The following is a 109667-nucleotide window of genomic DNA, read 5'->3' as shown; positions in this document are numbered from 1 at the left end:
CTCCAGAGGATGGTAGAGGACAGGAAGGCCTAGAGGAATGTTGTCCATGGGGTCGCAATGGGTCGGACACGACTTTGCAATTAACAACAACAATAACTTATTTCTGATTTGCTTTTGTCATTATTTTCAAGGAAAATTAAGCCACAAAGAACTTTTCAGACCGGTGAATGCATTTGTAGGTCTTATTCTATAACATTGTCTAATACCTAATAATATTAAATCCTTAAATTTTAGGATTCCAGCATTTTATAACATTTTCATAAAATAATTTCAGGCAGCATTCTCATCACATCACTGCGTGTCCGGTAGAGATTAACAAAACTTTTTTGTACTGTAATTGTTACAACAAAGCACACTTTAATTCCTTCTGTTGGTGAAAGATTTATTATTTGGATTATAGCAAATGTTTTCAAAGTGCTTCTGGAAAACTCTGGAGAAGTCAAGGAGACATAGAAACTCAGAAGACATAGCTTGCATTCTACATGTATATTGAATGCATTTTCCTAAACACAAAATATATCCATATTCAGAAGTTCTATGATGGAAATACAAATATGTCTTGACAGTTAAATAAGTGAGAAAAAAATATCCTGGACATAGGAAATATGAAAAGTGCTGAATTATGCCATTTATAAATGTATTACTATTCTATATTTTCTAGTTCTAACAAGTTTTTTTAAACAAATGAACACAATGGATAGGAAATAGATTGAGATGGATCCACAATCAAATCTTGGTTTGCAGGTTTGAGAGAACCTTTGTTTATTTGCCTGTGTACAGTATTTTAGGAGGGAAAAATACAATATAAAATATACCAAAACTAACTTGGCCCATAATAAATTCATCCAGATTTGGAATAATCTCTTGCCAGTCTCTCATGTTTCTCAGACTTGTGCAAATACCTTCCAATCTTTTTATTCAGATAAGTGTTAAAACAGATGGCATACAGTTACTTTGGCCCATCATACTTTGTTTCCACCAGAAGAAGGGGGAAATCTGAGACATGGTAATCCATTTGTCATATTCAGAGCTTCTGGTAAAATCATCTAGCCTCACTGAATAGTAAGACTCTGGCAAATTTCCGAGGGCCCTGCTCTAGCTTCAGTGGATGAAAAACCTGAAGTATCAGAGAGAGGAATCAATACAGCTATCTTTTCAGAAAACAGTTCTGAGCTAAACATTTCATTTCATGTTCTTCTCAATCCAGTCTTTGAAAGGAATTGCTCGGGTGTAGCCAGTGCAAAGTTCTAGGCTGCATGTCTTGTCATAGCCCCAGCTCACCAAACCCATGAGATGCCAAATTAACTCAGAAGTTGATTTTCCTGGCAAAGGTATTGCAGCAATCCCTCCAGTCTCGGAAGGGCAGATGTTAGAAGCTGCTGTGGGATGCTGCTTGGCACAAAACATACTGTCAGTGACACTGACTTGGATTCCATGTTCCTCATATTGTTGCTCACACAGAAGGGAGTCCACTATCTGAACAGACCCACTACGAATTGTATCGTTCTTGTAGTTTGAGTCTGTAACATCAGTCAGGATCTTCCAACCGGTGATGACTATTTGCAAATCATCTGTAGGAGGATCGATATCCCTTGCGGATGCCAGGCAGATGGGTTGGACATGGCTGCTGATTCTGGCCTTGTCCAGGAGTTTAATGATAGCTATGTCAGAATCGAGCAATATAGGGTCGTAATTTGGGTGAACTATGATGGCTGAAATCTAGGAGAAATCCAGAACAGCAATATAAGAATTCACATGTTACATATATTTTATCCTGATTTTAATATTGTATATGAAATCCCATATCATCTCTAGCAGTCACTAACTGCTGTCAGCTGCAGCCACAGTTACAATAGTGTCTCCAGACCATGGGTATCTTGCAATATAGCTATGCTAGATGGGAATTGCAACCGTTGGATTTCCAAGGCAATTGGAAAATCTCAGGAGGAAGGTAGCTTGAATAAGATCAAACTGTAGATTGCAATGTTAAATGAAAACCAAAGGACTAAAAACTTGATAAGTGACTCAAGCGTAGAAAAAGGAAAATTATTTTGATGGAAATACGCAGCATCTATTACCCAGGTAAAGGCGGTAAAACATTTTTAAAGTCCCAGAATGAAATAACTGTAAGAAGTGACTCAAGCAGTCACTTCCCTAATTTACTGAATTATAAGGAGGAGGTACAGAACAAAAAGATTTGCAAATTCTATATTATAGCCAGTCTCAATAAAAATAGTTTCAGCCGTCTTATGGAGTTGATTTCCTAGTTTACTTATTGAGGTTGATGACAACAATAGAACCTAGGTGTGATGGAGCTTATTGGTCTGTTTCTTTAAAATTTAATCCACTAGAGCCTTTGAAGCTTTTTAAAAAAATCCAGTAATACAAGAAAAAAAGTTAATGAGGAATCAACAGTAAAGGTGAAGATATCATCTATCAATATATATAATCCATCTATATATCATCTATCTATCATCTAGTTAGCTATCATCAAGCTATCTGGCTATCATCTTTCCTTATTACTATAAACAATTGGCTACAGATACTCCCATCTCAGCCTGCTAATTGCAACTAGTTGTAATTACATCAATAAGGCTTATCTCTATGTGGCTGACCTGCAAGCTCTAGGCCACAAGTAACTCCTGGAAGCCTTAGATATGGCCAACCAGAAGCTTCTAAAGGCAGATACCAAAGTATAGTTTTTATGGAACAAGAAATTAAAATTACTGATTACCTGACTTGAAAGGGAACATATGTACTGTGTTTAATTTCAAGGAAATAGAAATATCAATGAAGTTTAGTTTTCGTTTTATTCACTATGATGTACTAAAGGGCTTAGCACTCATCTACTCATCCCAAACACTTAACTCACCCGTAGATTCTGAATGATCTTCTCATCTCTATCTTCATCTCTGTAGAACTTGCCAAGAACAACTCTGATGTCTGCTGTTTTGAGAACAGTGACCTTCCCCAGATTGGTGACACAGTGTGCAGCCACAACAACTGTGCGTTCATTCAACAAAGCTCCGCTGCAAATCAGTATCCAAGTCCCTTTTCTGTGATTGGGAAACTTCACCCCATTAGGTCTCCGATAGATGGCTGCTTGCCATGGCCATCTGGTTGTGGATGATTTGTGAAGTATAGTGTTTTCTGTCTTTCCGCAGACTGCCAAAAGGAGAGGGAGAAGAAAGAAATATGATTTTTTAATTAATAAAACAAAGTATGTAAAATCAATTGTATTCAATAATCAGTTAAACTACCTGAGCCCAAGGCAAATTTTACCTTGCAATAAAATTACATCATGTAAAATAAATCTGTTGGCTTTCTAAATGTTATCAAGTTCTACCCATCCACCCTCCTTTCCAGATTTCTTTCTTTCTTTGGCAAACCGTATTATATTCTAAGACTAATGAAATATTCAGGACTTCCCAAAGCAGATTTTTAAAGTCACATAGTAAGCCTTGTTCTAAAAGATGAGAAGCTTTGATTGTTTAGATAGAAAAGTGGAATAGAAGCTTAACAATAAACCAAACCAAACAAAAATGGCCTTAGCTTTGCTGAATATGACTGGAAGTTGTCACACCAATCAACAGAAAAGTCTATTCTGTATACTCTGTGGGTTGCCAACAAGCCTCTAAACACTAAGTAATAGAGTCTTTTCCATTCTCATAGACAGTTTATTTGCATGATGTTGTACAGACCAATATAAATGACAGAGCATTAATCCAGACAGAGTTAATATTTTAAAATCCCTGAATTTCAGTGCAAAAGGCAATCAGAAAGGTAAACTTCTCTTTTTTTAAAATCAGTGAAGATTAATAATGTTTAATCTCTGTTGAATTGGGCTCAATTTTATATTTGTGTATTAACATTTGTTTTGATCAATGGGTATTTTCTAGTGAGTATTTCTTTTGGTTTGTCACAAGTGGCACTCACTGCTAATGAAACATTCTCACATTCATTAAAAAGAGCCCTCAAATCTTTCCAAGTGCTGGAAAATTTGCAAAAATAAGCAGACAATCCCCATTTATCAACCACCTCCCTTTCAAGGTAGATTTCTTCTGGTGACAAAAAAGGGTGACATTTTGTGGACATGGCTACGCCTTTCACCTTATCTGTCCCTACGACAATGGGGATGAACAAAAACAGATTTGTCTTTCTAACACATTTTGAAACTATAAATTTCAAGAAGCTTAATAGGAAGTGACGTTCCTATATATTTCACTTCAGGATAAGGCCTGCTTTGGCCTCATTTCCAACCAACCTTCCTCAGTGCCAATGACCTTTCTTTTTTTCACAGGAACAAGCTTTTTTTTTTTGCTTCCAAAATAGGTTGGATTGGCAGAAAAGGCTTGTTAACTGAGGGGAAAGCAAATCCCACTGAGAGAGCTGAATTGCTCTGTCTCACAATTGGCCGAAGTGTTTTCAATGTCTATTCCTCTCAAATGTGAACTTGGTTGCTATTAATACATCCTTTCAGATAAAGATCTTTGAGCGGTTATTTTCCTCTAGCTGGAGATCTTTGAAGGATATCCTTATGTTCTGAGTTGCATAAGTGACAAACTCTGAATAGAATTAACAGGAGCAACTTCCCGCTTCCCTCGCACTTGTAAAGAAGCAAGCTTGTATTCGCTTGTGTGCATATTTGAATAATAGTTCTATTTGCTGGCCTACAAGTGGCATTCATGTTCTTCATTTAAGAATGTCTAATCACCAGCTGGTCCCAAAGAGAAATCCTCAATAATTATTGTATAGCCCACCTCATCACAGGCAACTGTACATGAATTCCCTAGTTCTGAACAATTTGTTCCTCAAGGTATTTTCATTTAGAGAGCAATATTATTACTTATGGCATGGCAGCGTTGCCTAATGTTCTATGTCTGATAACCACACTCTTACTTGGAATGCATGAAGGGGCCCTCCCACTCCATTTTCCTGTTTTCAGACAGGTTCTTCGGCTGCTTCCCAAACGATGGTAAAAATGAGAAATACAGTCATACTGCAGCTGCATGTGAAGATGGTGGAAGCCTGGAGGCAATTCTCCAAATGGTAGTGAAGGTTTCTTGGTTGGATATGCCTCCAACTTCTGTTTGTTAAATGTAGATGAATAGAGTTGATGCAAGGGAGTCTCCCTGTTTTGTTCGCAGAGAACATGGAATTATAATCAAGAAGCCGAAACCTTTTTTTAAATATCTTTAGCTTTTATAGTATTTGAAGTACAGTTTGGAATAAAGCTTTATTACAAATAAGCTAATATTTATAATTACAATCCAGTGAAACTTTGCAGCCCATGGAGCCATTCAAGACTTTCTAGACTCTTAATAAAATTCAGCATTCTCTTCTCCAAATATGATTAAGAGGCAAGGCTTAACAATAGAATGTTTAAGCTGGCAATCCAAATTCAGTCCATTGTCTTTCCAGTTAGCAGTGTTGGGAAGATGTGTCTGATGTCTTGGAATTTCACTAGTAAAAGTATACTTACAATAAACTGTACATAATACTTCTATATATTTAGATGTATATACCAATAATCTGATTCACTGACTTTCCAGGCTGACTTTAAGAGATATTAGACTGTTTTGCAAAGTGTGACCTCCTTTTGCAAAAGATTCATTAAAAAAGCACTGAAGCGTTTACCAAGCAATTGTTAATATCAGCAAGGAAAACTAAGGAGAGAATGAATGTATCATCTATTCCACTATGGGGGATACATACCCACCCCCACCCCCACACACCCCCACACACACATGGAGAGGGAGGGAAGTGGGTGAGGGAGAGAGAGAGATCTGAAATTTTTGCACAACACAAATTCAACCTATTCTTGTATGGGCGTTGAAGGAAGATTTTTCCACACATGTAACTCTTCTCTGCCCATATTTTTAATATGTGGCAATAAAACCTAACTGAATCTAAAAAATTTACACAGTTCTAAGAATTTTAGAATTAGAGAGAATATAATGTGTAACTCTTGTGTTATGATTATATAATACAGTACTATACTATCACATACTTTTCATGTAATAACTGTTCAAATATGTGTTAATTTAAGGAAGTGCTAGTTTTGTTGTCTAGTACAGGGGTCCCCAACCCTGAGCCCCCTGGATGGCACCCGTCCATGGCATGCCAGCAAATGAGCAAAGCCCCATGTGCGGGATGCAAACAGCACACAAAACCATGCCCGCCCCAGTCCATAGAAAAACCTCTCTCCATGAAACTGGTCCCTGTGCCCAAAAGGCTGGGGACTGCTGGTCTAGTATGTTTATGCTGCTTTTGACTAGAGATTTATTTGTATTTTGATTGTATTATCAAAAGTAAAATGTCCCTCAAATCAAGATTGACTCATACACCCATTTCATGGATTTACAAATTCTTCTTGGCAAAAATGCGCAAGCAGCAATAATAGACATCTTAGTTTATCCTGCAACCTGATCCTTCATCCAAGTACTCATGAAGACCTGTTATAGGAGAAGGAGTAGCAGAATGTGGAGGCAGAGTTAAAAGAGGCATCAGCCTAGAGTCCCTACATAGCCACAAGTGAACTAAGTCTGACCTCTCTTGAATTACATTGACCCATATCTAGCCCCAAACAGGTGTTAATCATTTGCTGATAAGATTCTTGCATATAGGCATGATTAGCAATAAATCAGTTTAATTAATTGGACCTGGTTGGGGGTTTTTTTTGTGTGCCTGACACCTGCTTAGGTTACTAGATCAGCAAACTGACTAAATGTTATACTAAACAAATGCTGAGGTTTAGAAGGAAAATTTATATTTTGGATAATTCCCAGCAGAGATCGTGAACAAAAAGGTGGAACAATAGCTTATTATTTTATGGGATGACACAGACATCAGCTCCTATCTATGATGCCAAAATTGGGAAATGTGCATAGTGATATCATGATACAAGTTCTGTCATTTGTTGTTTTGTTGCAATGTTACATTCAAGGATATAAGGGGCAGAGTTTCCATATCAATTTCATAATATTTGCCACTTGCAGATGCTTATGTATGATGAGTTCATGAATATCTTCTATGTAATCACCAGAGCAGCAACAGTTATACAGCACCTATTTTGACAATTCTTATCACACCTTTCTTTAGATTCCGCATAAAAAGATTTCTTATCTTTTTATCAGTTAGGAGTTGGTCGTCTGAGTCTGTAGTCTATTATAAAGTACTGTGACAAACTATCAGAATTGTATCATATATTATATCAGCTAATATATTTGCATGTGGATGTTGATACTTATAGAGTAATTGTTGGGTGACCATGCTGGCTTATAAATTTCCATCTAATAGATTTTTTTTTTTATCAAACTAGCAATTGTTATTTCCAGAATAACTGCTAAAGTTTATGCATTTTTTCCCAGATATGTTTGCACAGCCAGGCACAAAGACACAAGAACAAGCAATAATATTTTTCATTAATATAAGGTATTGCAATCTTACCTTGACTGTACTTGTATAGGGAGTACTTTCTGTCTCACCAGATCAGAAATCTTGGGTTCCCTGCAAGCTAGAAAAAAAATACTACACAATATTGCATAATTCTTTTTCATATTTCACACACAAATTTATGGTGTCTTTATCACTTCCTGGCCCTATCATAAATGAATTAAGATAAATGTCAAGCAATTCATGAAACAATAGATATTGCATATTTTTAAGAATAACTTTTAGTTCTTAAAATTTTTTCTTTTTTTTTCTCTTTTCTTAAACTGAGCAAACAAGCCTAAGCTTTAGATGTTGCATTTCACAAACCGTTGAAATGATGCAATTGCAATCCACTGTTTCTCTACTTAGAGGTTCCACATATCTCAATAGGAACAGAATAATTATACCCTTCTTCTGTATATTTATAGCCTGGCAATCATCACTCAGCTGGTTCATGGATTATATATGTCCACCATTAGCAGGAAGAATATTAGAGAGATCCTATTATATTTTGGATGAGACATAAGGTCATTAATAGTTCCATAAACCTCATTCCTTTCTTCTAAAATCTTGATATTTACTTTCATTTTTCATGCTTAATAAATGAGAGCAGAAATAGATAATAGATAAACCATTATGAAATTAAGAATTAAACACAGTATTAATTCATTTGAAAGACCACTTTCAAGCCACTATATAGTTGTGAAAGATTTGGACATTTTATTTATTAGATTTCTGTCTTGGATCCCCTTGAGGAGCTCAACTGATCTAAAATTAATATCAGGGGAAAATACATGCTCAACAACAGGCAAGTAATTAATATTTATAAAGAGGCAAAAGGGGAGGAGCAGTGACAAAACATGTAGCGTGACATGATACACATTTTGTCCTCTTCTACTGTATATCTTTGTCATTTGTATCCTGGCTTGCTATAGATCTCCTCAATTAGTAGTTCTAATATGGTTATGCAAAAATATAGAAAGAGTAGTACATATCAGTCCAAAAGCTAGAGCTGACCGATTACTGAGTCCATTTGTATGCCATATGCTTTTTCATTAGCATTTTATTGTTTTCCTCCCTGTTTTCATAGAAATTGTCTGGATTATTCTTCAAAAAATAAAGACTTCTTCTACCTCTGGCCTGTTTATTTGCAAATCTATGAAAAGGTGAATTAGGAATCTGATTCTGTAGATTGTTTCTGTCCCAGTTTCTATAAGCAAGCAATTTTTTTTGTACTGTCGAGCTTCAGCTTGACAGTTCCTTAAATTAGTTTATCCAGTAAGTCAGTTGGAAAAAAAATACGATGAAGAGGCCAACGAAGCATTAGACTCCACTTCTATATAAAAGGACAATTTCCTTTTTTAAAAAAAAATATGAATGGGCACATCATAATTTTGAGCACATATTGTAGTGCTTCTTGCAAAATAGCTGCAAAGTTGCCTTATCTATCCCACAAATTGCTGCCAGGCGAGATAGAGTGCAAAACATGGATTCACCTGTTTCTCACTGCTGTTGTATTTTCTTTCAGATTATTGGAGAAAGGTGCCAAAGTTGCAAACGTGCTACAAGAAACTTTTTATTAAAACCAAAGGAGATTGAGCCTATTCTGCCTAGCATTACACCTTTTCTTACTATTGGCTCCCTCTTTCTCTTTTGCCTAGTTTCTCCTCCTTGGTTAGTTTCCCAATCTGAACTACTCTAAACAAGTGTTCCTTAAAACCTAGTTTGCCTCAGGGAATTGACTACTACAGAATATAATGCCTCCATCTCTGTTTATCAAAGACTTTTTTCTGGGCAGGTAGGCATATTTATCAGCAGAGCTACTTGGTGCTTTCAAGGTATTTTGGGAAATAAAGAGGATACTGAAGGACAACACTTCAATTTGTACTGTATCACTTTTTTGAAATAAAAAGACAAATGGTGCACCAAGCTGGACAGGAGCCAAGCATGTTTTCCATGGGAACAATTATTAGAGAACCTAGAACCTACAGTAGACAATCAGGTATTTTCCAGATAATTGGATTCTAATTTTAATAAGCTCCACTAGACTTAATTTATGGTCAGAGATTACAAAGGGGATTGGAAAAATTATCTATCTCTATATCAAGTCTTAATACTCCTGGTATTCATACATTGGTTAGTATGCAGCTTATAAAATGTATAAAACGAGACGAGCTGCGCCACCGAACTGTGCCACTGAGCCGAGGTGGCGCAGTGGTTAGAGTGCAGTACTGCAGCTACTTCGGCTGATTGCTAGTTCAGCAGATCAAATCTCACCGGCTCAAGGTTGACTCAGCCTTCCATCCTTCTAAGGTGGGTAAAATGAGGACCCAGATTGTTGGGGGCAATATGCTATTTAGTATACTGTCTTTGGTGTAAGCCGCCCAGAGTCCTTGGAGAGTGGACGGCATAGAAATATGACTAATAAAATAAAATAAAATAAAATCTATTTGGATTGCTTCACACATGTAGAATTTGGAGAACGTGTCATTGATGATTTTAGAAAATGGTTGTTGTGGTATCAATGATACTTATGCCTATCCATGGCAATCAGACTGTATTAGAAGGAACAGGGGTGCAGTTGTTCACTGACATCCTATTCACGTTGTAAGACGGGTGTCAAACTCAATTTCATTGAGGGCCACATCAGGATTGGGTTTGACCTTGGAGGACCGGGTGGGGGTGGGCGGGCCATGGTGGGGGTGGCCACGGTGGGAGTGACACAGAACTGCACCTCCGCAGACATGGTTTTATAAACTTATAAAAATAGGGAAGCATACATTTCTGTGATTTTGCTTTTTTAATACTTACTTGAGCTGCTTGATCACCTTATGAAAGAGAGAGACCAGATTAAGAAACTGACTCCATAGGAAGATTAGAACTATAAATTATTGACATAGGCTAGTAGCAGAATCTTGCAAGCCTGAAAGGTAAAATATTTTACTTTTCCTCCCTTTTAAAACCTTCTAAGTCAAGGAAGGCCTCCTGCAGTACTCCGGAGACCCCATTTTGGGCCTGGAAGGCCTCCTGGACCAGTACAGAGGCCAAAAGGGGTTGCGGATGTGTGTGTGTGCCCCGCCCATGCCCCATTTTTGCTAGCAGATGCACCGCGGGCTGGTCCTTTGCTATTTCCAGACCTGCCCCGTGGGCCCGATCTAAGCACTTCGTGGACTTTGAGTTTGACACCCCTGTTATGAGATGTTCACAACCAACTGTGGGTTTTTTTTTTTTTTTGGGCAAACTAGTTTATCAGTAACTTTCTATGGGGCAAATTTTAGATCCTGACATATTCTTGAATAGAGAAAAGATGCAACAGATTATTAATTTATTTTGTAACAATCTATCTTCCAGTTAAATTGTTCTTAGTTACAGAAACATGGAAGAAATTAGATGAAGTAGGGATTCTAGTGGGAATCAACAAAAATTACATCAGTACAGTAGATGCCTTAATATATTCATTAAAATATTGCAAGTATTAAGTTGAAGTGATGTTATTAATTACCTTTTATACAGATTGGTTGTTTCCCTGACCACTCGCCATTGGGTTTGCAGGTCCTCTTTTCATTACCGCTGAGAGTATAGGTGTTATTGCAAAAGAATGTAATTACGGTTCCAATTTTTGTATAATGACCATTAATTAGAGCAGTATCATCCAGCAGTTTCCTGTACCCATTGAGTGGAGCACCAGGATCAGAGCAGTTTCTCTCTTCCATAACTAATAAAACAAATGGTTGTTGCTGTTATTATCAAAAGTAGAATGCTTTATTCAACATCACATTATTCAATCCTTTACTAATAAAAAATGCGATCAACTTTTCTTTTGCCATTAACCTTAAGTTAGGCATTTAACACCACATGAATCAGCCGTTAGTTTTGTTAAAATGTCTTTGCATTCACATTACTACAAAGAAGCTACTTTCAACTATAGCTGGGTTGTTTTTTTTTTAGATTACCACATTCTAGAGGCTATTTTTACTTCATTAATTTCTATATTATTCTTCCTCTCAGGAATATTCAGAGCAATAGGTGAACTCCAAATCACCAAATCCAACTAATTAATTCTTTGTTGTAATTTTAATATATAGTTTTAGATTTTTTTTAGTAATAATTTTCAGAACATTTGGATTGTGTGATGCCTTAAGAAAGCCCACTCTGAAAAGGAAGCTGTGAATATTTACTACGCCAATAAATAAAGAGACCTGTGTTTCATTTTGGAAGTCACAATGCTGCCAGAACAAATTTTCTAAGAACAATTTTTCTATTAGTTCAGCCATCAAATTGCAATACACATAAAGCACTCATTCTATATAATGCTGATTGACTAATATTTAATTTAATTTGAACTGCAATAAGCTGAAGAGAACAAGAAAAAAAAAACCTCCACATTTGCCATAGCCCAGATCTAAAAGTCTCCCTTCTGTTCATCCATGATCCTTCTATGGACTTTTTCTGCAGAAGTCTGATAGGATGCCCATGTCTTTCTGCTTCCTGCCTACACAGGCAAACTCAATAGCACATGTCTTTACTGGCCATAAAACTAAAAGCCAATGGCAGCAAAAGAGAGGCTTTCCCATGCTGTACAATATCAATGTAAGCTTTCTTAAACTTAAATTTTTATGTCAGACAATCAAAGTGTTAAGTTCGAAATACACTTTTGCTTTTTATTTTCTTAGCAATTTCTGGAATTTTTTTTAAAAAAGTTGCAATAGAAGAAATATAAGGAGTTCTTACCACATCCAGGATGGTGTGCAGACCAGCTTCCGTTTAATTGACAGTAAGCAACTTGGCTGCCTTTTAAGGTATAACCTGTGTTGCATTTGAAGGAAATCTGGGACCCGTATTTAAAGTCATCTCCTTCCACAAAACCATGAGCAGGATTACCTGGAGTCCTACACATCACCACTGACAGTTCAGATATTTCAAAAAAATCCACTTTATTACAAAAACAGGAGTGTTTTAGGATTAGTAAGAATGTTTTTTTTAAATATTACATTGTAAGAATAATGAGAGAGAAGCAAAACGAAGGCAAATAACTAGTACAGATAATTAAAAAGTGTTCCATAGTGCTGATGTGTTTTTCATATTTTGACAGTTCATTGAAACAGGACTTGACTGACAGTGTCAATATACCAGTATATGCATAAGTGTCTGGAGGGGAGGTGATGGGAAATGATGAAATGTGTATCAGAATGTCATATTGCAAACCTTATAACATCTTATAGTTATAGTTATAATATGTATATATTGTCATGTTTATTACAGCCAACCTAAACGGCAAAGTGCAGATATAATCAAAGATTTTGGCATAAAATAAGATAGCTTGACAAATAAAATAGGCTGATATTTCATAAAAGATTTTTAAAAAAACTCAACATTATTAATACAAATAAAGACTTCGTTTTATGTACTTTTTAATATTTATTAGTTTTTTATCCTACCTTTATTGCTTTGTATGTAACTCAAGAGGATGAATACAACTTAGAACTGTTCATTTAGTGACTGATTGAAGTTACAGTGGCATTGAAAAAAGTGACTTATGACCATTTTTCACACGCCTGTTACAGCATCCCCATGGTCATATGGTCAAATGTGGCAACTGGTTCATATTTATGACAGTTGCAGTGTTCCAGGATCATGTGATCATCTTTTGTCACCTTCTGACAAGCAAAGTCAATGGAAAATTCACTTAATGACCGTGTCTCTAATTTAACAACAGCAGTCATTCACTTAACAATGAAGACAAAGTCGTAGAATGACTTCGTAAAACTCACTTAACAAATGCTTTACTTAGCAACATAAATTCTGGGCTCAATTGTGATCGTAAATCAAGGACTACCTGTATACATATTTATATTAAGATGCAAGTACAGGTAGTCCTCATTTAGTAACTGCCTCGATCAGTGTCCATTTACAATTATGACAGTGATAAAAAGCAACTTTGGGACCGGTGCCTGCATTTATGATCTTTGCAATGTCTCTCAGTCAGGTGTTCACCATTATAGTCAGCTAATACAGTGTTATGTTGTCCTGTGACTGCCCCATTTCCTCCTACCCCAGTAAATGAGCTATCTCTTCTTGAACTGCTTTATCTCCACAGCACAGTATTTCCCTAAAAAGTGCTAACTAGAGTTAACAAATTAAGCTTTGTGTTCTTAGTTGAGTACAATCCTGCAATTTGCAGGTGCTGCCTGAAATTGACAAGACCCTAATCAGTTTCAGACTAAAAGCTTGCTTTTGCCTCTCAAATGCTTGTGGCAAGTGTGCTAGGCAAACAGAGGGTGCTAGTGCATTCCTATTGATTTGTTTGCCTGCTTACTCTCTTGTGATCCATTCCTCTCCAATGAATGTAAATGAAAACATGAATTATCTTCCAAAGGGCAGTGGGTGAATAAGATTTGCTCTTTTACCCAACTTCTTTGCGAATTAAACTCCAAAAACCTTCACCCAGCTGTTTGCTTTGATTTACCCAGCTGTTTGGGGTCATATTCTTCTGAGGCTGTAAGTATTAGGGACAATTTCTTCATCAGCCTTTTTCAAGATTATTCCTGGCATGTCTCTCAGTGTTCTTGTTCTTTGTTCTGCAACTTCTAAATTAAGCATCAATGCACAAATTAATTGAAACATATGTATAATCCAAGCATATTTTCACTTATTTATTCCATACTGAGATGCCCTCAAAGAGGAGGAAGAAGAAACCCAGTTCAACTGAAGGAAGTAACAAGAAGCAAAGAAAAACTTAAATAAAATCCTATCCACGGTTGCGGTCTGTCCATATGATTTTCACTTCACTTAGATGCAACTGCAATCACTAAACTAAGACTACCTGTAGAAAAACATGAGAGTTTGCACCATGATATAAGTTCCCTCAATTTTTCATTACTGAGATTTGTACCAGATGCCTGTGACTATGTGGGTAACCACGCTGTTATTTCTACTATAGTCCCCTTTCTCTAGCCAGACATTTCAATTAAATGCCAGGTACCCTAACAGCACCAAATATTTTTTAAAAAGCTAATTACTTATAACTATTCATTTTAGATTATTATATGATAGTGGTCATATCCCTGAGATTAAAAAAAAACTTTTTGCAGTTAAATGAAGAGTATCTTTGGGAGATTCAGAAAAAATGGGGTTTAAGAGATTTAAACACTTCCTTTCAATTGAACAATATTTGGAATATGAAATAATGAGTGAGAAGGGGATTCAAATCATTCACTCACCTTTCGCTTGTTAAACTAAAATATCCATTAAAAGAGAACAGAGCAACCACATGCCAGAAATAGTTTTCATCAAGGTAAACTTAGCTAAGGCTTTGTACTGTTGCCTTATCAAAATACTCTATAATAAGTAGAATCTTCACTATGACATATGGAAGATTATGACCTGGAATATAAGTGATATAATATAAAATTGTGGAACGTATGAATTGACAAGAGAATGGAAGGAAATATAACTTAAATACAGGGGTGAAATGCTCCCGGTTCGGACCGGATCGCCCAATCCGGTAGCGATAGACGCGGGTGGTTCGGAGAACCGGTAGCAAAAATCCCTGCCCCACCCCATTGCCCAGCTGAGCTGCGCAATCATCAGAGGCTTTTTAAAAAATTTTAAAAGCATTTTTTCTACAACCTCTTTGGCCGAAAAAATGCTTTTAAAAGTAAAAAAAAAAGCTTCTTCAGCCGAAGAGGTTATAGAAAAAATGTTTTAAAAGGAAAAAAAGCCTCTGCCGATCAGGCAAGTCAGCTGGGATCATCAGAGGCTTTAAAAGCATTTTTTTTACAACCTCTTCAGCCGAAGAGGTTGTAGAAAAAATGGTTTTAAAAGTAAAAAAAAAAAAAAAGTTGGCCACACCCACTTAGTCATATTACCACCACCACCAAGCCACACCCCCAGAACCAGTAGTAACAAATTTTACATTTCACCACTGCTTAAATAGGAAGCTGTACAGAATTGAGTAAAGATAGACTGATTATTTTGTTAAATTATATGAACAAATGGGTGGAACAAAGTTCAGAAAATGTTATTGGGCCATTCAGAAATCCACAATAAATGATAATAGTGATTGGCTATTATCTGTTTAGAAAAAGGTCTGCTTGCTTGAAACAAACATGACTCAATTATAAATCCATTCATTCTAGTCTCACATGCACACACACAAAGTAAATATAAACCTTGGAGATGACCAGGCTAAGCCTGAGGGAGGGGTCAAATGCATCATCAGTCACGTGTCTCTTCACACCCACAAGAGATCCAAGTCTAGACCACCTTGAACTCCATTGACTCTTATCTACTGCCAATTTCCTTGGACCATTAGTAGTTCAGATTCTTGTGGATAGCTCTAGCTTGCAATAAATCTTTATATCCATTTGAATTGCCTGGAAGTTCTGATTTCCCTGGCACTTGACATTTAAAAAGTTACTATTTTGATCATGATATAATATTGAAAAAAATAGTTAAAGATAAGTTCTGAACTTGTGAAAAGTTCTGAATTTGTGACAAACTAGGTTTTATCAGCATTAGCAGAAGTTCTTTGGGGAAAATAGACACTGAAGTAAACAAAGTGGGGGGAAAAAACCCCAGTGATTTTAGAAATAATTACAGTAAGAGAAAATGCAAGTCTTGTACAGAAAAGCATTACAAGATGGATTAAGCTTCTATGGAAGCTGCTTGAGAAATGTGATTTGATTTTACCACAAAGTGCCAGAGGACTAACTAGAAGTATGAGAATGCTTAGAGGAATGAAGAAATGAAAGAGGCTATGAGTGACAAAGAAATGCATGTAAGAAACAGATCGCTGCAAAAATGAGGATATGTATAATGTATACAGAGATTAAAAAAAAACAGCTTTCAAATAATGCACTCAAACACAGCAAGGAATGGGTAAGATTTAAAAAGAGAGGGGATATGCAGAGTGAATGGAATTCCACACAGCAACTGAAATAAAAAATAAAGCAGTGAAATTATCTGGGATTAAACTGAAGTGAAAGAATACTGGAGTAAATATTTTAGCTATTTGTATGGAAATAACAGTGCTATGTCTCAGACAGAATGAAGCAGACATTTATATGGCTTTAGGAGTATGTGTGCATGCATTTTCAAGTCAAAGGGTTTGGTGCATGCAATTTCAAGTCAATCTTGACTTTTGGCAATTAGGTGGACAAGTTGAAATGCAATTTTCTGGACATTTTTCAGCAGTGGTTTGCCCTTGCCTACTATCTCAAGCCAAGAGAAAATGCTATTCAACACCGCACTGCTGGCTTCATGCCTACAGCAGAATTAGAATTCACAGCTATCCAGTTTCTTTGGTCCAGCAGTTTCAATCACTACACCTTATTAATGTTCAGGAAAAAAATGATAAAGTGAAATGAATACTGAGAGCATGTTTTAAAAATGGCAAAACTGTAAGTAGAGATGGCGCAAGTGGAGAAATGTTAAAATATGGATGTGGTTTATTTACATATTTCCTGTATGAGTTATTTAGTATGTGTGTGAAGTCTGTAGTTGTACCTGGCATTTGGGAAAACATTATTATTCCCTATACAAAGAAAATGATAGCAAGAATTAATATAAAAGCTGCAGGAGGATTACGTATGCCTGAAAACAGCTTTCATAGAACTGTGATCAAAAGGGTACGAGAGAATCAGCAACATTTGGGGAAGGGCAGTTCAGCTTTTGGGAGCAAATTAGATTTGTATATTAAGAAATATACAAATCTTGAGAAAGAAAAATTAATGTTTGTTTGCTGATTTACAGATAGTGTATGATGAAATGAACAAGCTTGAATTATAGAATATTTTGTGGGAACAGAGAGCAGAAAGTTGTTCCTGAATGTGAAAAGAATATATGATGAAAGTAAATACACATGCAAATAAAGAAATGGAATACTTAGAAAAGCTTCAACACTGAGCGGAGTGTAATATGTGTGATGTGCCTTTGTATTTATGGGTAAACATGTATAGAATGGGAATACTAGAGGTGTTGGTTGGCATATGTCTGCCTGCCTCTCTATCATCTATCTATCTATCTATCTATCTATCTATCTATCTATCTATCTATCTATCTATCCATCCATCGATCCATCCATCATCTATCTATCTATCTATCTATCTATCTATCTATCTATCTATCTATCATCTATCATCTGTCTATCTTGTTGGCTGGAAACCCAACTTACTTGTGGCAAACTTTATATGATGCAATAAGGAGTAGGTTATCTGTAAATTAATCTATCAAGACAAGGTAGTTTGTGTCTGACAACTAAAATGGAGTAAGCAAATGAAGATTATACATACTTTATGAAAAATTACAAAAAGTAGGTGAATCTGTGTATTTTGGTAGAAGGCTCACTAAAAATGAAGAAATGAAGAATTTTAAAGTATGCAAATTCTTGTAGAAGGTTATAGATAGTGTGCTGTCTATTGTGATGAATAGATGCTGAGTGTTGAATTATTGTATATATGAGTGTGTGCTACTTCTCACTTTCTATTTGAAAGTGAAAGTTGTATAAGTCAGAAGAAACAAAGGTTGAGTGCAGTTTGAATGTTGTTTAAGAACATGTGAGGTAAATCAAAAACTAGTATAGTCAGGAGTCAATAGATGCTTATTAAGGGAGGATTATATACAAAAATGAGTAAGTAGTACAAAAGAAGTACTTTGAGGTGGTTAGAACACATAGTGAGATTGAATGAGGATAGAATCACAAGCATATGAAGAAAAACTGAATGGATCAAGAAGATGGGGTAAGTGAGAAAGCTGTAGTTAAAATTGATGAGATTTTTAAAAAGAGAGGCTAGAAGTTTAAGAAATAAAAAAGCAATGTATGAACACTTGATGAAGAACAGAAAAGTATGGGACAGCCTGAGGAATGGATTTGGGACAAGCTTTTCTCACCTCACAGTCATAATTCCTTTGGTTTGCTACTTCTTTTAATTCCACACTTTTACACTTTGTAAAACATTCCTTTTCCTAAAAGGGAAAAGCATGATAGTGTGTGTGCCTGTGTGTGTGTGTGTATGCATGCATACATTTATATGTAAATTATGGCCACAATTAAGAAAACACTACAATCTCAATAGTTTATGGCCAAAACAAATTCCACATACTATCTATTGGCTTTTGTCAGCTCATATGGCTTTTAAGAAAATCCTCACAAATATAATGTTTGTATCAGTGGCACAAACTACTTATGCCTTTAATTTTTGCTCCACACTCTAATATTCCTTCCATTGAAGCAGCTGGAGGCTTCATTCACATATGGTTTGTGTCAAGTAGTGAAGATTGCCATGGTTGAAAAATTGGGACAGAAATAAAAAGAACATCTGCAAAGAGAAGCCTCTCTCTTATTCAATTCATTTAATTTTCACAGAGCTATCTCTTCAGTGAAAGAACTATCCCCCAATCCAATCCAAAGACAGTTATCTCCAATTATATTAAACTGAAATCAATAAAACTTTTATACTGCCTGCAATGAACTCATCCTATTGATTTGAGTGGTATTACAGCATGGCTGGTGTTCTATAATAGTTTACTGTCAAGAAGACATGAAACATTTTTAGAGCTTACTAAATGCAAGCCGTCACTAATGAGACCCCATACGCCTTCCCCAATGGAATCTAATCCCCCAAAATCCCTCGTGACATAATAAGGACATAAGATGCTTCCAGACTTCTTATTTACTCTGGAGAGAATTCCTGTCCTCTCCAGAGAAATGTAAGAAATGTAAGACTAATCTTGAAAGACAAAATGGACAACCCTTTCACCCAGAGGAATAGTAGCAATCAAACCTGTCTTGAGGAGCAGGGTATCAAAAAAGTCAAATGGAGTCCAAAATAAGACCTTTCCTTTTGTTCTGGACTCCCTGGTTGTTTTGTATTAATGTCCTTCTCCTACAGCAGGGCTGTCAAACTCAAGGCCCACGGGCCAGATCCATGATATGGTTAGAACTGGCCCATGGGGCTGCCCTGGAAACAGCAAAGGACTGGCCCCTGGTGCCTTGGCCTTGGCCCAGGGTGGCCAGGCGCTGATCTAAAACTTGGTGGTGGTCATCCAGGCCGGAATGCGGTCAGTCTTAGATCTGCGGGGCCACCATGGAACCAGCGAGGGGCTGCCCCTCCCCCCCTGGATTCCCCCAGCCCTACTTGGGCTACCCCCCAATGTGAGCGACATTGAGCTAGGCACACCTACCTGGCCACACCCACCCGGCCCCTCAAGGTCAACCACAACCCTGATGCGACCCTCAATGAAATCGAGTTTGAAGCCCCTGTCCTATAGCATCTTGCAGTTTCCTTGCAGCCTCGTCCTTTTAAAAAAATTCTTTCCTGCATGATGTGCACAAACAGTGAAGATGATTTTGAAATTAGAACCTTTTGTGCTTTATGAAAGATGTTTTCCTTCATAATGTGAACAGTTATCTGTTGGAGACAGAAACAGATTGATACTTTCCCCTTTCAGATTCTGTAACACATACAATGAGTTTCAGGCTCTGTTGTAAGATGCCTATTTTAAATTGCTCTTTAACCATCTCCCTTTCCTAGTTTATCTTGGCAGTAGCCTCTGCCCATACTGAAAGAGGTTCCAAGAAAAGAAGGAATAAATTAGTATGCAGGAAAGAAGACATGTTTAATTCTGAGTTAGTTATGTGCACATAAATGACTTTTCGAGGAATTGCACCCATAGGTCCAAGCCAGTTGCATTTAAATGTGTAGTTGGAGATGGAGTTACACTGAAATACACATTCCTGCCCATGTTATACCACAACTGCTTATATGAAACAAGTAAACCAGCTCTTCTCCCAGCTTACTTCACTCTTCAGTATGGGACGGGGTGTTGAAGCAGAATGTTTTCACCATGCAACTGAAGTGCCAAGGGGGAAAAATAGTAGAACTGCATTAGAAAAATGGTAAGTTAAATTTGACTTCAGATCCTCGAATTCTCAGCTGGCACCAAGCAGTCCATTCCCTCTGTCCTGATTCTCTTTCCGAAGTTGTTTTGCATCAAAAAAGCATCTTACTAAGGTTCTATTGTGCTCATTAGCCTATTCAGCTCAGTGAAAATGGCTTGAGAGCAGATCCCACAGGAGGGGATATTTTAAAAGTCAAATCTAACCATCTATACTTTTGTGCAGCTCTAATTCCCTTCCACAAAGGGAGTACATTGCAGTAGTGTATGTCCAAACCCTGATATAGGACAGCACTGATAAAATCTTCCTCTCTTTACTATGCTAGGAAAGATATGATTAAATCCTGAGTCAAAATGTCCATATTGTTGGAAAGAAAACTAACATTTTTGGAAACCTTCTTCCTCAAATAGATGATGACTCCCATCTTTAACTTACATTCTTCATCTGCAGGCAACAGGGTTAAAGGATTCATTGAAATCCTCTCTGCCATTACAGTACCAGATACCGTGGTCCAGCCATGACCTGGCTTTCTGCAGAATATTTTAGATACAGTGTCAGAATACTCTCCTGGAAATATCTGGGTCAGCCAGTAATTATTGAGGAATTGCTTATGAAGTCAAGGTGAATTGAGAATGCATATCAGTCACGATCAATTGATTACCACTTTCTAGATGTGGGTTAAATGTGACTGTTATCATCAGCCCACCCCTGATTATGGTCACTAGAGCATAATTTTCCAGCTGCTTTTCTATCAGTTATCTGATATGGATAGGCTGCAATCTTGTACAAATACGGTAGATGTAATGTTTTAATTTAGATGTCATCTAAAGTTCTAGGCGTAGTAATGCTTCAGAATCCAATTTCTGTATAAACTGACACATTTTGTTTTTTTTTAGAAATGACATAATTATTCAGAGGTAGGCTTCAGCCGGTTCGGAGCAGTTCGGGTGAACCAGTTGTTAAGATTCTGCACAGTTCGACAAACCTGCAAATCCCACCACTGGCTGGCCCTGCCCACCCTGCCCCACCCCACCCTTTCTCCCCTCACCCGTCTTGGCCAGTGGCTAGAGTCACAGCCACATCCAGCTATTCTCTACCACGTGGCCCAGCTGATCTCTGCACCTTGCCCGCTCTGCTCACCGTGGTTGCCCTCAAAGGTAAGGCGCTCAGCTGAAGGGCTGCCTCAGGGTGGACACGGCGAGGCACAGCCGCCTTTTGTGCCTGGCTCTCACCATCCTTCCGTCCGCATGCCACCTGCTTGCTCTTCACTTCAGGTCAGAGAACATACCAGTCCCTGGCTTGGGCCTTCCCCTGGGCCTCCGCCCCATGGGCTAGAAGGTAAGGCTGATGGCAGGGAAGGAAGATCTGCTCTGGGCTTGCTGCGCTCAGCCGAAGGACCGCCTCGGTGGTGGTGGGGATACATAGCAAGGCTCAGCTGCCTTTCGGACCCAGCTTCTGCTTCTGTGAGGGCCTGTGAGGGTGGGAGGCCTGAGAGATGCCTCCGTCGAGGGCCGCCCACTCACCCATCCACCAGCCAGACTAGCATAGAAATGGCATGTCCCCTTGTCGCAGGCTGGATGCGGGACCTGAGGTGGAGCAGAGGTCGAGCAGGCAGAGCCCAGAGTAGCGGCTAAGCCTTGCCATGTCCCATCCTACTGAGAAGCCTGCAACCACCACCTCTTTGCCAGTGCGAGAAGCCTGCAGCCGCTGGTCTTTGCCAGCATAAGAAGCCTGCAGCCATCAGTCTTTGCTGGCATGAGAAGCCTCCAGCTGCCACCTCTTTGTCAGCATGAGAAGCTTCCAGCTGCCGGTCTTTGCTGGTGCGAGCAGCTCCAGTCACCAATGCAGGCTCGGTTCTGGACGGCAAAGTGGCAGCGGCTGCAGGCCTTTCGCACCAGCAAAGAATGGCTGCTGCAGGCCTTTCATGCCAAAAAACACCAGCGGCTGGAGGCTTCTCGTGCTGGCAAAGAGTGGTAACTGCAGGCTTCTTGCACTGAAAAATACTGCCAGCTGCAGGCTTCTCGCACCAAAAAAGAGGCGGCAGGTGCAGTCCACTGTCTCGGGGTGGGGTTGTGGGCCCAGCTGCAGCAATAAAGGCTGGAAGTAGCCACCCGCTGTTTCCTGCTGCAAAAACCTTTTTAAAAACCCTGACTGTTGAGCAGCGAGACCCAGCAAGAGATGAGGCGTTGGAAAATCACTGTGCTTTGCTGCACAAAGGTAAGTCTAAGGCTCCAGCCACTGCTGCTTCAGCCTGCCTGCGCCACAACACCTTGCCGTGACATCGAGTTGGCCACACCCACTCAGTCACATCATCCCCCCTCCAGCCAAGCCCATCCAGTCTTTAGGATGAACCGGTTGTTAAATTAGTTGGATCCCACCACTGTAATCACTAGATGCTTTTCCAAAATCACAATTGTTGTTGTGAAGCCTACTTAGTACCTATCAGTTTATGAAGCATTTATAACTTTGTAAGGTAGAAAAGGAAGATGATGATCATTATATGTCAGAGTTGTAGAATATCTACAAGTGTTGATTGCAATATGATTTAGTCATTATCCCTATTCTTTGTCTGATATATATCTAGTCTGAACTATATTTAGTAACTCCTGTGTTCTATTTATAGAACGCAGACAATCTGGAATAAATGAAAAGAGAAGATCAGAACTGTTAAATTAAATATTGTATCATTAACACAGACCTGATTTTCATTTTTTTTTCCCATAGATATATCTGGATGATATTACTTGGATTTTAATTAGTTGCTATTTCTTTACTCAGTCGGCTAGAAAGAAATGGATGAGTTATTTAAGGCATTTAATCTATTTGAACATTCTCATTATTTTTGCACCTGATTCATTACTTTCTTCCATAGATAAAGCCAACTTTCTTTTTCTGTACTTTCTTCTCACTGTTAAACTTATATATTTATATCACACCTTTTTAAAAAAATCTTCAATACAACTTCATTGTTGGTATTTGCCACCTATGTCCCTGAAATACAGCCTATAAGCTTCTAAAGGACTTAGAAATAAAGGACGTTTGAGGGAAAATGTCCTGATTTGTACCTTCTACAGATCAGGATCAATGGAGTTATTTATTAAATTTCCAATTTCTTCAAACATTGCAGCAACCTAACAAATAAGTTTACATTATAGATATTAAAAAATATTTAAAACACTTGCGTAAATGCTAATATATACCGTATTTTTCGGATTATAAAAATGCACCGGAGTATTTGTACACACACCAAGTACACACCAAGATTTTGAAGAGGTAAAGAAGAAGAAAAAGGGTTTTGCCCTCCCCGGCCCCCAGGAGCACTCTGTAGGCCTCCCAAATCCTCTGTGTATCCTGTTTTTGCGAAAAATAGGCCTATTTTTCGCAAAAACGGGATGTGTAGAGGGGTTTGGAAGGCCTGCAGAATGCTCCTGGGGGCTTAGGAGGGCAAAAATGTGATGCATGGGAGGGGTGTTTAGGCCAAAAACAGGCCCATTTTTTGCAAAAACGGGGCTCTGCAGAGCCTGCAGAGTGCTCCTTGGGGCTGGGGAGGGCAAAAACACCCCCATTTTTTCAAAAAACTGTTTTTGGTCTCCCAAACCCCCCCACACATCACATTTTTGTCCTCCCCAATCCCCAGAAGCAGTCTACAGGCCTCCCAAACCCTCTGCATGCCCCATTTTTCTGAAAAACGGGCCCGTTTTTGGCCTTCCAAACTCCCCACACATCACATTTTTGCCCTCCCCAGCCCCCAGGAACACTCTGCAGACCTCCCAAACCCTCTGCGCATTTTTGCGAAAAACAGGATGCGCAGGGTGGGGTTTATGGAGGCCAAAAATGGCTGTATTAGGTGTATAAGACACACCAACATTTTCACTCTCTTTTAGGGGGAAAAGTGTGTCTTATACTCTGAAAAATACAGTAATTAAATTTACTGGTGCAAAAGTAACATAGGTTGGAATTGGAAATGAAAGGTTTAACCCTTAGACTAGTGCTATATATAACATACTTGTTAAAATGTTAAGTCAGGGATGACATAGGCACATCTCAAGACGTCTCTCAGCCACAGAAACTCAAAAGAATATATTTGTACATTGTGCTTAACTGGGCCATGAGTGAGGTTGTCTTGTGTCCACAAATATTAAGCCCAATCAGGTGGCGGGTTTGTTCCTAACACTGACAGGTGTGGGAGCCAAATACGTTGCATACCTCTTTCTCCCTCGAGGTCACAGTTTTATGTAGATGTTCTTTCTGCAAGCATCTGCAATAGTTGCATCTGTAACCATTAATGACTGGTTGTAGGCAATTTGCTTAGTTCTTTGCAAGCAATGTCAGTTGGCTCCATTCACAACTTCTGAAGGCAAGTTGTTCCACTGATTAATTGTTCTAACTGTCAGGAAATTTCTTCTTAGTTCTAGGTTGGTTCTCTCCTTGATTAGTTTCCATCCATTGCTTCTTGTCCTGCCTTCAGGTGCTTTGGACAATAGCTTAACTCCCTCTTCTTTGTGGCAATCCCTTAGGTATTAGAACATCATATCACCCCTAGTCCTTCTTTTCATTAAAGTAGACATACCCAATTCCAGCAACTATTCTTTATATGGTTTAGCCTCGTCCCAGTTATGTCTGGCTCCTACACTCTTAGCAATCTGTAAGACAATCTGCAAAGATGTATGCCTTTTAGCAAGCACTTAATTTTAAATGAGTTTACAAGGTAGTTAGTTTTAACCTCTGCTTTTTAAATATTCATTCCGTGTTTTATAAATATTGTAAGCTGCCTTCACCAGAGTAGAGATAGCCAAAATAAATTAAATACATTTCTCATGGCAGATCCATCAAAATTGATTGTTTGACACCCCCCCCCACTGTAATTGTCTAGACCCTTGCCCTCATGTCAGACCAAAGGTAGGGCACCAGACATTGAAAAGTGGAATATTCAATGAGATGGAAAATGGGAAATATGCTAAGTGTTTAAAGGGGCAAGGAGACACCCTCAGGCCAGAAAGAAAGTAGAAGAAGAGCAGAATGTGGAAGAGGTGACAGGGCAGAGGGGTGAAAAGCAATAGCAACAGCATTTAGACTTATATACCGCTTCGTAGTGCTTTATAGTCCTCTCTGAGCTGTTTACAGAATCAGCATATTGCCCCCAACAATCTGAGTCCTCATTTTGCCGACCTTGAAAGGATGGAAGGCTGAGTCAACCTGAGTCAACTGGTCAGGATCAAACTGCTGGCAGTTGGCAGAATTAGCCTGCAATACTACATTCTAACCACTGTGCTACTACAGCATTTAGACGGCATTTAGATACCTCTGAATCCTTCAATCCATACCCACAGCTTCAATAACACCGAAAGCTTGCTTGTAATCTACTTAGGGAGAAAAATAGATATTTTTTCTAGAACTGCTAGAAGCACATGTTCTCAGCACTGATAATAAACAGTTTGGACTGCAGCATGTTCAAACTCCTGCCATACTTTAGAATGCTGGCCTTCACCCTCAATTCACACAGTATCAGAATTCACCTTCAGAATGTCAGTTTTCACCCTTAGTACAGTAGATTTGTGCATTCCCCCCCCCCCATGAAGATGAAATTGAATGCTACAGTGACTATCAACCTCGGCATTAGGCTTTCATCAAGAGTTCTCAATTTGTTTTTGTACCCTTTCTGAAGCAAAGCATCTTTTTTGCAAGTATCTCATCAGCCAGGAATAATTAGAATGGGACAATGATGTCACCCTACAGGCAGTGAAAATCTTTTCATGCCGTTTCAGCCAAGTGGAACCCACCCTGATGTTTTCCAGCTCTCTGCTTCTGTGAATGAGGCAGTAACTATGTGAAAGTATGCTTGGGTCAGCCGCTATGATGCATTCATCTGGAGGCAATTTGGAAGCTCTTGCTTACAACTAGCCACTTGATCTTTATCAGCATTGTTCCAGAATTTTAGAAAGCTGTGACTCTGGATACCAACCTTTCCAGTTATTTGGTTCCCTCATTTAATTTTAGAAGTAAAGGGTGGAATGAATATTATACATATAATAAAGATCCATTTCATTGCCCACTTCATTTCCAATATTAATCATATGAGTAAATTCCAAGTATTATTCCTTGGTGGATGCAAGTTTAACGTCATAGTGCATATATTCTTAAACGAGGCAGCCTTCAATATGCTGGCTGGGGATGCGGAAAATGATTTCTCTAGCATAGTGATGGCTAACCTTTTCCGGACCGAATGCCCAAAGCAATGCAATGCGTGTGTGGCCCCTGTGCACATGCCCTGCCCCCTATGCATGTATGTGCAGCCCCCCACGCATGTGCCCTAACCCCCAGGCATTCATGCATGCCCCCATGCACGCACCCCACCCCACGCATGCGTATGCAGGCCCCCGCAAGTGCCCCGCCCCTGCGCTTGCTAACAAGGCCCCCTGCATGCGCCCTGCCTCCTGCGCATGTACGGCAGAGACCCAAAAAACAGCTGGTTGGCAGGAGTTGCGCGCGCAGGTGTGGCAGAGCTCAACTTGGGCGACAGCTCGCATGCCATCAGGGAGGGCGCTGCGTGCCACCTCTGGCACGTGTGCCATAGGTTCTCCATCATGGCTCTAGCATATCTGGAAGACATCTGGGGAAGATTAAAATAAGACAGGGGTGTCAAACTCAATTTCATTGTGGGCCGCACCAGGGTTGTGTTTGACCTCAGGGGGTAAAGTGGGCATGGCTAGGGTGGGCGTGGTCAGCTCGACATCACTCATGTTGGGGGCACCTGTGGTGGCCTGAGTGCTCTGTAAGAGAAAATGGACTCCTGAGCTCCATTTTCGGCTGCGACAGCCTCCTGCAATCCTCTGCCAGTGAAAACGGAGCTCAGGAGGGCCACGTGCCACCCTCACAAGCAACGTTTTCACTGGCAGAGGCACCGGTGGCCAGTTCTTCACTGTTTCCAGGGCAGCCCCGCAGGCCAGATCTAAGCACCCTGCAGGCTGGATCCAGCTCCCGGGCCTTGAGTTTGACACCCCTGGAATAAAAGAATAAACTTTCTACATAATAACTATACCCCATTTTACCCTGTATTTTTTTCACTGAGCTCATAGTAAGAGGTGGTGGTAGCTATAAATAAATCTCTGCTTGGCAAATCAGAATCAGGAGCATTAAGTGGAATCATGAATTCCTCACCTTCCATTCTCCTCAAGTTCATGTACTCAATCTATCTTTTTTATCCCATAAGCAGGAATTTTCCTTCCTTTCCCATTTTGGTGTTAGCCATGGATTTTATAGGTTCATTGATGACATTGCTACCCATCAAACTTCCAGCTAAAGCTGGTACATATGATTTCAAATCGTAGAAGCTTTGGACTTCATAAACACTATGATAATTTTGAACCTACTTTAATGTATCTTCCATCTGTTTTTATGAGTGATCAGATTAAAAAAGAGCTAATAGTGGAGATGGGAGAAATATTTTAATCAAGTATACATTTGGCATATCCTAAAAATAAACTGTGTAAGTTTGTTTGCATGATACAGCCTTGTGACCTTTGTGTAGTATGAAATGTACATATCACAAAGTTCAGAGAAGTAAAAAAAACAATTTTTAATAAGTGGAAAAATATCAATATTTTTAAGGTTTTTTAAATCCTTAGAGCAGTAGAATATAAGGGGCTAGTCTAATTAAGTCCAAAGAGCAGCACATCTTTCCTGAGAGCCAGTTTGATCTAGTGCAGGGGTGTCAAACTTGCGGCCCGCGCTGGCCACGCCCACCTCCAGTTTAGTGAAGGGGGAAAAGTTGTGATACATCACATGACAACATGTCGTCTCAAGTTTGACACCCCTGATCTAGTGGTTAAAGCTCCAGGCTAAAAATCAGGAGACTGTGAGTTCTAGTTCCATCTTACCTATGAAACAGTGGTGAAATGTAAAATTTGTTACTACCGGTTCTGTGGGCGTGGCTTGGTGGGGGGGTAATGTGACTGGGTGGGCATGGCCAACTTTTTTTTTTTTACTTTTAAAACCATTTTTTCTACAACCTCTTCAGCCGAAGAGGTTGTTAAAAAATGCTTTTAAAAGCCTCTGCCGATCCCAGCTGAGTTGCCTGATTGCCAGAGGCTTTTTTTTCTTTTAAAAACGGCCAAAGAGGTTGTAAAAAAAAGCTTTTAAAAGCTTCTGACGATCAGGCAACTCAGCTGGGATCATCAGAGGCTTTTAAAAGCATTTTTTCTACAACCTCTTCGGTCGAAGAGGTTGTAGAAAAATGCTTTTAAAAGCCTCTGACAATCCAAGCTGAGCCGTGGAATCATCAGAGACTTTTTCTTTACTTTTAAAAGCATTTTTTCGGCAGAAGAGGTTGTAGAAAAAATGCTTTTAAAAATAAAAAAAAAGCCTCTGATGATTGCGTGGCTCAGCTGGGCATGGGGTGGGCAGGGATTTTTGCTACCGGTTCTCCGAACCACCCATCGCCATCGCTACCGGATCGGGTGATCCGGTCCAAACCGGGAGCATTTCACCCCTGCTATGAAAGCCAGCTGGCAAATTCCTGTCACAATAAATAGATCAACATTTACTTGATCTGGAGGGGGGCAGGGAACCAGACCCTGCACTTGTAGGAAAACACTATGAAAAAAAATTAGCACATTTTCCATTTCATCAAGATCACTTATTGATTGGAACAACATTAGAATAAAAATACATATGTATGCTGCATTCAGATATGCTATCCCACATAGTAAACTTTTCCAGAGAAAAACTTGCACTTGATCTTTGAAATACGTATTTGGGGGCTAAGAAATGGATATGGCTAATTAGAATTAAATTAGATGTATCACGCATCATGCAGACTGAAATAATTGCTGAGATTCTCCAAGAGAGAAATAGTCACCTTATAGGGGAGATGGGCAGCATAAATAAATAAAATAAAAATAAAATTGTATTATAGGGAAAGGCAAAAGTAGGAAACTGATTGGAGCTGAGGACCATGTTGGTGGATTGCAGGAGAGTAGCAGAGGAATGAGAACTACATTAATGTTCCTAATGTTGTTTGTCTTCAAAGAAGCCTCTCAAAGGTGGAAACTCTGAAAACCCATCTGGTAACTAAATGAGACAATGGAAGCATTTCTTTTAAGATCACACCCAGGCCTGTCTTTACCCCCACCCCCAGAATATTTCATTCCATTCTAGCACCTCTCTTTTCCATCAGTTGCATATGGCTACAAAGCTTGCACACTTGTGCTATTTACCAATCCTTTTAGAACGTTTTTGAAGATACGTCTCCAAATGTTTAAGAGGCTTCTTGCACCTGTTGATTGGGGGCTGCATGAAGTTTCCCATGAATGGTTAGGTTCTAGGTTCAATGAAGACAGAAGGAAGCATCCCTCAAAGCTACTCTGAGCATCAAACATGGACGCCTTCAGGGGTGGTATTCACTTACTTTCCCTACCGGTTCGCAAATGTGAGCCCACATCCACCATGCGCCCGGCCTCAGAAACGTGCCTAAATAGGATGGCATAGAGCCGGAGCAGGTGGGCAGGCCCACCCACAATTTCCGTTACAGGTTTGAGCGAACCGGTCCAGACCAGATGAATACCACCTCTGGACCCCTTGCTTCAACTTCACTGTTTCCATCTGAAACCCCCCAGTCTTCTCCTACAAAGCTTGCACTAGGGGAGAAGCTAAAGCGCAGTCTCCTTCTGGAAGTTTTGTAGAGGAAGATGTTAAGTCATCTAAGCTATTTTTGAGAGAAAAAGCTCAGCCTCTTCCCGCCCCCTGCCAGTCTGTTGTTCTTTTATAAAGAGGCAATGATACAAGAGGTAAACAGTGTGTGCTTACTAAGATCATTTAGCTCTGTACCAAAAAAATGAAATAATCTTTACTCCCACAACATAGGTAGGTTCCACTGTTGGTAAATACCAATTTCCTCACAATGGCTGTTCAAGACTGGGCTCTTTCAGTGGGTTCATTGAAAACTGTGCACTGAAGGAAAACCTTCAGTGCTCCCCTGCCAGTACAGAGGAAGAAGGCTACCTCAACTTCTTCTCCCAGTACTAGGCAGTTTCACCTTGGTAAAACAAAGCAAATAGCCTTCATGGTTCAGACTGCCCCACTGGACAAATCTGAGAAGATCTCCTGCTGGGAACTCTTATGTGTGAATAAGGCAAGTCTGGCTGTATCAAGATGAACAATATTACCGTATTGAATGTTTGGAGAGACCAGAAACATTGAATAAAACTCCTAGCTCAAACTGTGCTGGGACAATACCAGTGGTGGGTTTCTACCGGTTTGCCCTGATTTGGGCGAATCAGTAGTGGCAGCGGCGGGAGGCTCCACCCACCCACCCAGATGTCATCACGGACACTTTGCGCCATGCGTGCAAAGTGAGCATGCGCACATGCACATTCACAGTTCCGAACTAGTAGCGAAGGTAAGTGGAACCCACTACTGGACAATACAATCAAAATTCCTCATGTTCATCTATATTCTAGCAGCTGTACTTGAAAATAATAAAAGCTTCTGAACATTTTTCAAAGCCAGCCTCCTCAGAGTAGGTTACAATTATCCAATTTCAGTATAAATGGGCTATGAATGACAACGTCCAATTTTTCTTAGTGGGGACACAGCTGGTGCACCATTTCCTTCAGATTAGCTACAGGATATTTCTGATCATAGCATATTTAAATATATGGATGAAGCCTATTACTCATCACAGTAGCTATTAAAATAATGGAAGCCTTCCTTATCCTCTCCCCCTCACAGATGGGAAGATAATGCATCTAGAGCGATCTAATTCAAGGCCACACTATTATTTAGTAGCAGATTTAAGAAACTTGTACTGATCTCTCCGTATCATGCTAAGCCTGACATCCTTTGTTGTTAATAAAAAGGTTTGCCAAGTGATATTTTCGGCAGTTTTAGGAATAATAGAATGCTTCTGTAACACATTTCATCTTCCAGGTTGTGATGGAATCATGTAGGATGCTGCATGTTAAATCATATCACCTGCTATGCTTATGATAAACAGTGCTATCTTCTCCCATATTTTGCAGACCTCACTGAATTTAAAGGCCTAATGAGTAGATTGCTTCACCTGGAAAGAAGAGTAGGGCTATAAAAGAACATTTTGAGCTCATTCCCCTACTCATGAGGCTACCGATGAACAAATAGCAAGGCAACAGCCCTGTATGTTGTCTATCTGTAGCTTGAGGGTCAGTTGTAGCCTTACTGAGAAGGTCATGTGTCATCTTGCATTATTGCAAATTGCTTTAAAACTGTCTGCTTTGAAAGCCACATAAAACTTCAGCTGGGACAAAGTCCTACAGATCAGATGCTTATGGGGCAGTCTCATGACTGCCACGAGCACCTCTTCTACAATAGTTATTGTAGGCTATTGTAAACAATACATAGTATTTTCTGCTGTGGCTCCTCCCCTTTGGAACATTATGGCCCCTGAGGTGAGATCTGCACCCACCCTTCTGACCTTCCATAAGGCCCTGAAGACCTGGCTCTACCAGTTGGCCTAGGGCCCTAACGGAGTTGCATCACTCTGGAGGTGGCTCTCTGATTAAAAGAAGACTCCATCTCTCTGTGTGTGCATTTTGTTCCCCCTTTCCTCATCTTTCAATTGCAAATTATTTTCATTCATATTGTTATTTATTGATTTAAAGTTTACTGGCTTTTAATGTTTGTAAACTTCCCAGAATTGCCTCTAGGCAAGATGGGTGGCATACAAGTTGATAGATAAACAAATAAATAGGCTGCGGGGTATTTCTAAGAACAATATTTAAAGTGCTGATCATTACTACAACACTCTGTATTGTTCAGAGCCTGGGTATCTACCACACTGGTAGCTTGAAGTTGTCCAAATGGGAGATCTCCACTTCTCATAAAGGGCAATGGAAGAAATCATGAAAGTGGGCCTTCTCCATTGGAGCTCTCTTATTCTGGAACTGCTTGCCATTTGAAGGAGGGCTACCCCTTTTTCTTGTGGGCTTCTGAAGATTTGTAAAGACCTGGCTGTTTCAGAAGGATTCCAGAATGATTGGTATTGGTGCAGCTGATACGTTTGTACAGTTAATATGCCTTTCTATTGATATTTACATTGATTATTGTTCCCTGGTTCAGTGTTTTAAATTGAAGCAGTACTGTATGTAAAATAAATGAATGAATGAATGAATGAATGAATGAATGAATGAATGAATGAATAAATAAATAAATAAATAAATAAATAAATAAATAAATAAATAAATAAATAATAGGGCTAGAGATTTCAAAAACACACCTCTTGCAAGACATATTTAATATTTTCTATTGAAGTGTATTGGGGTAGGGATCAGGGGTGAAATCCAGCAGGTTCTCACAGGTTCTGGAGAACCGGTAGTGGAAATTTTGAATAGTTCAGAGAACCGGTAGCGAAAAATTTGTGTAGTTCAGAGAACCAGCAAATACCACCTCTGGCTGGCCCAAGAGTGGGGTGGGAATGGAGTTTTTGCAATATCCTTTCCCCTGGAGTGGGGTGGGAATGGAGATTTTGCAGTATCCTTCCCCTGCCACGCTCACCAAGCCACGCTCACCAAGCCACCGGTAGTAAAAAAAAATTGAATTTCACCACTGGTAGGGATTGTCAAGCAAATTTAGAAATAATCTAAACCAGTGTTTCTCAATCTGGGAAAGTTTAATATGTGTTCAACTCCCAGAAGTCCCCAGGTAGCATGGCTGGAGAATTCTGGGAGTTGAAGTCCACATGACTTAATTGGTCAAGGTTGAGAAACATTGATCTAAATCATGTCTTCCTATAACAAGCAACAACACTGTTTTAAAAAGTTGCAGTTTAGAAAACAGTATGAGAAATGTTGAGTCATTACAAAATTCAGTTATATTATTATTTCTGCAAAAGCAATTACAGTATCTTCCCATATATACAATAAAAGTGGTAAATATTCTTATCCAAATATGACTCTATTCATCTGGGATTCACCAGAGATTCGGGCATCTCTGCATGTTATTAAAATGCTGCACAACGTATCCTCTTACATTCTTTTTAAAATCTTTAAATACTTCCTCTTTTCAGTTTCTCACAGGCTTTCCATCTTACTTTCCCTATTTCTAATTCAACATTGTTACCTAAGAAAGCTTATGCCACTTTGTAATTTAAAAAAAGCCTTCTAAAAGTACCATTGAATATGTTCTTTTTCTTTCAAATAAAAAGGATTCAGAGATCCCAAGCAACACATTCAAAGCTGACCAATAGATGTTTTTCAAATGAGAATGTTTCTGCATGGAAACAGGCCTGTCATTTCTCTCTCTTTGTTCTCAAAGCTAGGCCTCTTCTAACTGTTCACTCAGGTACTGTAATATGAGAGAGAGGGGGGGGGAAGGGAAGGAGGGAAGGAGGGAGGGAGAGAGAGGGGGGAGGAAGGGAAGGAGGGAAGGAGGGAGGGGGAGAAAAAAGAGAGAATCTGTAATATGAAATAATCATCATAATCATATCATAATCATAAGTTTATTTGTCAAGCATATATAAGATAACAGGTAAAACATTGAATACATAATTTGAATACATGAAAAGAGTAAGTAAAAAGGAATATTAGGACAGGAATGGTAGTGCACTTATGCACGCCCGTTACAGACCTTTTAGGAATGGGATGAGGTCAACAGTAGACAGTTAAAGGTTAAAGGTTTGGGGGTTTGGAAGAAACTACAGAGTCAGGTAGTGCATTCCAGGCATTGACCACTCTGTTACTGAAGTCATATTTTCTGCAATCGAATTTTATGTACTATGCTTAGGTCAGACTGAAGTCGGCGTAGTTCTAAGTTGTCTAAGCCCAAAATTTGGAGTCTGGTGGCATAAGGTATTTTATTGTGGTTAGAGGAATGGAGTTCTCATGAGGGAGGGAGGGAGGGAGGGAAGAGAGGAAGAGAATCTACAGCAAAGGAAGATCTGGCAAGTCTATATCTATCCATCCATCCATCCATCCATCCATCCATCCATCCATCCATCCATCTTGAACTTATTTGCTGCCCATCTCATTACAAGGTGACTCTGGATTGCATACAATGTTAAAAAGAATAAAACAATATAGAAACATGTACTGTATATAATAGGAATAAAATACTATAAATATACAAATTATCAACTATAACTAAAAGATGGTAGGGAGAGAGTAGAATGAGCAGGAGGGGAAGTGGGATCTGTTATTAATCTATTAATCTATCAATCACCTCCAATGTAAAACCCCTTCATTGGAGCCTCAAGACAACTGGCAGAGCCAGGTCTTCAAGCTCTTGTGGAAGGTTGGGAGGGTTGGAGCAAAATGTTCCAAAGGGCAGGAGTGATGTCAGAGAAGGCTCTTCTCCTGGATCCCATCAGCCAGAATTCCCTGGCCAACAGGGCTCACAGCATGCTTCTTCTGCTGGCACAGGTGGAGCGGGCCAATCCCAGTGGGATGAGGCGTCAAGTAATCTGGATCCATACCATGAAGGGCTTTAAAGATGATAACCAACACCTTGAATTGGAGCTGGAAACAAATTGGCCACCAATGCAGCTCTGGGAACAGTGGTGTAACATGGGCCACTCTAGGGACCCAAATGCTGTCCATGCCACTGCACTGCACTGCTGTAGCTTCTGAATGCTCTTCAAGAGAGCCCCATATAGATATTTTATAGCACATGTTTCCCAGGAGAAAAGTACTGATGTCAAAACAGGTGGGCATTTGAGTTTGTGATCTAAAAATCATTCCCAGTCCATTATCTGAAATGGACAGATAATGAGGACTAGGCATTATCTGAAATGGACACATAATGAGGACAGAAAATAAGCCTGATATGAGAACTTGGATCAGATATGAAATGGACCAATAAACTCTTCTTTCTTTAGAAGGCACTCCATGTACTTCCACTTACTAGAATACCTCTGAGCTTAATGCAGGCATACCAATTTGGAGCTGCAAAAAATCCAGACAACCATTAAAGACCAAGGAGTTTTCTATAACTCTGTGCTGTGCTGAAGTGGAGCTTTGTAACCCATATATAATATACCTAGCCTAGTGCCTATTTCAACTCAGAAACAATTGGGTGGATGCAAAGTGAAGGAGCAGAAGAAATAGAGCAGGATGAATCATGAAGGAAGACAAAATGCAACAAACGAGAGGTCAAGGATAAGAATCTCTGAGTTGCTTGTCTACATTTCAGGCAATCACCAATATTCCACATAGGATTGGGAAAATTCGTCATCTGAATTTCCTGAGGGTCACTTCCAATTTCTACAAAATGCCAAAGCTCTAACTCCATCCATAGCATCTCCTATGTTCTCTCACTCCCCCCCCCCTTTTTTTAAACTACCATCTTGCTCTATTTGCAGAACATTTGGGTAGCTCCACTTAAAGAGGCATGTAATTCAACTCTGAAGGCAGATATTTCATAGTTATAGAAAATTTCTAAATTCTTTGCTGGCACACCCTCATCTTCCAGTTTTCTATGAATTCTGTATTTTAAATATGTGTACATTGGCCCATGGTGTCTGGGATTTTATTTTTGAGTTATATTTTATATTTAATCCATAACATTTTTACTGTTTACATCTCATATAAGAGAATATGCCACAGATCATAATACAACTTGTACAAGACAAAAAAGTCATAAATCCTAAGTAAGCATACTGATTTATTTATTTATTTATTTATTTATTTATTTATTTATTTATTTATTTATTTATTTATTTATTTATTTATTATTAGTTCAATTTATATGCCGCCCTTCTCCGAAGACTCAGGGCTGCTTACTTATAGCAATGCACTTATTGCACTTATGCAATGCACTTATTTAGGTGGTATACATTGAATTTGCATTTAATGCTGGATCCCCTATCTATTTAAGGATAGAATGATGCCGTGTATACTATTTGGGAATGCCAGTCTAATTATTTTGACATGTATGTAATTCTTAAAAATGTACTTCAGAAAGAAAATGTTGCATGAAAGAAGTGTTGCATTTTAAGTTGATACATATTTTGTCATTAATGATTCAAAGAATCTTTGGCAACTGAATCTTTTTCTCAAAACACTGCAATTGAGTTCATTACTACACAATTTAAATCTTATTCACATTTCAAAACATTTAATATTTTAATATCTGGCCATATACTAAGGCTATATGTTAAATTCTATAATTTAATCAAGTAATAATATCAACATTTGGCTTTCACCATATAAAAATGTATTTTCCTATTGCATTTTTATCCTGCATTATTTTATAAGTACTGGTAATTCAAGGCAGCAAACATACATAATCTACTCCTTCCTTCTCTTGTTTTTCCCACAACAACAACTCTGTGAGGTGGACTGAGAAAGAGTGCCTCACTCTAAGTCACCCAGCCGGCTTTCATGCCTAAAATGGGATTAGAACTCACAGTCTCCTGATTTCTAGGCCAGACCTTAATAAAGACAGCCCCCTCCCCACATAGAATCTCCCAGCCTCATAATATTTTGATTTACTGCCTTTATTGATTCGAGGAGCTGTAAGAAAAGCCTTCTTACATAGGAGTTGGATAGTAGGAACAAGGAATTCTTACATAAAAGGCCCATCTAAAAATAATGGCTATTTCCTACTAGTAATCTAATTCTAGTAATGATGGTCCAGAATGCCAGAATTCAGCTCAATAAAGAACACTTCATTAGGATTCCAAATAAATATTGCGAGGCTGGCAACCACAGTCTTCTGAGAGCTGTAAGCTACAGAAATGGAAGTGGGATCAAAGCAATGAATTCCCCTTTCAAGACAGGATCCCAGGATTTACTCAAGGACTTGGGGCTTGCTGGGCTTTGTTTTGGACAATAGAGACAGGAAGTCTCAGAGCAAACTTGGTCAGAGACCCTTGTTTTAAAGGCCAGCAATTCCATGCAATGACCCACTGAGCCAGAATGCTGAGTCCAATGTCAAAAATCAGTACAGCTTTACAGGAGTGAGGGAAAAGGAGAAGCATTTTTCCCCTAATCACACAGAGGTTGGGATTAGAGTCCTTCTTTTGGTCCCTAAGATTAAGCTGAGAGGAATCTATTACATTTTTATATTCTCATTTATTTGTCAGTCTTGTGTTAGATTTATGGGTGGGATAAAATCTTTGTATTTGGAGCCTGTCAGAGAGATTTGCCTTTATATTCATGGTTTCCTGCCGTAGAAAATAACTGTTTCCCTCTCTACTGCACAGATCAAATTGGCACAAACAGTCTGCACCCCACCTTTTCTCAAGATAATCAGAAGGGGTGAACTTCAAAGCAACTGAGGCAGTCCAAGAAGAAGCATATCCATGTAAACAGAGCACCTTCCTCTTACTGTTAGCTAAACAACTTGCTTTTCTATCTTCTAAAGTTTGTGGCTCAACTCAAGTTATTGTCATCATTGCCCCTTTCTGATTGCTAGTGCCATATCTGATATTAATCTTTTTGGAAAGCAGGTTTTTGAATGGCCCAATGTGATTCTTTGCATAGAACCTATTAAACCACTTCCATAAGCCATCCAAACAAGGTTTGCCCGTACAAATACAACCACACTAATTAAATTTTGAATGTTTGCCATGCTATGGACTCAATTATTGTTGGATTGGAAGATAACAAATATATCATGTGCATAGACTACACTCTAGTAGTGGCCAAGAATGGTGGTAGCATAAAATGGGGGAGGGGGGGGAAAGAGGCCAGATTGGATCTAAATAACCTCACTGTAAATTGGAATGAACCATACCTAGCCTTGCATATCATGCTGTACATTTTTCTTACTCTCTGTATTTCTTCTTCATAAAGAAGTTAGAGACCCATCAAAAAGGAATATGAAGATAACTTTGAAGTAGAAATGCAATAGCGTTTATGTAAACAGAAGTTTAATTAAGAAAGAGGAGAGGTGGTGGGAAAGAAACTCAAGATTGTGCTATCCTGATCTTCTTTGATATATGAAGAAAGACAGAGAAACTCTATCAGGCTTTCAAAATTCAGTTTTTTATTGCTACATTACTTATCTTGATCAATGAAGAAGGCCTCTGCTACAGTTCAATACCAAAGCAGAGGAAGTTCCCTCTAACTCACAACTGATGAACCCAACCAAGTCAGCAGTCTGAGATAATCAGATTTCTCAAAGAACTGTTTTATTGAGTACAACATTTCAGCACACATGAAAGCAAAACCAACGCTAACTATTTCCCAAAGTTCTAGTATAATTAAAGAATAGATATTCCCCTATCTCCTTGTCACCGGTCACATTGTCCAATTAGGTGTTCTGGCGCCTTCCCTGGCAACTCCTTCCAGTCTCTGGCCAGCACCTGTTAAGATGAACTTGGTTCCCACGGGATGATCTGTTGTTATTCTCTGAGCTGACATTCCAAGCTTCTTCCCCACCCCCAATACTGTGTGGCGAGCTGAGAAATGAAAAGATGGCTACGGCAGCCTAGATCCATTTCAAAATTGACAGGTGCATCTAAAGCTTCTACTTTTTGCCCATCTATCCAGTTTTTATCTCCTTTCCAGATAGCTCATATGCAAAGCAGAAATCTTTTATTAATCCTTATTTCCTGCTTTGTAGTTTTCCTGTTGTTTGTGGGGAAGTGGGGAAGGATGGTGTACGGCTTTGGACTTCTCAGAAAAAAGAATATTTGAACTAAATTTGAAAATTTCAGAGGAAGATTAACACTCTGTAATCACCAAATTACTGAAGACTATGCATTGATGTTTAACTTACAAGTTCTATATGCAAAAGAACCATGCACTTCCTCTAAAAGAGTAAAAGGAATTAAATGCTTCTTTTAAAAACTTCGTTTCATAGAAGTCAGAGGGCTCTTCCCTTCAAAATAAGATTATTTAGTTAGACTGGTTTCCAATGTTTATGAAAAGAATCATACTATTACAGTGTTTCTCAACTTTAGTAACAATAGCAATAGCACTTAGACTTATATACTGCTTCATAGTGCTTTACAGCCCTCTCTAAGCAATTTAGAGTCTCAGCATATTGCTCCCAAAATCTGGGTCCTCATTTTACCAACCTCAGAAGGATGGAAGGCTGAGTCAATCTTGAACTCTGTCAGGATCAAACTCCTGGCAGTGGGTAGTTAGCCTGCAATACTGTATTCCAGGGGTGTCAAACTCATGTATCATGTCATCATGACGTGACATATCATGAATTTTCCCCCCTTTGCTAAATTGGGAGTGGGCGTGGCCAACGTGTTACACATCCAGCCTTCTGGCCACAAATTTGACAGCTCTGCTATATTCTAATAGCTTGAAGATGTATGGACTTCAACTCTCAGAATTCCCCAGCCAGCAGTACTACTGCTGTACTATTGTACTATTATACTACTAAGATGGCAATGCTCAGGTACCAAGTATGGAAATCAGCAGACCCCAACATTTGCCGAGTATAAAAAGAACATTACAAAGAACTTGGTGGGAAGAGAACAGTCAAATGAACATTTATTTACTCAATTGTTGTTGGTTCCTACTTTTATAGGTGATGGAGAATGGGATTGGACAAGAAATCAAATTAAATAGCTGCAGTTCCCTTTGCCTCTGTTATATTTTCAAGCTACTTCTATAATGTGTAAGTAAACTGTGTAGTAAGCTCACAAAATATATAATAGCAATTAGGTCATCACGGAAAATGATGAATAATTGAAATGTCTAAAATGACACCAACTTTGAACAATTCAGCAATGTTAAAAGTGAAGACTCCATAAATTGCCAACAATGCAGTAGCTTTACAAGTCATTAGTCAGAGTTAGGGCACAGAATTAAGGATGCAAGTCTATAAAAATGTGTTAGTGTGAATGCAAATAAGGAATGAGGTTTGCCATGCATTGCCAGACTCAAGGAAGGGAGTGGCGAAAGGAGTTGTAAGAAAGTGATAGTGACAAGAGCAGGAGTGATGAATTCATGTAGGTTTGAGTCTACATTACGCATACTGCTTCCTTTCTGGCTTGTTTTAGGAAGAATTTAATTGTAACTTCCTGTTTCCTTTCTTACGTTTCTTGATTTTAAAATTGCTACCAGAAATTTTATAGTTGTAATTGTGAATTTCCTCTTTATTATTTGTAATTCAATACATTACCATGCCACAAGATATGCAGTAAAGCTCATACAGTGGTTATGTTGAATATAGATTGTTTGACAGACCTCAGGTGTGGATTCTGTTATTTACTTTGAATTTGGTTTTATATACTTTCCACATGTGTTAAGATTGTACTTTGTTCTTTTTGTAGTGTTTAATTTTTGTAAGCTGTCCACAGTCATGTACTGACAATTAATAAACATAACATAAACAAACAATAAGCAAGAATACAGATAGAACTAAGAGGAAAGGGGGATTCAAAGTAAGAACGGATGCACTTGCTGTGCCTGCCAGCAGTTTCTTAAAAGAAACTCCCACAGTAGCCATTCAGTTGGACAAAATATCAATCTCTATCTCTGTCTCTGTCTCTATCATCTCTATCATTCCCCCTCTATCTCTATCTATCTATCTATCTATCTATCTATCTATCTATCTATCTATCTATCTTTCTATCTTTCTATCTTTCTATCTATAATCTATCTGAGTTAAGGAGGCATGAAGGACTGGCAACAGGATGCAAGTGTGAATCTGGAGCTTGTGCAAAGAATTGCTCAGTTGAAATACTGCCATGTAAACTCTGTTAAGAGTGATATGAAATAGAACTTTTCAACAATGAAATGCCTACATAAACATCCAGAGAAAACATAGGCATACTAAATGGCATATTTTTCAGGGGAGTCTTCCAGTAACCTAAGCTTTCAGTAATAGTCAGTGTAATTCCATTCCTCTAGAATCACATGACATTTCTGATTCAAGTAACTCAAAAGGTAATGATTGTGTCACTCAACATCATCATACACCCCCACATACAAATGTACTGTACATAGATATTTAGGACCAATTCTAACCCAATTCCAGCATCTGAATGTTAAAAATGTTAGACTCAGTTCTTAATTACTTCCTGAAGCAGCCATCTGCCCTATTTTTCAGTACAAAAACATAAAGAATTGTCAAAAAATATGTTTTTTCTATTTAAAGGCATTCTCTATCGGATGAACTCTCCAGCCCAAGACTTATTTAAAAACAGATTATCCATGAGATATAAGTAATGAAGTATTTACAAATAGTCCTTGGCTTACAACCACAACTGGGACTGTAAACTTTGAGTTAAGCAGTGCAGTCATTAAGCGGGGCATCATGTGATTACACACAATCTTACAACGTTTTGCTATGGTTGTTAACTGAGTCGCCATGTGATCGCGACTTGTAACCTTCCCTACCAGCTTCCCCATTGACTTTGTCTGTTGGAAGTCAGCTGGGAATGTCACAAATTGTGACCTCTTGTCCCCAGGATCCTGCAACCATTGTAAATGTGAGCAAATGCCCATTTTGTGATCATGTGAAACTCACAGGGATTCTGCACAGTTGTAAGTGTGAAGACAGATCGTAAGTCACTATTTTCAATATTGTTGTAACTTCGAACGGTTCTTAAATGAATAGACGTACCTCAAAGGCTAGTAAAGTACTTTCAAACTTTATCCATGTAAATAAATTTTAAAAGAGATATAATAACTCCACATTAAAAATAGCAAAATAGCCTCAGTTCCTTAGAATTATGGAAAAGAAGTAATGGTCATGATAATTTATACATTCAATTGCATTATCCAAAGTGAGAAATATTTTTGTTCCAAAAAAATATAAAAAGATTATCTCAATCTTCTTCAAATCAGTCTATTTTTCATGCGTGAAAGTCTTCATGGGCTCAGAACAGAACATTCTTTTAAAAATGCTCAGAACTGAAATTGGCAAGTCTTAAGATACTTTTTCAGATGTTTTGGCCTGACTAGAGAGATTGAAAATTATCTTAACACACCTGGGGACCTCAGAACTGATGGGGAACTCCATTATGCAGAGGACAAACCAAAGGCGAGTCCAATACAATAATAAGATGTTCTTGTGGGATATTCTTAAAGAATTTGCATGACTCTCTGTCTGCCCCATTAGGGTCTCCTGCCTGAGCAGTGGTTGGCCTAGAAGACCTCCAAGGTACCTTCCAACTCTGTTTTTCTGTATTCTGTTGTAGAAGCATGGCCTTCGAGTCTATTTCGTTGTACTTGAGAATGCCAAACAGTAGCTGAATGAATGACAACCCAGAACCTTTGAAAATGCTTATGCATATGCATAGCTACGGTGATATACTCACAGCTTTCACAGCGATTTCCAGTATAGCCAGCCAAGCAGGCACATTTGTAATCACCAATTTTATCAACGAGGCAGGTTCCATCATGTAGACATGGAGATGAAGAACAACCTGAAAATGTACAAGACTTCTCAATTCCTTCCACAGACTTTCACCTCTTTTCTCTCCTTTACGCTCCTTTCTCTCTTAGTGAAAGACATTTATAATGTGAGTATTTGGGGACATGTGATAAAAAAACAAAGTGTCCTTGAAGCTGTGAGACAGGGATGTTAAAAATGCTTCTACCTAACCCATCTTCTGCCCCAATAATCCTTTTTGTGAATCAAATTTTGTTGCCCAAATGTTATCAAAAACAAGGTAATGAGATGTGATTGAGATAATTCCATGCTAAAACAACAACTTTTTTAAAAAAATTGAAGCAGTTCTCAAGGGAGAAGCTTGGATACACAATTAGTGTTCTTAAAGCCAACTTATCTCTGAATAAGATATGTAATTAGCTGTGTGTCACAACTGCAAAATGATCCTTTATAGTTTTAGGGAATTAGGAATAAAGCAGCATGGAAGAAGCCACAGAGGAGAACTCTACAACTGCATTTACAGCAAAAGAGCCTATGGAGATCAAATAAAAGTGAAATGTCAATGAAGAGAGCGAGCAACACTGCAAGCTGTCTGAAAAAGTTTTTAGTGAAGGTGATGTGAAACTAAAGGCTCAAAAATGAAATGTGCCAGAGGAGATGGAAAGAATCTACCCATTATTAAATATACAGTATTGAAACTTGTTACGTTCAATATGTAAGTACTGCTCTTAGTGTCAACTCTGGAGCTGACCTGACTGAGGCCATTTTGAGGCTCCAGGGTTGCCACAATAGAGATGATGGTTAGGGAGGGGGGAATAGTGATAGCTGGGGTTTGGTAGCCAAAACAAAATAGTTTCCCTTGTGAACCAAGGACATTCCCACAGGTGGCTGAAGCAAGGAGGAATGATGTTGCCCAAGCAACCGGGTTGCACCTTGATTGGACCATGTGACTGATTGTTTGGGAGAAGGGGATTTTTTTTTTTACTTTTAATTAGGTGAAAACCATGGGAACAATTAGAGTCAGTTTTCACCAGCCTGTACCAATATGATATATCCAATAAAACTAATCTTTGAGGAACCTACCAGCCTCAGAGTTTTGTTTGCTATGGGTGCATTACTTGGAACCCTGACATTAAACCCACTTGGAGGCAGGTAGGTTCCTCAAAGATTAGTTTTATTGCATATATCATATCCAACTTAGAACCCTGACACTTAATATCATCCTTCAAAGAATGCTTAATGATAAGGTTTAAAAAACTTAACATTTAGAACTGTCATCTTAGAAAAGTTTTCCCAAAACTCCCAGCCAATACGTCAAAGTTCATGCAATCATGAATCAGGAGTTCTAGAGTTGCAATCCAAACTCAGCTGAGGTGGGAAAGATAGTCTTGAAAACATCAGTTTCCTCTTGAGGCACTGTACAGGCTTTCAGTCCATCAATGAGATCCGAACAATAAACACAGGAAGTCGGCCAAGGAAATTGTGTTCCTCCGCTTACACTGACCTTCAACTACTCTCAAGGCTTTTGTACGGGGAAAGATTTCACACAGCGGCAGTTTGTTAAGTTTGTGCTGCTGGAGGTCCCACAGCTAAGGCAAAATTTCTCCCACCCTCTTTGCTCATCATGCAAAGCACATCCCTTCTCATCAACAGTTTCATGGAACAGGTAAATGCTTTGCCAAGGGGAGCATTTTAAAAGTTTTTCATTTGAGCTGTATACAGTCAAACTGGAGTCTGCTCTGCATAGATTATCTGAGTAGCACCCACCTTATCTCTCCATAATTGCAGCTAAAAACTGGGGCGGAAATAAAGGGGGGTGGCAGTAGCGGAATACCAAGCGGTTCCCACTGAGAAGAAGAATTGAGAGCTATTAATTCCCCCTTGTATGGAATGTGTTAGTCCCTTGAGGGTGGGAGGCCTTTCTGCAACATATCCCACGTCAAGTCTCATTTCATGGAGTCGACTTTTGTCTTTTTATAGACCCTTTAATTAACATAGCCCTCCTTCTAGCAGCTACTGTGATGGTACTGTTTGTACTTTATGTAATAACAAGGGAGGGAAAAATCATGCCCAGCAGATCAAATAGGGACACAATCTAAAGTAGACCGAGCGATGGACTTTGAAGTGGCAGGACAATATTTGAGACCTATTTGAGATTCTCAAAGGCCTTCCAGCAGAAAGCCATTGGAGGCCTCCTCTATAGTCCATCTTTGTCCTGTATCCTGTCAACATTATTTTTTCTTTATTATCAATTGTCCATTGCTGTCAATGCCCCAAGACAAATAAGAATGGGTAGAGAGATCCAGCATTCTGAATTCATTCTTGGGAATGGACTTGAAATGACTCAATTCGCTGGCTCGAAAAACCATTTTTGATCTACCTTATTGTTTCAAAGAGTAAAGTATGCCTTGAATTCAGCCTTAAGTGGAAAGCTGAGGACTAGAGTCATTTTTCGATACTTCACTGTGCTATTTTTGACATGGAACTCTCTCACAATTTTTCTCCGTCCAATTTTCATAAAATGGAAGTATTGTGAAAGAAACCAGTTCACCTAAGAGGCCACATAAGAATTCTAAGTATAGATCAATGTAGTGTTGCTATGCATATGTACACATCACACTATTCTCTTGGGGGGTAAGCATCATTAGGCAAAGCACAGAAAAGAGTAAGAAACAGAAAGCCAAATGAATTAAGGCATGAGATAAAGGATAGAAAAGGGAACTACTGTATGGCTAATTCTAGTTTACCCCTTGCTACCCTTCTGTATTTCTCTTTCTATATAAACCATCCTGTTTTCACCACTGCTCACACTGTCTTTTGTCCCTTAAACTTCTCCCAGCCTCTGTCATGCCTCCATGCTCACTGTTGTTCTCTTTGAATAGAGAAACAATAGCAGCATTCTTCCAGTTATCAGGCTCAGTCACAATCTTCACACATAATTAAACAAGAAGCACAAACTTTCCATAAGCTGACTGCATTTTAACTTTTTTCCACTTAAACCTTCTATACCTATAGTCTTTCCATTTTTCAACATTTTCAGATTGTGCTTTTTGACAGGTTAACTACTATTTCTGTATAAATGTCTAAAGTACTTCTTCAAGCATTCACTCACTTTAAGTATCTTCCAAATCATTTCATTATTGTTATAATTCCTTTTATTATCCTGGAGGCTCCTTGCTTAGCCCTCATCATGTACTTCCAAAATAATAATTTATTTCCATCAAAATTACTTTTTTTTTCTGCCTATTGCAATCTTTATTGTTGGCTGTTAACTTTATTGTTGACTGTTAACTTTCTCTGTGGGTGCGCTCACCCTTTGGAATCAACTCCCCCTGGGGCTCCGGCTGGCTCCTGACCTCCGCACCTTCCGCCGTGAATTAAAAACATGGTTTTCACAGCACCTAGCCTGGACTGAGAGGGTTTTCGATTATTTTAACGGGTTTTAATATTTGTTTATGTATGTATTTTATGTTTTTATTGGTTTGTTTTAATTGTTGTGAGCCACCCTGAGTCCTATGGAGATAGGGCGGCATATAAGTTATATTAAATAAATAAATAAATAAATAAATTTAGTTCCTACTATCTTTTTCTCTATATGTACCTTATAGAATTTTTCTCTCATCCTCATTTTTACAGCAATCATTTCCTTTTTGTATTTATTTAATTTATACAAACCAAAGTCCAATTTTAACCCAAGGAAACTCATGGAATTCTATATAGACTACATTGCAGGCCTACAACATGCCATTGTCCAATGCCAATATCCTACCAACATGCACTGTAATGACATACATAGAACATCACAACCACTTAAATACTACTTTATTGTTTCATATTTATTATCCCTAAGAATTATCCCCAGATTGATCTTACAACATTGACACAAATCCAGAAACTGTATCAATTTATGATGAGCCCTGCTCAAATGTAGGTAAAACTCAACAAACCCAACCCCTTCTCCTAAAGTGCTGTACAGACCTTCCATGCATTCTGTCCTTCAGTGGGGTCTCATTCTGCCTCTATTAAGAACTGTTCCTTCACTCACTTTTGCCTCACTGTTATTCTATTCTCTGCATTTCCACTGGTAGCAGGAATTTCAGATCAGTTTCACAATGTTTTTAAGGGAAGTGGGATTAGAAATAGTATAGTTGCATGGAAGTGACAATAATAAAAAGGAAGTAGCATTTTCAAAGAATTGTATGAATGAATACATGTAAGTTCTTAGGATTCCAATGCATAGGGTGCAGAAGAAAATATGGTGGATAGAATTTTGCTGCTTATTTGTAGAAAAAAAATATTAATATCCATGTAAAAACCATGTATCTCCCACCCTGATGGGGCTTGGTTCTTGTCCTGTGCCTTAGATAGGATGTTGTGGATTTTTAGTGGTTATATTTTCTGTTAGAGATAGTGTGTTTGTGGATTAGTAGGATAATGTGAACATTATCTACCTTCTTTCTGGTGTTTTTTAAATTATTGTTATTTTGTCTTACTTTCACCAGAGTTGTTTTGGGTAGCCTTTAAATTTCATAGATAAATCGATTTCATAAATAAATTATGCCATTTACCCATTGTAATGATACTTTCCTACACACTGTATTGTTATTCTCTTCTTCTATCTACTTAAAATTATGGGTAAATCTTACATCACAGTCAACCTAAAGTTGACCTCAAAGACATTTGGTCTGATTAGATAAGAATGCATGTTTGCAGCTTCCAAGAATTGGGAACTAGTTATGGGGGGAGGGACTAGAAAAATTGGGTTATTTGTAGATAAAATCAGCCATGGATCAATTTTTACAATTGTAATTGAGCTTGTTTTCATATTAAGATCTCAATATAATGCATTTCAATAGCATTAAAAAGTAAAGACATAAAATAAAAACAAGCTATTTTAGTTAAGCATATTTCTTACCTGTAATTTCTTCAAAAACTGCATGAAATCCATCAAAATTTTTGGAACCATCTGAATGAAAAAGGACATGAAGGGAGGAGCCAGTGCTTCGTATTGGGAGAGGCCTATCATTGCCACAGAAGCGTTTAATTAACTTGCTGTCAACACTGTCCCCATCACGGACTTCCACATAATCGTACTGACACATGTAGTCAAACTCTAGACTCAGCATGGCAAACCTTGACCAGAAAGAAAGAGACAGAACGAGAGATAGAGGACAAATTCAGACACCAAAATTATATCTCTGTTCTATTTGTGCTATAGGACTGAATTTCTACTTTGCTTCTTCTGACTCTCAAAGGTTTTTCGCCTGCATTTTTGCAAATTACACAAAACAGAGTTAACAACAGAGACCACAAGTAGAATTACTGTACTACCAACGTTCTTTCAAATCTGTAGGAAGCTTCTATCATATGAACAGCCCTCTTCCAGACTTCATCATAATTCAAGAAGACTCATTTTGAGATTGGCAGAGAATGTAGAGAAATAATCCCAAAGGTACTTTTTCAAAAGGCAACTGTAGCTCCTTTGTTTTCCTTGAAGACATTTCACTTCTCATCCAAGATATTTTCTGGATGAGAAGTGAAACATCTTCAAGGAAAACAAAGGAAGTCCAACTGCCTTTTGAAAAAGCACCTTTGGGACAACCATGACTGGATGACTGAGAATCTCCATAGACGCATAGAGAAATAATGATTCAATAGTAAAGAATATGTCTTCATGAACAAATTTCTAGTTCACTCATGGAATGATCTTCCATTAATAAAGATGGCCCGAGAGCCAATGAACTGAGAATATATCCTGTTGCATTTATTTTTAATGTTTTTAAACTGACACAGAGGCAGGCATTTATTTATTTAGATACTTTGTATTCTGTGATTGAAATTAATAGCTCTGGGGAGGAGCCAGTAAAAATTCATTTGGTGCCAGGTTTGAAATATTAGTTTGATACTTCAACATACCTTTCTCCACACGTATAAAAAGAAAATTCAGTACATTAAAATCCTACCTTAATTCAACCACAAATCCAGGTTTGGCATGTATAATCCACTCGCACTGGGCATTCAGTGGATAGCTCTCCAATAAAATCTGACCCTTAGAAGCTTGGAGAATCTGTCCACACCCTAAAGAGAAGGAGAAGAAAAATCACATAGATATTTATAGAAAATTTACCTCAGGAACAATGCCAAAATACAAGTTATTGGTCGTATGCACATGAGAAAATCTTCCCAAATACCTGACTAGTTTACATGACTAAACAACTAAATGAAATATTGAATAAAAGAGACATCAGCAACTGGTTAATAATTGGAACAAGTCTTGACATATAACACACCAGATTTAACTGGGGTTGAAAAGAAGAAAGTGTGGATCATTGCTGTGATAATACCAAGGAATAGTAGGAGACAAAGAATTGGAGAAGACCACAAGTATCATGATCTGACAATTGAGGTTGAAAGATTATACAGGTTTCACCCACAATTACTGAGCCCAAAATTTATGTTGCTAAGTGAGAAATTTGTTAAATGTGTTTTGCCCCATTTTATGATTTTTCTTGCCACATTTGTTAAATGAATCACTGCAGTTGTTAAATTAGTATCACGACTGTTATGTGAAACTGGATTCTCCATTAATTTTGCTTGTCAGAAGGTTGTAAAAACTGATCACATGACCCTGGGACACTGCAACGTCATAAATCTGAGTTGGTTGTCAAGCATCTGAATGTTAATCACATGACCATGAGGATGCTGCAATGGTCATAAGCATGGAAAATGGTCATAAGTCACTTTTCTCAATCCTGTTGTAACTTTGAATGGTCACTAAGTGAACTGTTATAAATCGAGGATTATCTGTATAGCATAAACAGGCCATGGTCCCATTGGTTATCATCACACTGGATGACATACCCAAAAATCTTGAAGGGCACTTAGAAAATTTGCACATTATCAATATTTCTATCTGTCCAATTGCAAAAGGCAGCTTTACTTTATATCCTACAATGGCACCATTAAACAACATCTGCCTATCTCAGGTTCTTGGGAAGGGCAGAATAGATGGATAAAATTGCCAAAACATTTGGCTGGCTATGCAACCAACCATAATAGCACTTTTCTTGCTTTCCTCAGCAAAAGTAATTGCTTACATGAATTTTCTGTGGCAAAAATGGCAAAAGGAGTGACACAGGTTTTCTTATTTATTTCTTATTTATTTATTTATTAATCAAATTTCTATACCGCCCTACTCCCGAAGGACTCAGGGCGGTGAACAGCCAAGATAAAATACAGATAATACAAATATTAAAAAAATCCCTTAAAATTATTAAATATTTCGGCCGAAACACAGATTAAAACACCCAATTTATAAAATCACAAATTGAAAAATTTAAAAAATTTAAAAGGTGGGAGTTAGGCCAGGCCAGCTTGCTGAAATAGAAAAGTTTTGAGAGCACGGCGAAACGTGCGCAGGTCCGGGATCTTCCGTATCTCTGGGGGGGAGCTCGTTCCAGATGGTAGGTGCCCCCACAGAGAAGGCTCTCCCCCTGGGGGCCGCCAGTCAACACTGTTTGGCCGACGGCACCCTGAGGAGCCCCTCTCTATGGGAGCGTACTGGTCGGTGAGAGGCTATTGGTAGCAGAAGGCGGTCTCGTAGATACCCCGGTCCGATGCCATGGAGCGCTCTAAAGGTGGTAACCAAAACCTTGAAGCGCACCCGGAAGACCACCAGGAGCCAGTGCAGCTTCAGTCTTAAGTTCTAATATTCAAACAAATAAAGAATACAAGGAGCCCAAAGACAACACAGAACGTAAAACTATTATTTTGGTACTGGTTGGTAATAACTGTTACACAATAGCACTCTTGCTTAGCTCCTTCAGATTTCAGAAAGAGTCGATCAGGAGAACTTTTATGAAACTATGGTCATTAAGAAGAACTAGTGCCATTCCAAGATGTGTTTACATTGAAACTCTGGGAATTCTTAACACATTTAGAAAACTCCAAGTAAGAGTAGGCTTCTCTAATGAACAGTGATGTGGTTGAATCATCTTCAGTAACATGCCAAATGTTCTATATCTCAGTATTTCCTGCATCCTACCTTGCTAAGATTTGTCCATTCCTATAAAAGCAAATCATTTGCCAGTTTACCCTCAATTACCCTCAGCTATGTAGATTCCAATAAAACACAAAACAAGCTCAGAAAGGTCTGTCATAAGTGCTTCATTCCACACCAGGGCTTCTTGGCTCCTGATGTGAAAAACTGGAGAATTAATTACATTGCCCCCATGACTGTCATTAGGATGCTGTTGAGATATGCCAGGATCCGCTGGAAACTAATGTAGCTTCCCACACTGGGGAGAGGAAACGTAGCACAGTTGCTGGCTCTCCTCTCAAAACAACCTGAGACAAAGCTGCAGGAAACCTTCTTCAGAAGGATTGACAAGGGTCCTTGAATCACCTCAGAGAACATTCCCTTTTCATTATAAGGGGGCTTTTCTGTTTCCTTTCTTTCTCTTGCCATTGGCAAGAGAGAACTGGTGCAAAGAGATGGTGCCGTGCAAGGAATATTGAATGCACCTTTCTTTGGAGAACAGTACAATTTGAACTTGTGGAACATTTCTGCCAAGGAAGTAGGACTGGCCAACAAAGCAGGTGGTCCAAAGGCTAAAGAGAGAGCCATTCAAAGAATGCTCCAGAGAAACAAGCTTCTATTTGTCACAAACCATTTCTGCATGAAACATATACATGGTCAGATCTGATTGTCATTTTTCTGTTTCTAATCCATCCACCAGAGGGATACACGATACTTGCCCATCCTTTGATATTTAATTATCAGCCAGGCAGCTTCCAACCAAAACATACTTTTATTTCTAAAGGAGAGAGAGAGAGAGAGAGAGAGAGAGAGACAGAGAGAGAGAGAGAGACAGAGACAGAGACAGAGAAAGACAGAAAGAGAGAGAGAGAGACACACACACACACAGACAGACAGAGAAAGAGACGCACAGAGAGACAGAGACAGAGAAACACACAGAGAGACCGACAGAGAGAGAGAGAGAGAGAGAGAGAGAGAGAGAGAGACAGACAGACAGACAGACAGACAGACAGACAGACAGAGAAAGAGAGAAAGAGAGAAAGAGAGAAAGAGAGAAAGAGAGAAAGAGAGAAAGAGAGAAAGAGAGAAAGAGAGAGAGAGAGATTTGGAAAATTTCAAGAATAATTTAAATGCTGAACATAAATCCTGCCTTGTCTTGAAGGAGGAAGAAGAGGTGCTTAGGAAAGGAAGAGGGTCGGAATAAATTCTGAAAGGCTGTCACAATCATTGTTTCTTTTGTGTCTGGAAAAAAGATGGCAAAACTTTTTGGAACATAATTTTTGCCTGAGGCCACAGAATTAGAGTAAATATACTGAATACACTAACAGTAACAAATATTTTTAAATGTAACTTTCTTCTTAAATAGGTGTCCATGAAATCAACCACAAAAGGCAAAACCACAGATTTAAACCTAAATAGTGAAAGAACTTCAGATTTAAATTCTGGCTTCTGAATGCAGTAAGAGTAGCATAAATTGGAAGAAAAGTATGCCCTAAAATAAATGGTATATGGTATATATGGTATATAAATGGTATATATTCAATATTCAAAATAGAGAATAAGATATGAGAGTGCAGCATCCCCTTGATTGTTTAATATGTTTATGGATAATTACACTTATAGTGACATTAGAGGTTCATTGATTTGTAATGTAAATATGTGTATTTTCATATGTAGAAAACGCCATGTAGTTGACTGAACACCCAAAGATTTGCAGCAAATGTTAAATTGTGTGATGCACACAGATCATAGATCTGTGACAGAAAAAACAGAGTGAATGCTGCAAGTTACTTCTTACTGATGAAGACAGCAAGCAGATAAACAGGCATATCTTGGTACAATGCTTGCAAAATGTAGAAAAATGGATAGGAAAAAAATAAGACTATAAATGCTGGTAGAAAGCAGTAGAAACTGGGTAGTACAGATAGTGTATGTGTTTAACTATAATTCCAAACTGTGTCAACTTCGGAAAAAGTGACTTGTAACCTACCCTCAAAGGTCTACCGACCCTTGCATGGCCTCCCTCATCATATGATTGTAATTTGTATGTTTCAGGTACTCGCATTTGCAATGGTTGCAGCAAATTTAATAAAATAAATAAAATAATCTTGTGATCATATCATATGATTGTGATTTGCAACCTTTCCAGTCAGCTTATGCCAAGCAAAGACATTTGGGGAAGCTGGATTCACTTAACAATCATGGTAATTCATTTAACGACCATGGTAAAATGGTCATAAAATTGTTTAATGGCTGCATCGCTTGGTGACCAAAATTCCAGTCCCAATTGTGGTTGTAAATTGAGGAATACCTGTAAGTGGGCTGCTGCAACATATAAAAGCTGAACCAAGTAAAAGCTGCTGTATTTAAGAGGGTACTTTTAAATGGACTTCCGGTTTGCTGCTTGTCCCCGCTGGACGCTCCTTCGGGATCGTCGAACCCCACTGCCTGTAAGAGCCGCCTTTTTCAGCGGAATGGCGGCTCGAAAAAACTCCATTTCCATTAGGAAACGGAGATAGAGCCGGCTGGGGTGGGTAGAGTCCTCTGCCTAATCCCAAAAGTTTTTTATTTACTTTTGGGAGGGAGCGGAAGAGACTCCCCGTATCCCCAGCTGATGCTCCGGGCTCTGGGAAATCTCTGCTACACGCAGAGCTAGGGGGCAGAAGCAAGCCTGTAAATCTGTCAAATAAATTAATTAAAGAAGATATGAGCTGGACCTCTGATCCTGAAGCGCAAGTATTCTTTTTATTCTATTTTGCCTAAGAAGTGAAGTGAAGGGAAAAAAGTTTTTTTAAAATGGCGATTGCTGCTGCGGCTTGAAGAGAGGCTGAAAGGGAAACTCCTTCCGTTTTCAATTACAAAGTAGCGGAATGAATACTTTTGGCTGTAACTGAAGGCAAAACCTCACTCTCACTTTTGTTTTTTTTTTCCTTTTTTTTTCCTTGGGGATCTGATATTGATCTTGGTTGGAAAAAAGTTTTTTTTTTCTCTTTTCCAGTAAATTTTGTCTGCGTGGAAAAATGGCACTGAGACTTATAAAGCTAGACAAACAGGGAGTGGGGGGGGATTCCCCCATTAATAAATTACATCAACAAGTTTTAACTCTCCAGTCTCAGAAACCTGACTTTAATATAATAGAATTTCTTCTTGAGGAGATTGTAAAAAGGGATGAGATTGTGAATCAGCAACTTGAAAAATTTAAGTTGGAAATCAAAGAAATTGGTGAATTGGTGAAATCTAAGTTTGGCTTTTTGGATCGAAAGATTTTAAAAACAGCTAATGGCTTAGCAGACTTTGTGATTCAGTTGGAAGCAAATACTAAATTATTAGAGTCTAAAATGAAAGAAACTGAGGAGAATTTGGATGACAAGATTCAAAAAATTAAAAAGGATTTGGCAAACACTCAGGATAATAGCTCAGAAGACAAACTTAAAATGGAGGCTGACCAAAAGACTGGTAATGAAGAAAATGTACAACAGAGGATTGAAAGAGAAGTTTTAATGATCCAACACAATTTTACAGAATATGCAATTAGACTGAGAGGTCTGCAGGAAAATGACAGAGATGATTTAAGGAAGATATCTTCTGAAATTCTGGCTGGGATTTTAAAGGTTCAACCTGATGAAGTGTTTTGCAGGATTGACAGAATTTATAGAATAAACTCCTGGTTGGCAAAACAAAGGCAATTGCCTAGAGATGTGGTGATTTATTTTATAGACAAAGAAATTAGAAATAATATTGTGCAGAATTCTTATGATTCTACTTTGCAATTTCGTGGAAGAAAGATTTGGATTTTTAAGGAACTCCCGCCCAAGATGTTAATGGAGAGGAAGAAATTTGGTTTTCTAGTGAATGAGTTAAAAAAAAGGAATATTCTATTTAGGTGGGACGTCCCAGTTGGTTTAATATTGAGACACCAAGGAGTAAGATACCAACTGAATACTGTCGAAAAAGCGGAAGAATTTTATCAAAAAAATTTAAAAATAAATTTAACATCTTTAGGCATAACACAGGACAAGCAAAAGGAGTTGGAAATAAAGGGAAAACATCAAATTACAGAGGCTGTGGTAGATAAACTGTCTTCGGACTCCTTGGATACCCCAGCTGGACTGTCTATAAATTTGAGAGCAGTGTCATCTGATTCTAATGTGATGAATTATCAAGTTACAGACAAGTGCGTAAATCAACCAGTTGATATACAAGTGATGGAAAAGACATATGAGATAATAAAACAAAACCAACAAGATCAATTTACAAAGCAGAATGACAACCGATCAGCTGATACACAACTTGTAGGAAGGAAATCTGGATGGAAATGCAACCCGAAAAAGAAAAAGAAAAGAAACAGATCTCGTAGAAATAGTAGTTTCTAAACCAAGCAACAGTGAAGCCAGGGATTTTAAAAAATAAATGAAATGTGAAAAAATATTGGAGGCGAATTATCGTTTAATACTATCTTGAGGAAAGTGGCAGATCTCTGCAGTGCCGTGATTTTGGGATGTGGAAAGAGCCTTACATTGTTGGATTTGAACTATCTATTTTGGATTTCTTTTACCGATAAATATATTATAACTATTTTGAGTTACAAGGCAAGAGAGTCATGCTGGGGCATGCAGAAGATCTGGCTGTTACCCACTAAGATGATGGGAATTTATAATCCTGATGAAAACCACAATTACAACTATATGGAATATAATTATAATGTCACTCAGGTGGTTGTTTTTACTTTTATATATACATGAGGATATTCATTATTGATGGGGGCAGAAGATGACTGAAGATTTTGAATAAACTGTTGCACCAGGATGCTATGTTACCCTATTATGGATGATGGATTTAACAATCTAGTGGAAAGACATCAAAGAAGATACTAAATGAATTATAAATTTAAAGTTATTGTCTTTTCTCTTTTTATAAAATGGAATGTATATATAGACATATGTATATTTTAGCAGAGTGGGCAGTGGATTATATTTAGAATTATTTAGAATTGTAGTGTATGGTAATCTTGCAGGAAACTGGGTTGAAATAGGCTAGTTTAGTGATTGATTAGTTTAAGAAAAAGGATTTTTAAGTCATATATTTTGGGGAGTGGAAGAATTGGATAGAACTGAATAAATGTTAAATTTGGAGAAGGCTGCTTTGAAATGTTATATTAATATATATAAAAGATTAAAGGTTATGTTGTTGTAATAATAATAATAATATTTTATAAGTTTGGGGGAGGAGAAAAAGGGTAGATTATTGCGAAAAGCGGAGAAAAGCGGAGTTATAAGAATATTATGCTAAGGGTCAGTATTTTGAGGAGTGAGTAAGGGCATGGTAAAATATTATGTAATTAATTATGAATTAGCTTATTGTTGTGAAGAAGAAGTCACAGGGGGGGATGGGTGGTGAGGGGGGGTTAGGGAAGAAGGGGGGAAAGGGGGGAAAACTTGTATTTGAAAACTTTTTCAATAAAAAAAAAAAAGAGGGTACTTTTAAATGAGTGCTGAGTATGTTAGGTAAAGTCAGCTGAATTTACTGGAAATGGTTTACTTCAGAATTCTGCACAGTAAAACATAGTCCAGCATAAACGGATGATTAAGAAATACGGATTGAATACAAAAATCAGTGACCAGTCCATTCACTGAATAGGTTGTCATATAAAAAATGAAGACTGAATCCAAAACAAGCATGCTGGATGGAGAAAATTAAAGAGTTTAAAGAACACAAGAGAGTGTAAAAATTGCTATGCGGATATGAGGGAAGCAACAATATTTGCAAAGATAGTTATGGAGAATATTGTGAATTGTATTGATATGGACTGGGTTTAGTTACATTTCCTCTTCGCTTTCCTCGTGCCTTTATGATGTTTTGCTGACTTAACTCTTTTTTTGCACATCGCAGAAAGTTGCTTACCCCCAAACAAAACAGTAAGTTGGATATTTATACAGCATATGAGTTTAGTATGAGGTACTTAGTATATAGCTAAACCAATTAGCAATGGTGACTTATCATTTTAATTTATTTGTATGTGAAAAATGTCCATGCAAGTTGAAAGTAATAATACAGGATGCAGAACTTGATTTGCACATGCTTAATCTGAAGCATGTTACCAGTAATTTTACGACTAATTATAACAGGAACACCACAAAGTATAGTATATACCAAGGGTGTCAAACTCGATTGTTGTGTGACGTATTGCAATGTTTTTGACTTTGAGGAGCTGGGTTGGGTGTGGCCTGCACATGACGCATGCAGTCCACGGATTGCGTTTGACACCCGTGGTATATACAGTACCCCCCCCCCAAAAAAAACACTAACAAAGCATTTAGGGCTGTAGCTGAACTACTGGATGATAAACTAAGGAGTCTAGCTGTACCTGTCTTCAATACAGCAGTTACAGCATAGATACCAGTGTCTGATGGAGACAATTGGTGCATCATTTCCAGACCTGAAGGATTACTTTTCCTTACTTACTGAAGGACACATCACCACAGAAAAACAAGAGTCAACAACAACTAATTGATCTAACACCAGTGTCTGAAACTAGTTTAATGAAAACCGCTTGGGAAATGAAAGCTATTCTAGTGATCAAAGATGAAATTCTCTACATCTTATTGAAAGCTGAAAATAAATGATCATAGTGAGATATTAGCCCTCTGAAAGAATTATGAATGACCTCAAATGTGAAAATACTGCTTTCACAAAATAATATAATACGACTTATCTACATACAGTTGTTAGCATACTTCTCTTTCCTCCCATTTACATTGTTCCTTAACCCATCTCTACCCTCTTCTTCTTTATTCATTTTCATCCTTTCTGGAAGAAGTGAGGAGAATATGAGGATACTGGCTGTTTGTGATAGAGACTGATAAGATATATGTAAATGAAGATAATTGATTGTGTAAATGTACCAGATTTATAGGCAATTGACTAATTTTCCCCAGTGTGATCTACTCCAATCTGATCATTCAAATCTTTCTGTAAGGCACATTGCTATTGTATTTATGTTCCACCACCTTGCTGCTCTTCATCTTCTCCTCTTTTCCCCATCTTCACCTGACTTCTGAGGAGAGCAAGATCATAATCGGATGATTTGACTCTAGTCATTTCTGCTTTGGGTGAGGACTCTGGATTGATTTGTTCTATGAGCCATTTCTTTGTTTTCTTGGCAATCCATGGGATTCTCATGATTCTTCTCCCACATTGATTTTCAAAAGCATCAATGCTTTTTCCATCTTGCTTCTGGAGAATCCAGTTTTTGCTTCCATACAGTGTCACATTGCCTGTCCATTTCTGATCTTTTTAGACTTAGACACCTCACAACATCTGAATAACTTTTCTAAGACCTCCATTGCTACATTACATTGTAATATGCAGACTAGCATTTGGTAAAGTTTAACTTTACATTTTAACTGATAACAGCACTACAATTTTATTCACATGTAACTGAAATTAAGGTCCACTTAATTCAATGGCATACCTCTTGGCAATTATGTATGGAAAGGAATACTCTATTCCTGCAGTGCCTTTACTGATAGCAAAAAGGGAAGCTTTTTTAAAAAAAGAAATGATGCATTTTACAATATAGGTTTGCAGTGAAAGAATCACAGATATTTATACTCAATCTACTCTTCAGATCAACATATTTCCAAAACGCACAATTCAGTACAGGTTTTTTTAAAATCAGAACTAATTGCAGTCAGTCAGTATTGCATCCATATTCAAAGGTAGTACATTTAAAATGCTGGAGTGATGAAATTTTGCGTATTATCCTTATTAGTCTTTGCACATGCAATGATTTCTCACTATAACAAGTTATCTTAAGAAATAACTAGAATATAATCGTAGTTATATTCTTATTTGTCCTGGCAAATCTCATGTGCACCACTTACAGGATAGGTCTTGGTACTACAATCAAGAAAGCAAATAAACAGAAAGAAAAGGATTTCCAGGCCTTGAGATGTGCAAAGAATTGTGCTCCTGAACCAACATATTTTTCTTTGATCATTCAGTTCATATGGTCTAATTTTCTGCAAATGCAGATATAAGGTGTACATATTTTTATCCGCCAACCCAGCAATGAATATTCTCCTTACACTTTCTTCAGTTAACTATATATATATGGATCCTACCCACACCTGAAAAAATAATCGCATTTATCTTTTGCTAAGGAATCACCTCTCTCCCCCCACCCATCCAAAAGCCCTGGAAAAATATTCAGATTAGGCATAAGGACCTATTTCGCTCAGAAAAAGTATTGCAGTGAAAATTAAAAATTGGGGATACGATTTAAGTGGGTTGTTGATAGCTTTTATTCACCTGTAGTCTTCAAGGAGGGGCAGAACATTCATTTGCTAACAGTGCTCTACTTTCCAATTTCCTGACCAAGCAGAAATCTATAAACTGCCTCCTGTAAACTGTAGGGTAGCCTAGAACAGGGGTCTCCAATCTTGGCTGGACTTCAACTCCCAGAGTTCCTCAGCCAGCGAATTCTGGGAGTTGAAGTCCACAAGTCTTAAAGTGACCAAGGTTGGAGACCTCTGGCCTAGAAAGCCTCCTCCAACTCCCTCCTTCTCTCTTTGCACTCCTGTTAGAACCCAGCATACCAAATCTGTGCTCTGTAGATTTGGATAACCATTAGATGGCAGCAAAGGGTTACAGAAAAGTAAGCACCATAACAATCTTGCATTTGGGGGCCCTTAGAGCTCTGGGAAATAGAATGGGATCCTGGGAAAAGAACTGGAGAAATACCTTTGGCCTTTAAAGCCCCAGTAGCTCAGTATGAGATCATTTTCCCAACCCCTAAAAAAAATGTCTTTGGCTATATTGTCTTATATTTTCAAATTGAGTGGTCAATGATCATGAAAAGGATTAGGAATTTATCTTTGCTTTGACATTAGCAGCTCATTGCTGGATAAGCTATAAGGATTTTTGTTGTTGTTGTTTTCCTTTCCCAGCCAAAGCATCAGCTCTCCTTGTGCTGAAGTACATCTCTGACCAATACTTACTCATGCAATCACCTCCATACCACCCTGCTCGGCATTCTGCACAATAAATGCCTTTGATGTAGAAGTTGTCTAGCGATCCTCCCCAAGACCCATTGCGACAGGTCTTACAATTCTCGAAAATCATGCAACCTGAAAGAAGAGGAGAAAAAGTCTTTTAATTACGAACATCTACCTTTGGGTTTCTCCGATAGGTAGCTGCAAACTATAGCCCATGCAACCAATGTTTTTACTTTGGCTGTATAAAATGGGGCTTGGAGAAGTCCTTTCAAGCAAAACACTTCTCTAAGCCAAACACACTCAAACATAAAGAGAGAGAATATAAATACAATTATGAGGGCTGGATACAAAAATTACAAACATGAATTTTCCTGTAGTCTACAACAGGGGTGAAATGCTACCGGTTCGGAACGGTTCTCCTGAACTGGTAGTAAAAAATGCTACCAGTTCGGGTGAACCATTATTTCCAACGATCAGTTGTGCTGCGCGATTTATATTCGCTAGAAAGCAGGAAATCCTGCTTTCTAGCGAATCTAAATCGTGCGGCAGAGCTGTTCCCCCCCCCCGCTATTCTACTTACCTTTGCAGACTCAGAAAAAGCTTCTTAATCCTCCTTTTTCAGCATCGGGCAGTAGCGCCTGTGGTGCGCATGTGTGCAAAGCGCACTTTTAGCGTGCAGCACGCATGCGGGCATGAAGCAAACCAGTAGCAAACTTCAGAGCATTTCACCCCTGGTCTACAATGACTAAAAAAGCGATGGCATGACACAACAACCATGTTTCATACTTATACTTTAATGTTAGATGCACATACTAAAGTCATAGGGTTTGTGTTATGAGGCCACAATATACATTTCTTCACCCGACCTCTCTTCCCATCACTCACAGATGCCTACAGCTATAAAACTAAGACTTTCTCCTATTGATCTCTTCCTCCTTTTCCTGAAAATCCTCTTGTTTAAATTAAATTTACTTCCTGAACATCCTATATTGCTTTCTATCTAGTCAGATCAATCTAAACTATAATTTTAATTTCAGTAATGCCCCAATGATGGCTCAAAATTTAGATAGGATTCGGTGCTAGTTTCTGCCCTAAAATTTATGAACAAGAGTTCAGAATATATTTTATACATCTGCAAATGACTATTCATAGTCATTTGCAAATTTCAACATTAATATATAATATTCAACGAAATAAAAAGGAGGGCTGTGTGTCATTCAAAAATTATTTAGAAGTGCTATGGAGCACATAGAGATGAAAGTGCAGCACTTATTTAAGCCAGTTGGATCATCTTCTGGCTTCTGTGTGAGCTAATATGTCATTTTAAAGATACAGCTGTTTTAAAGCCTCAACATTAAAGCTTACAGCAGCTTTAACTTATTTAGGCTCATTTGGAAAATCTAAAAGAGGATATGGTGGTTTTAATGAAATCTTACACTGACAATCCCATTTGGCCTGAAGCACAGCTTCTGAATAAGTTTCAAATCAGGAAGAATCCTATCGATACATATTCTTAGCAGTCTCATAACCTGCTTCTTCATATCCTTCATCTTCAACTTAATTTTTTTTTCCTCAGCTGAGTTTGAAATCAATAATAATTTGTTTCTATTTTTTAAAAAAGAAGATAGTATGCAAACTAGGCCTTGAAGACTGAATTGCAACCTCCATATAGTACTAAAGCCAACTGTAACTTTACTTTTTGGAGAGCTTCCAAGCATCCATGCTAAAATCCTGAAATGTGAGTTTCTATCGCTAGAAAAAGGAAAAGGCTAACAACAATATGCATTAACTTTCATCACAGTTAGCATTTATATTGGCATCTATCCATCTCTAAGGAGGAAAAAACTATTAATCACCAAAATTTGGCAGACAAAACAGGCTGCATGCTCCACCTAGCTACAAGCATAGTTACTGCATGTAAATTAAACTGATACAGTAAATAAAAGAGTACAGGTGGGCACATCAAAGCAGTACAGTAAATCAACATACCTGGGTGAATTAGGCAGGAGTCACACTCATTGTCCTCATTCCTACAACAAGGAATAGTGTATCCCACTACTTCTTTCTGTCCAGGACACACACATTTGATCTGATCATATTCACAACACTCCCGACACATGATATTCCATTCAGCCCCTGGACAGTTTTCATTGATCAAAGTGTACTCTGCACAAAAGCAAAATGAGAGTTATATGAGAAAGAAGAATTAACTGTTGGCAGAACATAATCCTTGTAAGTGGAAGTCAAGTGATGTATTATACAGGGACGTTTCCTTTCATTATAAAATTAAGCTGGAGGGGAAAAGGTCTGCCAGTTGGAACAGAGAATCAGGAAGGGCCTACTCAATTCTTTATTACATGTCATTTTCTTCATCAGAACTGTCCATGCTGCACTACCAGTTGAAAATCCCAGAAGAGTGCAGGGAAACGAAATACAGAGCTTTGATTAGGAAAATAGTATGGACTAAAGGTAAAGGTTCCCCTTGCACATACTATGTGCTAGTCATTCCCAACTCTAAGGGGCGGTGCTCATCTCCGTTTCAAAGCCGAAGAGCTAGCACTGTCCGAAGATGTTTCCGTGGTCATGTGGCTGGCATGACTAAACGCCAAAGGTGCACGGAATGCTGTTACCTTCCCACAAAGGTGGTCCCTATTTTTCTACTTGCATTTTTTACGTGCTTTCGAACTGCTAGGTTGGCAGAAGCTGGGACAAGTAACAGGAGCTCACCCCGTTACACGGCACAAGGGGTTTTAACCGCTGACCTGCCGACCTTTCGATTGACAAGCTCAGCATCTTAGCCACTGAGCCACTGGGTCCCTTGGACTACTGTTCAATTAAACTGCCAGCATTTAATGGCTGCAATTTATTTCATAAAAAGAGGCATTCCATTGGAAGATGCAGCCATGGCTCCCTACTGCCACATATTATATGGCTTCATAACAGAAAATCATCTTTAATGTATACCACTTCCTAAGAATAAAGACATTGTGCAAGGGCTCATTTATTTATTTATTTAGTATGTTTTGAAGGGTTTTTTTTTCCAAATCAGAAAACAGGTAGTCTTTGACTTACAACCACAAATGGAAACAGGATTTCTGTTGCTAAGCAAAGCAGTTAAGTGACTAATTCCCGATTTTATGATGGGTTTGGCCATGGTTGTTAAGCAAACTATTGAAGCTGCTAAGTGAATTGTGTGGTTATTAAGCAAATCTGTCTTCCACCATTGATGTAGCTTGTCAGAAGCATCCAGGAATAAATGGTGATCACATGACCTTTGCTGCAAACATTGTAAATACATGTTGGTTGCCAAACATCCAAATTTTGACCAAGTAACCAGGGGGATGCTAGGAAGGTCATAAGGGTTAGGACTATTTTTAAGTCACTTTTTTCAATATTGATGTAACTTTGAAAAGTTGCTAAATGAATGGTTGTAAGTTGAGGACTCTGCATTAAATTTCCTTAGAAGTTTTGTATCCTTTTGAATCTTTATTTAATCCAAGGCATTAAAAGAACAAGCTATTTCTGAACTTTTAAAATATAATAAAAACACGGAACATCCAATCTGTAAATGTTTACCAGACCAATGAAATAAGAGCAACTTTTCTTGGTTTAGCCTCCATATTCACACATTACCAACAACTCAATCACATGGACCCCGGCTCTGTTCAACATCAACATGGAACCTCAGGGGGAGATGAGCCTCAATTCTGAAGTTAAACATCACTTTGCAGAAGCACACCCAGCTTTGTTGCTCCTCAACATCCCAAATTCACACTTCGCACTTGCAACTCATCAGAATGCTAGCAACATCTCTTTTCTGCCATGTGTCTATGATATTGCCTTCATTTCTTTTCTGGCCTTTGGGTGAGACAGTCATAAATTGTAGTAGCTGTAGTAGTGTTAAAATAATGTTAAAACACTTGCCTCCAGAAGTTGCTCCAACACTGGAAGTTTTTAAGAAGAAATTGGACAACCATTTGTCTGAAATGGTATAGGGTTTCCTTGCCTGGGCGGGGTTGGACTAGAAGACCTCCAGGCTTGTTCTGTTCTGCCTAGTCTAGTCTATGTCTATGTCTATGTCTATGTCTATGTCTATGTCTATGTCTATTCCTATTCCTATTCCTATTCCTATTCCTATTCCTATTCCTATTCCTATTCCTATGTCTGTTCTAATGTTCTGCCCCTTAAGCAGACAGCATGCAGTGCAAGATTTGTTATGGTTCATCATATGTTCAGGATGAATCCCTGATCAGCCTGATTTGCCTTCACTCTCCTGTTGTCTCCCTAAAAAACTGGACATAGCAGCACTATGGATGTGCTGGTGGGTTATCTGAACTGTGCTCAGCATTGGATTGTTTAGATGCCAATACTCTGAAACTGAAAAATATGCAAACTGGGCAACGTAGGAAAGAACAGCAAGGTCTAGAGCTCAAATGGCTTTTAATTAGCTGCCTCCAAACTCAGCCAGTAAAAAAAAAAAAAAAAAAAAAAAGCCAGAATAGCTCTTTTGGGAAAGGGAACCAAATTATATTATATCTGCCCCCAGCTAGATTTCAGAGTCATCATATCACTATAATCCCAAATCCATTGGAATAATTTCCAATGGCAGCCCAAAAATCATGTTTCTGCCCTCTTTCTGGGATAAGACATAAAAAGAATTTGCATTCAGCAGAGTTTCAAATACTATCAGCAGGTCATCTGGCTTTTGGCTGTTTGGGCTACCTCACATTGGACTACAGGTAATCCTTGATTTAAAATTGTTCATTTAATGACCATTCGAAGTTAAAATGGCACTGAAAAAAGTGACATGACCATTTTTGAGACTTACAACCATTGCAGCACCCCCATGGTCACATGTTCAAAATTTAGATGCTTGACAACTGACTCATATTTATGACGGTTGCAGTGTCCTGGGGTCATGTGTTCACCTTTTGCAACCTTCTGACAAGCAAAGTCAATGGAAAAGCCAGCTTAACTTAACAACTGTGTTACTAATTTAACAACTTCAGTGATTCCCTTAACAACTAGGACAAGACAGGTTGTAAAATGGGATAAAACTCATTTAACAACTGTCTCGCTTAGCAACAGAAATTTTGGGCTCAGTTGTGGTAGTAAGTCAAGAACTAATTGTATCTATCTGGAGCTTCTGCATTCCTGCACTCAATGGAGGACACAGAAGCAAGAACACTTCAGAATCTCCCTAATTTTCTGTTCTGAAATGAATGGATCTGATATGACCATGTCATATGCTAGGTGTTATGGACTGAGTATATGTATATGCTGTCAGCTGAAGAAATTGAATTAAATCAGAAGGTACCAATCTCTGATATTTGCAATAAAAAGTATATGTTCCAAATATTTCTAATTATTCAGTCTATTAGGGAAAAGAACAGTGTTATAAATATTAATAGAAGCATTATGATTAGTAGTGCTAGTAACTAGAACGAATTCATTTTCTAGTAATAAAAAATAAAGGCATCTAAAGGCATTATAGTTATAATAATTTATACGCAGTTGTGCTTTAGGGCATTCCATCTTAAAAATTTACATTAATTTCCAGGCACTTAATCCTAATACATTATGCTCCATTGAAATATACTTATCTGCAAGTATTACTGGGTTGAATAGGCAAAATCTTGGCATGAAAACAGAGAACTGAACTCCAGCAGTAAACTTTTGTTAGCAGATCTGTTGTATGGCCTAATTTATCTGTATGTTATTTGTTTGGTAATCTAAATAATAAAGCACTACTCCAAGGAAAATGTGGGATTTACTGAGAATGAAACCCATCAAGTATAAAGTGTTATTAAAACAATTGTGCTAATTATTTTTTGAAAAATATTACTTTTGGGGGGAGGTGTTCCACTCTGATTTCATTACAGCTTTTACAAGCAGATGGGATTATTTAATTAATCAATGATTCTACAACCAGGACAGGACACATAATGCTTGTAATGAGATATGACATGCATAACCCATTGAAGTGGTTTATTCATACTTATTACAGACAATTAATGCTGACTTTTTAAAGCAATGAAGAGCAATTAAATATGCAATTTGATTCTGAATGAACATTAAAAGTCTTTAAAGGTAAGACATTTCTACAAAATAAGTCCTCTAGGAAATGACACTGATTGGTTTTGAAGAAATGATTCTCCCATGCAGGAGACATAACTCATTTCAACCAAACATTTAGGATGTAGGAAAAGGCGGTAATGTGGAAGACTCCTCGTAGCCTTCTACTGCAGCTCTAACTTCTCAGCTACATGACTTTAGGATTAGCCATGGCACATTGTTAGAGCAAACCAACCCAGAAAAACTTTCAGCTAGTGGTCCAGGGAAGGTTTGAGGTGGTTGCCTTAGACTCAAACTGTGGGCAACCTCACAGCATTGACCAAAGCCACCAACTTGAAATTACATCAGCTAGTGCAATAGAAAAAGGTTCCTCTCAGCCTTCTCCCAAGTTTTTCAGAAGAAGGCTGAGAGGGCCTCCAAGGAAAAAAAACAATAATAATTGTTTTAAAACAATAAAAACAATAAAAAACAATAATAACATAATCATGGAGGAATCAGGTTGCTTCACAAAGCAGCTTTGAAGTGCTTTGCTTTGAACTTTCACTAAAGTGAAACATTCCTTTGAGGCTTCACAGAGCTCTAGGTCAGCCTTACCAGGTAGACCAGATAGGAAACATGGTCAGATAAGCTACTTCTACTTTATTGTAAAGCAGCATTTACAGAATCTTGCAAGTCTGAAAATATAATTCTCCTGCGGTCACCTGTACAGCCTTATAACTTAGGAAGAATATCTCCTGAATCTCTTGCTTCACCTACTGTGCAGCTGTAGGTAAGCTCCCTTATCCAACTGCTCCTTAAGCATCTTTTTGTCAGTTTCCCAAGGTCCTTCACACATACCATTATACCCTAGCACAGTGATGGCTAACCTTTTTGCCGTCACGTGCCAAAATTGGGGGGAATGCGGGGGGGTGTCACATGCACGCGTGCCACAACCATTATTCTATGCACCTTGCGCATTGCATGTGACCCCCCCGTGCTCTCCCTGCTTTTGGCATGTGATGGGCCCAGTAGGCCCATTTTTTGCTCTCCCCAGGCTCCAGAGCCACTCTAGGAGCCTGCGGAGGGTGAAAACGGCCTTCCCCAACTGCCTGGAAGCCCTCCAGAGGCTGGAAACATCCCATTTGCCATGTTTTCACCCTCCCCAGGCTCCTAGAAAGGCTCTGAAGCCCACGAAGAGTGAAAAACGGGCTTTCCCCACCCACCAACCCAGGTCCTCCGGAGGCAAGAAACAGCCGGAGCTAAGCTTGTGTGCCCACCGATATGGCTCCACATGCCACCTGTGGCACGCGTGCCATAGGTTCGCCATCACGGCCCTAGCAAATAGTCCTGAATTTTGTGAAAATCACTTGATATCTTGTAGTTCTTCATTACTAGGATTTACAGTGGAATTGCCACATTTGGTCATATTTTATGAAATATAACTCTTGATCCAAACATTCATCCTATAATTTCTCTTAGGTTCTATCTTTTTTTCAGAGAGTAAACAGTCCATCTTTTTTCACATAAATAAGATACTAAGCCTATCGTTGGTATCTAGAGAGATTCATTACAAAGGTGCTTTGGAAGACAATGGAGCACGAACAAGCCCTGTCTACTGCTCTTTAAAGCAGCCGTACAGCAGTCACATAATCCTGGGAAAACGCATGGATGCTTTAATGATCTGACTAAAGTCTCCCAGTATAGAGGAGTAGGCAGATAGCCTTGAATGAGGTACACAAGGTTATTATGGTGCCTGTTCCCTGACCCAGTTTGCATCGAAGAGTTCATCCTACTTAGCTTTTTCAACATTAGCGGCAGAGATGAGTTTCAGCAGGTTCTGACCAGTTCTGGAGAACCGGTAGCAGAAATTTTGAGTAGTTCGGAGAACTGGTAGTAAAAATTCTGACTGGCCCCGCCCCCATCTATTCTCTGGCTCCCAAGTTCCAGCTGATTGGGAAGAAATGGGGATTTTGCAGTATCCTTCCCCTGGAGTGAGGTGGGAATGGAGATTTTACAGTATCCTTCCCCTGCCACACCACAAGCCACGCCCACAAAGCCATGTAATGCCCACCAAGCCACGCCCACAGAGCCAGTAGTAAAAAAATTTTAACCCACCACTGATTAGTAGTCAACATTAATTATGGGAAAACACAATTGCCTATTAAAATATGAGAACTTGCAGAAATAGTGAAACTGATCTGTTTGATCACATAACAAACAAAAACTTTTATGAAAGACTGGAAATCTTATATGGACTTCTTGTTGAATTTTTTTTTTTTAAATGATGATTTATGGATTTGAAGACTAAACCAGGGAGTAAAGTAATTTGTAAAATATTTAAGAGGAAAGAGCACTCCCATTTTGGCACTCAGTGCCAAAAAGGTTCTCTAACACTGGCCTATGAATTCAAGAAGACATGTATAAGTGGATTCCTTCCTGTGCCTCTCATAGTCCCACACAAAATTAAGATTCCAATTATAATAATACTGTTTTGCTATTGGAGTGATTCTATTGATAAATTCTATTCCACTTGCATACTTGACATGTTTCTGCTATATGTTTCTTCCAATGGTAGATCTTCAGTAAGGCAGTTATTGACTTAGGATCACAATTGCAACCAAAGGCTTGGTCGTTGAGTGAAGCAGTAGTTAAGTGACTTGATTCACTTGACTGCTTTGCTCAACAACCATAACTCCAACACTTCCAGTTGCAGTTGTTAAGAAATCTCCAGGTTGTTAAGCAGAAGGAGTCTTAGGTAAAGAGTACAAGGTGCCTCAGAGTGAATATGGAGAGAACCTGTGAAGCCTGATGCAAGCCACATGTGAATGTGTCTCTGTTCCGGAGCTGAAAATTTGTGGCAAGAAAGGCTGCCAAATGGAGCAAAATTCACTTAACTGTCTTGCTTAGGAACCGAAATTTTGGGCTCAATTTTGGTTGTAAGTCAAGGCTGTATGGAGGCTGGTCACTCTATATGGAGAGGGTAGAAGTGGAGAAGCAAGTCTCCAAGCTGTTCCTTTCTGATGAATGATGTATGTTTTTGGAAAGTGCAATAAACCACATCATTTAGCGTCCTGCCCTTCAGGGAGAATTTTGTCCCATCATTAATGTTAAAGAGAGATTCAATTGCAGCTGCCTTCTATAGGTCATATAATGGATTCAGTTTTGTCGTTTACATCAGGTAGCATATCATCTTGGCCTTACTATACTTTCCTAACTATGTTTCTCACTGTATTTCCGGTTGGACTATTGTAATGCTCCCTACATGGGGCTCCCCTTGAAGAGCACTCGGAGGCTCCAACTGGTCCAGAATGCGGCCGCGCGGGTGTTTATGGGTGCAACCCGTTGCGCCCACGTGACACCCTTCCTGCGCGAGCTGCACTGGCTCCCAGTGGTCTTCCGGGTGCGATTCAAGGTGTTGGTTACCACCTTTAAAGCGCTCCATGGCATAGGACCCGGGTACCTTCGAGACCGACTTCTGCCACCAATAGCCTCCCACCGACCAGTCCGCTCCCACAGAGAGGGTCTCCTCCGGGTGCCATCAGCCAAGTTATGTCGGCTGGCGACACCCAGGGGGAGGGCCTTCTCTGTGGGAGCCCCAGCCCTGTGGAATGAACTGCCCCCCAAAATACGAAAGATTTCCGACCTCTGGGTGTTTCGCTGCGCTCTGAAGACCCTGTTGTTCCGCCAGGCAGGGCTATTAACATAACGTTTTAAATTGGGGTATTTTAAATTTCTGGGATTTTAATTGGAGCCTAATTATTTAATGATTTTAAATTTTAAATTGTTGTCGTGTTTTTTGTGTTTTTAAATAGGCTGTACACCACCCTGAGTCCTTCGGGAGAAGGGCGGTATAGAAATAAAATTATTTATTTATTTATTTTATTTATTTATTTCATGTTTCTGAAGTATTTTGTTGTTTTGATGAAAAAAACAGATAAGTGACCATAGCATGCCAAAAACTGTGCTGAGAGCTAGTTTAAATAGTCTTCTTTGATAGAAAAGTATTTTTTTTCCCTATTAGACTGATGGTGTGGGCAAAATGCATGAGCTACTGGCTAATCGTGATGCCAGTCAACACATCTCCTAGTGAAACTGTTGGGTTAAGGAACATATGATGAACGATGCCCCTCAAACTGATTTAGAAAGTTAAAAACTAGAGGATTTGCAAGAATATTATAACATAGCAATGACGCTAAGGTCATTCCAAGATCCTGATCTGCATCTGGACATTTTTGAATGCTGTAAGTCTTTCTGGAAGATCAGCATAGACAATTTTTAAATGGCTATATTTCTTCCACGTCAAATAAATTGATTGAATATGATTACCTTCCTTTGAAAAGTATATAGCAACTCATATAGGCAATTTTTATGTATACCATGGCAGACAGAGAAAGTTAACATTTCTTATTTCTCTCCGTCCTCTGTAAATATAAGAAAGTAAGTATAAGATGCCAAGTGATTCTGATAAGCCTTCTGTACTACTGTCAATACAGGAGCCAGGATAAAATCAGTTCCCCCCTTGTCCTAGACCTTCCACCAGGAACTCTGTTCTAGACTTAGCAGAACATTTTCCCAAACTACAGCACCACTAGGGAAAACAGTAGAGAAGTCCAATATATAGGGAGAATTTGGGGAATAAAAGCCGATTTGATATTCTGCAGCCAGTTCCACCTTGATGAAAACCAGTAGAGTTTAGATGAATCCACTCACACCCCTGGGACATGATGGTTCAGTGGGTAAAGAAGCTGAGCTTGTCGATCGAAAGGTTGGCAGTTCAGCGGTTCGAATCCCTAGTGCCGCATAACGGGGCGAGCTCTGTTACTTGTCCCAGCTTCTGCCAACCTAGCAGTTTGAAAGCACGTAAAAAATGCAAGTAGAAAAACAGGGACCCCCTTTGGTGAGAAGGTAACAGTGTTGTGGGTGCCTTATGCATTCAGTTATGTTACATGACTACAGAGACGTCTTCGGATAGCGCTGGCTCTTCGGCTTTGAAAGAGAGATGAGCACCGCCCCCCAGAGTCAGGAACGACTAGCACATATATGCGAGGGGAACCTTTACCTTTACCTTACTCATACCCCTGGATAATCTTCCAACCAGATCAGGCTTGATGAGCAATATCTGAATAAGGGTGGAGTAGTAACCCTCCTAATATAAATTCTCCTCTGAGTGTAACTCATTATCAGAAGCACTTCTTTGTGCTTGAGTCAATATGGTTAGCTACTATTGAAGAATGACAGACTTCTCTAGCAGACTGACATTTTTTCTGCCTGGACCTGTAGTTTAGATTCTCTCTTTACTATCAAGAACCTCAACTGGGATGTGAACAGACTTGCCTTTGATTTCTTGACTGACGCTGACTGCATCTTTAATATTTGTTGGAAGCAGACCTTAAAATGTACAACTAGGTTTTCACCACTCCCACTGCCTAACCTAACATGTGGAAACCCTCCACCCATTCCTAAGGTTTTTACTTGTTAAAAAAAAAGTCCCTTGGTTCCTATTAACTCATATGGTTAATAGATGTCCAGTTTTATTTTGAGTCTCGTGAGTCTTTCTGGCTTGCTAAAATTCTCTTATGTTCCTTTCAGATTACAGATGAAAAACATATGATATTTCCCCTTAATTGTAGCAATATAGAAAGTTCAGATTTTTCTTGGCAGAGAAGACATGAAACGTACGTTTTGCAGTTATATTGATGATACAGGCTTTTGACCTTTAAAACAAATCATTTTTGGTAAATCTGTAAGGCAAGCACTAGAAATTCCTCCCAAATATGGGAAACAGCCAAAGTATTTGAAGTGAGTTATAATCAGAATAGAGTCTTTTTGTTTTCTGTTGTAATGCTTATTTTAACAAGTCTGCTTCTATATCCTGTACTTACAAAGAATTAGTACAATAATTTATAATGTTTACTGTACATAAAGATCTTGTTTTCTGTTTTACAAGTGTGACTCGCCTCTTGGGAGAGGATTGGTAAAAGGATATTATATACTATGTGGTGCAAAGTTATTTGTTTGGAACGTCTCTCTATGAATCATCTTCTAAACCTCCCAAGTATCCCCAAAGAAGGCTGAGAACACAAGGGTGTGATCAAAGACAGAGAAATGCTTTACTATGGAGATACGTTTATTTACTGTATATTAAGTAAGCAGGATTGTAGAAGTGTATCACTGTTTCTGGAAATACTCAAACCATAAGACATGGCTCTAATTGCTATAAGATAGTACAATGCCCAGAAGAGACTTATCATATCCCAGTCACTCCTTAGATCACAAGCATTCCAAAGAGATTTCTTGGAAGGATACAAATACAGAACAATGAGTAGAAAAAAAAGATGTACTAAAAAGCTGATCCTTCTTTGAATTTGAACAAAATTATTTATTATTATTCGTATTTCTATGCCGCCCAACTCTCCGAGGACTCTGGGCGGCTTACAACAAAGACAGTATAAATAATATACAATAAAAGACATTAAAAAACCCCATACACACCATGGCCGGATCTCACAAAATCGCAGTGGCGAGATCAACGGCCCCAAGCCTGCCGGAAAAGCCAGGTTTTCACCATTTTCCGGAAGGCCAGTAGGGTGGGAGTGGTCCGGACCTCAGGAGGTAGCTGATTCCAGAGAGCTGGGGCAGCCAAAGAGAAGGCCCTCCCCCATGGACCCACCAGCCAACATTGTTTAGCTGACGGGACCTGGAGGAGGCCAACTCTGTGGGATCTTACCGGTCATTGGGAGCTATGCGGTAGAAGACGGTCTCGAAGATTATGAAGCTTTGGGAAAAATCGCAGTTACTATGAAGGATGCCAGTGCTGCACTACACCCAGTTACTCATATTTATTTAGAATAACAGAGCTGGAAGGGACCTTGGAGATCTTCTAGACCAACCCCTTGCTTAGGCAGGAAACTCTACACCCCTTCAGACAAATGGTTATCCAAATGCTCCAGTGTTGGAGCATTTACAACTTCTGGAGGCAAGTTCTTCCACTAATTAATTGTTCTGTCAGGAAATTTCTCCTTAGTTCTAAGTTGCTTCTCTCCTTGATTAGTTTCCACCCATTGCTTCTTGTCCTACCCTCAGGTGCTTTGGAGAATAGACTGACTCCCTCTTCTTTGTGGCAGCCCCTGAGATATTGGAACACTGCTATCATGTCTCCCCTAATCCTTCTTTTCATTAAACTAGACATAGCCAATTCCTGAAACTGTTCTTCATGTTTTAGCCTCCAGATCCCTAATCATCTTTGTTGCTCTCAACATCTTTTTTACATCGTGGTGACCAAAACTGGATGCAGTATTCCAAGTGTGGCCTTACCAAGGCATTATAAAGTGGTATTAACCCTTCACATGATCTTGATTCTATCCCTCTGTTTATGCAGCCTAGAACTGTGTTGGCTTTTTTGTCAGCTGCTGCACACTGCTGGCTCATATTTAAGTGATTATCCACTAGGATTCCACGATCCCTCTCACAGTTACTACTATTGAGCAAGGTACCACATATATTGTACCTGGGCATTTTGTTTTTCTTGCCTAAATGTAGAACTAAATGTAGAATTCTTCTCTAAATGTAGAAATGTAGAATATTGAATGCTTATGCAGCCCATTTCAGCCATTCTGTCCAAACTGGTTCCATCCACTGCTGCCCAAAGCAATATTTTCTTCTTTAGGTTCTACACAGGATCAAGTGACTCCACAGTATACGTCAAGTGCTCCATTCTTTCCAAAAATCCAACGATATACATATTCACTATCCTCCTATTCTTTGCTATAAGAACCTAGGAGAACTGTCTATAACTGATCAATCATTGCAGCCTCTTCAGTTTATCAGTTTATCTATTATACTTAAGAAATTCCTAGTCATGAAGTGAGGAATGAATTTCTTCAACTGTGTTGGATTACGATTTTGCAGTTTTTGTATTAATGACTTCCATCTTTTCCTACTATGTAATATTGCTTGTAACTTAGGCCAATTAGAAAACATCAGATTGGGAAAGTTAGCCCCTGTGATTTCAATTGCTTTTGCCAGATCTTCTATTCTTTAAATAGTAATTGTTTTGATGTCCCAAGCAGTGACAAAACCTGCAGAAAGAGGTTCCTTTCTAACAGCTAATCCAGATGTTTCCAAGCAGGTATCTTTCAGGTAGGCTAGGGCTGTTCAACTCCCCAAATTCTCTATTGGAAATGCTGGTTGGGAATAACAGGAGTTGTAGTTCCACATCTTGGGAGACCACCTGATGTATAGGAACCAGAACTGCACCAGAGAAAACTAAATTTACTGGTTTTTGACAATTGCTGCTCCTTTGATAAAAGTACATGGATAAATGTTGGAGGAAATGAAATGCAGGGATGTTCTACAAGAATGCACTCTTATCCAAGCAGCTTTACTTTTCTCACTGAGCTGCAAATAGTCAAGGCTTATCTCTAATCAATATTCACTGTCTGCAACTACAATTGATGTAGCTCATAGCTGACCTGTATATCTAAATTGAAAACATCTGGAAACTGGTGAAGTGTGACCAAAACCTGAGGGTTTTTTAGCTTTCAATGAGGGCAATAAATACTCTTGCAAATACAAAATTATACTAAATTGCAGATGGAAATCTGAATTAAATTATTTAGCTGACTGTCTATGGAGATTCTCAGTCATCCTGGTCATGGTTGTCCCAAAGGTGCTTTTTCAAGAGGCAACTGGACTTTCTTATTTTTCTTGAAGATGTTTCGCTTCTCATCCAAGAAGTTTCTTCAGCTCTGACTTCAATTACCAGTTGTCTGCAAGGAATATAAATCCTTCCATTTCCCACCATCCAAGACAGAGCTGAAGAAGCTTCTTGGATGAGAAGTGAAATGTCTTCGAAGAAAAACAAGAAAGTCCAATTGTCTCTTGAAAAATTGGGAAATATTTAGCTGCTGTATCTAATGTGCTTTGGTCTCTTTCTTTCCTCATCCCTATCCTCACATTGCTCCTAATTCCTTGTCTGCAAAAAAGTGGACTTCTGTTTCTTGGACATGACATTGTAAGGTTGGCTGGATGGAGTACTGTTTCTGAAGCAACTGGGTTAGGACAGAGTTGAGGTTACTCTACTGCTCTACTTCAGTTTGGGTATTAATTGTCTGCAGTGTAAATGCTCCTTTAGGAGGGAACTGTTTACCTTCTCTTTCTGGAACCAAATGATTCTAGTTTTTATGCTTACTACCAAAGGGATTCTACCACAAATATTTCTCTTAGACTTGTGATAGACCCAAACAACAGCCTGCTATAGATTTGCCCAGGAAACTCATTTTGTTTGATTTTAATCCTTTTAAATAGAGCAACAAATCCCAATGCGACATATGGAATTATTTATATACACTATGAGCTGCAGTGCTTGGAATGCCACAGTATTTACTTACTACATGTGATTCTTACTAGCATCGTCTTCTTTAATGAGTCTGAGGAAAGCAACCCAAACAACTTGTTACCCAGACAACTTCTCTCTCCCTCTCTTCTTATACTGAAAAGCCAAGGCTTACTCCATAAAGTCAGCCACCCCGGAGAGTAGAATAGATATTTTACTGATTTTACAGTCTCTGTACATATCCACAGGACATTAAGAAATTTCCTAATCCTGATTTCACAGCTTGAAACATTTCTTTTATTTTTTAAACACTGAGTTTGCATCCCGGGATATTTCCCAGGGCTGCAATCTATAAGAGTGGCCAAGAGCTTCTGGGAGGAAGAACGTGGTTTTGTAATACCTTAGTTTGTCTTCATAAAACAGCAGGGCAAACATGCATTTGTTAAGCTATGCATATGAAAACTGCAGATTTCCCAGTGAACCTGTACTCAAGGGGAACAGCACAGGAAAGTACATCAAAGAAAAGTATGCATGTTGGGTTAGCCTGCCAAAATTTAAAAGAAAAGGCGCAACCTGCGTAAATTTGGCCCATTTAATTTCTCTGCATTATTTTTCTCTTTGATGTAATACAGAATGAGCTGAAATATATATATCAATTGCCAATCAAATGTGGCTTTTGCAATCCTTGGCTCTTTTTCCATTTCCCCTTCAGGAGCGCCCCCCTCCTACCCCTCAAAAAAAGTTCGGATAAGTCTTGCCTTCTCATTACCATTTTGGATGAAGAATTTTCAGAACACGAGAAACCAGAGTATGTGTCAGTATGTAGCGCTGTGGCTACATATCCGGACCTTCTTATTTCTCTGGAAATTACAGCTAGAAAAACTTTCTGTCGCCGTGAGGGCAAGAAAACAGAACTTCGATCATTCAAGTCTCCCCACCAACACTTCCTGCGAGATCAAAGAAAACTCTGCCCTTTCCAGACGGGAAGGAGCGATCTGTTCTTTTAAGCAGGGGTCTCCAATCTTGACAACTTTAAGCTCCCAGAATTCCCCAGCCAACAAAGCTTAAAGTTGCCAAAGTTGGAAACCACTGCTTTTAAGCATGCATAGGAAAGCAGCCTGCCAACTTACGGTACCTCTTGGCAGGCAGGAAATGAAAAGGAGTTGCAGGAGGGTGGCGAGTCCTAAATGCTTCCAGGCAGATAGTGCCATGCTGCTGCTGCTGCTGTTGTCGTTGTTGTTGTTGCTGCTGCTGCTGCTCCAACCGCCCTGCGCAAGGGCGCACGTTTCCAGAAAGGAAAGCAGACAGGGCGCGCAGGGCGGTTCAGCGCGTCCTTTCGCCTGGGATCTCACCAAGTGATGATTCTATGAAGGGTCTCAGATTTCAAGCCTCAGCTCTCGCTCCCCTCATCTTTCGAAGAAGGAACTATCTTCCAGGCTCGTCAGACGGCCAGACAAACACAACGACGTCACCCCACCCACCCACCCCAAAAAACTACTCAGCGGTAACTTTTAACCCTTTGTCAACGCGGGCAAAGCCGTCCAGGGGTTGGAAGGAGAAGACCAGCCAGACACAGAGCAGCGCTCTAGAGATTTAAAGGCCGGGCTGGGGGGTGGGGGGTGGGCAGAAATCTTGAGAAGGGGGAGGAAAAAGTGGGCATGGGGTTGTGTTACTGATCTTGGTGGGACACAAACTTGATTAAATGAATCCAGGACTAAAACAATTACTACTAACCTGCCTTCCATTGAGGACCTGTATACTGCGGGAGTCAAAAAGCGGGCTGTGAAAATATTTACAGACCCCTCACATCCTGGACATAAATTGTTTCAACTCCTACCCTCAAAACGACGCTATAGAGCACTGCACACCAGAACAACTAGACACAAAAACAGTTTTTTCCCAAATGCCATCACTCTGCTAAACAAATAATTCCCTCAACACTATCAAACTATTCACATTAGGCTGCATTACTATTGCTATTAGTCTTCTCATCGTTCCTATCACCCATCTCCTCCCACTTATGACTGCATGACTGTAACTTTGTTGCTTGAATCCTTACGATTTATACTGATATTGTTTCCTAGTATGATTTGATTGCTTATTTGTTCCCTATGACTATCATTAAGTGTTGTACCTTATGATTCTTGACAAATGTATCTTGTCTTTTTATGCACACTGAGAGCATATGCACCAAAGACAAATTCCTTGTGTGTTCAATTATACTTGGCCAATAAAGAATTCTATTCTATTCTTAAAAAGTTTAGGAAGTCCGTGCTGTTTGGTCCTGTGCAAAATACACCAAGAGTGGCATGGAAGGCTGTTTTAGCTCGACCTTTTAACTTGACACACTGCAGTACCATGGAGGGACACGTCCAACATCTGCCCATTTGGTCGTGGTTGGTGGAAAAAGGCAATTCAAAACATTCCTTTTCTTTCCATAAACTTTTCCAAAGGCATCTTTGAGAGAGAAGAGAGAAAGTGGCTTCATTTGCAATGAGGCTTTAAGGACCGAACTTGGTGTCAGAGTCTGTCAGGTAGATAGACTGAACTGGAGAGAAAGCCTCAGCACATCTCACTACAGTAGTAATACTGCTAGGAGAATGGAGTTTACAAATCCATGCTTTGAAGCAGTTCGGTATAAGGCCCTAATTTGCAGAGACAGGATGAGTGAGCAGGAAGAGCAAGCAGGTGTTTGGCAAAGGTGTTGGAAGAGATTTTAAAAAAAAAAAGACAGGAGAAACCAAGGAAGGGAGCCACTGTTACTGCTGATAATTTCTGAGTGCTTCTACTGATTGCCTCTTTTGAGGGTTGTTGATTACCCATTGTTCCTGATTGGAGCATCTGGTTGGCCTAAGCAGCTCAGATGAAACTAATTTTCAAAGAAAGATCACCAAGTAAATGAATGCTGAGAAATAAGAAAACAATGGAGGGGAGATCAAGAAGGAGGCACTGCTTCCAGCTTTTCCCTTCTCTTTCAACTGGTCCAGAGGAGGGGTCTTCTGGGAGTTTGCAGAGAAAACATGGGAGTTTTGCATGGAAATACACCTGGGGGAATCAGCAGGGGTGATTCCAAGCTATCTCATGGACAGCAAGGGAAGCTTTGTTGGGATCTCCTAGATATTACGGCAGTACTTGTCTTCCTGCCTGAAGTAAATCCAGATGACACCTACTACAAGTATAAGCTTGGAATAAAAAACAAAGTAAGGGTGGAAAAAATCCTGTTTAGGATAGTTGAAGCTCTTCAGAAAATGCAGAGAAGTGGGGAAAATGGAACAAAAAAACCCTAATCTAATCAGGAAAGTGTTAAACTATGGATACTCCTTGATTTAAGGCCTCAAAATTATGATAGCATTGAACAAATGATGGTTAAGATTGGTCCTTGGAGTTCTGGCTGTCCTAGCACCTCCATAGTTACATGATCATGATCTGGGCACTTGGCAACTGGCTCACACTTATGACTGGTTGCAGTACCCTATAATCACATGATTGCCTTTCGTGACCTTTCTTGCTGGCAGGGAACATTGCAAGTTGTTGGGGTAAGTTTGTCCTACCCCCATGCCCCCTGTACTTGTGCCTCATTGGCCATATACTGTACACACATCAGTTTCTTTTGCCAAACGTCAACCCCAGAGACATTTTCTGTACCTAAACGAATACTAAGTGGGTGATGTTTTAATTAATTGAGCCTAACTTGATTGATTATAGGGCAGAACTCATTTTTGCTATCAAAAGTTCACCATCAAGAGCCTGATCATTCAATTCAATTATTTCAGTCTGGGATGTTCTTTTTCCCAAAAATAGAAGTATTCTATTTTACACCACTATATTTTACCCCATCCCAGAACTAGGTTTTGCTTCTGGATTTTTCTTAGAGGAATGCAATTTTGAAGCACATCTGAAAATTCCATTCTGATCAATAATTAAATTGCAAACTCTTTCTTTGAACTGCTAAGTGGGTATAAATGGTTTTTTTTTTTAATTAACAGTTGAGATGAAAGAATTGCATTTCCGGCATTCATTGAAACAAGATTCACTAATCTGAGAACTTTTAAGAAGGCAACTTTTCCTTTAAAGTTGATGTAAACAAAAAACTGAGAATCACACTCCTGAATTCAGTGCAAGGCCCAAATCCTGTTCCTGTTACACTCTTCCCAGAAGAGCAAATCTTGCAGTGTTAGTGTCCAAATACTTCTTTTTGTGCAGTTTCTAGATTTGCTTTCTGTGCTCTACTTATTCTTTATAATGGAGCTGAAGCTCTCTTCAACATCATTTTCATGGTGAAACTGTGCCTAAAATGACACAAAGTTTGTTGGAAGGTTACAGTTTTGAGGACTTTCAAGGAAATAAGGACAAAGCTAACTTAAAACTTTAAAGAATAATGCACAGTGTGAAGAAACTGAACAGATTCTTGGAGTGGAGGTAAGTTTCTATAATCAATAAAAATAGAAGACTGACTAGATCCAGGTCAGCTATTTTAAGGGTAAATACTTTTTCCTCCACTACTGCAAAGTTTCATATCTGGTATTAAAGGCATTCCCATTAATGTGAGCTGTTTGAATAGCACAATTTCAGAAGAGTTAACGTTAAAATATTCTCCACTAATGCATTTGGATAAACATTCTGAAGAAAGTTAGCACCCACCCCTCTTAGAAGAATGAAATATTTTAGGAAATATTAGAAAAGCAGAATATTATATTTCCCTGGATGAGAAATTGAAAAACATGCTCTTGGAGACAGAAACTCAGCCCCAGCTCCCTGCCCACAGCAGATATTTTGGTGCCATCTTATCTACAAGACAAAAGACTGGGCCAGCCTATCTACAAGACAAGTAGACCTTCAGCTCCAGGCTGATGGGATTAAGACATGACTCTTAGGACATAATAGGATTAGCCCTCTACCCATCTAGCAACAGAACTCACCACATGGCACCTAGGGAGTTACATCAGCCCAAGGTTTACTCAAACTTAATTCAGACAGCCTACAAAATTACCCCTGCATAGCCACCTGGGACATTTCTTGCACAGGAACAGGAAGCTCAAGGGCAAGGCCCAAGAGAGGGTATAAATAACTCTTACTCTCCACTCCACTCTCCACTCCACTCCACTCCACTTCTGAGCTACCCAGAATCACCAGTGCTTGGTGGTTCTGCTTCACCATTAAACCATCCTTCCAAGCAGCCTCCATATTTCCAGTGTCTTTCTCCCCACTTGGAACTGAACCCAGATGGACATTTCTTCCAACAATTCTCAGGATATGCACCAAATAAATACATACACAGGAGAACATTACTAGCATTATTCCCCAACCCCCCAAAATGTAATTTTTTTCATACTTCCCTGTAAGAGAAAATAAAATTGCTTTAGGCTATAACACCTCTACTTATAGATTTTTTAAATAGAAAAAGATATAAAGAAAACACTGTATAACAGTTTTATAATGTAAATTGGGTGCAAAAGACAGAACAGCTTGCTTTTAAAAAAAGAATATAAGTACCTAATTTAACAGATTTTTAACTTTAACTGTTATGTTGAACATTTCCCCTTATTTAGAGTTTCTATGCTTATATTTCTTCTTTAGTTCTTTTCAAGGTACCTATTGAATTTTCATTACTTGAGTCAACGTTCTGTTTCTTATATTAAGCATCAATATGTTTCTGAGTATTTGGGCCCTTGGTTTTAACTTTTTTTTTTTTTTTTTTAGTATTTCAGAAAGATATGTATATTTCCATAAATCATCCTTCTGTCTTTTAAGGCTGTGACTTATTTGGAGGTACTGAAATGGTTTTAGCACTAAATTTGTTCTTCCTGTAGTACAGTTGAAACCTATTATTTTCTTGCAGACAATGCGGGAAATATAAACAAACTAAGTTCCTTCTTTATTTCTTACATCCTCTTTTCCAGCTTCAGCTAGTCCACCAGTAACTTGTCCTTTTTGCATCTTCTCCGATATAATATTTTAAAATATGTTCAGAAATGTATGCAATAAGCTGAGTACTGTCACGCCACATATTTGTCTATAGTTTGGTTTCTTGTTGTTGATGCCTTACATGGATTTTGCCAGAAACTACAAACTTAGATTTGTATAGTGGTATCTCGATACTTGACGTTAATTCAGTGTTTCTCAATCTTGGAAGCTTGAAGATGGGTGGACTTCAACTCCCAGATCATGGGAATTGAAGTCCACCCATCTTCAAGCTACTAAGGTTGAGAAACACTGCGTTAATTGGTTCTGGGAGGCACAATGGATACTAAAAATTACAAGTGACAAACAAACCAGGTGATATACCACGTGACCTTTTGTTTTGGCCAGGAGAAAATTTCTGTCTGTCCTTTTTCCTATGTCAGGGACTTTCCCAGAATGGCTGACTTCCTGTCTGTCCTCTATGTCCATCCCCTCTTCCTTTTGCAGTGTGCTAAATACCAAAGAAACGATGAGTACCAGGACAACATTTTCACACCAAAATGTGTCGAGTACCAAATTGGACAGGTTTTGAAGCAATTGAATAGAGAGGTACTACTGTATCTTCATTGTAAGATTCACTGTGTTTTTTTAAGATTCATAAAAAATTATCCACAAGGCATTAATTCACATTTAATAGCTATCAAGTCATGTTTATTTATCAAATTTGTATTGCTATCTATTTCATGGGCAGTATACAACAATCAGGTAAAAACAGCACACATATAAAGCAAATATTTAAAAAATCACTATTAAAGATTATTTATTTATTAAAAATAAAATATAAAAACACCAGGCAAAAAGGGACTGAGTATATCCACTGCAGAAGTGGAGTCATCTAAGCATGTATTTGATTCTTTGAGACCCGCAACCCCCGCCCCCGGCATGGTCATATAGCCAGGTCTTGAGGTTTTTAAAAAATCAAGGGGGATAGAGCTAACCTGATTTTCATGGGCCTGTGTGTGTGTGGGGGGGGGGGGCATTTCATAAAGCAGACACCATGGTAGAGAAGGCCTGTCAGCTGGAACCGACCAAGTGTAAATTCCGGGTATATAGTGCTCACAGCATGCCTTCTCTACCAGATCTAATGGAATGGGCTAATATTATTGGGGAGAGGTGGTTCCTAGTTTTATGTCATGAAGGACTTTAAAGGTTAAAAGCAGCTCCTTGAATTGGACCCAGAAGCAAACTGACAACCAGTGCATCTCATGGAACAGAAATATAACATGTGCTGTTCTGGGAGCGCACATAACTGTCTGTGAAGCTGTATACTGGAGTAGTTGAAACTTCTGCTATAGGGCAGCCCCACATAGAGCACATTACAATAGTCCAATAGTCCAGATGATTAGAGCATGAGTGGCTGTGAGCAGAGCCTGCTGATTTAGAAACAGACACAACTGGCACATAATACAAAGCTTTGCAAAAGTTCTCTTAGCCATGATTGCCATCTGGCTTTTCAAGTAGGAGCCATGAGTCTAGAAGGTCCCCCAGAATGTACACTCGGCAGGGATGGGTTCTACTTACCTTTAGTACTGGTTCGTAATGGGGCCGCGCTTCCTGATGACGTCGGGGTCGGTGGGCAGAGCCTCCTGCCAGTTTTATTACTGGTTCTATCGAACCAGTCCGAACCGGGGGCAACCCACCACTGCCACTGCACCCCATCCAGCATCAAATAAGGTATAATTGTGGAACTAGCAGGCCCCAAACCTAGTTTTGTCAGGATTCAGCTGAAGCCTGTGGTTTCCCATCCAGACTCTCCCATCACTTAATATGCCATGGGCAGAGATATAAAATTGGGTATCAATGGTTCACTCAGCGGCTCCCTTTAGATATTAAGATATAGAGGAGAAGACAGGCTACATGGGTGGAAAGGGTGGGACCTCTCCTCCCCAATCATCACCAACTGGAACCCACTCCAAGGAAATCAAGTGAACCAGCACAACACTATGCTACCCACTGATCTAGATCCACGGTTGATAGTATTGAAAGCTGCCAAAAGGTCAGGTAGCTCAAGTATGGAATGCTATTTCTCATTTAGAATGAACTCATTTAAAAAATCAGTCCCTAATTATGACAACCTATTTGGGGATTCTGGAAATAGCAGTCCAACATCTAGAAAGCACCATGCTAGGAGAAGGCTGGCTCACCCAAAAGTCAGATAGAAAGTTTTTGGATGAACTGCTGGGTTGTCTTTGTGCAATATTAAGAAAGGTAAATCAGCATGACTGACCACAGCTAGCAATAATAATAATAATAATAATAATAATAATAATAATAATAATAATATCATCATCAAAATGGAAAAATGTATCATAGCATAAGATTGACTCTTCTGTATATGTAGCAGGACATCTCAATGCATGTTTCATCCCTTGACTATGTCCCTCTCCATTTCCTTAGTGAGATTTGCCCAGACCCTAGAGAATTGATTCTGTTAGTCAATGATTATCTAAGATGAAATTTTGGGGCTCTCGTCCCAAATGCCTGAAGCAGCACAGATCTGTTGCTCTTCCTTTCAGAAAGAGAAAATGCAAATTACTTAAAGCCTGGAGCATAACTGTATCTCAGTACAGAAATTAAATGCAGATGAAACCCAGCCCTAAGGGCTAGCCCCAAGGGGTTTAGTGCAATCTTAATAGCTACATTTTATTTCCCCTTCGGTGTGTTATTGTTGCCTGAGAGATTTGTCTACAAAGCAGCAAAATGTATGCCTGTATTATTATTTTTTTTTAAAAAAAATACATATTTTAAAGGAAATACCCAGCTTCATCTGTAACATCAGTTGAATAGTTTTAATAACTTACTGGAGGATTGAAACAAAGACTGTCCTCTGACCTTTGAGCTGAAAGTACGTGCACATAATGCAAAATTTCATCCTTATGAAGTTTTGCCCAGTCTTTTTACATTCCTCCAGGACCACTTAAAAGGAAGGTCAGTATGCCAAGTTTCATGGGCCTCAAACTGCAAGAGACTGTCATCTGTCGATCTCCTCTTCTTCTTCCTTCTCCTTTTAAAAAAGGGCTTACATAGTATTCACCATACTAATACTATTTAAATTGTTCCCCCAAATGACAGAGTCTTGCTCGTGTGCAAACTCTTGACATTTAGATTGTCTTCGCCCCAGAGCAATAACTTGAAATGAAAACCTTTAGGAGCGCAACAAGTGATCAAGGCCCTGTCCCAAATGTATGATGTGTGCATTGCATGCACATCAAAAGGGGAAGCACTTCAATCACTCAATCATGCTTGCCATTTTAAAGACAGTGACTGCTGCTAAGGAAACCCTTGCGTTGGGTGAGATCCAAAAATCTGTAAGCATTTGAAGATTGTATAGACTAAGAGTGTTGCCACACCATGCTTTCCAAATCTAATGAAACAGTTCAAAACTTCTCAATATATATTGTCACAATGAGGAAGGGGTCAAGCTATTTTCCAAGGCACCCGAAGGCCAGACAAGGAATAATGGATGGAAACTGACCAAGGAGAGATTCAACCTAGAAATAAGGAGAAATTTTCTGACAGTGAGAGCAATCAACCAATGGAACAGCTTGCCTTCGGAAGTTGTGGGAGCTTCATCACTGGAAGCTTTTAAGAAGAGATTGGACTGCCATTTGTCAGAAATGGTGTAGAGTCTCCTGCTTGGGCACGGGGTTGCACTAGATGACCTACAGTACAAGGTCCTTTCCAACTCTGTTAATCTGTATCTGTATCTGTATGTGATATTGACTAGTTAAACTGAATTTTAAAAAAGCTCATTAGAGCTGAAATTTATCAGTAGTTAAATCGGACTACCAGAAAATTCCGGGGCTATAGATTAGACTGGGAACTTTTAAAAAAAAATCCCCAAAACAGCTATCAGCAGACCATTCTGAGATGTGTCTAAGAAAACTAAACAAATAGGTCGATATAAGAAGTCAATATTTATTACAAAGACCTTAACAAAATGGGAATAATTACTGTATAAATTGTTGCTTTCCACTGTTCTTTCTCTTTTCTTCTCCCCAATACAGTTACCAGTATTATAATGTTGGAAACTAAAACTGGTTTACATTTACATTGTTGGTGCTACTGCATCTGTGGTATAGTGGTTAGGGTATGGTTTCTCGGCCTTGACAACTTTTAAATATGTGAACTTCAGCTGGCTGGGGAATTTCAGCTGCTTAGGGGTGCTGAATTCTTGAAGTTTTGGATAAACAAACATGTCAAACATGAATGTGGCAGTTCTGTTTTGGAGCTATAGTCTCCAGCTTTTCAGAGAAACTAGACATCTGTCTTTTAAAAAATCTTAATAGCAATTATAAGTGGGAACCGCCCATCATTAGACTTATAGTACCAAAAGCAAGGAAAAGTTTTGTCTCCCTTAATTCTGACAAAACCAACTGCTTTGAAAATGCCTTACAATTGTGGAGAAATCTCCCCCTTGTACTTATAAGAGCTACTAGATGGCAGGCTACCCATTGATGGAGGAGCAATTCAAGCTTTCTTTAAAATGGGCATTTCATTCCCGGAAGCAATATTATGGCGGTTTAATTTGTTTTTAATTTATACATTATACCTTACCCCAAGTAGTGACATCATCATGTAAAAATGCTCTTTACAAAGGCATAACATGAAGTTCCCTGGGCTGTTGGGAAAACAAACTACCATGCCTGACTGTTTGGGAGGAAACTCTTGCCTCATAAACCACAAGCCAAACAATTTAGAAATGCCAGACTAACCAACCAATTAAACAAATGTAGCGTGTCTTCACAGTTTCAGCTACAAAGGGAAAGCTATTTGCCAGAATCGGAGAGGATATATTGTGAGCTATATAAATGTGCACTGTAAGACCAACCCCCCCCCCAACCTTTATTATGGCCTGTGGACCAGAAAATACAACAATAAAATAAGTAGAATTGTAATTATTAATAGAACTTTAAAAATGCAATACAATTACATAAATACGTTATTATAGTAATTGTAAGACCAATTTTAGTCATATTAATAAATTTCCATGTAACAAAATATTCTTTGGTAAATGAATACTTTATTGATGTGCAGGAGGTAGTGTTATGTACTGGTTTAAACTGAATTAATTTAGCATTAATTCCTGGCTAAATTGGCTAGACTTCCCAACTAAGAAATTGATCACTTAAATTATCTTTTTAGAAAGATCCTATAATGTGGCCTTCAGGAAAAATATGATGTGTTTTCACTCCTTATAGTTGGCTTATTATTTTATTTGTTACTTTCTTAGAGTATGTTCTAAAGAATGCCCTTAGCTACTAGAAGGAGATGCTGTTAAAAGAAATAAGGAGTATAAATAGTTGCTGTATAAATTGCTGTAAAATAATTTGCACAAATACTATTGTAGAAGCAAAAACTGATGCCCATTATTTTTACCTGTAGAAGTACTTCTCCTGCCTCTCACTGCTTTATATTTTTTTCTCATGTGCAGGTTTTTTAAAGAATGGCAGAACCATCCTTCTGTACTTTATATATGAATGATATAGTAATAGTAATCTCCTATTGAGATGGTCTGAGTTTTGGAATATTCTCTTGACCATTAGACCATTATTTTATACTCTAATACAGGGGTCACCAACCTTTCAGACCTCAGGAACCACTAAATTTATAGTGGACCACTAATATGATCTGCCTAATGACTGGCTAGATGGTCATGTGACTGGGGGGCATGGCCAACTCATCACCTCCCCCGCCCGGACTCCTTAGGGCCCCAACAGGAAGCAGTTGTTAGAGCTAAGCAGCCACCACGAGAAAGAGTTGTCAAAACAGCTGTCTCAGTTCAAATTGGATCTGACCAAGAAGGAGGCTCAGCAGAAGTACCTCACTGAGGACTATGAGCATAGGCTGTCCAAGCAGAGAGAAGACCTGTGGGAGTGCAAGGCCAGGTACCGGTACCTGGAGGCTCAGTGGGCTGAGATGATCAGCCAGTTCCAGGCCATGATGCAGTCCCACTGGAACAAGGTCCTCCGGCTCTCCGCCACCAGAAGTGCTCCCCTCCAGCCTTCGCCAAAGCCCCGCACCAGGAGGCCAAAACAGATCACATCTCGGAATTTCTGCCCCCCTCTGCCCCACACAAAAAGACCTCAAAGGGGGACACTCTCTGCAGCAACACAAGCATTCATTGCACATATCCGTCCCAGGGGCCGTAGTTTGAGGACCCTGATTTAGTGCAATATTAAAAATAAAAATAATTTTTCTGCGGACCACCAAAATTTTCTCACGGACCACCAGTGGTCCATGGACCACCAGTTGGTGACCGCTGCTCTAATACTCAAATATGCCAAAGCAACTTTTAAACTTTATAGTCATGTGCTGGCAAATCCTAGAGCAAATGCTAGGGGACAAATGGATTATGGTAGAGACATTGTAACTGCAGTCATCAAAGAATATAATCCAGCATCTGCTCTAGGATATTTTTTTTTAAAAAAAGTTCAAGCTGAAAGATTGCTTTGGTATGTTTGGCTACTGATATCCAAGTTTACAAAGACATAAATGACCAACATCAGATAATAAAGAAAACAAGGGTCATAGTTTTCTCACTAAATGAAGTTAGCACAGCTGGTTATTATCACAACACGAAGTTGTTGAAATAAATCAAGATTCCATAATTCCTTCCATGGAGGAGAGTTCATGGAATCAGCTTGCTTGTGACAATGACTCATCTTGCTCCAAAACATGTGCATCTTGAGTAAATAAGAACTGATTTCCCCCCATGAAATTAACTCTAAAGTAACCATATTTTTAGATATTTAGCAATCATCTCAAAGGAAACCTCTTTCTTTTCGTGATTCAGTAGCTCAAAATAATAGTTCCACGTGATTCATCTCTAGCTAGTAAATGCTGTTAGATATCACTCTTTCTGTGATGTCAATCAAATAAAGATTTTAAAAATAACTTTTTAAAATATTAAGAATATAATATTTGAATATTAAGAATATTAAGAAAGAAAAATAGCTTGGCTAACTCTCTGATGGTACAATTGTCACAAAATTGTTCTTCTGTGCCCATTTCATAAATGCCTAAGGTCTATTGTTATTTAGCTCAGCCAGCTGGTAATTAAAAAGAGAGCTAGTTTGGTGTAGTGGTTAAAGCATCAGCTAGAAACCAAGAAACCAGGAGTTCTAGTCTCGCCTTAGACATGAAGCTAGGTGGGTGATATTGGCCCAGTTTCTCTCTCTCTCTCAAATTTAGGAAGCCTTAGGAACCACTTCTGAAATCTACGGGACTTGTCCAGGCAGTCACCAAGAATCAAGATTGTCTTGAAGGCACCCAAAACACATAAAAAGATGGCAATTGTGATGATTGAAACCCAGCATTTCTGACTGAGGAAGATTGGGATAGAGAAACATGCAGGTGATTTTTTAAAAATAAATACGCATAAGCCAACAAGTTCAGAAATACAGTAGATAGGAATTGTACTTATTTGGGGTAGAAGAACAGTCTTCTTAAGAACAGACTAGAAGTGAAAATCATATACCTACAAATCAGGAGATTTCATTTGCTGTGCTGTACTTAAAGTAGGAAACCATTCTTATGAATGTCACCTGACTTTCAATCAGTCATATGAATGTAGCCTATAGTTGGGCAAAACTATTACTGTGCTTTCTTTTAATCATCTTCTATGTTGGCCCAAGGAGCTGGCATCTTGGACCTGAAAGGCTTCAACTCTTCTGCCATGAGTTAAAGGAAGAGCCTTTAAGGGGGAGACTTTTCAAAGTTTTGGATGTTTTTATTGAAAGCAGTAGCAGCAGCTTAAAAATTGTTTTTTGTATTTATTTCTTGTTATATAGATTTCATCATCTGCAAATCAGTGGCACAACTCCTAACAATCAATGTTTATTTTTTTCTTGTTTCAGTAAGCAGTTTTAGTAACTTTGAAATCACAAGCATGTGAAAAGAAAAGTGTCTTTGAAATCATGATCATGAAGAGTCATCGTCTCATAAACTCCTGAATAAAAGTGCCTCAAGGTTAATAATGGAAAACTTCATCTGAACTACTTGGAGGTATTTAAAAATGATCCTAAGGTAGGGCTACTGTATCTAGGATGCAAAACTCCAGAGAACAAATTATTAACATTTTCTCCATATGTCTATAGAGATTCTCAGACATCCAGGTCATGGTTGTCCCAAAGGTGCTTTTTCAAGAGGCAACTGAACTTTCTGGTTTTTTCTTTGAAGACATTTTGCTTCTCCTCCAAATTTCTTGGATGAGAAATGAAATGTCTTCAAAGAAAAAAACAGAAAACTCAGTTGCCTCTTGAAAAAGCACCATTGAGATGATTTTCTCCATATCTTTATTTTTATGTAGTGGACACCTATGTTTCTGTTTAGTTAACGATTATTTTAAACAACAACAAAACAATACTGATCTGAGCTTAGATCAAGCTTACATTTATCATGATTATATTGCTTTTTGGAAACAACAAGATACATCTGATGACTAAAATAAGAGATCCATTGATTTCTTAGGATGTAAGAATTCCAGTTGTGGACTCAGCTCCAACTAGATCACAATCCTGATTAACATGTTATGGATTTAGGCTACTGAGTGCCCCAGAATATTCTTGGATATTTTTTTCTCATTCAAATACTTTGAATGAGACTGAAAATTATATGAATTTGCTTCATATGACATTCAAATAAAAATGCGTAGATGAAATGTTAGTGTACTTTGACCATACAATACTTGAAAATATACGCTATTATTATCAAAGTTATTTGAATATTGTGAGCAGGCAAATCCACAACATGGTACATTCACTTATTGCCTTAAGCCACAATTGTGATAGCAACAGCAACAGCACTATATACTGTTCCATAGTGCTTTGCAGCACTCAATGAGCAGTTTACAGAGTCAGCATATCGCCCCCAACAATCTGGGTCCTCATTTTACCAACCTCAGAAGGATGAAAGGATGAGACAACCTCGGGCCAGTCAGGTTCAAACACCTGGATGTAGGCAGAGTTAACCTGAAATACTGCATTCTAACTACTACACCATCACAGCAATTGTGATAAGTATGACTTTTTAAATAAATCATATGTGATAGAGTTCACATATCCTGTTGAGCCAAAAATAGATCATATTATGTCTTAGCATGATGTATAAACCCTTTCAGTGTAAAGGAATAATTTTAATATGTGTTAATATGTGAAATCACCTCCAGAACTGTCCATGAAATTGAGCCAATATCTTCATAATGGACCTGTCTATTTAGTACATTGTAATTGTAGTACTATGATGGTAGTCCTTTCTTCATTTTTGGCATGGGATTTCACTTCTTCCTACAGTTTGGAAGATAAATTGGTCCTAAACATATAGACCTGAATAGATGGAGCAAACAACATATTCCAAAATACAGTAGATTGACCTACTATAGATGTCAAGTCATACTGAGTTGCATCTAAATGGTGTGCTCAGGATCACAGCTGACAACCTATCAGCTAAAGGAATTCATCATTTCATGTTATTGTCCATATGCAGATGGACTGTCAAATGACTGATATGGGTGAAAGCTGAATTCTTTTCAGAAATAGAAAAGAAACATTAAACAACCACCAATATTAGATAAGAAGTTTCCGGGCAGAATGGGAAATGAGTAATGAAGCAATAAAACCAGACTCTTGCACACTTCCAAATGATTCGGAATAATTACTGCAACCCTCATACACATACAGCACCTCTTTACTGTTCATTAAAGCAGACTCCCCCCCCCTTTCTTTCAGCCTTCTGCAGAAGCCTTTTAAAAAAAAGACACATCTGCTTAAAAAAATCTATTTGTTTTCATTAATGTAACTCTTCAAAGAACAGCACCTTTTCTCAGGCTCCCCAGTTCACTTTGATTTAATGAATAGCAGAGAGATGATATAAATTAAATTCACTACAAATTATGGCAGCTGACCAGACAGATGGAATAATTTTGCTCAGTCTTGAAACAGTGTCCATTTCCAGACTCACTTCAATAAGTTGGGTTTTAGCTTTGAAATTGTAACATCTGTAGGACCATAATACATGAAGGATTGCCTTTTTCTGCACAAATCTACCTAGATTTTAAGATCCTTAAATGGCTTTGAGGGGATTTTGTCTTGAGATGATGCAGATACAGTGGCAGAATGCAGCTCAGATTCCTTCTGATTACTTCCTAACAGAGACCTTTTTCAATCACTGGGTATTGACTGAAAACTTAATAAGATTTCTACCTTTTTCTCTTACCTGCTTGCTTATCCCAGCCTTTAACAGCACCCAAGGTGCAATTGAAAGAAGTGTCTCAGAATTCCAGACAGCATAATTTGACATCTTCAGATAGCTGCCATGTTGCATTTCAAGAGTGTAACTTTAAAATAAGGTAAAAGACATTTAATAATTTGAACGGCACATTTTCCCCTCTGTCCGCTTTCCTTTGTTCAAAATCTTACCTAACAAAAAACTTCACGTGCTATTATCTGACCTTGATTTGGCCTAAAATGGATTTTTTTCATTATTCTTTGGGACTGACAGGATCTTTATGAAGTACATTATAAGCAATGCATACATTAAAATATAATTAATTATAGTTATCCCAACCAAATCTGGCATATCCATCTGCTTACAAACAAAACCTGCACAAAATAAATTTCAGATATGCTATTTCAGACCTCTGCTTTAAAAAGACCTCAGCTGCAAGATTCATAGAAATGCTTGTTCTTCTCAAACCTCTTCACTGGAAGGAAGGTGGAAGGCAGAATAAAGATAAAAAGAATTACAGCTTTGCAAAACAAAGTCCATAGCAAAAGAGTGGACCTTGTTTTATTTTGGCCCAAGGCACCATATTTTTCTTTGGGCCCTGCCTGAGCAATACAAGGGGCAAATATTGTGACATGTGACTTCTACCAAGAGGCTAGAACTGAAATTTCAGACCTGATTTTTCACAACTGGAGGCTGAAGTTTTTCCCCCTCAAAATACAAGACATACATTATGTACCCACTGAAACCTATGGGGTTCAAAGGAAATTTCCTTTCCCTAAATTGAAATGGGTTATACAAGGTACCCAGTCATTTATTTCAATTCTTCATTTTATGGCCACATTATTTCAGAAAAATAAATGTTTTTAAAAGATTTACAGTACTTCCACTGAAATCTAGAGGAAACTCAGTGTATTCCAATAACCCATTAAATCTCTCAGCAACAGACATTCCAGAGAAGGTAGCTCATATATCACCACTTTCTAATTCTTTACAGGCTTAAGGAAAAAAGAGGAAAACTCCATAATCAAAATATAGCCTTTTAAAACACTGGACTGTTGTAAGGAATCAAACCAAGCTTCAGGGGCAGAAGAAGGGGTTATAAATTAATAACTAAACCCATCCCTGCCACAAACCCTAAGGATGTAAGGAAAACATGCATTTGTGCAATTCTATATAAATAAATCATGAACACACCTTGCTAGATTTTAAAACGAGTTAACATGGAAAGTTTATGCCATGATTTTTTCTTATTTTAAAAAGTGTATTTACATGATTACAAAAGAGCATTAGGAGTATTTCTAGAGGTAACATTTATTCATTTCAAAGTAATTAAGCATTGGTCTTGACTCAAGCAAAACTATTTTTTTTAAATATTCTTTTTTTTTTTTTTTACATTTCATGAATCCATAATTACAATCATCTTCTGGTTCCTTAGTTCTGATGCTAAGTACATTTGTCATCAGGCCTTCTTCAGGCTTTCCATTTTGACCCTGATCACTATCTTGCCACCTGGATTAATGATCCCTGGTAGATGCAATAATTTTGCTTCTGGCCAAAAAGGCAGTTGTTGCAAGCTGCCTCAGTGTTTATGACAGTCAATCAAGTTTTTAAAAAAGATCATTTAATCAGGGGAATGCAACCTTGGTTGAGCTGAAGGCCAAGGTTAATGTCTGAATGAGATATAGGTGGAGCCAGAATAAAGAAATGAATAGAGCTAAGATAAATTTATATTGGCTTTACAGGTAGTCGTGGCTTAATAACAGTTTAACAACTGTTAGAAGTTACAATGGTGCTGAAAAAGTGACATTATGATCACTTGTTGAGGACTGATTATAATTGCAGCATCCCCACGGACACATGATTGTGTTAGGAATTCTGTTTATATATAGCCTACAAAACAAACAAAGTGTACAGTCTCCATGGGCCTTGCGACTTAACTGTTTTAACTGTAACACGAAACTCTTAGAACAAAAAGACCATAGAGTATATACCATAGATCAGGGCTGTCAAACATCTGGCCCGTGGGCCAGATGTGTCACACACTGGCCACGCCTAAGCCCAGTTTAGCGAAGGGGGAAAAATCACGATACATCACGTGACACCGCTGTGACAACATGAGTTTGACACCCCTGCCACAGATTATACCTAGCACATTTACAAACACTGCCATCTACTAGCTGAATACTGTAGTTTAGTTGTTGCATACTGTTGTGATCTAGGCCCAATTAGTTATCACCAGTCCTAAACAAACTTATTTTATTAGAACAGCTGAGAATTATTTCATTCTCAGCTTAGTCCACATTAAGTCCAAAACAAATCCTTCATAAACAGTCCTTTGGCCTTATCACAAACCTTTGTCTTCTTTGGCACCCTGTCAAAGGCTTTTCTTGGCAAGACCCCAGGCGACAAGAAACAAATGTAGCAATGTTGCTTTCCTACAAAGATCCCAAGAGCCGTTGCTGCTCTTTTAAGCCTTCTGGGAGGGGCCAATCATCTCCTGGCCTTATTCCCGAGTCGTCCTTTTTGCATTAGCTGCTCTTGCCTTCTGGCAGCTCTTCATATGCGTGCACTAGGAACAGGCTCCTCCTGTTCCTCTGCCTCTCTGCTATCCACCTCTGGAGGCTCCGGAGTCCGCATATTGCTCCCAGATGACCCTGGCCCCATCTTTGCCTCTGACACAGAGTCCTTGTCCAGGCCTTCCCCTGGCTCCAGGACTGGCCCATTGTCCTCCCCAGTCTCCTCACTGTCCGACTCCGCTGCCAGCTCCGCAGGCTGCTGGCGGATCATAACACATACATATATTTCAACTTGTATTCCAACAGATTGCAATTTGGGTGGTTTGCAAAGAGCAGGTGTTTGTGACAGTTATCATGTACTGTGGTCATGTGATCGCCATTTGTGACCTTCACCGCTGGCTTCTGACAAGCAGCATCAGTGAAGAAGCTGGCATTGAAAGTGCAAGTTGCTGTTATGTGATATCTCATTTAACAATGACATCACTCACTGATAGAGATGCAAATCCCAATTGTGGTTGTTAAGTGAGTACACAGCTAATGTGCCTACTCCCCATGTATTTAATACATTTTGGTTTGAGGAGAGTTAAAGAAATAGGTTTACAAGGAACTATTTGCAAGAATTGAAAGTTCAAACTACAACTCAGGAGGAACTTCTTGACTATACAAACTCTCAGCCAGCAGAACACACTACCTCATGACATGGAGACATTCATCTTTGCCAGATGCCTTCAAACAGGGTGTATTCTGTAGTGCCTTACTGAAGATAATGCATAGACATGCAACTATTATGTATTGATCAACACCCAATATAACAACTATTTTTTTCTTAAAGAATGGCAAAGGAAAACTTGAATTATTTATGTGATCAAATATAATTCTTTGGAGGTTCCCAACCTAACTTTCCTCTATACTGAGAGAAAAGAGAATAAGCAGGGCATAAAAGTGAATGGATTTGGTCATTTATTACAGGGAGTCCTCAACTTATGATCACAATTGGGACCAGAATTTCAGTTGCTAAGTGAGATTATTGTTAAGTGAGCTGTGTCTGGTTTTATAACCTTTTTGCCATAGTTGTTAAATGAATCATACAGTGAATCCAGCTTTCCCCAATGATTTTGCTGTTGAAGCTGGCTGGGAATGTTGCAAATGGTAATCACGTCACCCAGAATACAAATTGGTCATAAGTCAGTTTTTTCAGTGCTGTTGTAACTGCAGACAGTTGCTAAATGAATGGTTGTAAGTTCAGGACTACCTATACAACTCATTACAAGACATTACATTACATCCTGTGGGGCTTTTTTCAAATTACAGATAGTCTTTGACTTATGACCACAATTGTGACTGGAAATTTCACGGCTAAACAATACAATCATTAAGTGAGTTGTGCTCAGTTTTATGACTTTTGACCATGATTGTTAAGCGACTCACATGGTTGTTAAGTGACTCCAACTTCCTCCATTGACTTTGCTTGTTGGAAGCTCTCTGAGAAGGTTGCAAATGGCAGTCACATAACCCCAGGACACTGCAATTATTGCTTGAGAAGTGCATGAATTTTGACCGTGGGGATGCTGATGTGACAGCCTTAAGTGTAAGGAGCAATTGGAAGTTACTTTATTCAGTATAGAATCAGTTTCAGTTCAGAATAGCTCCAGAGCAACACTAAAAATTATATTATCACCCTTTCTCACCTTGTAACATTCCAAAACACCATCAAAAGACATACAATTCCTTTGAATAAAAAGCTATAATTTGGATCTTTATTTCTTTCTTTAATTTGTGTAAGTAAAGCACTGCTGTTCTGCCTTTATTGTTTTTCTAATTTAAGTGTTGTATATTTTTTCCTGTTGTCATAGCAATTAATGTTTCTTGCAGGATTTTATTAAATCCACTTCAACGCCTCCCTTTCACAATGTCCTACCACCACATGTTCAGTCTAAGGAATCCAGTTGTTTAACCGAGGCTAACAATATCACTTTCTGTCAAAATCTGTGGCTGGGATTTAGGCTGTTATGTTTAACAACAGAAGGAGCAATGGAACAATTTAATTTCCCATGCAAATAGTTTTAAATTAGAAACTTTCATCAAGAAAAAGAAAAGAAAAGAATCCAGTAAGTAATATGTCTAATCCTATTGAGCAAAGTCAAAACATTTCTATATCCAGACTTTTTCTCTTTGACTTATGCTCCAGAAAAAAAGCTCTATTAGTCATCAAAACTTGAGTCCAAATGTTCCTTTGTCCTTTTAGAATAGCTGTTCTCAACTTAGATAAACTGAGACTATGAAACCTAGAATTCCCAGACAGCCAAGTGTTGTGAGGTCTAGAAATTCTAGAAGCTACAGTTCTCATATATTTGATGGGCACCAGGCTGTACTGTTAGAGTTACTGCGGACACATAGACTAGCATTTCTTTGGTCCTGTACCCAGGTTTTATGTCATCTTCACTGTTTGAGCCTTCTAAAGAGCCTTCTTGGTTTCCAGAAAGTCCAGTTGCCTCTTGAAAAAGCACCTTTGGGACAGGAGTCTCTTGCATTGCTTCAGAGTGGCCAAGCTACACGATTGCTTACTGATAATAAGTGGATCCTCCTTCCAATTTGTTTGCTCTCATGATAACATGTCAGAGTCAGAGTCTGCCATGATAACATGTCAGACATGTAAGCACCCGCCCCTCTCCTAGAAGAATGAAATATTTTGAGAAATATTAAAAAGGAAGAATATATTTCCCTGGATGAGAAATGGAGAAACATGTTTTCCTAGAGGGAGAAAGCAGCCCCAACATTCCTTAATAGCCCACAGCAGATGTCAGCACTTAAGAGATAAAGAGATAGGTAGCTATATTCATAAGCAAAAATTCCCCCCCAGCAAGGTCTGAACAACGAGACAATGGGATTAGCCCTCACTCAAGATGTTAATTTGTCTCTTTAGCTCAGTATTTTGTAGCCCAAATATGGCCACCCACTTTCTGGAGAGCTTAAATGACCTTTCCGCTAAAGGGTTTCACTTTATGAGCAAGAGTTGGCTGTATTTTAACTATTTTAATTCCTCAATGTGCTCTGGCACCCTGCCTGATTTGTAACTCTGGGTTGCAGGTATTGCTGAGGAAAAGGAAGGTATTCAAACAGAATGGTTTAGCTTTCCTTGACAGCTGTGACTCATTGATCTTCAGTGTGTACTCCCCCATTTCTAATCTAATGATTGGTATTTAGGGCAGCTTTTTGCAAGCAAAGAAGCTTTCTGTATTTTTCTACAGATAATCCTTGACTTACAACAGTTCATTTAGTGACCATTCAAAGTTACAGTGGCACTGGAAAAAGTGATTTATGACTGTTTTTCACATTTATGACCGTTGCAGCATCCCCATGGTCATGAGAGGCCGGGCGAGGCTAAGCGCCCCTTGACGTGAGTGACATCAAGTTGGCCATGCCTACTCAGTCACATAACCACCCAGCCACGCCTACCTAACTGGTTATTAGGGCAGAGAACCGGTTGTTAAATTATTTGAAGTCCACCACTGGGCAAAAGCAACATCAAAAGTGAATTTAGTGGGGACTTGGAAGACGGGAAAGCTGCTTAATCCTTTTCTTAACATATTGTCACCAATAGAAATTGTCACCAGCTGCTACTCCATTTTTCATACTATGCACTTTCAGGCATGACTCACTCAATCAGATTTTTGAATCTAGTAGGGCAGGAAAGTAATTTGAAAGCAGAAAAGTGGTGGGGAAAAACCCTTAAGAGTCTTTCCCTTTCCCTGCTGTTTTTCTGTTCAACTCTTACCCTATTTCCAAAGATGCTTTTATCTGGAAAACTAGCATTCACATTCTGGGACAGCTCTCACCACATGTTTAAGCCAGGCAGCCAGTAACCCAGTCAAATGTCCCTTTAGGCTCAGGCTACATACTGGATCAAAAAAAAAAATCATTTGGGAAAAGAACCCCTGTCCACTTCTTCCAGGAAATGTCTGGTATCCACAAGATCCGGTGCCAGGAAAGTTTTGACCCAGTTTCATGATATTGCCAGTCCCCTTGTGCATTGAATCAGGAAACAGCAAACAGAACGGAAGGAAAAGGGGAAAAAAAGGGGGGGGGGAACAAGACTGGCAGCATTCCAAGCCTCAGTTCACACAACCTCTCCCACTCACTTTGGCTGCCTGTTCACCCTACCTGCCAACAATTGCCTTCTCCTCCAGTTTCCCCACACAGTGGCATCCTCAGTCCCTGGCTAGTTTAATGCATTTCCTTCTTCTCCTCCTAACACACCTCTGGTAGGCAGAAGATAAGCTGTTATTCTTCCCAGACTGGTGTTCCAAGAAGGAAAAGGATGGCACACCATGCAAGGAAAACAAGACTTTCACATGGTTTTTTTCTCCCTGGGACAAAAGATAAGAGGAAGAAATTGTGTGGAGAAGCACTCTAAAATAAATACCTGGAGAAAAAAATATCTGAAGAGTGAAACCAGTATTGCATATGCTGTAACACAGACAGATGATGGGCTAGCCTTTGTCCAATGTATTTAAGTAGAAGCTGCCTGTCTGGGATACTTGAATGTGGATTCTTTCCCTAAACTGGGGTGGGGTCTTTTCTAACTTCTATGACTCTAAATGACCAACAACATCCAGCAAGGAGTGTCAGACCCTGGACAGCAAGACAGCAGGCTCCAACGTGTCGGTGTTTATGCTCATTTGGGAGCCTGTGGGAGTAAATGTGAATATTTTTAGAGTTTAGGCATGAGAAGTGGTGCTGGTCCCCCCTCCCTCTTTGGAGATACCATGGGTTGCAAATGCTTGAAGGAGGAATGTCGACAAGCAGTTTGACTGAGGGAGGGCCATATCCATTTATAATTGTTCACAGTATGCTATAGCATTAATTGTTCTTTACCCTGGGTGTGTATTGCCCTTATAAGGCACTTACTAAATCAAATTACCCAGTAGTAGTATGAAGAAGGATGGTATATAAATATAATTAATAAAGAAAGAAAGAAAGAAAGAAAGAAAGAAAGAAAGCCCCTTCCTAGATCCAAAAGTGACTGGGTTTTAGATGGTCATGTGTCATACTAATTGTGCTCATGACACTGTTAAGTTGTGTGTCAACAGAGGCCAAGAATTTCCATGCATGAGATGGATGTGAACCATTGTTTGGACAGTATTGACAAGGGTTTATGACATTACTGCTTTATTCCCTGACTAGGGGGAAACACTAGGCTTGCTTCAGCCATGGCAAGTCCGTTAAGGGTTATTGTATTGTTGAGTACTTATTGGTTAGTTCTCAACTATAATAGTAGAAGGTGGTTTTTTTATGTTTTAATGATATTGGCTTTTACAGGTAGTCCTCATCTTACGACCATAATTGAGCCCAACATTTCTGTTGCTAAGTGAAACATTTGTTAAGACAGTTTTGCCCCATTTTATGATTTTTCATGCCACAGTTGTTAAGTGAATCACTGCACATGTTTAAATTGGTTACAAGGTGGTTAAGTGAATCTGGCTTCTCCATTGACTTTGTTTGTAGGAAGGTTGCAAAAGGTGATCACATGAGCCCAGCACACTGCAACTATCATAAGTATGAATCAGTTGCCAAGTGCCTGAATTTTGATCACGTGGCTATGGGGATGCTGCAGTGGTGGTAAATGTGAAAAAACCAAAAGTGAAAGTCGTTTTTTTCAGTTATGCTGCAACTTCGAACAGTCACTAAACAAACGTAAGTCAAGGACTAGCTGTATATTGTTTTTACATACTGTCCTCAATTGCTTCTGCAAGAGAGTTGACCATATAAATTGATGTAATAAATGAATAAATAAATCAATTCACCAAGTCAAAGAAGTGTGTCTTGTGCTGACAGATTTTGGGGGGGTGAGCCCAAAAGGTTCGATTTTTTCAACCAGTTCTTTCTGGTTTTTTTTTAATGGAAGGGCTACGTATATCAATTATACTGTATAGCTTCTGATTCAACAGAATGAGTTGAGTTTGTTTAACTCCAGTGAAAGCCTGGAGGTTTGTTGACCTCTTTTTCAAGATTCTCATGAGACATAAATCCCTTCCCCAACTGACCCAGTTAAGTATACGATATTCTGTAAAAGGGCTGTGTAATGAATAATTAGGTCCTGTGTTTCATCATTGCAATCTGGTTGTTGAAGGTATGGAAAACAAACAATTGCACCTGCTTATACTTGTGAAAACTGTCATCAAAGAAGAAAAGGTGCAAGTCGGATTTTCACACCTTTCAAGCGGTTTCTTTAATATCTCAATTGATTTCAGGAGCACACAAGTGTTTGCTTACCTGCTAAAATTATCTGAAAATAAGGATTGCACTTATATATCGTACACAATACCCTCCTATCCTGCCACAAGGGCCTGAAGACCTGGCTCTGCCAGTTGATTTGGGGACCCAATAGGGGGGGTACATCACTGGAGGTGGCTACGGATCAGTGGTGGGTTTCAAAAATTTTTACTACCGGTTCTGTGGGTGTGGCTTGGGCATGGCATGGCTTGGTTGGCATGGCTTGGTGGGCATGGCAGGGGAAGGATATTGCAAAATCTCCATTCTCTCCCCAATCCAGGGGAAGATTAGTGCAAAATCCCTATTTCCTCCTGATCAGCTGGGACTTGGGAGGCAGAGAATAGATAGGGGCAGGGCCAATCAGAATTTTTACTACCGGTTCTCCAAACTACTCAAAATTTCTGCTACCAGGTTCTCCAAACTGGTCAGAACCTGCTGAAACCCACCTCTGCTATGGATCTAATTAGCTGACCCCCCATCTCCCCCCTGCACTTCCTGCTCTCCTTCCACGCATCTTCTTTAATTTCTTATCAGTGTACTTCCATTGTTTATTTTGATTATTTTACCCCTTTGCCATTGTTATGTTTGCATTTTTGTCATGTTTTTCATTTTATTGTTGTAGGCCACCAGAGTAGTGGCGAGATGGGTATCAAATAAATTTAACAAATCAATAAATAAATTCTGGATAATAACAGTTGGTAGTCAGAAAAATGGTATAATTCACAGTGTTTTCTAACCCATGCTAACGAGAGCCCTGGTGGCACAGTGGTTAGAATGCAGTATTGCAGGCTAACTCTGCCGACTGCTAGCAGTTCAGTTCTCACCGGCTCAAGGTTGACTCAGCCTTCCATCCTTCCAAGGTTGGTAAAATGAGGACCCAGATTGTTGGGGGCAATATGCTGACTCTGTAAACCACTTAGAAAAGGCTGTAAAACATTGTGGAGCAGTACATAAGGCTATTGCTATTGCTATTGGTCAATGCAGTTTCTACAGCTGAATAGCTCATGCATAAGGAAGGTAAGTGTAGGAAATGACCAGGCTGAGGTGGAGGGTGAGATCAAGCACATCATCAGTAATGAGTCCCTTCACACCCACAAGAGATCTAAATCCAGTCCACTTTGAATTCTTTTGACTCTTATCTACTGCCAATTTGCTTTGTCCCTTAGTAGTTCAGTTTCTTGTAGAGCACTCAAGTTTGCAATAAACCTTTATACTCTTTTGAACTGCCTGAATCTTCTGGTTTCCCTGGCACTTGACAGTTAGTCTTTAGTTGAGGTTTCCTTCTGTGTAATGTAGGCCTGTTTTGCAGATCCTTCTGGAGCAATGCAGCCTCCTAGTGCCATTGAACAGTTATGGACTATGGAGTCTATAAATCTCAATTAACATAGACAATAGTGAAAATGTATAGAAGATGTACTCCAAGACAAATGGAAACCAAAGAAAATAAATGTGTTCCATCATTTATGCAATAACTCCTCAGGTGTCTAGGAGTGGAGATCATATTACCTTCTAATTGTATATCCTGCAGACTAAACTGGCATTCAAAAGACGTTGTGTTTGAGCTTCTATCTCATGAAGTGAGCTGCAGCTCATGAAGGTTTATGCCTGTTAATAACATTTCTGAGTCTGAAATGGTTCTACCAGATTTCTGATTTTTGACTCTCCTGCTATATTTAACTAAGAAAATAAAGGATTTTAACTCATACATCAACATGTATGAAAGAAGGGATTTTTTTTTCTGTCCAGTTCTTTGGGATAAAATTGCAGAGTTTGCTTGCTTTTAATAGCAATAAACCATTCGGCTGCTTGTTCAGGGACATCTTCTCTTAATTCTAGAAGCAATGCTTTCCCCACTACACTGATAAGGAACAATAAATGATCCTGCCAGATTCTATTTAAATAAAACCCATATTTATATCTCAAACTGTAGTATCTTATTTGGTTAGCAAAAACCTTTGGTGTAATGTCTCTGAGAAGTAATGGTGCTTGCTTCAGTTTTGCAAGCATCTTATCCAGCAACTAATGATGATTGAATGCACACAGTAGCAATAAATCTGTCCAGGGATCTCCAAGTATTACAGAAACCTACATCTGGGAAAATGGAGTAATAGCTTGCTACTTAAAGTGAAGAAAAAGAAATAGGTTTGGGGGATGTTAAAATTGCTTTCGAGAATTTTTTGGAGAGGGAAAAAATATTTGATTAAATGTAGATTCAACCAAGGCAATCTGGAAAACAACTGAAAAGACTCCCAAATACTGCTTTCTCAAACGCCAGGCCAGAATTTGGAGGGTTTATTGTTTCCATGTAGCTGTTCGGTTCTAATGAAAATCATAAAGGGACAACAAGTAGAAGGAAATGGTAATTAGCATTTTTATCACACTTGAAATGGTAATCCAGTTCAGTCATTCAATTAGTTACAATGGACACTTCAAACAATTCAAACATTTTGCAATGCATACATATTCCTCCTTTGGATTTTGCTCTGTAACTCTTTAAATATGCAAAGGCATACAACGTATGCGTTTCAAAGGTACAAAATGCTGTCCCAAAACTATATCTATGTGATAGGAAATCTGAAGCCTTGCAAATTTTGTATTCTATTACATGAAGAAAAATGACAGTATTATGAAAAGAGGTATTAAATCCGGCTTGTCTAAGGACCATGGATTCTGACCAAATGTACAGCCCCCCCCCCCCACATTTCAAGACTTCACTTTCAGTTTCTGAAGTCTTCACCGAGGATGAGTCCCTCCCCCATTTTTAACATTCATTCTTTCATATAAATGAATAAATAAATGAATTAAATATCCAGTGTTACACCTTTACATGGGTCTTCTTACATTCTAAGTATTAATGCAGTCCATTGTCAGATTGATCCCCAATGAACTGATTGTAAACATTACATTCTTTCTTCATATTCTGAGGATTTTCTCTCATGCTATACAAATGACAAAACATACAAAAATAAAAGTTAACCATAAAAATAACATGCACAGCAATACATCTATATAGAAAAGACATAAGTAGATTGTGCATGCACAATTAGAAGCCTGCGCTACGGTTCAGTTTCCATTTTTCTTAAAGAGTTGTAACTATAGTGGAAGAAATTGTAAAAAGTAAAGATGATGACCTTGATAGAGAAGCTCAGGCAGATGCCTCCCTAATTCATAGAACTAGAATAAGGAGGAGGTGGTACTGCACAATTAGACCTGTTATTACAGTGGTGCCTTGGCATTCAAAATTTGGTACTCAATACATTTTGACGTGAAAATTTGTCCCAGTGCTCATTGTTTGTTTGGTACTTAATGTACAAGCTAGAACTTGTTAGTGTCAGCTGCCTTGTGACTCACTACATTATTCCTTATGGGGAAAAATTGCTTGGTACTCATCATTAAGAGCCCTGGTGGCACAGTGGTTAGAATGCAGTACTGCAGGCTACTTCTGCTGACTGCCAGCTAATTGCAATTTGGTAGTTTGAATCTCACCAGGCTCAAGGTTGACTCAGCCTTTCATCCTTCCGAGGTGGGTAAAATGAGGAGCCAGATTTTTGGAGGCAAGATGCTGACTCTGTAAGCCGCTTAGAGAGAGCCCTGTGTAGTGCTTAGTAAAGCACTGTGAAGCGGTATATAAGTCTAAGTGCTATTGCTATTTTTGGTAGTCATCGTAGCTCCCCAAACCAATTAAGGTTGAGTACCAGGATATCACTGTATAACCAATCTTAGTAAAATAATTTTAGCTTTCCAATAAAGTTGATTTCCTGTTCTGGTCTACCTAGTAAGGCTAATACAAATGCAGTAAGTGATTTGGGGGCCAAGCACAGACAACTGGAGTCCTACTATCATACTATCAGGCTGTTCGACTGGCTAATAGGAAAAGCAGAAGGGCATTTTCTCCATAAGCTAAAATTTCTGCTAGATCATTTGATTGGCACACTGACTAGATCATTGGTATCTTATTGCCTTAGCTTGGAAGATCATCACATCATTCCCCAATGACATTGTACTGATCCATTGGGAGATAGGGAATATCTCTAGACTCCTCTTGGCTCCAAAGGACACGGCGGCCTTGTCTTGGTGGCTGAAGAGCTGAATATAAGAAGAGCAAAGGCACTACTTAAATTACTGAACTAATAATTTATTTGAAATATCACAACTCATTAAAAATGCTCTCAAAGTGCTAAATTACGTTACTAGTTTCTGTTCACATTCTAACTTCATTTATACTTTTGCTTAGATTTCAGAAAACTCTCTTTGGAAAATAATTTAGTTTTCTAGCTGCAATATTATGGATAATTACAGTATTTATAAGCTATCCCTACTGAATACACCAAGACCTACTGCTAAGTAAGCCTTTACAAGATGGTGCTGTTTATTTACATTCATTATTTACATTCATTTTGGACTGGGAGCATCTCCTTGGACTGGGAGCAGGCAGTGCAAGCCATTTAATAATGTATCTCCAAGCCTGTTGTAACTAAGAAGTCTCCTAGGAAGAAAAATAAGATTGCAATTGGCAGTAGAATTTATTTTATTCAGAGTTGGCAGGTTCAGAGGTATACTATCTCTCCATTTAAGTTCATGCTATCACTCCTTGTTGCATTTCGGGGTGGGTAGGGAGGACATCAGCCTACCTGAATGACAAAAATGTCAGTGTTCAATTTGAATTCTTTAGATTTGCACAAGCTTGTCAAAGCCACTCCATCTCTTGCATCACAGCAGTAATGTAGGTCAGAAATTATACTTATACTTAAAAGTGACTTTTTTCAGGGCTTTGTTTTTAGGATTTTTGCACACTGTGTGAGACTTAGTAGATCTTTCATGTTGAAAAGACTCACGAGAATACCATAAATAGCCTGGCAAGGAAAAAACCAAGTGGATCATTAAAAAAATCTACTCAAGAATTCTCAGTTGAAGCACAAATAACCGGGCTCAAATTATCCTACTTCAGACATATTATCTGAAGACTCATCTCTCTGGAGAAGGCTCTAATGCTGGGAAAGGCAGGAGGGGAGAGAAGAAAAGGACAACCAGCAACAAGGTGGGTGGACTCAGTTACAGTGGAGATGGGTGCACCATTGGGAGACCAGGTTAGAGACAAATTATCATGGAGAAATCAACTTGATGCTACATAATTCAGTCAATGATCAGTTTAAATTCTGGTTGCTTCATGGAACCGTAAAGTTTTCTTTCACTGATGCAGGTAATGCACCTGGCACTGATGGCACCAGGGGTGAAATGCTCCCGGTTCGGACCGGATATTCGATCTGGTAGCGATGGTGGTGGGTGGTTCGGAGAACCGGTAGCAGAAATCCCTGCCCCCCCCCCGCCCAACTGAGCTGAGCAAACATCAGAGGCCTTTTTTTTTTTTACTTTTAAAAGCATTTTTTCTACAAATGCTTTTAAAAGTAAAAAAAAAAAGCCTCTGATGATCAGGCAACTCATCTGGGATCGTCAGAGCCTTTTAAAAGCATTTTTTTTACAACCTCTTCAGCCAAAGAAGTTGTAGAAAAAATGCTTTTAAAAGTTAAAAAAAAAAAGTTGGCCACGCCCACCATCATATTACCCCACCACCACCAAGCCACGCCCACAGAACCGGTAGTAACAAATTTTACATTTCACCACTGGATGGCACCAAATATTTCCAAAATTAATGCTCACTCAAAACATTGACTCTATCTTTTTCAGGCTTTTGAGTTCCAGGGCACTGAAACTGAACAACTGGTAAACCCTAGTGTGAATGTCCGAAACGGAAATGTTGGCAGCAAGGAGGATGTTGGGAAGAGCCTTGATAGTACAGTGGTTTAATGCACCCTGTTATTAACACAGCTGCCTGCAATTTCTGCTGGTTCGAATCTCTCCAAGGCTCAAGGTTGACTCAGCCTTCCATCCTTTCTAAGGTAGGTGAAATGAGGACCCAGTTTGTGGGGGCAATAAGCTGACTTTGTATAAAATATACAAAAGAATGAAGGCTATTGCTTAACGCATTGTAAGCCGCCCTGAGTCTCCGGAGAAGGGCGGCATATAAATCAAATTAAAAAAAAAAAAAAAGTTCAGCTCAAAAAAGTCAAGATAGTAGCTTCATCTGTGCAATCAGACCCCACCTCATTTTTATGTGTTGTATGACACATATAAGAAAGGCTTTGTATATGTGGTCACAAGTGCGAGTTTGACAATCCCACCCACACTCTTGGATTGTCAGGATTGATATTCTCTTAATAGAATTATTTTACATGTGCATTATTTTGCTAAAGAAAAGTCCCTGTGTGAAAATTCAGACTTACCTTTAAGTATGTAAGGGTAAGTTTGCAGCCTGAGATTATAGTTATGTATATTTTTACACAAGAATAAGTTCCACAGAAACAGTGGCCATTTCTTCCAGACCATTTGTGTCTACTGCATTGTTGGCATTTACCTATGTAAGTCAGAAAAGTAAGGAAAAATTTAGTAAATGTTAACTATTCACAAAATACACTTGTGGTTGTAATTGTAAAGATTCATTATAGTTTTATGGCCTTCTGTTACAGATATATTTCAAATGGCATTACTACACTTCCAATTCTATCTTTTGTCCTTATAAATAAAATCAGCATCCACAGCAAAATTCATTTTTTTGCAGAAGTGAAAATCAAAACTGTTTATATAACATAAAATAACTTATTCCACAGGGTTCATTTGAGAAAATGATGCCTTGGCTGTGTTTGCAGATGAATATGCATCAATACGAATCAATATGAAGATAACACTTATCCTTCTCATAATGGTAAACTATTGTGTTTCACTTTTTAGTGCTATTATAGTGCATATCCAATTTTAAAATGTTAACAACCAATTTCTACCTTGATAGGTTAAAATAATAAAACAATTAGGAGCAGTAGGTGGGAATCTTGTGTGTCGGTCGCTTTGTTTCCAGAACTTAACAGAATCCCATCTGTGGGGATGATTTAATAGCTTACATTATAAAACAAGGCAGAACAAAAAGAAAAGTATAGAGAACCATTAGCTTTTCTGGAGTTCATTGTGCTGCTTATTCACAACATTGTGCATCTATAAACTGAAAGAACACCTGTCAGTTGAGTAGAGCTAGGAGAAGGGGGTTGTAATCATTAAGATTAATATGAATGAGTGAAACATCAGTAATAGAATTAGTGCCATTATGTAAATGTCTAGACAAATGTATTTAAAACACTTTTATTCCATTTGATAAGGAAAATAGTCTTTGGCATTCATTTTCAAAGGATAAAATCTGTCATGTTCATCTGTCTGGAACCCACACTGCATATCGGACATTAATACAATCGAACGAGTCCAGAGATATTTCACAAGAAGAGTCCTCCACTCCTCTGCTCGCAACAAAATACCTTATGCCACCAGACTCAAAATGTTGGGCTTTCTAAGTTCTTAGACAACTTAGAACTTAGCCGTCTTCAGTCTGACCTAAAATCATCTGCTACAATGTCCTACCAGCCAATGAATACTTCAGCTTTAATAAAAACAATATAAGAGCACACAATAGATACAAACTCATGGTAAACCGATCCAAACTAGACTGCAGAAAATACGACTTCAGTAACAGAGTTGTCAACGCCTGGAATGCACTACCTGACTCTGTGGTTTCTTCCCCAAATCCCCAAAACTTTAACTTTAGACTGTCTACTGTAGACCTCACCCCATTCCTAAGAGGTCTGTAAGGGACGTGCATAAGCGCACCAGCATTCCTACTGTTCCTGTCCTAATGTTTTCTTTTATTCATATCCTTTTCATGTATTTATAATTATGGTTACGCTTGTATCTGTCATAAAATACATGCTTGACAAAATAAATAAAAATAAAATAAAATGCTTTAGGAAATTCTCAGGGATGAAATGCAGGTAATTCAAGTTGTATACCTTCCACCACAGAATTATCCTTCCAGTGGTGACGCCTCCTCTGAATTTTAGACCCCAAAGTAAAATGCTAAAAGGCATCAGTGAGGCCACAGGGCAATGGAGAGAGATTTAGCAAGTAATGACCTCAGTTTTCCAAGAAGAAGCCTTAAGAAGTGGTCCATGACTTTAGATAGGTTTCCTGGCTTCCACCTAAAGAGGCATACCTTCTAAAGAGGCATACTTATCTGCCTTCTTTTTTTTTTTTTTGAGTATCTTGTTTGGCTCATAGATTCCACTGATACTCCCTTCAATACTTTTCCTGCTGAGAATTAAATGGAGTACAACAAATTAAACATGCCGCTGATCTTACATAATGAGCTTCAAATGACAGTTGCGTATACTTTCCCTTCCACATGTTCACACATTGTCATGAGATTAATGTCTGGGATGTCACATTCTAACTTACTAAAGGAAGAGAGCTGCTGTACAATGTTTACAGCCAAGCCAGGTTTTGAAAACAAAACATATGATTGGCTTGATTAAGGAAAACTTTGCATTAGTGGCCAGAAACAATATAAAGGTGCTTTTTTGCTGCTGCCTGTATGCATCCCTGATTTTATTTAAGTTTTTAAGATGAGTTTAAGATTGTACTGTAAGATTTTAAATAATTGTCTTGTTCTTCTTTTTAGTACTGCAGGCAGTACACATGATTACCCCTATATCCACTGCCTAGGCCCAAGAAAACATTCATGGCTGAATGAGGATTTAAAACTGAGAATGCCATTTTTTAATTGATTTGTTTCCCCAGGGTGTCGTTTGTTTCATCCAGTATATAGTTTGGCAACTCTCCTGCTTCTTAACATCTTCAGTTCTTGGATGGCTCCCCTTCCAATATTGGAGCAAAGATAAAATTGTGGCTAGGAACAAAGTACTATTAATGAACCAACAGCTACCTGATTTTTTTTTCTTTCAGATTATGGGCCCTCCACCCTGGCCACCAGCCTAGTTATGGTCCCACTGCTGGAAATCTGTACTCCTGTGTTTCTGGCCAATGAGAGCACAAAGAATAGCAGAAAAACAGAGTCCCCTTCCAGCTTTTTGCAACAAGAACTAAAAAAAATGCTTTAAAAAAAACCTATGAACCAGCAGCAGTGTAAGGGGATGTTGGCAAGGTACCATAGCACTTTGGATACAAGAAAGAAATTCACAGAGCCAGGGGGCAGAATGAAATGGGAGTTTTGCCAGGGGGAAACCCGACCCTGCTACTTGCAAACCTCACATTGTGGATTCATGGAAGCTTGGGGAAGGTGTTGACCTCAAGCCAAAATAAAAAATCCAATCTTTTTATATAAACAGTTGCATGTTTCTGGAAGCATCTGACATTATGGCATCATTTCCCCATCTCTAGTTGCTGAGGACCCAAAATGCAGTCATGTGACTTGGAGGAGCAGTTTTGGGAACTTCAGAACCAGGTCTTAAGTACCCCTGGGGGGGTGCGTCGTAAGTCTGAACAGTCTAGAACTGAACCAGTTCTAAATGGAAGACTAATCTGACAGTCTTCTGATTGTCCATTCTGACAAGTCCTACAGTCTTTCCTCAACAGGCTGATTGAAGGCTTGCAAATACCTCCCCCCCACCCACCCAGTATATTGTCATAGCAAATGGCAGCAACATTACTTTAATGAAAAACTTGATTCTCTCCAATCAAGGATGATAAACCTGGTTGTGAACAAGAATGTCTTTGGCCTAAATGGAATTATACTGGGAACACCATGATGGTGGTGGTCCTAATGAGATTA

General features: G+C 38.8%; 1 protein-coding gene across 4 annotated transcripts; it reads right to left on the bottom strand.

Moving 5' to 3' along the window:
• Positions 1-361: 361 nt before the first annotated feature.
• PAMR1 (peptidase domain containing associated with muscle regeneration 1) lies at positions 362-76493 on the bottom strand. 4 transcript variants are annotated; one of them, XM_087877134.1, is made up of 12 exons: positions 76162-76493; positions 61628-61804; positions 59642-59770; positions 48568-48682; positions 47520-47737; positions 42531-42638; positions 12166-12366; positions 10937-11149; positions 7450-7516; positions 4900-5132; positions 2873-3165; positions 362-1719 (listed from the first exon to the last, which is right to left on the bottom strand). In XM_087877134.1, exons 1-12 carry the CDS (start codon positions 76235-76237, stop codon positions 1183-1185), a joined length of 2367 nt encoding a protein of 788 aa, XP_087733260.1. In that variant the 5' UTR covers positions 76238-76493; the 3' UTR covers positions 362-1182. The 4 variants fall into 4 exon arrangements, with proteins under 4 accessions (XP_087733260.1, XP_034273264.2, XP_060543588.2 ...); XM_034417373.3 differs by having other exon boundaries at positions 12166-12336; XM_060687605.2 differs by having other exon boundaries at positions 12166-12336; positions 76157-76442.
• Positions 76494-109667: the final 33174 nt, after the last annotated feature.

Source organism: Pantherophis guttatus, chromosome 1 (assembly GCF_059756535.1).
Source record: "Pantherophis guttatus breed Tessera chromosome 1, ASM5975653v1, whole genome shotgun sequence".
Lineage (NCBI taxonomy): Eukaryota > Metazoa > Chordata > Lepidosauria > Squamata > Colubridae > Pantherophis > Pantherophis guttatus.
Note: the sequence above shows the minus strand (reverse complement) of the source record. Positions and strands in the feature narration are given on the sequence as shown.

Bases quoted from the DNA above. Each gene is read 5' to 3' on its own strand.
- PAMR1 (XM_087877134.1), bottom strand. From the start codon at position 76,237: ATGGCACTATCTGCCTGGAAGCATTTAGGACTCGCCACCCTCCTGCAA. The intron at 61,805-76,161 runs GTACCGTAAGTT...GCTTTTGTGCAG, and splicing joins CATTTCCTGCCTGCCAAGAG to AGTACACTTTGATCAATGAA. The intron at 47,738-48,567 runs GTAGGATTTTAA...TTTCTGGTCAAG, and splicing joins GGATTTGTGGTTGAATTAAG to GTTTGCCATGCTGAGTCTAG.